The following is a 144,179-nucleotide window of genomic DNA, read 5'->3' as shown; positions in this document are numbered from 1 at the left end:
CCCCCTCTTAGAAATTGTGTTCTTTATAGCCTGATACCGCGGTCGCGTGTGGGCGGAGCTACCAGCTAGAGGTTAAGGTCTGATCGCTGCATGGAGCGATGTGTGCAATTTATTATTTTGAAGAGTTCTACTTGGTAATCATGTTTCCATGTTTGAGTTCATAAAATCCTCCCAGGGAAAGTCTCTGCTTCAACTCCCGCCCGCGTTTTCATCTCTCTGACAGAGTTTGAAGCCAAAGCCCCTCCCCCGCCTCTTTACCAGCTTCTCCTCTCTACCTGTTCACCTGTTCACATCCTCTGCAGCTGAGAGTTGTTTTTCCCCGCGCTCCCAGTGTATTCTACAGAGAGCACGCACGATAGTTGGGGCAGCAGAAGGATGAAAGAGCTGTGACTATCTGGCAACACTGCGCTGGATGAGGAAGGAAGGTGCAGGTTTCCTGGCAGGGACATGATGTCAATTGATAAAGCAGAAAAGGACCTCAAACGAGCTTCATCGTGAGACACGCATGGTGTCCAGATCTGCGTGCCGATGCCCAACTGAGGCTCAAAACAGCAAAAACGGGAAATGGCTGAAGCTAAAAAAAAAAGGTATTTTTCCATCAGGAAAAAATTAATTCATAGATTTTCAGCTCTGTTGAACCATTACAATGTTTTTTTTTACTTTGACCTGCATCTTTACCAGCTGGTTTAGCGCGCTTCAGGCCGTCTGTCTGCACGCGCACACACGCACACTTTTAACCGAACAGGATTTGTGAAAATATATTTAATAATTAAGTTGCACATTACACAAAGGAGGAATGCATGAAAAGATGAGGCTGGAGGAGGGACATGAATCTCTTTAATAATATCAATACCAATACCTGTTTTATTTCCTGCGGGGCGGGGGACGATACAAAATGATCTCACGAAAAACGGTTGAATTATTGCCATGAACACAGACAGATTCATATTCAAAGCCATTTTTAGTAAGGTGTAAGAAAACTACAGAAAAAAAATGCCTCCTCGCAAGAGCCGGTTAATCGTTTAGCGGCACAAAAACAAAAAATAAATATTGGCATGAACAAATAACTTGGGGGGTTATTTATGAACAAATACATTAAATCAACACCAAAGTGTTTGTAATTTAATTATTTATAAATCAGCCACGTTTTCCATGATCAGAACACAGCAGTCTTTGTAAAATGTCCATATTTATTGTGTTTTTACTCTGACAAATAGGTGTCATTCTCTGCGTTAAATAGGAGTAGTTCGCCTCCAGACCAGGTGGTAGCGGTAATGCGCCAATTTGTTTTCGTGTCAAGCACCTTATGAACAACACCCGAAAGAAAAAAGGAGTGATCATGGGTGTCCAAATTGCTTTTAAAATTCAGAGAACTATATAGAGAATTATATAGTGCTGCACTATATAGGGTTTTTGTAGTTAGGGATTAGGGCAGGAATTCGGACACAGGTTCGTCTCTACTGAAATGCCTTCCATTGTTTCTATTGAAAATTTCAGTAGTATGTGTGTGAGTATTTTGGTAGTGTGTGTGAGAGCATTTTCAGTAGTGTGTGTGAGAGCATTTTCAGTAGTGTGTGTGAGAGCATTTTCACATGTGTGTGTGAGAGCATTTTCACATGTGTATGTGAGAGCATTTTCAGTACTGTGTGTGAGAGCATTTTCACATGTGTATGTGAGAGCATTTTCAGTACTGTGTGTGAGAGCATTTTCACATGTGTATGTGAGAGCATTTTCAGTAGTGTATGTGAGAGCATTTTCAGTACTGTGTGTGAGAGCATTTTCACATGTGTGTGTGAGAGCATTTTCAGTACTGTGTGTGAGAGCATTTTCACATGTATATGTGAGAGCATTTTCAGTAGTGTATGTGAGAGCATTTTCAGTACTGTGTGTGAGAGCATTTTCGCTAGTGTGTGTGAGAGCATTTTCACATGTGTTTGTGAGAGCATTTTCACATGTGTGTGTGAGAGCATTTTCAGTAGTGTATGTGAGAGCATTTTCACATGTGTGTGTGAGAGCATTTTCACATGTGTATGTGAGAGATTTCACATGTGTTTGTGAGAGATTTCACACGTGTATGTGAATGAATATATTTTCAGTTGTATGTATACAAGCATTTCACTAGTGTGTGTGAGAGATTTCATGTGTTTATGAATGCTAATTCTGAATAATGTCCTACACGGCACCTCATAGTTTTACACAGCTTCTCAGGACTACGTAGCAGCATTTCCGCCTTATGCGGTCAGGAGTTTGGGACCTCAGCCTCCTTCGGAAGCCGCGCAGTCCGCAGCCGCATTCACCAGCTAGGCCTTGGATGGAGCCTGGGGCCACGGTTCGAAGCTTCTCTCTCGAATGGAGCTAAACCCAACCCGCTAGCCCGGAGACAAAGCTAATCTGGGTAAGCTTCGAAGCGCAGGAGGAGAAAATGCCTGAGACCTGAGAAACTCTAAACCATCATATGACATTGTGTTTCCAGTGGTGTCCAGACAAAATAAAAGCTCTTTTTCCTACATATTTACATCCAAGTTGCTCATTGCTGATTGACCGCCTGGAGTTCTGTTCCTCCAAGGCTAGTGTTTTTAGCCTAATGCTAACCCTTCTTTTGGGTCCTTGCAGCCAAGAAAAAAGCACTGACCGCACGGATTTAAAAAATTATGAGCGAGCATGCCCTTAATAATAATTAGAACAGCACATTTAGAAGATGGTCTCCTGCAGCGTGGCGCTGATTTTGCTGTTCAAGGACAGCTGGAGCCCCATCAACAGCTGTAGCAGATTTGACCATGCTAAACGTTTGCCATTTGCACCAACACGTATCTTCTAAATGTCCTTTTAATACTGTATTACTATCTTGGATGTAAATATGTGGGAATTACATCAGCCTTTATTTTGTCTGGACACCACTGGAAACACAAATTCATGTGATGGTTTACAGTTTCTGAGGTGTGTAGCAGCACTTCTGCCTTCGGCGATCCGGCTGCAGGTACGGGGGAAAGTTTCGATGAACCGTTGTGCCGCCGAAGGAGGACCGCATAAGGCGGAAATGCTGCTACGTAGTTCTGAGAAGCTGTGTACAATTTTCAGTAGAGCACAATCATCACAACGCAAGGCTACAAGCCTGGCCACACTGCTCCCAGACCTGTCTGTGTTAGTACCCGGGCACACGGAGATAGCAATGACGTCATCGCCCCGCATCCCTCTGGAAATGCTAAGTCAAATTGAGATATGCGACACTATTCGCAGGGGGGATGTGAAAACGCAAATGCAATCCCCTCTTTGCGTTTTTGTTTTAATTATGACACAGAATAAGCGGTTTTTAAGTAGAAATTGTTAAAGCATTTTGAAGTATTGCTTTTTCATTTTAATTTTGAGTCAACAAATGCAGCTTCATTTTGAAAATGAAAAAGCATTTCTGGTAATCCATTTTAATTGTCAAATTAGACATTTCTGAATGGATTTTTACCAGAGAACTTTTTGAAAATGAAATGCCAAATACCATATAATAACTTTAACTTATTTTACATTTGACACCAACACATGCAAGTTCCCTTCAAAATAAAATACACCCTGAGTCAAATAAGATCTTTCTACTGTGGCAGATTTAGTAATTAAATTAAAAAGGCAAGAAAGACAACTACAGCATTTCCTATCATTATGACTTTGGTGCATCTTCATCCTTTTCTCCTTTTACTATAGAGTATAAACAACACAGCAATTCAATTTAATTCAATTTAATTTGTATAGCCCAAAATCACAGCAACACTTGACTAAATGTAAAGTATATATAAAATCAAAAGGATCATGAATACTTAGAATTCAAGAGGAAAAACTCATTAAAAAAAATGATTGCGGAAAAAACGAAGAAACCTCAGGGGTGCCCACATGAAGGAGGCATCTTCCCACAGGATGGACAGGTGATGTACCAGAACTCTTAGAGAGGAATTAACTTATCAAACCCTACAACTACATTATTTAAAGTCCAGCAGTTGACCTTAATCCAGATGGAGTTGGGAGACGGCTGTGGGCGCGAGACGAGCCAGTGTGATGATCCACAGCCAAGTGTAGGAGTTGTAGTAGAGACAAAGCAGAGACGAGGTACACGGTCAGGTAAAGGAGCACGGACAAGCCAACTGGAATCTGGAAGCACTCCCACTTTCCTGGAGGGGATTGGGAAAGAGGGACAGTACATGAATCGTACTGCACCAAACAGAGATACGGAGAACTAAATGATAATCAAAGATCAAGAATAAGAGGAGAGAAGTAGAATAGAAGAAGACGAGAATAGAGGACAGAACCCCAGTGCACCATACTTTCCCCAGCTTCAAACTACTAGCAGCCTAGTAACAACTAATTGTTATTGTGAAGTTTACTTTAAACATAAAGTTAAATATTATCTGATTACTAGCTAGTCTGGCAATAAGCCTGTCCAAAAAGGAATGTTTTAGCCTAACTTTGAATATAGAAACTGTGTCGGCCTCTCTTATATGAGCTGTGAGCCTATTCCTTAAAACAGGGGCTTGGTGGATAAAGGCTCTACCTCCAACTGTGCTTTTACAACTTCTGGAAACCACATGCAGTCCTTCAGTTTGTGAGTGAAGTGTTCTGTTTGGGTGGTAAGGCACTATGAGGTCTTTGATATAGGATGGGGTCATACCATGTAAGGCCTTAAAGGTTAGCAGGAGGATTTTGAACTTAATTCTAGATTAGACTGTGAGCCAATAAAGTGAAGCTAACACTGGAGTGATGTGTTCTCTTCTGCTAGTTCTTGCTGGAGACTTCTTAAGGAACTTTTAGGACACACTGCTAACAAAGAGTTACAGTAATCCAGCCTAGACGTAACAAATGCATGGATGAGCTTTTCAGCATCACTTTTAGAAAGTATATTTCTGATCTTAACTATATTGTGCAGGTGAAAAAAATGCAGTTTTACACACCTGAGAAATGTTAGCCTTAAATGATAAACCCTGGTCAAATAAAACCCTAAGGTTTCTAACTGTGGAATTGGAGGCTATACCTACGTCATCAATCTGATCAGACAGAGCATCTCTGAGGTTTTAGGACCTACTATAATTACCTCATTTTTTTCTGGGTTCAGGAGGAGATCATTAATTGTCATCCAGGTCTTGATGTCTCTGATGCAGGCATTGAGTTTCTCTATAAGGTCATTGGTCACTGGTTGGGTTTAATGGATAAATACAACTGTGTATCATCTGCATAACAGTGAAAATTAATGCTGTGTTTCCTGATTATGTTTCCTAAGGGTAGCATGTAAATCGTAAACAGGATGAGTCCTCAAACTGAGCCCTGTGGGATTCCGTAGCTAACTCGAGGGCAATGAAAGGACTGTCCATTAACAATAACAAACTGGTACCTATCGGATAAATAGGATTCAAACCACTGGAGGGCAGATCCTCTGATCCCTATGCCATGCTCTAATCCAGGGGTTGGGAACCCATAGCTTGCAAGCCATATCTGGCTTTTTTGATGGTCACATCTGGCTCGCAGACAAATCTTTAATTATATTTAAAAAAAGTTTATTAGACCAGTCCTTCTCGGGTGCAATGCCAGGGGGGCGCGCAGTAGTAGCGGTGCTTGGAGAAAAAGAATCTGCACCACAACTGGTTTACTATTATCTGTTCTATCACAGAGTTTGTAACAGCCTGAAACTGTGAATTGCTGTGCCTGGAGCTGCATCCTCCCGTCTTTGGGCAGGAAAAAGGGAGGGGTAATGGGCGCAGGCAACAAGGTGAGACGTGCACTGATCAGAACACGCTGCTCATCACATACCACACACTGCAGCGTGTGAGTAACGCTGTACTGACAATGTTTGGCTCCACGTATGCATGTTAGCAGTCTTTCTAACATCTAAAGAACATTAAGTCCAACCTACGATCAACCTGCATGAAGCTTAAACTCACCACGTATCAACCAAACAAGAGCATCAGCAAAACCATGCAGGACCAGAAGTCACATTAATAGTAAGAAATACTCATTATTTAATAGCAACAGCATAATGTGGCGTCCCTTTCCCACACTGAGGCACGGAGACTTAATCTCTTTTAAGGTTCTTTATTCTGGTTACTGCAGGCCGTAACCAACGCCGTACAACTTATTTAGCAACTCCTGAATCTCTCCCGCCGACAGCGCTCCCCCCTACTTTATATTCCCCCGTACCAGCCCTACTATTTCCTTATTTGGCCCATAGCTGAACCCCATTGGTCCAAACTCCCCAACGACAGGCTGAGCAACAGAACTGAGGGCCAACCAGCATATTTTTAGTTTTAGTTTGAAACATATTGAACGGCTCTCACGAAATTACAATTAAAAATATGTGAAAATCTTCAAAGGTGCTATTGTCCTGTAGGTGGCGATAAAGCTGCTTAACCACAACCCTTTCATTGATTTTTAACCCTTGTGCTATCTTAGATGACCCCATCCTTACACTGACTTGTTCTCCCTACCATGAAAAAGGTGGATAAAGGTGGAAAGATTTCATGTAATCCATGGACACCAGTGAAGTTTACAAATCATTGAAGAAAAAAGGTTCAAAGCACTGTCTAGTGGGTCTAGATGACCCAACTCCCAATGTTAAAGTGCCTAGGATAGCACAAGGGTTAAATAAAGGGAAGGTTTGATATTGGTCTATAGTTGGCCAAGTTGCTAGGATCTAAACTGGGCTTTTTCAGGAGAGATTTAACAACTGCATATTTAAAAGATTGTACATAACCTGTTTCTAGCCAACACAGCACGGCGTGCATACCTTTTTCTAGGCGAAGCTACCAACGTCTTCTGCGAGAGCAGGGACAGAAACGGAAAACGAGCTCCGTCCGTCCCTGCAGCAAGGTGGAGAACGAGGGATTTCGGTTTTTAGTGAATGCATTAGAGCCACGCTTTGACATTCCCTCTCGGAAATACTGAAAAAATGATTCCTGCAGTGTATGCCAAGACCAGAGCTATGGTTGAGATGGCGCTGGAGACAGCAGAAAGAGTGGCATCCCTGCCATTAAACCCCCCTTCTTCTCAAAGCAGCGGTAGACGAACGGTGTCTTGATGCTAAAAAGCCTGTGGTTCTCAAGAAAAACATGAACATCTAAACATACATCACATGCAGCTTTTCCTCAAACGGTTTGTTCACAAAGATGTTTACTTTTAGATGCACTTTAAGTTCTTCATGTATTTTATCCCTGGTAATTTATTTTGAAAGCAGTTTATGTCTTAATAACTCAAAGGAAAGTTCCTAGCTACTTGATTTTTTTTTCTGGGAGAATTTTATTTTTGTTTACACTACATTTTCACTAAATGGTGTCATGTATTTTTAACAAAGACACTATAATTTGTTCACAGAATTAATATGTGATTCACAGCTATTTTTTAAATTAAGCAATGGCTATGGTTTTGTTTTTCAAAAGTTAATACCAATGTGCCTGGCAGCTACTTGACTTCTTTATCCTGTTTACAGCTAATTTGTTCTAAATAATGGCTGCTGTTCATGTTCACTATTGTTTAAACCAAATTTTACGGATATTTCCAAATGAAAATTGTCATTGTTTGTCAAAGACAGAGTATTACTGATTGCAGCAATGTTAGACAAAAGTCTGTTATAATTACACCAAATAGGACACAAGTTGTTTATTATCATGTTGTTTCAAAAAGAAAAAATAAATGGAGAAATATTTTCCAAAAAACAGTTTTTCAAGTTCTTCTTTCTTAAATTTCGACATATCGTAGAGACGAGATATTCCGATTATCAAAATTATTGCCATATCGTGATAGTATCGTTATCGTGAGCAATGCATCGCAAATCATAATCACATCGTGAGGTACCCAGTGATTCCTAGCCTTAGTTTCTAGAGAGGTATTTATTATAGTTAATATGGATTCAGTAATAAGGGGGAAGGTTTCTTTAAAAAGCTAAGTGGGAATTGGGTCTAAGAGACAAGTTGAGACTTTGGATGACGTAATAACTGATGTTTATTCCGCTTGATCCACAGCAGTGAAGCAGTCTAATATTACAGAAGTTTCTATGGATGCCTTCACTTCTACCGCTTCAGCCTGCTCTGGGCTGATAGTAGGAATAACTTGATTCAACTTATGTCTAATATTTGAGATTTTACAATCAAAAAATGTAAGAAATTCATCAGAGCTGAGAGTAGCAGGAATATGTGGTTCTACTAAGCTCTGACTGCAAGTTAATCTGGCAATTGTGCTAAAAAGAAATCTTGGATTCTTTCCATTCTCTGATATTAAGGTTGAATAGTACTGGGTTCTAGCTACGCAGAGCTTTTTCGAAATTTAAGAGACTATTTTTCCAGGTATTCAGAGACTGCTCTGAACCGGAGTGGCGCCATTCTCTTTCCAACTTACGGTTTACTTGTTTAAGATGTTTCAGCGTTAAGCCACGGTGCTACTTTGTTTTGTCTAATAAGCTTAGGTTTCAAGGGGACAACAACATCAAGTGTACTCTTGAGTGGTTGAAAGGCATCATTAACAAACTGTTCATTTATATTAGGACTGATGCTGAGGGAGCTGGTCTCAGAGTATTTGCTCAGTATTGGTTGAACTGGGAGTTTAAACTAAGACACAGAACGGTCAGATAATGTTCTTCTAAGCTGTTTCTTATTCACTGGGGCAGTAGCACGTTCTAATGTAAACTGGAAGGTAATTAGAAAGTGATCTGAAATGATGGGGTTATGAGGAAGGACACTCAGCTGGCTAATCTCTATACCATGAGTTAAAACAAGGTCCAGGGTGTGTTTGTGACAGTGAGTGGGTTCATTTACGTTTTGTGTGAAACCAACATGATCTAATAAAGCTGCAAATGCATTTACTAGATAGTCACTAGGGTCATCAACATGAATATTAAAATCCCCTATTATTATAATTTGATCAGAATCTAAAAGTAGTCGATAAGAAGTCGGAAAACTCAGTAAAAAATTCTGAAAACGGGCCCGGGGGGGGGGGGGGGGGATAAGTAATTATGAATGAAACTGCTTTTTGAATCTTCCTGTTTGGGTGATGTATAGACAATATGACGTTTTCAAATGAGTTATAAAATGTTTGACTGTAGCGCTGAGAAGTAAGCTAGACTGTGATATTACTGCCAAACCACCTCCTTTCCCTGAAATCCTGGATTTCTGATAGTTGTTATAAGGGGGGGGGTTGCTTCCTTCGGTCTAACATAGTCATCCTGTTGGACCCAAGTTTCTGTTAAAGCTAGTGGACTAAGATTGTTATCATTAATTAACTCATTAACTAAGAGGGACTTAGAGGAACTTGATCTAATGTTTAATAAACCACATTTAATTACATCACAATTATGCCTGTTATTATTGAGAGTCACTTTACTGCTCAGCTGACCCTGCATGGGTTTTGCACCAGCACTAAAGGAGGCTCAGAGGAGAGTTTTGCACTGCTGCTCTGCCCCCGGCTCTCATCCCTGGTTGTCAGGCTGCACGACTAAGGCTAGCAGCAATATTCCTATAAAGAAGAGCGGCTCCATCCAACGTGGGATGGTTGCCATCTCTCCCCATGAGACCGGACTTTCCCTAAAAGACGCTCCAATTGTCCACAAAGCCAACACCATTTTCTGGGCACCATTTAGCCAACCAGCGGTTAAATGGTAAAAACTGTCTTTCATCACTGATTAAGTTCGGCAGGGGACCAGGGAAAATTACAACGTCTGACGTCGACTTAGCAAGTTTGCACACCGAAGCTACGTTTAACTTGAGAACCTCTGATTGTCTCCGTTTGCCGTCGTTACCGCCTGCGTGAATCACTACTCGGATTCACAGATCCTGGACTTACTCTGGGCTAACATCCTAAGGTTTCCCTCGATGTCACTAACTCTGGCCCCAGGATAACGCGTAACTGTGTCACTGGGAGCTCTATGTGTCTAACTATAGAAGAGCCAATAACCAGTGTTGAGGGTTCAGCGGGTGTGTCGCTGAGGGGACAGAAGCTATTACTAACGTGGAGCTTCGGGTGGTCTAAGTTTTTATGTTTCGCACTATGCTTGCTCTCCACCGGTACAAACCCTCCCTATAGGTTTACCGGCTGCTGGGAAGGCGCTGAAGTGCTAACTGGATTAGTCCTGGTAGTGTGCCCCGCGCTACAAGTAACAACCTGGTTAGTCGGCTTAGCTTGCACTGTGCGGGGCTGCGCTTTTAACTGCTCTAGCCTGGCCTCCAAGTCTAACACAAGACTACACTTAACACACCTACCACTATCTTCTTTTTTTCTTTTTTTTTTCTTCTCTCTTCTTTTCATTTCTCTTTTTCTTTTTTAACTTGTTCTGTCCAACAGCTGAGCAAACAGATTACAGCTGAAGGCTTTTTGTGTTGGACAGGTTTTACTATCACAAAAATAGGTTATATGGCTTTGGGAAACCAGGGTGTAGATTTGTATAAATCCCTTTTTGTTGTATTATTTTTTTATTTATTTGTTACATTTAGTGTGTGTGGGGAGGGAGAAGGGAATAATGGGGGGGGGGGGGGGTGGAAGAGAGTAAAAGGAGAAGAGGTGAGAAAGTTATTATTTTAAGCTGTAACAATTATACCAGATCTGCTGGAAAGACAAATATTACATCAAAGGTGAAATTCTGACACTAAGATGAGTGGAAAATATCTGTCCATCAATACACTGTGGGTTAGGAGGAGGGATGAAGCACACAGGGAGCAGTGTGGCAGTGTGCACGTGCACGTGGGGGTGGAGATGCATGCATGCTGCCGAGGTGAACCGTGTGTTCATAAGGGGAACCAGATCCTACCCAGCCAGACCAGCCAGACCAGGGGAGGGGAGGAGAGACCCCCAGGCCAGGAACCCCCCCGGCACCGGACCCAGGCAGCCCGGGAGGGGGGGAGGAGAGGATCGCCCACCCACCCAGCCAGGCGCAGAGAATGCCCCCCTACAGGGGCCCCCCCGACGCCCAAAGGCATTAGCGAACCCGGCGTCCGGCCCCCAGGCCACAGGATAGGAGCGCTTGGCCGTACCAGGCGGCAGCCATGGGGGCCATCGGGCGCCGGACACCAAGACAAGGGCCAGGGACGACGCCAGGGCCCTTAGAACCCATGGGCCGCCGACCACCCAACCAGCGCCCCGCCTCCGCGAGCCAGCCCCGGCACCCGGCCCGAGCATCCCAGAGATCGCCGCGCACCCACAGCCACCCCCCATAACGCTACCCTCTACAACCCTCCTCCCCCGCCATATTATCTAAGCCCCCATCCCCAACCGCCTTAGTTCCCTCCCCCCTCTGTGATGGGGAAGGAGAGCCCCAGAGGATCCCAGCGAGCCAGCCCCCAGGTCCGTCCCACCCATGCACTCTCGCACACATACTCACAATCTTCTGGTTACCCCCCACCCCCCGCCGCCACGCAGTAGATTGTGTTGTTAGATTCTATATTGATGTTATTCAGGTTACCTAGTAAGCAGAGTTTGGGGCATGCAGGAATCTTATGATAAAACCAGATTGATAAATCCTCACAGACCTTGCGCCAGAATGATTGGACAGGTGGACATAACCACAGGGCATGCAAATAGTCGTCTATGTTGTTACCTGTGCACTGTGTGCATACAGCAGACTGATTGAGACCCATTTTAAATAACCTCTGACCGGTGTAGTGAATTCTGTGGAGAATCTTGTACTGAATAACTTGCAGATTAGGACTTTTGGTCATATTAAAGGCATTCAAACAGATCTGTAGCCAAAATTGATCACTAGAATTCATTGATAGCTCAGACTCCCATTCTGTCATGGGTAAGTAAATTGTTTCATTTATGTTAGATATCAACTTATAAATTTTGGAGGTGAGTTTGGGATTTTTAAGGTCCATGAAATGTGTTACTGTAAGGGGAAGGTCTAGGTCTATTTGGGTCAGGCAGTATTTAGTGCTTATAGCTGATTTAAGTTGCTGATATTCTAGAAATTTGTTTATACTAATTCCATAGATTGAAGATAATGTTGAGAGGGACATAAATGTTCTATTCTGAATTATATGCTGGAACTGCTGGATTCCTTTGTTCTTCCATGAAGCAAAATGAATCATGTTTTTGTTAATTAAAATGTCAGGGTTATTCCAAATGGGGGTGAGTTTACATGGAAATAATGTGAGGTTGTTTTTTTTTAAGAAAATCCCACCAGGCTGTTAGAGATGAGCTGATGTTTAAACTTCTGAAGCATCTGTGTCGTTTAATTTTAGAACTGAAGAAAGGTAAATTAGAAATATCTAGGTTATCACAGAGATTTTTGTTCTATATCTAGCCAAGATTCAACTAACAGTCCAGGATTCAGCCATTTTTGTACATAAAACAATCTGTTTGCAGAGTAGTAGTCCTGGAAGTCTGGTAGGCCTAGTCCTCCTCTATCTTTAGGTTTTTGAATAGTTTTTAAACTGATTCTTGGTGGTTTACCTTTACAAAGGAATTTGGAAATGAATGAGTCTAATGATTTGAACCAAGTAGTTGGAGGTTTGGAAGGAATCATTGAAAACAGGTAGTTAATTTTGGGAAGAATCGTCATTTTTATGGTTGCAACTCTCCCTATTAGAGAAATGGGTAGAGTTTTCCATCTAGTGAGATCAGGCTCAGTTGTTTTAAGGAGTTGGGTGTGGTTTAACTTGAATAGATCAGAAAGCCTAGAGGAAATATTTACACCTAAGTACTTTATGTTGCCTGTTTGTAGTTTAATAGATAACAGATTTAGATAATTGCATTAATTGGTAGAATTGTGCTTTTAGACCAGTTTATTAACTAGTTTGTTGACCAGAGTATTCTTAAACTGAGGAAAATCTATTAATTAGGGAGATGATTTGGCAGATGGAAGATTGTGAATTTGGACTAAATAGTAAAACATCATCCGCATAAAGACTTATTTTGTGTTCTAGATTTTTGGTTTAAATGCCTTCAATGTCTCGACTTTGCCTTATTGCAGCAGCTAGAGGTTCTATAAATAGTGCAAATAAAGACGGAGAAAGTGGACAGCCTTGTCTGGTTCCTCTTTGTAAATTAAAGCTTGGAGATGTTTGGTCATCTGTTCTGACACGAGCATTAGGAGAGGCATATAATATTTTAATCCAGTTGATAAACGATTTTCCTAAGCCAAATTTGTTCAGGGTGGCTATTAAAAATTTCCAGTTGACCCGATCAAATGCCTTTTCTGCATCCAGTGACAAAATGGTTGCTTCTCGGTTGTTGATAGCTGTATAATCTATGAGGTTGATTAATCTGCGCATGTTGGTAGATGAATGTCTACCCTTTATAAAGCCTGTTTGGTCAGGATGTGTTAGAGAAGGAACTACCTTCTCCAGCCTTCCTGCCAAAGCTTTGCAGATTATTTTAAGATCTGCATTAATCAGCGATATGGGTCGATAGCTGGATGGTGATGTGGGATCTTTCCCAGGCTTCAGAAGTAAGATAATATTAGCAGAGTTCATATTTGGAGGTAGATAATTGTTATCCTTAATTTCTATTGTCATTCTGAGAAAAATGGGAGCCAAAATTTGCCAAAACTCTTTATAAAATTCTGCTGGGAAGCCGTTTGGTCCTGGGGCTTTTTTACTAGGCATGTTGGTTAATGCTTTATGTAGCTCTTCTTTAGTAAAAGGGGACTCCAGGGCTGTAATTTGTTCCTCTGTTGGTCTAGGCAAATCTATGCTATTGAGAAAACTATTAATGTCATTGTCAGAAGGATCAATTTGGGATGAGTAGAGGGATTGGTAAAAGTTTTTAAAAACGGAATTTATTTCGGCTGGATCATGTGTTGCGTTTCCTGTTAGGTCTATGACTGATGAAATAGTTGTCTTCTCTTTGTTTATTTTGAGTTGATTTGCCAAAAATTTCCCAGATTTATTACTGTGATCAAACCTCTCCAGGCGTAGTCTCTGTAATAAAAACTGTGTTCTTTGATTAGTTATTTCATTTAATTTGATTCTTACTTTCCTTATTTGTTGTAGAGTTTGTTCATCCGGAGAGTTGCTGCATGTTTCCTCTAACAGTCTGATTTTTTGCTCTAAATCCACTAGTTTAGAGTTTTCTTTTCTTTTTGCTCTAAATCCACTAGTTTAGAGTTTTCTTTTCTTTTTTTGTGGAATGAGAAGGCGATTATTTTGCCTCTCATGACTGCTTTCCAGGCTTCCCATTAAAAGGCATGAAGAAATACCTGGGTGGTCATTATTTTGAAGATATGAGGACCATTCTTTAGCAAAGAAGTCTATAAAGTTAGAGTCTCTGAGCAACGATGGATTGAACCTCCAGCTCCTTAATGAAGGTGGTGATCTTGTTTTTTAAGAGTCAGGGAAACCGGTGCGTGGTCACTGAACAAGTCAACTCAACAAGGAGCTGTTAACCAAGAAATAATCTAGCCTGGAGTATGATTGATGAACTGTGGAAAAAAAGCTATAAGCTCTTTTCGTAGGATGGAATAAACGCCAAACATCACAAAGACCAAAATCCTCCACGCACTGTTTAACAGTGTTTGTGGACTGCCAGATTCTAAGATTTCCTGTGTTATTTAGCCTATCCATCTCTGGATCTAAACAAATGTTGAGGTCACCTGCAATGATTAGCGATTTGTCTGTATGCTCAGACAGCGCAGAGAAGAAGGAATGAAAGAATGAAGGCTCATCTACATTGGGGGCGTACATATTAGCTAAACAAAGCTGCATATTTTGAGTGGAAAGAGTGACTATTATAAATCTTCCTTCTGGATCTATGATTTTGTTGGTTTCTGTGAATTTAACTTCCTTATTTATCAGAATTGCTACTCCTCTCTGTCTAGAATTATAACAAGCTGAATATACGTTTGGAAAATCTGCTGTGGCGAGAATATTCACTGAGGAACTAGACATATGATTTTCTTGAAGAAACTCAAAATCCGTTTTGAGATCTTTTAATTTGGTCAATATTTATATACCTACCACTATCTTCACTAAAGATTAAACATATATCACATGGGGAAAGTTACGCCACAATTTGTGAATGGATTGTAGAAGCTTGGGCTAATGTGTATGCCTGCACTGCTTTCGAAGTGCCATTCATGAGGAGCGGCATGGCAACAAGACAAACTCTGACAATGATGAAAGGGAACCTGTCGTGTTTGATAGAAATTTAGCCCGGCTGGTCATTTCAGATACAGAAGATGAAGACTTTGATTGATTTTTGGATGGTGATTGATGACTGAAGGAAAAAAAAAAAACACAACCAACTCAGTTTTGCTCCTGCTGCCTTTTTAAACACATACTAGCATGCATGTTTAACCGGTATGTTAACGTGCCTGCACCTTAAAACCGGGTGCACCTTTTGTATTTGTTTAATACCATTAAATAACCCATAAGTGAGACCTATAACCCAGTGCGTTCCATAGTCGTGAAAATACAGTACAACTTTAAATGTAAACATCCAATATAAGAAGTAGAATTGCCTAAAGTACAGAGAAGTAGGAGACAAAGGTAATGTAAATTAGCAGCCTTTTTTTGTCTTGAATAAACTCAAACTCAAACTTTATTTCTTTAACGCCTTTTATTTCGACTGAAAACACAAAGTATTTACGTAAAAGCAAATAAAATAGCCATAAAATATAAAAATAGGTTAAAACAAAAAACACAGGACACTCACACAAAATTGGCACCCTTCCCTCACCAGATTCCTCCCTCCACCCACCACAACCCTGAACAAAAACAAAGAACTGCAGCTTAAAGAAGATGTCTGGCTTGGTACTGCTGTGAGGAAACGATATACTCCATTTATTTCCAGACCCAGCCCGAACACGGGGGTCATTGCCACAGCGCCGCAGCTCAGGGCCCCTCTCTATGGCTATTAGACCACAGAGCGGGACTCCAGCCAGCCAACGGCTCCAACGTGCCCCTACAGTTGGAGCCGGAAGTTCCCCAGAACAATGGATCTCCAAGAGGCTGGAATAAGAAACAGCATCAGAATATAAAATATATATAAAAAATAAATAAAATACAATAAAATAAGATAAAAATAAGATACAACAGTAATAATTATTACAAAAATAAAATTATAAATTTTTTAAAGACATTAAAAATTATTAAAACCTTACCATAAATATCACAAGTGTAATAAATAATAATATTAATAGTCCTTATGTAAGTAAAAACTTTATTCAGTTGGGAAAATAGATAAATCAATCAATATATAATGAGTAAAATAATTAAGCAATTATAAAAGTCATGTAAAATCCGTATTAAAAAAGTTGCCCCGAGGTTTTCTGGCAGGCTGTTCCACAGGCGAGGACCGTAATGGTGGAATGAGGCCTAACTGTGTGTTTTGTTCCTCACCTTAGGGATAGCTAAGAAGCTAGTGCCAGAGTACTGCAGGGTCTGCAAGTGTTTATATTTTAAAAGCAGATCAGTTAAATAAGAAGGCGCAAGACCATAAAAACATTTATAAACTGTTTAGAGAACTTTATAATCAATCCTAAAATGCACAGGGAGCCACTGCAGCGATTTTTAAATGGGTGTAATGTGTTCTGGTTCTCGTCAGAACTCGTGCCGCCGAGTTCTGTAATAGTTATATGTTTGAATTGAGATTTTTTGGTTAAACCAGAGAGCAGGGTATTACAATAATCTAAACGACTAAAAATAAAAGCATGCATTTGCCCCTTTGCAATGGCAAGAGAGAGGAAATGGTGGACTCTGGCAATGTTTTTAAGATGATTAAATCCTGTTTTCACAACATGTCTGATGTGAGGAATTAAACTCGCCCAGGTTTCTCATACATTGAGAAGGTTTAAAATTCCAGAGTTTTGGTAAAACCATCTCTCTTGTCTTCAGGACTAATGATTAAAACTTCAGTTTTGTCTTGGTTGAGCTGTAGGAAATTTTCTCCCATCCACGACTTGGTATCTAAGATACAGTTTAAAAGAGTGTTAATAGGTTTAAGGTTATCAGGAGACAGGGCAATGTGAAGCTGTGTATCATCAACATAGCTGTGAAAGTGAACGCCGTGTCTCCTGTTGACAGCAACAAATACAAGTTAAAAAGTATTGGACCCCAAATCGACCCTTGGGGAACCCAGCAACTCATTCCATGGATCCTTGAGGAGCATTGTATCCATAATTGCAAAAAAGTGTTGATCTGGGAGATAGGAATGGAACCAGTTAAGAACAACTCCTTAGAGGCCAACCTAAGTTGGCCTCCTAAGTCTGTCTAATAAAATCTGGTGATCTACTGTATCAAAGGTGGCACTAAGATTCAGCAGCACGAGAACAGAAACTTTCTACGAGTCGTAATTCATTCTGAGATAATTTAACATTTTTAAAAGGGCCGTCTCAGTACTGTGATTTGTCCTAAAACCAAATTGACATTTTTCTAAAATATTTTGTTCATTAAGGAAATCATGTAATTGTATAAAAGCAATTTTTTTCAATTTTCCCTAAAAATGGTAAGTTGGATACAGGTCTGTAATTGTCCATAATATTTGGATCCAAGTTACTCTTCTTCAGAAGGGGCCTCACCACCGCCGTCTTACAGGCAGAGGGGAAGACACCCGTCTGAAGAGAGCAGTTTACTATATTTAAACGCTCTGACTCAAAGAATTCATACAATGTTTTAAAAGGAGAAGTGGGCATTGGTTCTAAAATGCTGGTTGTAGTGTTAGCTTGGGAAAAAACTTGACCAAGCATCTTCTCATCAACCAGGACAAAACCCTCTAGTGTTTCCTCGGGTAAAGACAATACCACTGACCTGCTAGGATTAGTGCTACGTTGAAGGTTAGATCTAATAACATTGACTTTACTTCTGAAGTGATCTGCAAAGTCCTCATATGCATGCTGTTTAAGACTTAGGCATGATGGATTTATTGAAGTCTATCTATTGAAAGTTAGTAAATTATGTAAGATTATACTGATTTTACCCCTTGAGACCTGAGTTCTTGTTTGATATCCTTTTTTTAAATTTCATAGTCACAGGGCCCCAGGTAATCAGAATTAACTACAGTGAAAATAAAAGCCACAACGCAATGTCCTTGTATGTAGACGCCAGGTCTCAAGAGGTTAATTAATGAGTGATTATTTTTATAAATTCTCAAAAGAAAGCTAAACCAATTTTATTAAGATTCTGCCAGTAGGGAGAACTCTAGTATTGTTTCTAAAGCTTTTAATGGGTTTATTGTGGATTTGTCTAGAGATGTAGCTTCAGCACCCATGGCAAACCGTTTATGCTGGTATGATGTCCCACCCCCCAAGCAGAAGACTGACTGCCCAGCAGAGCCACTTGCACACCGATCCGCGTCATGGAGGCCATATGGCTCTACCAGTTCCGGCTGATCGTCATTGGGGACTCCACAGTGGGCAAGTCGTGTCTGATCCGACGGTTCACGGAAGGCCGCTTCGCTCAGGTGTCCGACCCCACTGTAGGTGTGGACTTCTTCTCCCGGCTGGTGGAGATCGAAACAGGCAAGCGAATCAAGCTGCAGATCTGGGACACAGCAGGTCAAGAGCGCTTCAGGTAAAAAGAGGAGATGGGATGTTTGTTGTCCCGCAGGTCAACTCAGGACTTGAAAAATTGTCTTAACCCTTGTGCTATCTTAGATGACCCCACCCTTAGATTGACGTGTTCCCCCTACCATGACAAAGGGGGATAAAGGTGGAAAGATTTCATGTAATCCATGGACACCAGTGAAGATCACAAATCATTGAAGAAAAAAGGTTCAGCGCACTATTTAGTGGGTCTAGATAACCCAACTCCCAATGTCAAAGTGCCTAGGATAACACAAGGGTTACATTAATGTGTTGATAAATACACTATTCTAATCATTTTTAAAGTTAAAAAAAAAATATACATATATATATATATATATATATATATATATATATATATATATATATATATATATATATATATATATATATATATATATATATATATCCTCTGGTCACCAAAGAGTCCATGTAAGGGATGACCAGTGTTCTTCATGATGCTGTCTAGTTTGGACAGCATCCTCCGCTCTGCCACCACCTTAACTGTCTCCAGGGTCCGCCCCACCACACAACCTGCCCTCCTGACCAGACGATTCAGTTTTTTTATGTCCTTTTTGTTCGCGCACCCCCCCCAACACACCACCGCATAGGACAGGGCACTTAAAACAATAGATTGATAAAACATCAAAAGGAGATCTGAGCAGACATTAAAAGAGGCGAGTGTTTTTACAAAGTACAACCTGCTCTGCCCCTTCCTGTGTATGGAGTCCATGTTTACCGACCAGTTCAGCTTCTTGTCCAGGAGGACTCCAAGATGTTTGTAGTTATCCACTACCTCCACCTCTGCTCCACCAATGAGGATGGGCTGAACCTCAGGAGGTGTTCGTCGGAAGTCCAGCACCATCTCCTTTGTCTTGGATGTGTTCAGGTGGAGGCAGTTTCGTTGGCTCCAGTGCACAAAGTCCTCCACCAGCTGTCTGTACTCCCCCTCCTCACCCTCTTTGATACATGCTGTGTCATCCGAGAACTTCTGAAGGTGGCAAGCATCAGAGTTATAGTGGAAGTCGGTGGTGTAGGGGGTAAAGAGGAGAGGTGATAGGACTGTGCCCTGTGGAGCCCCCGTGCTGCCAGTCAGCATGGAGGAACTGCAACTCCCCATTTTGACAAATTGTGGCCTGTTGGTCAGATAGTTCGTTATCCATGACACCAGACGGAAGTTCACACCAAGGGAGAGGAGCTTCTGCTGGAGAAGGAGGGCCTGAAAAAGAGCATTCTCACAGCACAGCCCCCGGTGTCCAGGTAGGAGAGGGCCCGATGTAGAAGATACAGGACGGCGTCCTCAACTCCTACTTTAGGTTGATAGGCGAACTGGAGAGGGTCCTCATCCCCCCGCACCTGGGGTCTCAGGCGCTGCAAGACCAGCCGCTCCAGCGTCTTCATGACATGAGATGTAAGGGCGACCGGCCTGTAGTCATTCAGCTACTGGGGCGACTCTTCTTGGGCACAGGAACTATGCATGATGTTTTCCACAGTGATGGGACCCTCCCCAGCTGCAGGCTCAGATTATAAACCTGCTGTAGGGGTTCTCCCAGTTCTGCAGCACAGGCCTTAAGGAGCCGTGGACTCACTCGGTCTGGGCCAGCTGCCTTCCTGGGGTGGAGTCGTCTCAGTTCCCTGCTCACTTGATCCGCAGTGATGGAAAAGGGGTGATCATCGGGAGTTGGTGACTGAGATGGGGGCAAGGGGAGGGCAGCAGGAAGGGGAGCAGAAGCAAGATGGTTGGGGAGGACGGTGGGGCACTGCAGAACCGGGGAGCAGGCAACATGTGGAGTAGCCTGGGGGGAGCTGAACCGGTTGAAGAAAATATTGAGTTCATCTGCCCTCTCCTGACTCCCACTTGTCGCACCGCCCTCTTTTTTGCTGCATCCAGTCATGGTCTTCATGGTGTTCCAGACCTCACGCAGGTTGTTGTCCTTCAACTTCTGCTCTAGCTTCCTCCCGTGTGCTTCCTTGGCCTCCTTCATGCAGACTTTTAGTTCCTGTTGGACCCTTCTCATCTCCTCCCGATCTTTGCTCCTGAAAGCCCTCTTCTTCCTGTTCAGAACTGCCTTAACTTCCCTGGTAACCCAGGGTTTGTTATTTGAGAAACTCCTGACAGTTCTGACAGGCACCACCAAGTCCACACAGAAGTTCATATAGTCCGTCATGCAGCCCACAGCTCCTTCAATGTCATCTCCATGAGACCCAATCAGTTCACTCCAGTCCGTGCACTCGAAGCAGTCTCTGAGGGCCTCCTCAGCTCCAGCAGACCATCTCCTGACCTGTCTGGTGCTAGCTGCCTGCCTCTTCACAAGAGGGGTGTAGCTACGCTGCAGGTGTATGAGGTTGTGGTCCGATTTTCCAAGGGGGGGGAGAGGGGCAGCTGAGTATGCGTCCAGAGTGTTTGCATACAGAAGATCAATAGTTCTGTTATTTCGAGTGGGGCAGTCGACATATTGGTGAAAGGTGGGCAGAGTAGTTTCCAGGGATACGTGGTTAAAATCACCAGAAATAATCATGAACGCCCCTGGGTGCTTGGACTGCAGTTCTGTGGTTGTGTTATATATTGTCTCCAGAGCCGCCTGTGCTTCCGCTCTCGGAGAAATGTAAACACAGAGCGCGATGACGTGGGAAAACTCACGTGGGATGTAATAGGGTCTGATGCCCACCGCTAGCAGCTCCAAATTACGGTCGCAGATCACCTTTTTGACGGTCAGATGATTCGGGTGACACCATCGTCTGTTAGCATACAGGATGAGGCCACCCGCCCTGCTCTTCCCGCTGGAGTCTGGGTCGCGGTCTGCTCTTACGGTGGTAAAGCCGGGCAGATCCACGTTAAAATCCGGCACATTGCTGGTTAGCCATGTCTCGGTGAAAAGGAGGAAGCTGCTCTCCATGTAGCAGCGTTGTGTCCTTATCAGTCCAGTCAGCTCGTCTGTCTTGTTGGACAGGGCGTTAACGTTTCCCATAATGACGGAGGGGATGAATGGTTTGAAACGCCGCCGCTTAGCCGCTTTAGCCTTCAGCTTCGCCTTTTGTTTACGACCAGCTCGGCATCCTCGGTATTTCCGCCTAAGCTCCGATGGAATAACATGACGGATACCAATGTTTTTATGTTTCCCGATCATCAGTAGTTCATTCCTAAAATAAACAATTCTACTAATGCTGGCTTGCATTAGATCGAACAGTCTCAAACGTACAAACAACTCACACACAGAGCAACGGATGTGCAGCCTCGCGCAGGCGCAAATGGGAAACTACTAAATTACCCTTGGGCATGTTCCTGCACAGCCCCTCCCCGCCTCCTCCACCTCACATATATATACACACACACACCCAGACACATGTAGGAGTAAGAACAGAATTTTGTTTGTCCATGTCAACAGCGATGTTTTGTTGTGATTACAATTGAGAACTGTGTACAAAACACTTTTTATACAATTTTCCATAGCACAATTATCAGAACATAAGATTAAACAAACTATATAAGCATGGTAAAAATGCAGTTAGATTGTGCATGTTTCCTATTAGCTATTCCAGAAGTCATTAAATTCATGTTTTTCTTGGAAAATCAGCTTATGGTTGCGGTTTTCAATCCTAAGATTGGCACATTTTTATTTATGACAAGTTAAATTATGTTTTGTCACCATAGAGTTGTATTAAATAGTAAATATTAATATTTAAAATACCAACAAATTTATAAAAAAATCCATTGCCTTATTGATTAATTGTAAATAGATAAAATAATATATTTCATACAAGCAGGCTCACAATTAACCCACTTTATCTGTTAAAATCTCCAGTTAACTGATTAAAAAAGTTTCTGAAAATGTGAAGGCTCGCACAAATGATTATTAAAGTTTATTAAAGTAATGAATAATCAAAGTTATTTGTCCCATTGAAATCTTATTGCAGTAGCAGGCTGCATGACCATCACAGCTCATTAAACATTTATGAACTAATAATCAAATAAAAACTTGGTGTTTCAGCAGATACGTGAGTCATGACGTGTTGAGGGTTACCACTAGTTTTACATACAGCTGTCAAAGTATGTAAAATTGTCAATGTACAGGTAAAACAGATGTTTCCAAAGAAAATAAAAGCTTAAAAAATGAAATATGATGTCAATTGCAACATTAAGGTTTTGGTCATTGACCAAAAATAAAAGTTTTGGTCATCAACGTTATTGTTGCAGGTAATACTAGAAAAAATGTGCCTTCCTAGCTATTTCCTTTTCTTTATCTTGTTTCTCCTCTTCTTTTTTTATAGATTGGGCACTGTAAGGGTAACCACTGCATGTTCATTTATAGCTTTGTTTGTCAGCGGAAAAGTACTGATTAGATACTTAAAACACCCCCTAACTGGTTTCAACTGGCTTCAGCTCCTTATGATTCAATAAGTAGATTAATGTAAGCAAAATGTATTTAGAGACCCTCAAGATCCTAAGCCATCTCACTGTCAAAAGCTGTAGTGGTTGGAATGAGAAAAAAGCACCTATCACAGAACATAGCACACACAACCTCTTTATACGCAAATCATGTCTGCACCTGTCCATTTGTGTGCAATATGTAGTCCTCAAGCGAGTGTGTGGTGCAGCAGGTAAACCAGGGTGGCGCTAGACTCACACCTCTGGCGTGTTTCCAGCAGGCAGTGGGTCAGACGGAGCTACCAATGTACTGTAACTCCAGATTCTCCTGCGTGGACAGGAACTCTTTCCATCTGGGGCCTGTAGTTGGTGAGCTCGTCAGGGGTTGTAGGGGACCTGTGGGCAGCCGCTGCCTCATGAAGATGAGTGTGGATGCCTGTTTACCACCCTCTGGCTCTTCAGCCAGTGTGCACTGACTCCAGTGTTACCAGGTATTGTCTTTGCCCTTCAGGTGCACTACATGTGAAGTGCATTCTGCCACTTGAAATTGGCCTGCCCAGCGAGGTTTAGATCACCTCGCAGGCGTACTGTATCACTTTCTCTTGATTACCTTCAAAAGACCCCACTCAGCCATGTGTGGTTCTGCTGTGCCACAATAAGGTGGACTGGACTCTTATCTGTGATGCAAAAGCTGAAACTATAAGTTTGTTACAATATGGTTTGGACTGATACCTAAAAGGCTCTTCTTCGCCCAACTGTCAACCTGTTAGAAGCTCATTTGGAATGAACTGTTTTCATTCACTGAGTATCTGACAGTCATGAGAGCACTTGAACCCAGTTAAATTAGTTCTGTGCCAATTTTTGCTTTAAAATTTGACTCATTCTTTTTCCGTCCAATTTTTTATGTGTGAGATCTCAACTGTCCCTAAGTCAGCAGCCTTAAAGTGAGACCCTTTGTCTCTTTGGGAACCCATGCTGTGGAATATAATGATTGATTAGACACTTAATAACGCCAGTGTTGTTCTCTTGCTTTGCTCGGAACGCTTCTGGCCATGCTGTAAAAGAGTCAACAACAACCAACAGATACTGAAACACTGCTGACCTCCACACCCCTGTGACGAGCTTTTCCATGGCCCATTGATGTTGCCACACGGTTTTCTTGTTTGGTGATGCGTCCAGCTGGTCTCTAACGACCTGTTACAACATGATCTGGGACAAAAGTTCTTTTAGATTTTGTGGTTCAGTTAACATCATCTGTATATTACCAGAATGCCTGGCTGCTCAATCAGCAGCCTCATTTCCCTAATTAACCACAGTGTTTGGTCCAAATTTTTCACTCATCGTTTAACCAATATGCCACCAATGGGTGGTCAAATGAGCAACATTTAGTATTAGCAGAATGCCCTCCTAACTGTCTACCTCTTGCAGCTCTCCTGTTGACATCATGGGAGTAGCTCCGGCTCTCAAAGCCAGCCTATGGCCCTGTATTAAAACATTAAAGTCATTCCTCTAACCATTCCCCTTTGAAGCTTTAGGGATTGTATTTCACCATCCCCCTCCTCCCAAGAGGACCTGGTCGCAGTCAACAAGATTGCGCCCAAAAACATCATTAGCTGGAAGTTGAAAGACACCAGAACCAGACGACGTTCATCCTCTTCCACTCAAAACAAAAGTCATTGTTTTGCTCATTTTTATAAGGCAAAAAAACACCAATTTATCTCAGTTTATCTTGCAAACGTAATCGTTTGGTTTCTGCATTTAGTTCCCCTCCCATTTTAAGCTTCCAATCCTTTCCTTTGACTTACCGTAACTACACGATCAGCTGATTCACAGAGAAAGTGGCTTTTTACCCATACGAAACCAATCTGCAACACGTTAGTAATATAAAATATTGCAAAACCGCTTTTCTTCACAAAGGAATTAGCAGATTCCCGGCTAATTCTATCCGGAGTTGTGATAGTCCAAGGAATGTAAACACTGAAGCTAAAGTTCAATTGTAAACAGGTATAGTTCTACAAGTCTGAACACTTTTTACTAATATTAACTTTGAAAGAAATAAAACGAGTTACGTTTTTTTGTCCCATTTTAAGCTCATCTTGCAATCTAAAAGTATTTTAAGCAAAAGACCGAAACAGTTACCCTTTATTCACATTAAAAACTTTTATTAACAGTTGCTACAACTCTGAAAACTTTTAAAAATACTATTTGGAAAGGTTAAAGTTATTACACCCTCAACCCCTACATTTAGATTTTATGAAGTGTAATAATTTTCTTTGAATTTTAATTTAAAAATGTGTTGTATTGATGGAGCAGATAATAAAGTAATATCAAATTCCAAGGACAGAGAACATAATACAATATTTCAGCATCACTCCTAATCACCTGGCTCAAAAAATAAAATAAAATAAAAATGATCTAGAAAGTCTATCTTATAAGTCTATGACAGTTGTGCATTACAGCTAATTTTTGTATACTAATTTAACTATTTAGTATACTTTGGATTGTAATTTAGAAAAATCAAAACAAATTTCATATCAAGTGTTTTATTTTTTCAAGATAGATATTCCATTTATTTCACCTTTCCTCTCTTCAACCATAAAACAGGAACATGTTGGCCTGCCAGTAGTCTTCTGCCCTGTTCAGTCCAGTGGGCAAATACTTTCCTGTAACTACAGTATAAGTGTAATCAAAGTTACACAGACTAATTTCAAGTGCTTTTGAATATGGTTTGACTTAACGACCCTATCAATAGCATAGTTTTCAAGCTACAGTAGACACTACCACCTCCGCAATGCAAGCATGTCATGCTGTCAGTGGGTATTTCTTGGGTTACACTCAAATATCACTTTATGCTAAATGGAGTAATTAAAGTGATGCTTGCTGTCACACACTTTTAACACTGAGTAGTCAAATGGTGCATTGAAGGCAATGTACAGGACGGCCTGAAAAAAACAAAGAAATAGTAGGATCAAGCTGATTGTAAATGTGCTTACATTTGTGACATTAGATCAAATAGACTTTTTCACTTAAACAATGTTTGAAGAGAGCAAAAAACATTTCCAACTTTTTTGAGAGAAAATAACCTTTGTTAAATAGTTTTATGTCCAAAATCTGCCTAGTGGTGCCAGAGGAACGGATTGACTGTGTCAGTACGTATTTCAATAATATTCAATTTTAAGAACATTACATGAGTTTCAAATATTCATTCATTTATCTTCTAATCCGTTTTTCCCTTTCAGGGACACGGGGCTGCCAGAGCCTATCCCGGCCACTTCCGGGCAAAGGCAGGGGACATCCTGGATAGGTCGCCAGTCTGTCGCAGGGCCACAATCCCACACCCATGCACGCTCACAATCAGACCTAGGGACAATTTAGAGCAGGGCTGCTCATCACGTAGATCGCAATCGACCGGTCCATCCTCAAGGACATGCTCCAGGTTGCCATTTGCCTGCAGAATTCCAAGATACTTGTAACTGTAACTGCTGAGGTGTAAACCAGTTCATTGCTTTCTGTGATTGTTGTGGTAGGGATTGCCCTCAATGCTTCATTCACAGCTTCCAGGAGACTTTCAGGCGGTACATCACTTAACCGTTGTAACTGATGTCAGGGTTGCCTAGTGTTCATTCTAGACATGATCTTGTCATTCAGGTCAGTTGCTGCCTTGCTCAGCGGATCTGTGGTTGTTGGGGCTGTGTACCCAAGCTCAGGGTGGGAGTGTGGCATAGCCTCCTCTCTGACCTGCTGTTCTGGCTCCCCCTTGGTGATATTGCAATTGGATTGTACCACTTCAATCTCACGTTGTGATTGGAGTTGCCGTTTGTGGATATTGAAACATTGGGCTACCAGGTGTTTGGCAGTTAACCTTGATTGTGGGTTTCGAAGCATCCATTCATTAAACATTCTCTGCATGCAACCTTTCTGGGTAGGATTGCTTGAGTAGTAGCATTCTAACAGAACCTTGTTCTCACATCTAGTCAATTTACGTTTTGTTCCAGTATATATATACTGTATATACTGAGTTTAAAACAATGCAGGGTCAAGTGCCTCTGGAAGCCACTTTTGCCAAGAAAAGTTACGAGTTCTCACCTTCAGCTCCTTCTGGCAAGTTGACAAGTCTTAAGTTGTTCTGCCTTGATCTTGACTCTAAATCCATGACTTTGTTCTCCAGGGACAGTACATGAATCGCACTGCACCAAACAGAGGCACGGAGAACTAAATGATGAATAACGACCAAGAATAGAAAAGAGAAGGAGAGTAGAAGTAGATGAGAACAGAGGACAGAACCCCAGTGGACCATAGCTAACCCAGCTTCAAAATTACTAGCAGCCTACTAACAACTAAATGTTATTGTTATTGAGTTTAATTTGAACACATTAACATTAAGTTAAACATTCTCTGATTACTAGCTAGTCTAACAATAAGTCTAACTTTGAATGTAGAAACTTATAGGTTAGCAGGAGGATTTTGAACTTATTTCTAGAATAAACTTGGAGCCAGTGAAGTGAAACTAACACAGGAGTGATGTGATCTCTTCTGCTAGTTCCTGCTAACAATCTAGCTCAGGGGGCGGGAACCCATGGCTCGCAAGCCATATCTGGCTCTTTTGATGGCCACATCTAGCTCGCAGATAAATCTTTAATTATAAAAAAATTAAATATTAGACCAGTCCTTCTCGGGCGCGATGTGAAGTCAGTAGTACCGCTGCTTGCAGGAAAAAAAATCTGTGCCACTATCATGTTACTATTATCTTTTATATCACAGAGTTTGTACTTGGCTGAAACCTGTGAGTTGGCGTCATGCAGCTGCGCGCTCCCGTCTTTGAGAAGAAAAAGGGGAGGGGTAGTAGTCGCAGGCAGCAAGGTGAAACGCGCACTGATCAGAACACGCTGCTCGTCAAATACCACACATTGCAGCGTGTGAATGTTTTTACTGACAATGTTTGGTTCCACATGTGCATTTCTAACTTTGTGTTAGAAATGCATAATGTTCTCTAAAGAACATTAAGACCAAAGTATGACCACGTTTAACGGATGAAAGTCTCAGCGCCTGCGTGAAGCTTAAATTCACCAAATATCACCCAGGCGAGACCATCAGCAAAACCACGCAGCACCAGAAGTCACAATAATGGTAAGAAATACTCATTTATTAGACAAAAATATTGTAGTGTCCCTTTCCCACACTGAGGCATGGAGATTTAATCTCTTTTAAGGTTCTTTGTTCTAGTTACTGCAGGTCGTAGCCAACACCGTACAACTTATTCAGCAACTCCAGAATCTCTGCCGCCTAAAGTGCTCCCCCAACTATTTATTCCCTCCCTCCCGGACCAGCCCTCCTATTTCCCTTATTCAGCCCATAGCTGAACCCCATTGGTCCAAACTCCCCAGCGACAGGCTGAGCAACAGAATTGAGGCCCAATCAGCATCTCTACTTGATACGTTCAATTAACTCAGGAACTTTTAACGTGACCAAACAGCCACCCAGGTCAACTCAGTCTGCTATAGCAGTGGTCCTCAACCTTAATGCACCACGGACCAGGTAAAAGTCTGGCAAAGTTCTCACGAACTTTCTCACTGATACATTATATGTGGCGGACATACATTGTATCAACGCTACAATAGAGGCAAAAGCACGTGATAAGAAGTACTATGCTGTCATGGTCAGACAATAGTTCGGAGTGACCCAGATGCTGTAACCCAGAAGGAGACTCGGACAACAAGGTGAGTTTTAAAGTCTTTATATAGAAAGGTGAGTTATGGCTTCTTTCCAACAGAGGCGCGGCGGCTGGCTGGAGGAGAGCAGCAGCAGGATTCAAGAGGTGAGACGGCGTGAAACCAGAGGACAGCGACCAGGTAAGATCCGTAGTAGATATTTCCTGAGGCAAAGACGAGAGGAGCAATAAGTAACACGAAGCTTGGCAAACAAAACAGGAACATGAGCGAGCCAGACTATGCACCATGGGATGAACAAAGAACTGTCGTCGAGTGGAGGTCCAGGTGCTCCTTAAGAGGCAACGGCGGTGATGAAGGTAAGTGGTGGCAGCTGGTCACGTCAGGAACAGAGCAGGCGGGCGAGGGGGAGAATAGTTGGCAGAGGCATCATGTCATTTGCGCTTTTATTTTGACACGCAAAACATTGTACATCTCACATGTGTCATTATCCTCTCCCCTTCCCACACTCATGGTGCTAAAAAGAAGTAAAAATAACAGGAAAGAAATAACTTAGGGTGAAACAACATAACTGCCAGATGAAAGGACACGTAGGCAAAAAGACACACCTGTGCTCAACCCTATTTTGACCAAAGCAGGCAAAGGGGATTGATCCCATTATTCCCTGTGCTGCCAGCTCCGAGAGTTACCTTTGGCTGCAGCCTGCACAACTCCAACAGCAGACCAAACGTGCATGTGACCGACACTACAGTTCAACAAAATAATATGATATGACATGCATGAAAACTGTGGTATAATCTAAACATAACGATAAACACAAATTATGACATGAGCAATGTCCTCTCTGCCCGCAACACTTTCTGTCGCTATGATAACATTTAAACATGCCTTCAAAATAAGTGCATGAAAAATCCGACTCACCACAATGCTGAATGGTGCGTGGGAATCTCTCATTGGGATAAATCCGATTTTAAGTACTCCTGATACTGTCTATTAAATGTAGTTTTCTTTTTTGGGGAGTCCAAGGATCCTCTTCTATCTCCTGGCTGGGCCTTTTCCCCTTTGGCAAAGAAACTTTCATAATAGTTTTCATAATCAGTGCGCGTTTCACCTTGCAGCCTGCGCCCACTACCACTCCCCTTTTCCTACATCCCCTCCTTGCAGCTGCGCACTCCTCCCCAAAGACGGGAGCGCACGGGTCCGGCTGGTACAAATTCTGTGATATAATAGTAAACCAAGCCCCAGTAATACTGCGCACCCCCTGGCATTACATTGCGCCCGAGAAGGACAAGTCTGATGAAGAAAATTTTTTATAATTAAAGATTTGTCTGTGAGCCAGATGTGGCCATCAACAGAGCCAGAAATGGCTGGTGAGCCATGGGTTCCCGACCCCTGCTCTAAAAGAATAAGCTAAACCGGAAAAGTTGAACTACGACGTAAAAAGGGAAGACTATCTTCTGTTCTATTTGACAGGGATTTTAGAGGGTTTTAGGTCGGAGAGCAGATGGGAGAAAGGTCGAATAAAATGTCACGCACTATGCAGGTCTTGATATTAAAAATAAAAAAATTAAATAAAAAAAATGGGTCTCTGATATTGCTCAGTGGGCTGGACCAAAATTGGAGGCGGGCCGGATGCAGCCCACGTGCCGTAGTTTGCCCACCCCTTTTCTAAGCCGTTTGTTCCCTTTTGGGGTCACGGTGCTGCCGGAGCCTATACCGGCCACTTGTGGGCGAAGACTGGGGACATCCTGGACAGGTTACCAGTCTGTCGCAGGGCCACAATCACACACCCATGCATACTAGAAGTCACACCTATGGACAATTTAGAGCAAAGGTGGGCAAACTACAGCCTGCGGGTCAGATCCGGGCCGCCTCCTTGTTTGGCCCGGCCCCTGAACAATATCAAAGCCCCGTAATTTTTTTTTCAGTCTCGCCATGCGATTAAGACCCACATAGTACATATTTTGATCCATCCTTTATCTGAACCCTAAAAATCCCTGTAAAGTAAAAGAAGACAGTGTTTTCTTTCTACATCGCAGTTCATCTTTTGCAGTTTTGCTCACTGTGTTAGACAGATTATGCTGCTTATTTTTTAAACAGCGCACTCGTTTTGTATCCTAAGTGGTTGGAGATCTTGTCAATCAATTTCCTGCGTGCCGTGTCTCCTGTACAGAAACGCACAGCTCTTCAGATCTTTTGTTTTCATTCTATACTCCTGGAATTAATTACAATGAAGGTTTAAACTTTGATAATTTAAACAAGAGAGGAAAGTGTGAAAATGTGAGGTTTTGGAGCCAGGGTGGTTTTTTGTTCTGCTTTTATTTTGTTACTTTCAGTTTCTCACATGTCCTCTCATTTCAGGTGTCATGATTTCTCCCCAGTGTAATTCTCCCTCAGTGCACCTGTTTGTAATTGTCAATCTGTCCTCATGTTTATAGTCTGCATCTCCCCTGCACTTGTTGCTGGATTGTTTTGTGCGTTTTCTCAGCTTTATGAGTACTTGTGTCATTCGATCAGTCCTACTAATTAAATTTGGACTTTATTCTGAGAAATTAGGCGTCCTGCGTCCTGCCACCTGCGTCCTGCGTTTGTCCTGCATCTCTGACAGAAAATGTTCTTGTCTGTCTAGGAAAAGTGCATAAAGTGAAACATCTGTAATCTAACTACGCAGAGTTCATCGTTCACGGTAATTTTTGTAACGTAACTCCTGAAATAATTGAGGGAACACTGTAATGGTAAAAAAGGGAATGCAGATATACAGTACAGACCAAAAGATTGGACACACCTTCCCATTCATTTAAACGAGAAGGTGTGGCCAAACCTTTGGTCTGTACTGGATGTGCAGCATCAGTTGAAGACATAAGAATTTGACTTTTTTTCATTATCACAGATGTACGGTGGCCCTGAAGTGCAAATAATTTCAACAAATCACTTGATACAAAAACATTTTTAAGATCACAAGGAAAATTTAAAAAAAAAAATGTTAAAAAGCAGTATTACATTTTAGAAAACAAAACAAAATTTCAGAAACCAAAACTTAAAAAACAATAATTAAAAAAACATTTCAGAAAAAATAAAAAAAATTGGAACACAACGAAAACATTTTTTTGTTTATTTTCATATCCATTATTACAATCCTCATGTCAGCATTCAGTTTTTTCATTGACAAACATTTCTAAAGAACAGCTTTGAAAATCAAACATCAACTTTGTTAATAAAGCTTTAAAACCTAAAATGGTGAACATGGAAAAACTCCTAAATAAAGCAATTCTAATATTAAAGTTTTAAATTGAAGTTTTGCTTAAAGAAACATTAAGTTGTTTGGAGTTGTACAAATGTTTGATGCGATTCCTCATAAATGTGGTTTTCCAGATCATCAGCCCGATGCTAAAGGCAGGAATCATGGCTCGTCTTTCACTCCCCAATGCATCCTTTACAACCAATCAGGCTTATGCAGCAGGTTAAAGAAATATATATATATTTTTCTAAAGGACCTGCGATAAAAAAAAAATTACATATTAAGGTTAAATAATTACGACAGAGTTTTTTTGTTTGATTTACAATTTATTAAAGTTATCTTCCTCCACCAAAGACCAGATCTCTACGTTTGTGTGATGTTTCCGTCTGAGGAGGAGCACGTTTTTGGCATTTTCAACGTTCTAATGCGAATATAAAATACTTTTTTCATTCCTCTTTATTGTTTTATGCTGAAACGGGACGCTTCATCTGCAGGAGGGGGCGTATGTAACACTGTTTACTTCCGCATTGGTGTTCAGTTGACAGGTTCATGACGTAAGGAGACAAATGAACTTCAGGTTGTGTGAATGTAAAGGAAAATAAAGGCTGCAGCGATCCTCTACACCAGGGGTGCTCATTACGTCGATCGCGATCGACCAGTCAATATTCAAGGACATGAGGGACTGGCAACAGGAGTGACCTCCTTGCTGTTAAGTTGTTTGTGTGTGCGTAAATAAATGGGCTTTGATGCTGGAAAGGAGATTATGCAATCTGCCTCTCTCTTTGTTTCTCTCTCTGAGACTGTTCGGAGACGTGCGGTGTATGGGGCACGGACAGCTCTCCAACGTAGCCAGTTGATCAGCAGCTTGGCTCTTGCTTTCCCCACTACAGTGACGTACCAGCTGGGTCGATACATTAGTGTCAGAAGTGGGATTCTTAACTGATACTGCTGTGCTATGGAGAGCTACGACATGGAGCGGGAGATGCAGCTTGGCTCTTGCTTTCCCCGCTACAGTGACGTACCAGCTGGGTCGTTACATTGGTGTCAGAAGTGGGATTCTTAACTGATACTGCTGTGCTATGGAGAGCTACGACATGGAGCGGGAGATGGCAGAGATTGAGCGACAGATCCGTATTTTGGAGGCAGCTCGGGACAAGCGAGGAGCAAGGGTGAATCATCTCCCTAATGGCACGAGTGCCCGCCGTCATCTGCAGCCTGTTGGGTTTCCACGCCGGTGATGACCCATGCAGAGCAGTCTGTGACGGCACGCAACCCAGTCAAACGTCCGCGGTACAATGGCTTAACACCGTTAATACCTGGCCCAGGTCAACTTGGTGGCCGGCAATGGGGGCTGGAGTCCTGAAGAGACTGTTACACACCTAGCCTTGGCTTTGGAGGGCGCTGCACTCCAGGTATTGCTCTCTTCTGCGGAGCAGCGAGAATGTCGGCGTTGACAGCAGCATTGGAGCGACGTTTTGGAGAGCAGATTTCAACTGAAAGGAACCGTCAGCAGCTGGAGTCTCGTCAGCATAGAGATGACGAACGCTTGGGGACCTTCGCCGCCGATGTGCAGCTCTTTGCTCAGCGGGGTTATCCAACCTTTCCACCTGCAGCAGTGGAGGAACTGAGCGTCCATGCCTTCTTCAGAGGACTTGCTCCGGAATGTATGCGCCAGCATGTACGGCTGGCGAGGCCATCTACCCTGGGGGTAGCGCTGCAGGAAGCTGAGACTGCAGAGGAATTACTTCAGCTAGGGGGTTGCTAACAGACCCACACCACCTCATGCTCTGGTCCGAGCAGCTGGTGTGGAGGATGGAGAGGAATCAGTATTAGAAGTAGCAATTAATCGGACAGAGTCTGCTCCCCCAAGGCGACGTGCACCTCGAGGGTTGCGCTGCCACCGCTGCGGGGTCCAAGGACACTTTGCCATGGACTGTTTGGCTCCAGCACCCAGGAACATTAGTAGCGGGGTGGGAAACGAAGGTGGGGCGAGGTTGTGAGGGAACCCTCGCCCTGTCAGCAGACACCCCTCTGTCCAGTGGTGGGATGCTGTGGGACATCACAGGGACTGTTTGTGGAGTGCAGTGTTGGGGATTACCACTGCAGGGCATTGGTTGATACTGGAGCAACCATTAGCCTGCTACGCAGGGGGACAGTGGACCTGATTCTGCTGGGTGGGCACCTGCAGACACGGAACTGTTGACAGTAACGGGTGAGCGAACCCAGCTAGCTGGGAGAAAGACTGTTGAGGTGGTGGTCGGAACCCAGAAATGTGAGCATGAGTTTTGGCTGGCTGATATTCATGAGGACTGCATCCTGGGGCTGGATTTACTAAGCCAATGGGGAGCACAAGTTGACGTGTCAAGGGCTCGCCTCCACCTTGGTACAGAGATTGTGACACTCTGGTTCAACCGAGATCCCAATAAAAAGACCCCCAACTGCCCGCCCTCTGCCACAGCAGCTGCAGCCGCCATCGAGGAGTTAGCGGCCCGGTGTGGCCAATCACTGGATGCAGAACAGAAAGAGCAGCTGAATCACCTCTTGCTGGAGTATGTGGACATTTATGCTGCTTGAGATGAGGACTGCACCAGGACTAGTCTGGTACAGCACCACATCAACACTGGGGATGCAGATTCCATTCGCTTCCGGCCACATAGGCTGCCCTTGGCCAAACGGCAGGCTGCAGAGGATTGCATTCGCACCATGGCAGCTAACGGGATTATTGAGCCATCAGACAGCCCATGGACTGCACCTGTAGTCATGGTCCGAAAGAAAGATGGAGGGTGGCACCCCTGTGTGGATTACAGACGACTCAATGCTGTAACGAGGAAAGATTATTACCCCCTGCCACGGATTGACGACGCTCTGGACTATGTTGCTGGGTCCCAGTGGTTTAGCTCTTTGGACTTGTGGAGCGGCTACTGGCAAGTTGAATTGGCCAAAGAAGACAGAGCTAAGACTGCTTTTAGCATTGGTCAGGGACTGTGGCAGTTCACTGTGATACCATTTGGACTGTGCAATGCACCTGCCACATTTGAGCGGCTCATGGAGCGGATATTGAGGAATATTCCCCGCAGCCGCTGTGTGGTGTACTTGGATGATTTGTTGGTGCATGCGCAGGACTTTGACACTGCCCTGGGTAATTTAAGGGAAGTGTTTGCGGCCATTCGTGGAGCAGGGCTGCGCCTGAACCCAACAAAGTTTTGTTTTATGGCCAGAGAAACACACTTTATGGGACATGTGGTCAGTAGTGAGGGGGTGAATACTAACCCAGCGAAGGTGGCAGCAGTGAAAGAATGGCCACAGCCAGCTAATCTCAATGAGTCGCGGAGTTTCCTGGGCCTGGCATCTTATTACCAGAAGTTCATTAGAGACTTTGCTACAGTGGCTGCACCCCTTCACCAACTCACCCACAAAGGTCGTTGGTTTGACTGGACTAGAGACTGCACTGAGGCCTTCCAACACCTCAAAGCTGCACTGACACAGGCCCCTGTTTTGGCTTATCCTGACCCTGGACAGCCTTTTATCCTGGACACTGATGCTAGTGGCGTCGGGGTTGGTGCTGTGCTGGCACAGCCTGGAGAAGGTGGGGAGAGAGTGGTGGCTTTTTACAGCTGCAGCCTCAAGAAACCAGAGCAGAACTACTGCGTCACCAGACGAGAGCTGCTAGCGGTGGTTTTAGCTGTGAAGCACTTACCTGCTTGGCACCAGGTTCACGCTGAGGACCGACCATGCCTCTCTCACATGGCTGTTGAACTTCCGTCAGCCAGATGGTCAGGTGGCCAGATGGATTGAGGTGCTTCAGGAGTATGACTTCTCCATTCAGCACCGACCAGGACAGCGGCACTCACACGCTGATGCAATCTCCCGGCGCCGTTGTCTCATTGAGGAGTGCAGGTACTGCGGGCGTCAGGAGGAGCGGAACCAGGGGACAGCAATAATGGTGGCTGCAGCAGTGACATCGCCACAGGTGCAGGGTGAGGGGCGGGGCTGTTTTCGCAAGAGCAACTGCAAGAGGCACAAGAGGCAGACCAGGTTTTGGCCGAGACAAGGAAGTGGGTCAAGGCAGGACAACGTCCTGATTGGTAAGCTGTGTCAGCTGGTGACCCAGAGCTGAAGACGCTACTCTCCCAGTGGGGTAACCTGGAGCTCCACAACGGTGTTCTGTATCGGCGCTGGCGGGCCACAGGGGCAGGTCGAGACCGGCTGCAGCTCCTTGTGCCCACTTCTCTACGGGATGAGGTGCTGGGTCAATGGGGCGGCAGGTGCTGGCCACTTTGGGAATACAAAGACTGTGAAGCGGCTGAGTGCACGATTTTACTGGCCTGGCTGTCGACAGGCTGCTGAATTGCATGTTCACTGCTGTGATCTTTGCACAGCACAAGGGGCCCACACAGCAGTGCCGTGCCCCTCTGCAGCAGTACCTGGTGGGAGCTCTAATGGAGAGGGTTGGCGTGGATGTACCGAGTCCCTTTCCTCTCACAGACACTGGTAACCGCATTGTCCTGGTGGCCATGGATTACTTCACCAAGTGGGCAGAAGCATATGCGGTGCCAGACCAGAGTGCCACAATAACGACAAAGTATCTGGTGGAGGGGATGTTCACGCGGTTCGGAGTCCCCAATGAGCTCCACAGTGACCAGGGCAGGAACTTTGAGAGCAGACTCTTCGCAGAGGTGTGCAAGCGCCTGGGGGTGAGGAAGACCCGTACTACACCAATTCATCCACAGAGCGAGGGATTGGTGGAGAGCGTCAACCGGACATTGGCCACCCAGCTTGCTACACTGACCAGTACGCATCAGAGAGACTGGGACCAACATCTACCCCTGGTCCTGTGGGCATATTGTACGGCAGTCCAGGAGTCCAGCCAGTGCACGCCTGCGCTGCAGATGTTGTTGATGTGTTTGGCACTGAACCTGAGCCAGAGATCACAGGAGGTTTCGAACTGGATTATTTGCGACAGATGAAGGACAGGTTGGGGGAGGTGCATCGTCTGGCAGTAGAAGCCCAGCGAGGAGCTGGGGTCAAGCAAAAGAGGGTGTATGATACCCGAGCCCACGGGCCAGTTTTTGTACAGGTGGACAGGGTATGGGTGTACTGCCCAGTGAGGAAACGAGGACTCTCACCCAAGCTCATGAGCCACTGGCAAGGACCTGGAAAGATCTTAGAACAGATCTCAGAAGTGGTGTATCGGGTGCGGCTGCCAGGTCGGGGTCGAAGGGTGGTGCTCCATAAGGATAGACTGGCCCCTCACGACCCTTTAGCTCCTACTGCACAAGGAGACGAGGACAATTCTGCAACCGCTGTGGGTGTGGAGCACGAAAATGGTGGACAAGGTGTTGCTGACTCAACAGCAAGGCCGGCCCGGACACGGAGGCAGCCAGTTCAGGGACTGTGTTCAATGACTCATGTGTTGTTTGGTTCACAGCTATGTGAGGGTTGTGGGGACACTAAACCCTCTTAAGTAGGGGTAGTGTGGCGATCTGGGGGTTAGCCCCGCCTTAAGCCCCTAAGACTCATGGGAAGTAGGGAATCTTGGTGTAAAAACCATGAGTGAGAGGACTGGCAACAGGAGTGACCTCCTTGCTCTTAAGCTGTTTGTGTGTGTGTAAATAAATGGGCTTTGATGCTGGAAAGGAGATTAGGCATTTTTCCTCTCTCTTTGTTTCTCTCTGTCTGAGACTGTTCGGAGTCGTGCGGTGTATGGGGCACGGACAGCTCTCCAACGTAGCCAGTTGATCAGCAGCTTGGCTCTTGCTTTCCCACTACAGTGACGTACCAGCTGGGTCGTTACAATATATCTGCGTACACAGGTAGATCTTCAAGACATTGTCGACTCAAAGTAGCTCACATGGCAATAAAGTTTGAGCACCCCTGCTCTACACCAAACGTGTCTCTGAGCTCTTTATGTTACATATAAAATTCCACTTTACTGACACTGAACCCCGGAAAGCCGTCTCCACTGACAATAATCTGATTTTGAGTCATCAAAAGGTTCAGAATCTCTTTGTTTTAAAACTTTAATAATCCGGAAATAAAGCTTCACAAAAGCCTCCACATATTTCACCTTCAAGCTAGGCTCCGATAACGGACAACTTCGGTGTTTTTTACTTGTTAATCTATGACTTTTTCTCGTATATTTATGAAATTTAAGTCGTAAATATATGAGATAAAAACTCGTAAAATTACGAGTTTTTAAAAACTCATAAAATTACGAGTTTTTATCTCCTAAATTAACAAGATAAAATCTCGTAATTTAAGTTTTTTTTTTTTGGTGGCCCTAAAACTCTGTCGTAAAGTAATATTCAATAATTACATTGCACGTAAATCATGGTGATTTGCCTGTATACTGCACGGTGATATGAATTACTTTAGTCTTTTTTTATTCCCATGTAGAGCTGCCATCTGTTCTTCTGCAGCACAAACTTTTCTGGAACTTTGCTTTGAGAAACATCACCTGCAGAAAAAACACATTAAGTATTTTATGAACTTTTAAAGTAAATCTTTTAAGTGTGAGTTTATGTATATGCATCGTTCAAAAATATGCAATGCACTTACTTTAATATTATTTCCCATAATAACTTGTTTACTGATTTCAATCTTAAGTACATTTTAGCAACACTGATGCCATATAATTACTGTATAAATCACAGAATCAGGCCGGCTCGGAGCAGCTTCTGCCATGTTTTCACCGAAATCGGGAACGGCTATCATGTGTAGACACTTCGTCTCCATCGTGTTACTTTTGCACATGCGCAAGATTAAAAAAAACCAATGAGTTATATCGCTAGAGGAGACACCCCCGCTTGGGAAGCCTGGCCGTCGGTGGCGGAGCGCGACGCCATCTTGGTGAGGTTGACGACGCCCACATGACAATGATTTCTATAGCCCTTTGTGGCATCTAGGTAGCTTTTATTTAATTTATATTTATTCAAATTTTTATATATTTATACATATAAATAAATATATAATATATGTATATAATTTATATATATATATATATATATATATATATACATCATTTGTTGCTGTTAAATAAGAGAAACAGTCACCCTTATAAGCTCAAACTTTAATAAAAAATGCATTGTTGCAGGACGTCTTATAAATAAATAGAATATTACAAAGAAATTTTTAAAATAATTTTTAAACATTTCAAAGTTTTAGACCTCTTTGACATGTAATTTAAATTATTTAGAAAAGCCTAGTCTATTGACTTATTGTTGGGCTTTTCTAAAACCCCACGAGTTGAAAAGCGTGCCCACCCCCTGATTCAGAGTTACCAGTTAATCTATGAAGCATGGCTTTAAATGGTTGGAGGAAGCTGGAGTCCCCATGGAGAAAACCAAGGCATGCACAGGGAGAACATGCAAACTCCACACAGAAAGGTCCCCCATTGATGTTCTGTTTCAGGTCTAGCTGCACGTGATCAAGAGTGGTTATCTTTACATCAGAAAGGAGGGCATTACAGTAATCTTTTCTTGATGTGATAAAAGCATGAATTGCAGTTTCAACACTGGCTTTAGAGAGAAAGGGTCTCACCTGGGCGATATTCCTCAGATAGTAAAAAGCAATTTTAGTTACTTGATTCACATGTTGGTCAAAGCTAAGAACTGCTTCTGGAATCACCCTGAGCTTCCTTACTATATCATATACAATCATACAGGTGGTTTATGGATAAAATTGGATCTGATCTCTCTCAGCTTCAGAACCGATAACCAAGACTTCTGTTTTGAATAATTAATAATAATAAAAAAGACCACAAGGCTGTAATTATCAACAGTAAAAAAAACACTGGGACTTAAAGAGTTTATCTTGGTTTGAGTGGGTTGGAACTTTGCTGCAGAGCCAATAGCAAGACTTTTTCTGGATTACATCACTCACCCACACTGGCATATTGTAGCACTAGTTAACTAGCTGACAATTAGTTCTTCACTAGTTCACTATAGTGACTATTGAACTTATAAGAAAATATTGTGCTCACTAGTTAATTAGTGGGGTTTTTGCACAGCACCAATTAACTAGTGCAATTTTCTCTCTCACCTGTTAACTAGTAAGACTTACATACATCTCACTAGTCAAATAGTTAATATTTTCCATGTCACTAGTAAACTAGTACAAGATTTTGGTAACACTTGTTTACTAGTTAGCTTATTCTACAAGAGACTTACTAGTTGTAGAATTTTGCATGTAATTAGTTAATTAGTGGCCTTTTTCAATCTTCGCTTGTAAACCAGTAAGCACAAATAGTGCCCACTAGTAAACTGGTGCACATTTTAAAATAGTACTTCTTAATTAGTTTGCATTTTTGGCTGTCATTAGTTAACTAGTTGTACTTCTGGCATTACTATTTAGGCCACAAACAGCCTGATATTAACAATATTAATTGATGTAAAAAGGCGTGCAATAGATACTGATATTCTTGCTATCCTTTATCTATGTGACATTGGGAAGACTTCCTCTTTACTTTGTGTACAGGTCCATTACCAGAGCTTACTACCGTAACTCTGTAGGTGGGCTCCTTCTCTTTGACATAACCAACCGCCGATCCTTTCAAAACGTTCACGACTGGCTGGAGGAGGCTCGCAGTCATGTGCAGCCACATACCATCGTCTTCATGCTGGTGGGCCACAAGTGTGACCTGGAAACACAGCGACAGGTATGATTGTGTTATATATCCTGTATATCCCAAGCTCAATGAAAATCTGTGTGTTAATGTGTCCTATTTGGCATTTGAAAAGTGCAACTTAAAAAAATTGCTGATTCAGATGTCTGTACATGTTTGGTTCAGACAACAATTTGAACTTTTTTCTTATTTTATTCTTTTAAAGTCTCACTTCTTTTGGTCTATTGTAAAAAGCATTCCCAAGGGGTTTTAATTATCATTATCGTATTTTCACGACCATAAGGCGCACTTACAAGTCTTACATTTTCTCCAAACTGTAGGGGGCGCCCTATGAGGCGGTGCGCCTAATGTGTAGTTGTGGAAGTCGGCATGAAAAACCAACTCGGTTTTTCTCCCGCTGCTTTTTTCCACAATGAGTGTGTATGTGTGTGTGCTGAGTTCCCACGTGCCACGCTCCCCTGTTTGCAAAAGGAAGGGGCAGGCACTTATTACAAGCCAATGTGTGTGTGCTGAAATGTGTGTGTGCTGAGTTGCCTCGTGCTATGCTTCCCCGTTTGCAAAAGGAGGAGGCAGACACTCAGTACAAACCAATGTGTGTGTGCTGAGTTGCCTCGTGCCGTGCTCCCCCATTTGCAAAAGGAGGGGGCAGACACTCAGCTAAGTGAGCTAAGCACATTCCTATCGCTGTCTCCTGCAGTCAGAAACGTCATTGCAGGAAAGGTTCAACACTAGCATCCCTGTTTTACAGGATGTGTTAACGTGCCCGCACCTTAACACCTGGTGTGCCTTTAGCATGTGTCAAATACCGAAAAATTACCCATAACTGAGACCGCGCCCTATAACCCGGTGCGCCCTATGGTCATGAAAATACGGTATGCTGTTTTTGCCAAAATTAAAAAAAAAAACCTTTGTCGTTTTCAAGTTTTGGCAGAGTAGCAGTAGTTCATTAAAACAATGTTTTTCAACCTTTTTTGAGCCATGGAACACTTTAACCTTGACAAAAATCCCGCGGCACACCAGCATTCACAAAAAAAAAAAGGAGAAAATCATGGGAGATGTAGTTTAATAATCCGCCAAACACAGAAAGACTAGCGTCTCTGAGCTTCATTGTTGTGTTCACTGATGACATGTGATTAAGAATCCAAGAATGATTGGTGGAGACAGTTAAAGGGGCAGGACTTTTCAGAAACCGGCTTTAGTTGCAGCTAAATCACCGTACCGTCATTCTTATCAAAATGTCTTTAATAGAATCAAATAAACACAAAGAAAAAAGTATTTTACGATCTTTCATATAACTAATTTCTTAGTGTTTTATCAGGGCCTGTAAGGATGAACAAAGAGCTGAAATCCTGGAGATGGAAAATGTTCTTAAATCAGTTAATGAGGACAATTTCCCACGGCACACTTGACCATCTCCCGCGGCACACACTGGTTGAAAAACACTGCATTAGAAATATGCTTCTGAGTTGTGGAGCAACCCCCACCCCCCGTTCCCCTCCCAGTTGCAAACCAAAGCAGGGAGCTTTTGGCCTTGGTACGCACTCCGTCCTGCCGGAAAATCTGCTTTCCGTCTCTCCTTTTGTGTCTCTGTGACCCACATTAATTCAAGTGGGCAAAAATAAAAGCAAGAATCAAACTGGGGGATCGATTTATTATTGTATAAATGAAAATAATTAAAATATAATAAGATTTAGGATGCCAAGCTTGCTGCTTCCCTATTCCGCATCAACTCTCTGTCTGTTTGCCAGTCGGCTGCCCGGATGCTGGCATGACAAGCAAATGAGTTCCGGCTGGCCGCGGAGCGAGCTATGACGGCAGAGGAGCGAGCTATGCCTGGCCGTGGAGCAAGCTATGCCCGGCAAAGGAGCGAGCTATGCCTGGCCGTGGAGCAAGCTATGCCCGGCAGAGGAGCGAGCTATGCCTGGCCGTGGAGCAAGCTATGCCTGGCAGAGGAGCGAGCTATGCCTGGCCGTGGAGCAAGCTATGCCCGGCCGCGGAGCGAGCTATGCCCTGGTGCGGAATGAGCTATGCCCGGCAGAGGAGCGAGCCATGCCCGGCAGAGGAGCGAGCTATGCCTGGCAATGGAGCAAGCTATGCCCGGCAGAGGAGCGAGCTATGCCCTGGTGCGGAACGAGCTATGCCCGGCAGAGGAGCGAGCCATGCCCGGCCGCGGAACTCAGCTTGTCATGCCGGCATCCAGGCAGGCACTTTATGGTCGAACAGAAATAATATTCAGGATGTGCTGAGGTAACTTGTCTCTGTCAACATACTCGTGAGCAGTCAGTTTACATGTGAAGGCTACATGCTTTGTACGCGAAGCCGGCAAGATGGCGATGGGAGCAAACGTCTGGTAAGCGTCCTGCGCAGCATAACCTTCAAAATGCTAGTTTAAGACTGAATATTTACAAGACCGACTCTCTACTGGATATCAAGATAAAAGAAGGCAAATTTATGAACCAGGTGGGGATCGCCTAACTCGTCCAATAACTAACACGAACATGGCTAAATCTAATGCTAAAGCTACAGCTAATGCTAAAGCTAAAAAAATGCTCTTTCCACAAGCCTGAGGACATGGAAACAAATGCAAAGGGCACAAAAAACAGCGTAGCGTCACCTTCGAAACCAGCAGCGGCGCAAAAAAAAATCAAGACCAGATAAAACCTGCTCTCTCAGAGCATGAGCAGAGTCCAACACACCAATCTTAGCTGCAAATGAAAGCCTTAAAAGGATGATGAAAGACTTTAAGTCGGAGCTGCAGCAAAACACTCTGACTATACTTACTGTATCTACTATCGCCAAAGCTGTGGAGTTTAACTCTGCTGAAATCTAAGAATGTAAAGATAGAAGTAAAAAGTTGGAAGAAGTGAAATGTCTGAAAGAGAAAAGTGTGGAATTAGAGCAAAGAGCATCAGAGATGGAAAACAAAACGTCGGAATCGGAAAGATACAAAAGAAGATGACACTTGAGACTAAATGGTGTTAAAGGAAAAAAAAGGTGAAGACTCTCGAGGGATTGTGGCAGATATCATCACAAAGATCGCACCACCCTGAATAGAGAAGGTGGAATACATTCTCGACATGGTACACCAGCTGGGCCCAATGGATGTCAACCGCCCCCGTCAAATCATCATTCAGTTCACAGGAAGGAGATACTGAGACGAGCTGTGGCGAATGACTAAACATCATCCTGTCTGTCGAGACCTGAACATTTGGTTTGCAGAACACTTCTTCAAAGGAGACAGAGAGGCAAGAAAAGCGGTGTGGCCCAAAGTTAAACAGGCGAGGAAGAATGGTTGTACGACTGTTTCGTGGTCCTTATGCTTTCATTAATAGCCAGAGAGTCACACCATAACTTTATTTAGTCTTGCAAGTAATTCAAGATGTTTACTGTAAATTCAAGGTTTTGTTACCTTAAAGTTTTTGTTCAGTAATACTTTCAGCGTCATTTAGCTTTGTAAGAGTTACTTTCTTTTTACACGTTGCATCTTAAAACAGATGTTTCCGTACTTTCTTTAAATGCAAGGGGTCTAAGAGATTTAAAAATGAGAAAAAAGAAGCAAGAGGGATATCAGAGAGGGGGGGATAGGGGGGTGATTATGGAAGGGGGGGGGGGGGTAAAACCATGAAGCAGCATAAAGCAACAAGTTGCTGGACGTTTATAATCATTATGGTTAGGTTAAGATGTAATACAAATCTAGAAAGGGCAGGGCCTGTCCACACACACTCAAATGTTATAACATACATGCTGGCTCCAAAAATATTCATGTCAACATGTACACAATACAACTATTGTTCACTCACGCAGATGTATGCATTCAAACTGATGTGAAACATTTCATTCAGTCACACAAACTATTTGTGCAAAGGTGAATTAACACTTGTGCTTGAGTGAGTGTTGATGTTTTTCTAAGGTGGATGATGGAATGTAAAAAGAAAGAGGGAGAGTGCCCAGCCCTCCCCACACCAAGACCCCCGCTGCAGCAGCAGCGGTAACCAGGACCTCCCCAACGCACGGCAGCAGATAGAGAACAACCGCCCGCATGGCAATCACATCCGCCACCCGGGCCAGGGCCAGCAGGACCGCCACAGGGGCCCCCAATGCCAGAGAGCAGGGGGGCATAGGGGGACAGAGTGTGAGCTACAGCCCGATCATAAAAGCCCCCGCTGCGCTGGGAGGGCCCAACACGGGGCCCCGTACCAGGAGAGCACCCCCAGCCCCAGACAAGCACCCCACCACCATCCAGGAGTTCTGAGCATCTCCCCACCCCAACCCCAGGCACAAGCCAGGGCCCCCCAAGGGAGTCCACACTCCAGGCAGACACCCAGCCCACGGTAGTCCATGAGAGAGCAAAGCAGGGGCCGGCCACCCCTGCCCAGGAGGAAGACGCCCAAGAGAAGTGGAGTGTTGTAGACATGGCCCGTCCAGGCTCACCCACAGCTGGAATTTTGGAGAAGGCCGGCGCACGTGGGCAAGGATCAGAACCTACACCACAGGGACACGGACCCCAGGCTCAGATATAATGTGATCCCCAGCTCATGGTCTTGGCACAGAATTCAGGGATTCCTCTCCCTGCATGGAGAGAGGGCCACTGGGCCCAGGAAGCCAGCACCCAAGGGACACGGCCGCCGTTGCAGAGGGTCTTTTACCCCCCGGCCAGGGATGGGGTAGGGAACAGATGGTCCGAAGTCACACCTTCCTTGTGAAATGTATGTGCGTGTGTTCGTGAGCACATTTGTGTAGATGTATCTGTACGTATGTTGGAGTGTATATTTTTTAGGGGTAAAGGGTGTGTGTACTAAAGGGTGCAGTTAAAATTGGTGAGTAGGACACTGAGAGGCATCTCCTGATTACTCACAGTGATGACCAAACACCCTCCCCACCAAGGGCCCCTAAATGTCTAAGGTGCAGTTAAAATTGGCAGGTAGGGCACTGAGAGGACATCTGCTGCTTGCTGGCAGTGATGTCCAAGCACCCCCACTACTAAGGGTCCTACATGTCTATTGTGCAATTAAAACTGAGAGGGGACCATGGGAGCAGACAACTGCCAAGTAGCTCCTCCCGCCAAGGTGCATCACAAGCTGACCCCCCATGAGCTATTATATGAGGAAGAGAGTAAGTTGGGGTCATCTGGTAGACTGTCCCGCGGTGGTGAAATAGCCGTCCCCCAGCCACCTCCAGCATTGACCCCAGGTCTCCTCAGCCCAGGCCCCACACTCCCCACCCCACACAAAAGAGAGGAGCCAGGAAAGCGCTGCCCTCCCCTGGAGCAAGCCCAGGCCCCCGCCCCCAGGCACCGCCCTAAAAAAAGTAAACCTTTTTCTGTGAATGACATCACACTTACTTGGTCCAGTTCTACATATTTAACAGTTTAATACTCATATACAGTTAAAGGCTGTTCCACATCCGTCAAACACTGTTGGCGCAATTTCATCTTGTCAAAGATTCACCTGAACTTGTTTGACCTTCCAGGTGACCCAGCAAGAAGCAGAGAAGCTCTCAGGGGCGTATGGGATGCGCTACATTGAAACCTCCGCCCGTGACGCCATCAATGTGGAACATGCCTTCACGGAACTGACCAGAGACATCTTTGACTTGGTGCGGTCTGGTGACATCACAATCCAGGAAGGGTGGGAGGGTGTGAAGAGCGGGTTTGTGCCCAACGTGGTCCACTCTTCAGAGGAGGTGACCAAAAGCGACCGGCGCTGTTTATGCTGATCTGGAAAGAGTTTCGTGAATGAAAGTAGAAGTCCATGCAGGAATGAAAGAAGCGGGGGGAGGCTGAGGCCTCCTGACTGAAATTGTGGTTTTTCCTTCAAAGCGAGATCAAATTTTTTGTCAGGCTTATTCCAGAACACCATCAGCAGGGAGGAATCACAACAAAGGACTGATCCAAATTCTGTTAAGTCTTTTCTAACAATGGGATGGCAGATGCACAGTTAGGGGGCTCTTATAATTCCAACCTGTTGGATTTGCTCCCGGCATTTCTCTCAAAGGCCTTAGAAAGAGAATCCTTTCTGGTTCTGTTTCACATGATTGCTTTTGTTTTTCTGTCTTGTTCGGTATTATAACCTCCCCTCATTTATTGCCTCTCAATATGCAATTACGTTACTATATAGTTAGACCTTTTTACATGTAAAACCCTCATATTCAGCAAGCTTGAACTTATAATAAGAAAGCACCTTAACAGTAAAGCTGAGTTGAAATACTGAGTCTCACTGGGGATGTCTGAGGGGTGTAAATAAGCAAACATATATATATATATATATATATATATATATATATATATATATATATATATATATATATATATATATATATATATATATATATATATGTGTGTGTATATATAAATATATATTTTTCTTTTTTCCTGAAGGCAGAAGAGAGGGAACATCGATAAATGGAAATTTGAGAAGTGGGAGAGCCACATAACTCAAAATAAACTTAGGAGATAAAAAAATGTAGCTTAGAGTCACACTCCTATCATCTTTTGATCTATTGTAAAAGCGCTCCCAGTGTTTTTTGAATTATAATTATGCCATTATTAGGCAACATCATAAAACATGATGTTCGCTTCAGAGTTTGGGTAGGGCTGTTGGCGCGAAAGTAAGCCTCTGCTCATTTACCATCATCCCTTTGTGTACATTCTCTAATGTTAGTTTACAACCTCTCAAAACCCCAACCTATCATTACAGATTCAACAAAAAATGGTGAGCAATATTGGAGCTATCCAGCCATACAGTTCCAGCTCAGATGAGAAAAGACGTACATGGATCTAATGTCTACAAGTGGATACAGTAATCCCCCGCTCATTCGCGGTTTAATATTTGCGCCCCGCCCATTCGCGGGTGGCCGCAGATGACGTGACATCACAAGCGTGAGACGCAGAACAGCGCTCATTCCGCGAATTTTGAAAAACGATTTGCTCTGTACTTTACTGTAAAGTATTGTTTACGCGTTTAAGATGCCATCCAAACGCCCTGCATCATCTCCAGCTTCTGGAAATGAACCCAAACGGCAGAAAAAGGTTCTGACTCTGCAGAGGCTCTGGCTCTGGGAGTTTTAAAACAGCGTCAATTATTCGCGGATTTTCGTTATTCGCACGGGGGGGCATAACCCCCGCGAATATGGGGGAATACTGTACATCAGAATGGGGCGGAGCAGGGAGCTTGTGGCCTGCCAATTGTTGTTTGAATGTATCAACTACAAGCTTTTTTAAATGGCATTTTTTTCGCATGCACCTGATTCACCACAATTTCAATAAAGAAATACTCAGAAATGCAATTTTATTCTTAATTATATGTCCTACAAGATCATGTTAAAAACGCAAAAAACATTATTTTCATTGGAGTGGGTCTTTAATTCAAGAGTAAAAAAAAATGACAAAACACCATTCAGCAACATTATTTGTAGAAATTTTGTTTAAAACATGCAACTTTTTTGCTCTTATTTCTTTTTTCCCTTTCGGAAGTTGTTTCAAACTTTAAATTATTTGTGACAGTAGTTGTCACTTTTGCTCATATTTAAAATATAACATGGTCACTGTGTGGTCTTGAATTCTGCTGTTTCAAAGACTTTGATTGATATTTAAATTTAATGAGGATATGTTAGAGTGTCTTCTAAACCCAGTTTACATTCAATTGAAACAATCATATATTTCAAAAGTTACTTTTTATTCAAATCAGACCATTTCTGTGACTTTAAAATGCTTCAGCTAAGGGATAATGCCAGTTTTGTGTGAATATATTCACAGTAAGTTTCTGCTTGTAGCAAAATAACTTATCCTGTTGAAGTTCCATCAAATTCCTTATTATGGTCATAGACATAGGCCATGGACTGTCATTTTTTCAAACTAAATGTTTTGTTCCCATTTCCAAAAAGTTGTTTCTGTTTATTTTGATCATGAATGTATCAGTGGGATTAAGGCTGTTATACTATTTGCAGGCAAAGCAAACATTTTTCTTTATGCTTTTTTATGGGAAAGCACTCTATGTATGATAAGCCATTTCCACGTGTTTACACGCTGCATTATTTCTGCCTAAGTGAAATGCTATTACCAGATAGAAAAAAAACAATCCTCAGATATCTTTTCAGGAATAAAAAAATAAAAAAATCCTGGATGATGTGTGATGTTCAGCTATACGGCTACTCCTCAGCTCAAAAGACATTGTACTATCTTAGATGACCCCACCCTTACATTGACGTGTTCTCCCTACCATGACAAAGGTGGATAAAGGTGGAAAGATTTCATGTAATCCATGGACACTAGTGAAGAACACAAATCATTGAAGAAAAAAGGTTCAGCGCACTGTCTAGTGGGTCTAGATGACCCAACTCCCAATGTTAAAGTGCCTAGGATAGCACAAGGGTTAAAGCTGCGTTCACACCTAACTTGATTCGTGCGCCAGTGGCAGCCACTTTTAATGTTAAGTCAATGGCACAAATCGGCGTGGTGCGGTCTAGCAGCAGCGTGATTTTGGCATTACGGCTAGAGCTAAAAATTTTTAACTTTCACAGCAGCCCGTTGACCAATCAGGGACTCAGCTTTGAGCACATGACCTTTTTTAATGACAGCGGGTAGAATACCCTTTCAATATTGTGGATAGGTCCAATAGTCCTCCCCCTGAACGTCTATCCATTTCTTAACCAGCTGTATCCCTTTTGGGGCAGCAGGAATTCAGAAACCCGTCCCAGCTACTGTTGGGCGAAGGCGGGTACACCCTAAACCAAATGTGTCAAAGTCAAGGCCCGCAAGTTGCATCCAGTACGCAAAGTAATTACTGTGGGGCAAAAATGTATTTAGTCTGCCACCACTTGTGCAAGTTCTCCCACTTAAGAAGATGAGAGTGTTACAGAAGGGGAAAGGGAGGAAGTACACAGGTGCAGAGAGGAAGAGGCAGGAGGTTTAAGGGAATACGGAACTTTAATAAATAAACCAAAAACTACAAAACAAAACCACTGCAACAGGCAGGCAAAACACGAAACTCGAAACACGAACCACACAGGAACTCGGGGTATGACATAATATCGGACCAGCACAGGAGGAAGGGAAAGACAAGACTTAAATACATAGAAGGCAACAAGACACAGGTTGAAACACTCAGGACTGATGGGGAAAGGTAAAACTTGAAACAACAACAAAACAGGTAATGCTACAAAATAAAAGACGAAGTAACTACTCAAACAGGCCCGAACATTAAACAACTAGAACATAAAGGCAAAGAATCTAAAACCGTGACAGAGAGAGGCCTGTAATTTTCATCATAGATATACCTCATACCTATACTATGAGAGATTAGGAAAAAAATCCAGAAAATCACATCGTCTGATTTTTAAATAATTTATTTGTAGATTATGGTGGAAAATACGTATTTTGTCAATAACAAAAGTTAAACTCTATACTTTGATAATATTATATATCCTTTGTTGGGAATGACAGCAGTCAAAGGTTTCTGTAAGTCTTTACAAGGTTTTCAGCTGTTGTTGGTATTTTGGCCCATTCCTAGATGCCTATCTCCTCCAGCCTTTCTGCTATCTTAGATGACCCCACCCTTACATTGACGTGTTCTCCCTACCATGACAAAGGTGGATAAAGGTGGAAAGATTTCATGTAATCCATGGACACCAGTGAAGATCACAAATCATTGAAGAAAAAAGGTTCAGCGCACTGTCTAGTGGGTCTAGATGACCCAACTCCCAATGTTAAAGTGCCTAGGATAGCACAAGGGCTAGAGCAGTTATGTTTGGGGGCAGTCGCTGGACAACAAGGACTTTCACCTCCCTCCAAAGATTTTCTATCGGGTTTAAATCTGGAGACTGGTTAGGCCACTCCAGGACCTTAAAATGCTTCTTACTTCTTACAAAGCCACTGCTTCGTTACCCGCGCAGTGTGTTGGGGATCGTCGTCACACTGAAAGACCTAGCCACCTTTCATCTTCAATGCCCTTGCTTTCCTTTACACGAATCAATTGTCCAGGGGGAACACGTCTGGCACTGCAGGATTTGAGTCCCTGGCAGCATAGTGTGTTACAACTGGTAGCCTTTGCTACTATGGTCCCAGCTCTCTGCAGTGCATTCGCTAGGTCCCCCTGTGTGGTTCTGGCATTTTTGCTTACTTTTCTGGTGGTCATTTTCTTACCCTGGTGACAGGGGGGGGGCTGTCCACACACACACTCAAAGGTTGAAACATGCCTGTTGGCTCCATAAATGTCCACATGTCAACATGTACACAATACACATATCGTTCCCACACGCATACTTATGCCTTCAAAACAACTAGTGTGAAATATTTCATTCAATCACCAAAATATTAGTGCAAAGGTGAGCTAACACCTGTGCTCAAGTGAGTGTTCATGTTCCTCTAAAATGGATGATGGAATGTAAAAAGAAGGAGGGAGAGTGCCCAGTCATCCCCACACCAAGACGCAGCAGCTGCAGCAGCCAGAACCCCCCAACAACCGTAAGGCAGCAGATAGAGAACAACCGCCCTCCGGATGATTACATCCGCCACACAGGCCAGGGCCAGGTCAACAATTTTGTTTCTGGAGTCCTTAGACAGCTTTTTGGTCTTGGTCATAGTGGAGTTTGTAGTGTAATTGTTTGCGCTTGTGAACAAGTATCTTTTATATAGATAAACAACGGCTCAGCAAGATTGTCAGGACTGCAAGCAAGATTGTCAGGACTGCAAGCAAGATTGTTGGTGCCCTTCTCCTGATCCTGGAGGAGCAGTGCTGCCAATGCAGAGCAACCTCCATGATCAGGGACCCCCAGCAGCCCTCTCATGGAGTGTTCTCCCTCATGCCATCTGGGAGGAGGTTCAGGGGTATCAGCTGCAGATCAAGCAGGATGCTAAAAAGCTTCTTCCCACAGGCTGAGACTGCTGAACAGACTACTGTCCTCCTCATGTAAACATGCTCTCACAAACTCCACTCTGCAATAAGCCCACAAATAAGCCCAAAGTCACTTTAGGCCCACTGAATGCTGGTCTCCATTTTATTTTTATTTTTTGTTATTTTATGTCTATCTTATTTTATTGCTAATTCTATTCTTTGATTGTTAATTTATCGCTTGCTTCTTTGCACTGTCATGCTAGTGAGAAACAACATCTTGTCTCACCTGTGTATTTCTCTGCAAATACTACGTGTGGAATGGCAATTCCACTTTTTTGACCCACTATATATCCAGCCAGGTCATTTTACATTTTTAATATTTTTGCCTGGGGACATCTTGCACTGGTAATTTATTTTATTAATGTTACAATAAGGAGGCTGAGAAATCCCTTGTCATGAACACTGGCTTTATTTTTGGACCACATAATATTATAAATCACAAGGGGGTGGTTGGTCATCATCTTCTCCCTCCTTCTCACTCAGGATGCAGAAAGAAATGAACATAACAGGATAAAATAACTTATGGCAAAACAGAGTAAAACAGCCCGACAACAACAAAACACATAGACAAAACCCTCACTTAAATCCCAAGCCACCCAGAAAGACAAACGTATCCCACATTTCAATACAAATAAAATTGAATTGAAGAAGCTCAACACCTTTCACATGTGGTGCTTGTGGCGCGTGTTCAAGATCAAGTGGCAGGACAAGGTCCCAAACACCAAAGTGCTGGAACGAGCTAACATGAGCAGAATGCACGCAGCACTCAGTGAGAGAGGTCTGAGGTGGCTTGGCCATGTCATGAGAATGGACGCAGGTCGCATTTCCAAAGACTTCCTCTGTGGCGAGCTGGTTAACCCTTGTGCTATCCGAGGCACTTTAACATTGGGAGTTGGGTCATCTAGACCCACTAAACAGTGCGTTAAAACTTTTTTCTTCACTGATTTGTGAACCTCACTGGTGTCCATGGGTTACAAGAAATCTTTCAACCTTTATCCACCTTTGTCATGGTAGGGAGAACACGTCAATGTAAGGGTGGGGTCATCTAAGATAGCACAAGGGTTAAAGGCTAAAGAACAAGAGGGCGTCCAAAACTGTGCTTCAAAGACGTCTGCAAGAAGGACATAAGGCGGTGCTCAATCGACCCCAACTGAGGAGAAAGTCAAGCAGACGATTGCCTCATTTGGAGACTCGTAGTCAGGCAGGGTACAACAGACACGAAGGGCGAACGGAACAAGAATGCTGCCCAGAAAAGAACCAGGAGGAAGCAGTGGCAGCAGCAACCAGAAGAGCCGTCAGCCTTCGCCTGTACCAAGTGTGGCAGTGACTACCATTCCAGAATCGGACTGCAAGTAAGTAGATCCACAAGGAGCTACACCAGTGCTTCTCAAATAGTGGGGCGCGCCCCCGATGCGATGCCAGGGCGTGCAGTAGTAGCGGTTTTAGACACAGGTGCGCAAATTTAACAGGAGGCGGTGGTGACAGCGGCTCAGTGCTTGGAAAAAAAAATCTGCGCCACTATTGATTTACGATTATCTGTTATATCAGTGATCCCCAACCTTTTTGTCACCGCGGACCGGTGCAACGCAAGACTCGTTTACCGCGGACCGGTGGGGGGGTGGGGGTGCAACGCAAGGCACGTTTACCACTGCCTATTAAAGGCAGATTTCCCTTTTTTAGCGGGTGCAGGTTCCTCTTCTGTCCCTTCATTGGACAGTTTCCTCTTGTCAAAGCAACTTCCTAGAGAAGTTTGTTTTTTGCTCATTTTGGTTGTTTGGGTTTAATTTTAGCGGGGTGTATCACGTGATGTTTGGTGTCGCGACTTTGACGTGCGTTAAGTGTGAAGGATGTAACAGAGAGAATCCGGTCACTTTTCAAAATAAAACGTTTTTTTTGAAAAAAACAATAAAATGGAAATTATTTTTTCTTTCTGTGCGTCCCGGTGCCAAAATTTCCCGCGGCCCGGTGCCAAGTGTGGTTGGGGACCACTGTGTTATATGAGAGTTTATAACAGCCTGAAATCTGTGAATTGCCATCCCTGCAGCTGCACGCTCCTTGCACGCTCCCTTTTCATTCTCTCACACACGCGTGTGTGAGAGAATGAAAAGGGAGGGGGCTTAGGCTGAGGGGTGGAACAGCGCAAGCGGAGAGCTGCCCAGATTGTTCAACACCAGGATCACCGCGTGCCTTTAGGTTACGTTCACACCGCAGGGTGAAACGACCCAATTCCGATTTTTTTTTGCCCCATGCAACCTGTATCTGATCTTTTCATAACAGTCTGAACGACACAGATCCGATCTTTTCAAATGCGACCCAGGCCACTTGGGTATGTGGTTCTTAATCCGATGCGTATCCGATCTTTTGAAATGCGACCGCTGGCTGGCCGGCCAGACAAATGAATCCGACCCGTACGTCATTGAGACGCTACAAACTTCCTAATTCTGCATTGAAGTAGGCGGGAACTAGAACATAAACATCTACCATTATAGCCGTCGATGCTGCTGAGACCAGTCAGTGGAAGGGAAGCGAGGTCACCTATTTGATTAATATTTGGGGTGACAGCTCTATTCAGGCCAAACTCGAGGGCTCTTATCGCAACCGGGCGTTTTTTTTTAAATTTCCAGCGAAATGGCAGAGCGTGGTGTTGAACCTTTCCCGCGATGATTTTTTTTTCTCCCTTTCCGACCATGGTCAAAAGCGTAGGGGACCCAAGGTGGATCCTCCTTCGGGGTTCACTTCCCCTTTTGGACCCTTAGATTCTTCAGAAGGGGAGTCAATAGCATTTATTCTGGGGGAAGCCTTCATTTTTACTGTTCTCCTTCCTCCCTAACACACAACATTCCACAACAGTTGGTACAGACGATCCTGGCTCCAATACCCCGAGTTGACGGGTGCGTGTCTTGCGGGGCGCGCACCCCGATTTGACGGGTGCGTGTCTTGCGGGGCGCGCACCCCGAGTTGACGGGTGCGTGTCTTGCGTGGCGCGCACCCCGAGTTGACGGGTGCGTGTCTTGCGGGGCGCGCACCCCGAGTTGACGGTGCGTGTCTTGCGGGGCGCGCACCCCGAGTTTGACGGTCGTGTGCCCAGAGGGGTACGCGTCCCGAGTAGACGGTCACGTGTCTCAAGGGGAACGTGGCCTGAGTTTGTGTGACGTGTCTTGTGTGGCCGGTTGGCGTCTGTGTGTCGCATCTTAGGTTTGTGTGGTACGTGTCCTGAGTTTGTGTGCTTTGTCTCAAGGCCATCTTGAGTTTGTGTGGTGTGCTGTGAGAGCCACCACTTTTTTTTTGTGTGTGCTCCACTTGGGGTAAAATCTTCTTTTGAAAAGAAGTTTTATCTTGGGTAGGGGGGTGTTACGGCTGTAGCCGTATTTGGTTTTGTTTGGTTCTGTTTGCTCTGTGTTTTGTGTATTATTTCTGTATCAGAGTGGGACTTGTGTTTTTTGTGGATCTTTGTTTGTATTTCTGATTATTTTCAGGTGTGGTGGAAAGGGTGTGGCCTCCATTTGAACAAGCTGGCGGAGGCAGCCTTTAAAGCCACCACTTGGACCTCCAGCCAGTGGGAAGGGAGCCTTGCTGCAACAGTCTCCACTGCAGCTTGGCCCTCTTCTCCATTTTGTTTTTGATTTCACCTCGTGTTTAGTTGTGTGTTGCACTTTAGTATTTTGTATTCGTAGTTCTTTGTAGTTTGTATTGTTTGTGCCCATTCTGATTAGTCTTTTGGTTTATAGTTATGTTAAGTGAAGCTGTAGGGGTGAACCGCCATTTTGTTTAGTACATGTTTTCTCCTGTTTTTGTTAGGTTAAGGAGGTTAGTTTTTGTCTTTATTTTCCTTTTCCTTTGTACAGGTAAGATTACATGTTTCAGTTAGTTGGGGTTTTGTTTGTTATTTTGGCCTGGGTTCACCCTGAAGCCTTTTAGCTTCACTTTTAGTTCTTGTTGGTTGTTTATTTGTAAATAAATTTGACATATTTTTATGGAGACATTTGTTTGGTGTTTTTGTTACAGTTAAATTATTAGCCAAAACTTTACTTTTTTTATGTTATGCCGCCTCGGTGCCCCTAGATACAAAGGGGGCGTAACAACCTTCTTAAAATGAGAAGATTGTAATTGTGCTGGTTCCTCTGTGAAAATGAATTTAATAATGCAAAAAGAGCTCTGCTGTTGACAACACTGTTGTTGACATCCATTGTTAACCTTAGTTCTTTCCGCAAACAACAGTGACGTCCTTCACTGTTGAGTACTCTTCTGCGCATGCGGGTCTATTCTGGGTCATTTCACGGTCACACAGGAGATCACAAAATTCGCCTTTAATTGGAAAAGTGAACGGCCTTGCAAAAAAAATCGGATTTTTTCAAAAAATCGGAATTAAATTTCCTTTTCCGTCCAGTCCAACACAAAAGATTTTCAAAAACGATCAGAATGAATAAAGTTTGGCCTCGATTACAATAGGGTTTTATTCAGACATACCTCTGGTTTGTCAGAAGATTCATAACCCCTGTTGTTAAAGTAAAATATGTCCAACACAAGAGGCCTTCAGCTCTCATCTGTCTGCCCAGCTGTTGGACAGGACAAGTTAAAAATAAATAAATAAAAAATCAAAATTGAGCCTTTAGCCCTGCAGTGTGAACATTGCCTTAGATAACTCAGCTCATGCTTATAATGTCATTCTTTATTAACTATTGTAGACATTTTTATAACTTGTCTTCATTTTCCAAAAATGTATTCTTTGTCTGCCTGTTGTTTAGTTGGTGTCAGTATTTGACATAAAGACAGCAGGTAATGCAGGAAAACAGCTGCACTCCCAATAGATCATTTAGAAAATATTTTCGGCACGTTTTCTACCTATTTCTTCTGACTAAAAACTTTAAATATATTGGTGCTGCTGTGTTTCAGATCAATTTACATTTAATAGTATTTATTGATTGAATTATTTTTTCAAAAATGTTTCTAGTTTGAATAAGGACTGACAGATTTTTTTATTTCAGGCACTTTAAGCTTCTTTTCTGTTTTAGACTACAACAGGGTTTCTGTGTGACAAAACAAAGATAATATTTGTTGAAAGTAGATTTATATTGACTTTGTCTTTTGTTATTTTTAAAAGATACAATTTCAGGTATACTTACACAATGTTTATGGATACTAACTTAATATATTGCAAAAAATAATTGAGAAGCACTGAGCTACACTATCATCTCTTGAGACAGACGGCTGCCGCCACCGACGAGATGCTAAGAAACAATGCAGTGAAAATTAATGTAAGTTCAGGAGTTGAACTGTCGCATCAATCCACCATATTGCATATTCCACCTGCTGTCACTGACAACGTCATGTGGGGTACGTGACATGCCCAAAATTGAATAAATTTTTTAAACTCTGGCAACGCCGCTTTAATCGCGCTGCTGCCAGACCTCTGCGCAGCGCCCGTCGCACTTACTCGAACTGCGCATTGCAACATACGTAGCTTACCACACTTCAATTAATGCTGTGGATGATCTCTCTGACATTCTGCAAGATGAAATCAGTGCCTTTCGGATGCTCAGAACCAAATGCACTGTCATTATTGAATCTGTTTTGCGGGACGGGGCTAATTTGCAATTTGAAGCCTTCTGTTGACATCAATGATTCAAATTATTATTTGACAGTACAGTACAGAAGTTATTTGTTAAAAAAACCCGTTTCTAAAGTACTTTGATTTGTGAAACAAATCTTTCAGCCTATAAAATTGTTTCTTTCAAATCTATAATAGAGTATTTAGTTGTATAATAATTGTTAAAAAAAAATCAAGTTTTCTACCTCACGGATTTTGCCTATCACGGGTTCTTTTTGGAACGTAACCCCCGCGAAAAACAAGGGTTTGCTGTATAGGCGCGCGCTTTCACAATAGTGACACACCGAAACATAGCGCTAACAGGGCTGGTTTAAAAAACATGAACGTAAAAGTCACTGAGAGCTATCTTCATCTTCCTCCTGTGCACTGAAACCATGGAAGTCTTCCTCCTCAGTGTCGGATTGGAATAGTGTCAGACATTCTTCGCCGCACACTCTCAGTCTCTCCTTCATTGTCGGTGTCAGTGTCACTCTGAGGCAAATTCACTCCTGAGCTTGCTTGCGCTTATGAGGTTCCATTTGTGCCAAAAATATGTTTTTGCGTCCACGGTCTATGTCTTTGGTCCATTGTCAATGTCTACTGAACGAGTTCATTGAACATTAGTTCATGCGTTATGTGTGAAACTTTGCATTTGTTTTTGTTATTGTCGTTACCCCCCGTCGTCTCACTATGTCGTCAGGATAGTCCTTAGCAATCAGTGCTAGTGTCGTTAGCTACGTCGTTTCCCCATGTCGTGTCGTTAGATTTTGTCGTTTTTCAAATTTTGCCGAAGTCGTCAGAAAAAGTCCTTTGTACTGTCGGTAAACTGTTTCCTGTACTACCATGGAATGAAACAAAAAAAAAGTTTATTAAAGCCGGCGCTAGCGTTAACCATAACAAACACGTTTTTTTAAAATAAGTTTTATTGATATTCCCGCAAACGCGCATTGCCAATTGTTTCAAGTTATTTAGAGTATGGCTTCAATTAAATCTGGAGATGAAACTATTATTTAAGTCTTTTAAAAATAACTGATCTTTATCAAACATGTCACAAATCGGGTGGATGAACGAGGAGCAGACGGGCCAAAATCTTTGACTGGGTTTTGATCTTTTCTTTTTAATCTGTTATGCATTTATTTGACCATGAGGTGGCGCCCTCTGGACCACTATAATGCTTTTTTGGGGGCCTCTGCTCCTCGTTTATCCATCAGATTTGCAAGAACATGTTTGATAAAGATAATTTATTTTTCAAAAGACTTTAAAATAATAGTTTCATCACCAGATTTAATTGAAGCCATACTCTAAATAACTTAAAACTATTGGCAAGTCACTTCAGGAATGTGAAACCGTTGTATGCATGCACCCCATCCCCCATTCTGGCAGTGCGCGTTTTTCAGGAATATCAAAAAAGGTTGTTTTTTTTCAACGTGTTTCATTCCATGGTAGTACCAGAAACAATTTACCGGCCGTGAAAGGGCTTTTCTGACAACTTTGGCAAAATTTGAAATACGACGAGATGTAAGGACACAACATGGGGAAACGACGTAGCCAACGACGTAGCTAATGACACTAGCAACGGTTGCTAAGGATTTCCTGACGATACGAGGAATCGACGTAGCAAACGACACTAGCAACGGTTGCTAAAGACTTTTCTGATGCCGTAATGAGACGACATGTGGAAACGACAATAATAAATGTCTTTGTATAGAGACACGTTAGTTTTATTGGAAGATGAAAAAACAACGTCTTGGTGAAATCTAGAATTAAGGACTAAAAACTGGTTCATGTTTATTTCTTTAAGTGATATAGAAAGATAACATTCAGAAAAGTGAAATGTATACTGTTATGTTTGTGTTTGAAATGATGAAGAGGCCCAGTTAGCTTTTAGGAACTTCTTTAATTAGCCATGTTGTGTTACATTACCCATGTCACTTTCTTCTTCTATGGTATAACCTGAATACCAACTGGTAGTGCCACTTAGTGGTCAACATAAGTTACTGTATACAATCACAACATATTCTGGGCATGTGTAATTATATATTACCATATACGTTTTGACTTTCAGTGCTCTGTACATTGTCATGGGGGCCAAATGAGATTTTAGTGAGGTGTGTGTAAATTGTGATCAGTTTGTGTCAAGTGAATTCAAGACACTTTTGGATTGTGGCACAAACTGACCTACTGTGTATTTATTTCTCCAAAGGAAAACAGGCAGCAAAAAAGATGGTGGGGTCTTCATTTAATAACTAACTTTCCAATGCCGTAAGTGCTCTTTATATGATTACACTTTTAAAGTCTTTTTTTTTTTTTACTACATGTTTTACTGAAAACTCTGTAGATTGACCTTTTTTTAAAGTGAAAATTCATTGTCACTGATTCACCAAGGTCTAAATAAGACAGAATTCAGGCCAGAAAAAGGAGGAGCAGAAACTACAGGTGAGAGGAGACGATGCTGAAGTTGGCTTCCGATGCCACTGCATTTTTCGCACTAAACTCTCCTAGAACCAGGGGCCTCATTTATAAACGTTGCGTACGCCACTCTCTACGCAATAGTTGATATTTATAAAACGCAAACTTGACGGGAAAATGTGTGGTCCTTCACGCAAGCTCTGATCCAGGCGTACGCACAAAAACGAGTGAAATGAGAAACGGCGACACCGTCGGCAGATGGAAGAAACACGTGAAAGTGAAAATTACATTACTGCCTCTCATAAATAACATGAACACTTCACAAAGCAAGTCTTACAATTAACAGCCTACATGAACACCCGTTTGACCGATCAGCAGTGAAACAAACAAAAAACTCAAACGAAAATTACAACAGAAATTCAAATGAACACTTATTTGCAGAAAGAAAAGTGAAATATGTTCTGCAATATTGGCATGTTGTGCAATTCATCCTCATAATATAGTTAACAGAACGAAATAATGTACAAAACTGATATTCCCGTCAATGTGTCCGTCTGGCGGAGCAGGTGCAATTAGACAGACAGATGGATAGATAGAGAGAGATGCATTAATTGTCCACTGGGGAAAGTTGTTTACTTAGTAAAACATTTTTTCATAAGCTACGGAATTATGGTATTCATGCATATGCCTTTAGTTTGTTTTATTTTTGATAAAACAATGTATGGTGTATGTCTCAACCATTCAGAAAGCAACAAGAAATTACATTTGCGCTGATCAATTTCCCATTTCCATGTCGATTGTTACCGACATCTGTAGCTTGGCAGATGTAATTAAATGGAGGGAAATAGAATGCCCCATCACAATGCGTAATGACGCACAATGGCTGATCTGGCGCTCTTAGAAGATGTGGCAAATGGAAGAATTCGGAGTGAACGCATCTTTAGACAGCAAGAAGACTTGCTGGCAAAGGGACAAAAGGACGAGTGGCTTATGAGCCGGTTCCGACTTCCTCGAGCCGTCCTGTTGGACCTCTGCGGGTTTTTGGGGGGGTGTCACCCGGTGCATCTGATTTATTAAGGGAAAGATGCGTAGGATGTGCGTGCGCACGGTTTTATAAATCCGAATATTTCTGTGCGTACGCACGTCCTATGTTTCATCCGTACGCCACTTCTGACGCAAATCCTACGCAAAGTTTTATAAATGAGGCCCCAGGTCCTGTTCAAAAACCACAGGTCCTGGACTGCTCAAACCTGGATTAAATTATGATTTAGATAGTAAAGAATACATTAAACACAGTTTCTGATTTGTGAAACTGTAAAATAGGATGATTTTTGCCGCATTTTACGTAGTGAGTCCACCTTAGACCAGGGGCCTCATTTATAAAACCTTGCGTAGGATTTGCGTCATAAGTGGCGTACGGATGAAACATAGGACGTGCGTACGCACAGAAATATTCGGATTTATAAAACCGTGCCTACGCATCTTTCCCTTAATAAATCACAACCGATTCTAAATGCAGCGCAGCTTTTGCGGCTTCATGACACGCCCATAGTTGCCCATAAATAGTCCGTGAAACGCCCACAAATGAATATTCATTGATTGCGAAACCATGGCAAACACAGAGAGGAAATCAAAAAAACGTAACTTCACTCAATGTGAAGTAGAAGTTATCGTTGGCGAGGTGGAAAAGAGGAGAAAAGTGTTGTTTGGAGGGTACAGTGTGGGCATTATTAATGCCAAAAAGGCACGTGAGTGGCAGACGCTGTAAATGCTTCAGCCTCACATCCTCGGACCGTGGCCGAAATAAAAAAGAAATTAAAGAAATGGTCGGACATCAAAGTCGAGGCGAAAAGACGTCTAGCGCTGCATCGCCAGAGTGTGTTTGCCACGGGTGGGGGACAGAGGACACCGGAGCTGACCCCTCTTGATGAGAGACTGGCGACTATTATTGGGGAATCCCTTTAGTGGAGTGGTGACTGAGGCGGAGGGGGACAGATGCGCCAGATGCACCGGGTGACAGGTAAGAGAAATAATTAAAATGAATGCAGTCAAGTCACATGTATGCAGGCTACACAATTACAGTTTATTAATATAGAACAATTTTATTTTAGCTGCTGGGTGTTCCAGCGGGGCCAGTGGTTACGATGCTGCAGCTGAGCAGCCGTCTGGACCCAGCGTCTCCACGGCACGCGGCTCTCAACCCTCCAGCAGTGGACGTGTCCTCACCGATGCAGTCCTTGAAATGCAGACGGAAGTCATTAGTTCAGAGAGGTGGTCAAGGAGTTGGGCGAAATCAAAACTGACTGAAATAAACTGCACGTTGAGGGAATTATTGAATAAATAATCTTTTCCACACCTCTTGTTCTTTACAAGCGACGCATCACTTCCAAACGCTGGCGCACAGCAGCAGCATTTGGCCCCTCGTGAGGGGTGTAAGAGAGGGGAGAGGCGAAGAGCCAGCGTGGCGAGGGCAGAGCGGCGCGTCGCACCGGGCCTCCGCAGAGGAGCCGATCGGTCCTGTTTGAGCTCCAAAGCTTTCTCTGGAGCGAAACACCGTCTATGCATGACGTTAAACCAGAGCAGGAGTGACACACGATCGGACCGAACTGTTTACATGCACAACGATCGGATCAACAATCGTCATAACCCACCTATCTCGATCGGAAAGAAATTTTGATCCGAACGAGTCTGATCGGGGCAGAGTAATCCGAACGGCGTGTGAGCCTTAATTTGATTAACTCACTAATATTTCACATGGAAACTTGTAAAATGCATATAAAGAAGACGGCGATCGTGGTATAACTTCCCTAATCTGGTAGGTGGCAATATTGCACATGAGAACTTGTAAAATGCGAAGAAGAAGACGGGCTCAATGTGGGCAGGGTTAACATTCCACAGTGTAATGTGGGCGGGGTTAGCATTCCACAGCGTTCAGGCATTCCGTGACATTGAGCATTTCTCAGGCCACAGCCAGGGGTAGTTGCATCACACTGCTATGTAAAGATTATAAACTATTGGCACTGGTTTTGTCATGATCTCACTAGGATGAGGAACCCAGATGCTGCAACCCAGAAGGAAGACAGGTAAGTGGATGACGAGAAAGGATTTATTATTTTCTCCAGAGGTGAAGATGGTGGAGGTTGAAGAGGGTCCAGACTAGACGTGGTTGTAGGGTGGCTGAAGGGTTTTGAAGCGGTTGGCGGGTGCCGAGGTTTTCCGAATTCCAGAGTCGTAGAATGAACGGTTCGCGCTGCCGTCACTCGTGAGAGGTTGGATCCTGGGACAGGGAACATAGAATTAGTAGGAGCCAGAGACTTTGTACAAAGCAGTAAACGAAGCTTAGAACCAGGACAGTCACCATAAGGGGTAACAAACTGGCGTTGAGTAGTGGCGTTGGGTCTCCTTTTGAATCCACAGAAGATGATGAGGTGAGTGATGGCAGCTGGTGGCAATAAGGAACATCAGAGCAGAGCTGGAGGGGGGAGGAGACTGCCAGGCACCGTGACAGGTTTATGTGAACAGGATAAAGAAAGTTATATACAAAGTAGTGGATAATTTTCAATTTGCCTTTATAAAAGAAGGAAACATACATAATAATGTTAGATTGATTCTGGATATGTTGTATCAATCTGTGCTGGAAACAGAAAGTCTCATTTTCTTTATTGACTATTTTAAAGCCTTTGATTCTGTAGAATAATTTTGATTGATTTTATGTACTCAACTCCAAGCATATCTAATTCTAAACAATCCTAATTAATAAGACATTAAATTTTTTGATTATGAGTTCCGTCTTAGGCAGTTTGCAAAATACACATTCTTTTTTCTGAAGGACAAAAACATGGTGACTAAAGACCTACAAATTATTTCCTTTCTCTCCAAAGCTTCTGGCCTTCGACTAAATTTACAAAAATGTGAATTACTACCCCTGTACTCTTGTCTGGAAAAAGAAATCTTCTCAATGTATCAAATGTAGAAATCATTAAATCATTGGTTGATCAGAGATTTAACAATTTTTGGAAGAAACTTGGAGTCCAAATCAAAAGGAATTTCAAATTCAATATATCTATGCAAATCTCTTTACATTAACCCAAAGAATGTCAAAAAAATGAACTCAATTATTTACCAATTTATTTAGAGAAATAAGATCCATTACATGAGAAAATGTCAGGTAGTAAAGGAATATAATTCGGGAGACAATTGATTTTGAATCAATGGTTGGAACTTTTAGAATAAAATGATTAAAATACTTTGTAGCTAATCCTGACTCAATATAGTTTCATTTTCAAAAAAACATATTCGAAAAAGTAGGTGGGTTAGACTTTTTTGTTGAGATGTGACTTTGAAATCTCCAAACTTCCTCTACAGACAATCAGGATTTCACAAACAAGTACTTTTCCATTTAAAAATAATATTTAGCCATAATGTTACCCCTCACTACGTCACCCTATGAAACAACAGAGTAATTATCACAAACAGGAAAACAATGTTTAATCAGAATTGGTTTGACAACAAGATCATTTTTGTAGAGTTATTCTTGAATCGAAAGGAGACATTCTTCAATTAAGCAATTTCAAAAGCAAATATGATATTGAATTTTCAATTAAGGAATTTCAGAATTAATTAAGGAATTTCAGAAAGCAATTCCAATTGCTTTAGTACATGTAATAAACACTAAAATGTTGTTTTCCAGTGTTCAAGTAAAATTACCAAATTTAGTAATAGGTGAAACAAAATTTACGGAAGAAAAATGTGATAATAAAGGTACAAACAAATCCCTTAAAGGTAAATCATGCCATTACTATAATAGTAAAGTTAAATATTAGGTAACTGAGGCACCTGTCTTATTGGGTGCTCAACAATGGAAATTCATAAAATGGCCCATACTCCGAGATTTAAGAAATGCAATTCAAGATTATAAACAATTATTACCCATTGGCAGAGACGTTAAGGGGTGGATTTGACTTTAAGGTTGATCCTGATTACTCCAGTTTCTTCTCTGATGCCCCCATGCTCGTTATCGACCCCTGCCTGCCTGACCCTGATTTAGATTTGTGAACTTTTAGCTGTGCTAATAAAACCTGCTGCAATTGGAACCAGGCACCTGCCCATTTTGTGACACATTTGATATCAATGACAATATGATATCAATCTGAGGGGCTGTGGCTCAGGTGGTTGAGCGGGTCGTCCAATGATCGAAGGGTCGGCGGTTCGATCCCTGCTCCCCCCAGCCAACTGTCGTTGTGTCCTTGGGCAAGACACTTCACCCTCCTTGCCTCCAGTGTGGCTCCACTGGTGTGTGGATGTGCATGAATGTCCTGGTGATGGTCAGAGGGGCCGTAGGCGCGAACTGGCAGCCACGCCTCTGTCAGTCTGCCCCAGGGCAGCTGTGGCTACAACAGTAGCTTACCATCACCAAGTATGAACGAGGAGTGAATGAATAATGGCCACAATGTAAGCGCTTTGAGTGACTTGAAAAGCGCAGATAAATCCAATCCATTATTATTATTATTATTAATATAAATCACCAAACATTATGATTAAGATGGATTAATTACATTAGTTGTGGAAACTTTTCTAATCAAATATGTTTTATGCTCAGGAATATTTTTAAAATATTTTCACATTTCAGAGAGGAAAAATAAGTCTAAAGTTGTTTTCCCTTTGACTAACATGAAGCACTGATTTTGTGCAGACTTTTGTCCTGTTCTTTGGTCATGTTTTAGGTCTCATAACTTTGTGAAACGTTTAGTTGATTTTTATATCATATATATTATATATCATGAGCTGATTTTGCGCTGATTTGAAATGTGTATTAACAATTTAAAAGGTTTGTTCTTTATGTTGCAGTTAGTCTTTTACTTTTTATTTCTCTGACAGTCAAGCCATGGCAGCGGTTTAGTGCAGCTATCCATTCTGACCGATGGAGGCAGCAAATCCCCTTCCTTTTCTGAGACGCCTTGTGCGCATGCTTGAATGTCAGGAAAGAGGATTCTATCTTCAACATGGCGGCGACCATAGATCCCAGCAATGCTTCACAGGCGACAAAGAAAAAGCACCTCGGCATCCCTGAAGCAGTGTTTTTGGTGTGTAAAGTTTAGTTTTTTTATCTATCGATATTTGGTGCCTGTTATACGTTTTTGGTCACAGCTATTGGCTAGGCGCCTCGTGCTAGCTTGGTAGCATATAGAAGCTAACAGATTATCCGCTCTGTGTGCATGCTGGGCGGCTGCCAGCTTCCATTTATGGTCATCACCGGCCGGGTGGAAACTTTGGGCTGCGTGTGCAGGCTTTTTTAACTTCTGCTTTTTTCTTTTTCTTTCTTCGCAAACAATATTAAACACGAACCCTATATTACCTGCGGATACGTTTCATACATTTTCTCGACTAAGTGTATTGTCCATAATTAGACAAGCAATTGATTAATAATTGGAAATAACTAAAATGTCGTGAGCTTTTTTCATTTATATTTACCATTCTTGTTGTGTTGTGTTTCAATCGCTAATGTAAGTGTTTGCATTTTGATATCGATGCAATTAAATGGAAAGAAGTGACTAGTTTTTATATAGATTTTTTTATTGTTTTGTAGTCTTGTAAAAAAAAAAAAGTAATATTCAGGGATAGTTGGGGGTTTAAATAGAACCAGTCAATATTTAAAACAATAAGCTTAAGTCAATAATAGCCTACGTGCACGATAGAACTTCCGGTTAACTTCCGTGTTTCGAGTGTGAGGCCGACAACTTCCTGTTGGTCGTGTTATTGTTGTGTGGAGTTTTGTTGAGTTGCTAGTTTTGAGTAAATAGGAGCGGATTTCGGGTAAAAGAAAGGCGTTTGTTGTTTCAACGCGTGAAAAAGACATCACAACATTGTTGTGTACCCGTGTTCGAATTTGTCAAAGTACAACAGTACTAATATAAGCTTTCTTAGCTTTCCAGTATATGTGTCGGCGAGAGCCGAATGGATGGTGAACACGGCGGGAGGACTTCACCCCAAGCAAGACGAGTCGTGTTTCGTATTTGCAGCAATCGGAAAGAAAATGCGTCATGTAAACACGCCGATCAGAATACTTTGCCCCGGTCAGACTCGTTCGGATCGAAATTTCTTTCCGATCGAGATAGCTGGATATACCGATCGTTGTTCATGTAAACGGTCATTCCGATCGTGTGTCACTGCTGCTCTGGGTTACGTCACGCATAGACGGTGTTTCGCTGAGAGAAAGCTAGTGAGCTCATGCGGGACCGACCAGCGGCTCTGCGGACGCCTCGCGTAAAGCGCCGCTCCGCTCTCGCCCCGCTGGCTCTCCCCTCTCTTTCACCCCTCACGAAGGACATGCGGGGGGGATGCGTGTCCACTGAGGTCTGGACCCAGCATCCGAGCTCTGCGTTCGGGCTCCGGTGCCAGTGGACCGAGTGAACCTCTCTGAGCAGAGCAGCCGGATTTATTAATGTGTTTGAGGGGAGGGTGCTTTGTTACGTGTGCGTTTTGTTATGTGTGAGAATTCGGACTGCAAGCCGAACCGCCGCTCTGGGTTAGCGGCTGCCGGACTCGCGAGGACAGAGCAGAGCACACAGTGTGTGTGAGCTTTTCAGAGCAGAAATGCCGCTCAGTCCTTAGAAACTGTTCAAAAAAATCACGACACATGGAATTGTGTTTCTAATTGTGCCCAGACAAATAAAGGCTGATCATTTACGTGCAGCCAGGATGCAGATTGCAGCGGTTCCCACATGGTTTGTCCTGGATTTTGTCTCCATCAAAAGGCTAATGTTGTTAGCCCGTGTTGTTAGCCTATCCTAACACTGGGTTGTTCTTCAGTTCTGTTCTTCTTCCACAAAAAAAGCACTGACAACAAGGATTAAATATAAAATGATGAGCGAACAGGCACTTCATAATATTCATAAAATTTAATAAAAGCACGTTTGGAAGATCGCCTCGTATATTACCGAGCTGCTGCATAAATATGTGACAGCACAGGTTTGTCTAACGGGACGCATTTCCTTTCGGTATTTTCGACACTATATATTTTAGACACGATATTTTGCCCATGTAACCATGCACTGGTCGACAATCCTGTAGATGTCGTTCACGTCGATTTTCGGGAGACCTTGTAGAAAACGGGTGAAATATGCCATCTTTCGCAATCAAAATCTGCCGTGTCGCTGCTATAGAAGTCGCAAGCCGGAAATGGTCGGCCTCACACTCAAGGCGGCGGAAGTAGAACTCCTTACTTTCGTGCACGGAGCCTATTAAATCAAATTTAGCTTATAGTAGTTTAATACATTTAATATTGCTATTACTATGATTATTATTAAACTATACTTTTTCAATATTTTTATGTGTAAACCTCCCAAGTCGTAGTATATGTTATCGTCTTAAGTTTGTATTTTGTTTTTCGTGTTAATTCTCCCCAAGCTTTTTTTAAGATATATATTATTGTTAAGTTCCTAAATTGCATTGGTGTTTGAAAAAATTTCCAATCAACTTAAGGGAAAAAAACACCTCTAATAATGGAGAAATAATTGATAAAGAATGTTACTCTGACGTTTAAAGCCATGATCTTTATGGCTTTTTTGTGGGGTTTTTTTTTTTGTTTTTTAAAAGATCAATAAACGTCCAACATTTGGACTTCGCCAATGGTCAAATAAATTTGTCAGAATTCTCTCTTTAAACTCTGGTTCACAGGAGGATGTCGACTTTTTTATGAAGCAGCCAGGCAATGAGACGGCAGACACCGTCCTGAGGAGGCTGGACGAACAGTACCAGAAATATAAATACATGGAGCTCAACCTGTCTCAGAAAAAACTTAGGTAATGCAAGAATTGTACAGCACACATGAACTGCTTTTATATACATATGACGGAGCTACTAAATGTAGTAGGTGGGTAGCTCAGTTGGGTGGGTGATGGACTGTCATATAATAAACCTGGGTTTGCTTCCCAGGACGTGCAATGAGCAAAAATCTAGTGGGGGTCCTTAGGCTAGTGCTTATCTGGGACTCTCTGTGCTTTGAAAATACAGAGTTGTGTCAGGAAGGGCATCGGTCCACAGGGCTCCAGACCATTTGGTCGCATTTTGCGACCAAAATTTGAGAGTGTGCGACTGAATTTTACATCCAGTCGCACATGTGCTACCAGTAAATTTGCCTCCACCAGCCTCCGTATTTTTATACATTAAACGTGGAAGGGGCATGTCAATGATCGATGAAATGAGCAATGAAATCATCAATGAGACGCAAGCGCACACACACGCTGACAGACACACACACACACACACACACACTCGCGCGAATACTCATGAGACTGGAGCACACGCCAGTGCACACTCGCGTGTCATTGAATGATGCCTGAGGCGGCCAATGCGTGTGAGAAAAATGGGGAAAGTCACTGCAAGTGGCAAAAATATGTGGAGGGGGCGGGGCCTAGAGATAATCCAGTGCGCGTAAACATCTGTGGGAAGGAAACGGAGACAAATATCACCACAACCTCATATGTGCGTCTGAGCTATGAGCAAGCGAACTATTGATTCGTTCTTCCGACCTGCGGCTAGTGTACCAGTGCCAGAGTCTACAGCAGGGGTCTCAAACGCGAAGCAAACCGCGGTTCTCCTGCGCGGCTGTTACAGCAGCATACCGCTCCCGCGGTAGTCGGGGCAGCTGAGGAGAATGAATGTCCCGCACCTACATGCGTGACAGCTAACGGGGCTGTAACATTAAACACGTGTGAGCGACTACACGATTTAGTCTTAGACACATTTAAAACACGTGTGGAAAATGCAACGATAGACGTGTTTAAGATGAACCAGCGCCCTGGGGGGGGGGGCATGAAGGCGAAGCTGCAGCGAGACTGAAGGAGAACAGGAATTAGTTGTCCTTAACATTCCATTTAGTTTTAATATGCCTCGCCCCCTAAGTATGATCTGTGATATTACATCTTTTATAATTATTTTAATGTTTTGTAATGGATGTAGCCTTTTTTCATCAGTTGGTATTTTAAATTATTTTAATTGATCAGTGAACTACAAAAAACCCATCAGGACGCATGTCCCATAATGCATTGTTTTGTAGTCTGTACGGCAGCTTTCAGTCAGTTCAGTACTAAATTTCCAGCTGCGTTAGCTCAGGTTGGGGTCTTGCTTCCGCCCCTTTCTCGTGATAGTTTTTTGATCGACAGGTGATGTTAGAACAAAAACAAAAATATACGTCTCACACCAGGTGATCTGTGCAGCGTTGCGTCCATCTGGGTGATCTCAAATTATTGTGCATCTTGGCTGCACCTATTTGGTGTCGCCAACATGTATTTCCATCCCCTAATGTTTACATACATTTAAGTATTGTTTGAAACTGTGAAATGACCGAAAGGTTACTACGGTAATCACTTCGTTACTAAAAACTTTTTTTTATTCTAAATGTATGGTATTTTGTTTACTATTTGTACTGTCATGACAGCGATGGTGCTGTCAGTTTACCTTGTTGTTGCATCTTCAAAAGTGCAGAATAAAATGTGACACTGAATTTGAAACAGCACATTGTAATTTCTGCATCTATTATTAAAGTATTTATTAGTAATACAGTGGAAATTAGTAGATCTGGTTAGCATGTTGATTTACGGTATGCGCCCCTAAATTTTCTGGTTGTGCCCCTAAAATTTTCAGTTGGGGGCAACAGAGCTCCTAGTGAAAAAAGTTAGTCTGGAGCCCTGAGTCCAGACATTAGCTGGTGTGTTTATAGACTTTGGCATCTCTTGTATTCTGACAGAAAAATGCCAGCATTAGAAATAAGGGGTGAAAAAATGATTGTCCTCTGGACAACCTGGAAAGTAATATTTGGTCGTCTTCCCCAATTTTTGGTTGTCCTTCAATACCAATATTCAACAGCAATGAAACCTACTCAGATGTCAGTACTTATATCTTTATTTCTACTATACATCTATTATCAACTGCCTCTTATGATGGACATTTAAAAAACTCTTTAAATATTAAAACCAAACATTTTACTAAATATTGAAGCATCTGGTTACACAAAGTATTGCCAAAAACTTGAAACTGTTATCTTTATAACTAGTATCTTTACACAGATTTAAATATATTGGTTCTTTTTTTCTTTGGTTTTGATAATTGTTGCTTAAAGAATATAAATACAAAAACTGTTGTAAAAATTTAGAATATCATATCAATCCCGTGGAAAAAGTTTTTTTTTCCAGCTCATGTCAGTCTGTTATGAGTGAAAGTTAGTGTTTTATGAATGCGTTTTAAATCTTCTGTTAATGGGCTGATTATATTGAACGTGTTTGTGGAGACATCTAGCGGTCGGGCCAGGTACTGTTGTTCAACACATTTATTTGAATCTTTATTGAAAAGTGCAAATGTAGAAACAAAGGATTAGCTTGCATGCACACACTTCGTTTGTCAGTGGAAAGAATTTGTTGCATACATCTCATTTCAGAGGTTGAAACTTGAAAAATACCAAAATGTTGAATAAAAGACCAGGTTGTCACACGGACAACCATCAGCTTCATTTTTGGTTGTCCTCCGTCAAATCTGGTTGTCTCAGACAACAGGATAACCACTTATTTCAAACACTGTATGCTGATTAATTCCTAATGCGAAAAACAATTGTAGTGGCTGCAGTGCCTGCAGTAGTGCACATAGAAAGGTTACAGAGCATAAGACTTAAACTGTTACTGGTTACCTTCACTAAGTCCTGGATGGTTTGGAAATAAAGATTAAAAAAGATAATTCATCTTCCTTTTATCTGATATAATAGTGCCCCAGTACCACATATTTCATGTATTGATTAATAACTTGTTTACTTTTACACCTGTCTAGCGTCATACATAGATAAGTGAAGATTTTAGTTGAAGGCAAAAGCAGTCCACTACGATTTTTATGATAAAAGGTTCTAACAACTATGCCTTTTTTAAACAACTGGTGTGGTCTGGCTCTGTTGTATAAAAAGTCACGTATATGATGTCTTTTGAGCCACAGTCTGCTTTAGTTGTCTGAATGTAGCATGAGACAGGCTAAAACCTCTGAGGCTTAGAACTTCAGAACTTATTTTGTCAGTTTCATAAAGATTTGAGGTTTAAAAAATCACTTTATCCGCATGCAAAGAAGAAATATATTTTTTCTTAACGACCTTAAAATATCAAATAAAAAAGTAAAGCAGTTGGTCTGTCTAGAAAAATTCTGAAATAGAAGAAACAAAAGCTTATAACAGTCACTCATCCCAGCTACACTTGTGACGTTGTCATTAAAAACACTGGTAATCCCACTGGATGTTGCTGAAAGGAAACTATATGAACGAATCAATTTAATAATAGAAATAATGGATCAAGTGGTTTTACTTGTGATTTATTGCTATATTTGGACATCTCTAAAACTTCCCCTTTTCAGTGGATCCATAATGACGTTCCATAAATATTAAAATATTTTTACGTTTGTGCTGTTTAATATTTTAATTATGATGGACATTAAAACATTGTCATCTATTTATTTTGTTTCTTGACTGATTTCCTGAATTCATTGCTGACTTGACAAAAACTACTTATTTATCTTTCTCTTGAGGTTGAAAAATCAGATCCCACAAATCACACAGACGCTAGAAATTCTACGACACATGCAGAAGAAAAAGGTGAGACTTTCATTCATCCACCTTGTAATTTTGTCCTGGAACACAAGCTGAAGGGTGTTGTCATGTGGAGTTTGATTTGCAAAAGTAGTTAAGATGTGTATTTGCAGTTTTTTTTTTTGACAAAAAAAAAATTGCTTTTACAAGCTGTTTATGAAGTTTTAGAAAAAAAACATTTATATACACAAATACGTTAAAAAGTGAAAAAATTGATATTTCTGCTGGTATTGTGTAAAAGATCACTGGAATCTGTTTCAGACAAAGTTAAACTTGCATTTTGACCAATGACACACTAGTCTAAAGAAGCAGACTCGTAACAGTTTAAAATGGTCATAGCATACCAACCACACAACTTCACAATAGATTAGGTTTTAATAATTTGTGCTTTGCCTCCAGAAAACCACAGAACCCATGGAAACACATTTCCTACTGGCTGACAGCGTTTACTGCAAGGCCTCAGTGCCGCCCACTGACAAAGTCTGTTTATGGTTAGGTGTAAGTAGAACTCAGATCCACAGTTCTCAAGCTTTCATTTAGTCTCAATGTAAATGAGACAACCCTGGACATTAGGGCTGCACGATATGAAGAAAACTCGCGATATGCGATATTAGTAATTAATATTGCGATAACTTATATAACGATATAATTTGCGGTATATAAACAATTAGCAAAACAACCAAAAATATTATTCCCATTCCATTACAACAGCTTAAAAATTATAGTACAAACGACCCTTGTTGACGCAGGAGGCGAACATACAACATAATAGGGCGCCATCCGATTAGTTAACAACGTGAAGGGGTCCATCTGATTGGTCAAATGCAGAAAGGGATTCTTTCAATCCATTAAATACTTCTAGCTGGCATAAGATTGTTTGGCCACACCTAAGGTAACCATTTATTGCAAATTTGCTGTCTTTTGCGATATGCATATTGCACGGCTTGATATTGCGGTAACGATAAATTTGCGGTATATTGTGCAGGCCTACTGGACATAATTAAATGTCTTCTTTTTTTTTACTATTAATGCTAAGTGCAGCGATTTAATGCTTTTATTTCATTGAATGAGTATCCTTTTTTGCTTTCTCATTAGGCTAATGTCATGTTAGAGTACGACATTGATGAAGCCCAGGCTCTCCTAGAGAAGAACTTGTCCACAGCGTCTCGCAACCTAGAGACTCTGGAGGACGATCTGGATTTCCTGCGAGACCAGTTCACCACCACCGAAGTCAGTATCCTTCAGTGTTGTCTGCACAGATGACAAGAGTAGAGGTCATGGTCACACTGTTGCTAAAAAAAACTTGTGTTCTCATCTTATTGCTAACTGAATTTATTTCTAATATTTAAGTGAAAATGAAACGTGTCTCTTCTAATCCTTTATTATATATATTTAAGATCCCACTTTAAAATCTGATTAAAAAACATTTTTTTTTCCTCAGTCAGTAAATTGTCATGGTAAGATCTGAAATATCTAACAAATATCTAAATATCTAACAATATCTACAATACTTTAAACATAAGAGATGCACTGAAGGAACAACTTTCAGATATTTTTTTTTTTTCAGATAACTAAGAAAACTACACTGAAAATTAAAGCAAAACCTTTTAAGTTCAAACGAGAACATAAATAATAAACTAAAAAAAAAAGCTGCATTTCTAGACCAAAATGCAGGGTTCAATGCTATATTGCGGAATGAAATTTAAAGGGTAATAACTGGCAAAAGAAAAAATTTTAAAAGAAAAAAAGAAATTATCAAAGTTGACCATAAAGTAAAAACGGCACAATAACAAAAAATATATTATTGTGAAAAATATCAGCACCGGGAATCGAACCAGCAAGCTTTTGCACCAAGGATTTCCCATGTATTTCAATGGAGGCAAAAACCCTGGAATATTTTGAAAAGTTCTAGGATTTGAATGACCAAAGGTCATGGCTGGAAAAACCTGCAAGAGCTTTTGATTTTTTTTTTTTTTAAATTACCGGCCAAATTATAACATTTTACACATGAAATTGCATAAAAGTAATTTATAAATAGTATGAACACTTCTTGATTGAATTTGAGTTTACAGTTAGATGACAAACATGCTGAGGAAAATAAGGACAGATTTCCTATTTCTGCTTTCAGGTGATGGCATTTTAAAATTTAATTTAAAAAAAAACAGCCTGAAAATAGTATGTTTTTGATTATTGCCGTATTTTTACGACCATAAGACACATTTAAAAGTCTTAAATTTTCTCCAGAATGTAGGGGGCTCCCTATGAGGCGGTGCGCCTAATGTGTTTTTGTGGGGCGTAGAAGACGGCATGAGAACGGGGGAGGGAGGTGTGGGCGTCAACAATATTGTTACAAAATCCCGGAAATCCAATTTAAACTGCAAACTATTAGCTACACGGAGGAACATGGGAGCATCTGCAAGAGAATCAAGATGAATGAATGCATGGTTCACAAGTGGAGGAAGCTGGAAAATGAACTCTGACAGTAAAGATGACGCAGCTAAGTTTCCGCAGGAAAAAAAACATCTCGATTGACGATTAACGATTAGTGATCAGCTTGGAGAAGCTTCTCCGCACTCACCATACGACTGAGGGCAGTAACGCTTACAGAGGAAGCTTTTGCTTTTGTTTTATGAAACAACGTTATCTTTTCATCCGGGCGAGGATTACGGTGCCGCAGCGACATCCAGCGGATTATAATGAAAAGCTGTTCATCTTCCGCTCGTATTGCATTAAAAAGATCGACGACAGACACCCCCAGCCCAGCCACATCACCATCATGGACAAGGCGCCGCTGACTTTCGACATCCCGGTGAGTCACACTGTCGAGAAGGACGGGAGCAGCGCGGTAGGATACACATAACGGGGCACAGCTTTTATTGTTGTGGGAGGCAGTGCCATATTTTGTGAATGGATTGTAGAAGCTTGGTATAACGTGTTTGCTTGCACTGCTTTCGAAGTGGCTAAAAGCAGGCAATATTCATGAGGGGCCGCACGGCGACGAGACGGACTCCGACAATGACCAAAGGAAACCTAGCGTGTTTGATAGAAATTTAGTCCAGCTGTTCATTTCAGATACAGAAGATGAGGACTTTGATGGATTTTTGGATGGTGATTGATGACTGAAAAATAAATCACAACCATCTCAGTTTTGCTCCCGCTGCCTTTTTCTTTAACACACACTAGCATGCATGTTGTGCCGGTATGTGTTAACGTGCCCGCACCTTAAAACCCAGTGCGCCTTTTGTATGTGTTAAATACCAAAAAATCACTCTTAACGGAGACTGCGCCCTATAACCCAGTGGGTCCTATGGTCGTGAAAATACGGTATATCATTTTATCACCCAGGCCAATGATGAATACAGTCAGATGGTTTGTCTTATCATCTTCAAAATTTAAAGCATGTTTTTTAACATTTAAATTAAATATTTATGTAATTGTATATTTGGTAAAATACTTAATTAATACAAAAATGAATCCAGATTTTGTTCATGATTGTTATGCATTGTTTTATTTTATTCAAAGATTTTGTGGTTCTGTTATCTGTTGAAGGTAAAACCTAGCTTTTGAGAAAACTACATGTGTAATTTTGTAAAACTCAAGTGATTTATTGGCCAAATATTTTGATTGTACCTTTGTTTGTTGCTGTTTCTTCTTAACCCCATGTTACTCTCAGACATGGCACGAGTCTACAACTGGGACGTGAAGAGAAGGAGCAAAGAGAACCTCTTGAAATCTGCAGAAAAGTCTTAACGCCCACGTCCAAATTTGCAGTTTTTTTCTTTGTCATTAAAAACGATGAAACCCAATCTTTAAAATTGTATGGATGTTCCTCTGAGGTTAAAGTTTAGATCTGAACTAATTCAGTGCTAGCTTCTTACTCACTATGAGTTCAGTTGCTTTAAGGCAGCCTCAATAGTCAAGCATGTGGTTAAATGTAAGTCTCCACTATATCCACAAAATACAGTGCCTTGCGTAAGTATTTGGCCCCCTTGAACTTTTCAGCCTTTTGCCACATTTCAGGCTTACATAATGAAGTGGAACGAAAGGTATTGGATTTTTCAAACTTGGCGGGCAAAATTATTCAGCCCCCTTACTTTTGAGTGCAGCAAACTCTCTCCAGATGTTCAGTGAAGATCTCTGATTGATCCAATGTTGACCTAATGATGATAAATGGAATCCACCTGTATGTAATCAAGTCTCTGTATAAATGCACCTCTCTCAGAGGTCCGTTTAAAGCACTGAGAGCATCATGAAGAACATGGAACACCAGGCAGGTTTGAGATACTGTTGTGGAAAAGTTTAAAGCGGATTTGGATACAAAAAGATTTCCCAAGCTTTAAACATCCCGAGGAGCACTGTGCAAGCGATATAATATTAAAATGCAGGGAGTATCAGACCACTGCAAATCTAAAAAGACCGGTCCATCAGTCTTAACTTTATTCTCAAACAAGGAGAAGACAGAGCTGCAGCCAAGAGGCCCATGATCACTTTGGATGAACTGCAGAGATCTACAGCTGAGTCAGGAGAGTCTGTCCACGTGCAATAATCAGTCTTTGTGGCCTTTATGGAAGAGTGGCAAGAAGTCATTTTTTTTAGAGATATCCATAAAAAGTGTTATTTAAAGTTGAGGTGCCACAAGCCACCTGGGAGACACACCAAACATGAGGAAGAAGGTGCTCTGGTCAGATGAAACCAAAATTGAACTTTTTTGACAATGTTAAATGTTTGGCATAAAAGCAACACAGCTCATCACCCTGAACACACCATCCTCACGGTTAAACATGGTATTGGCAGCATCATGGTTTGGTGCCTGTTTTTCTTCAGCAGGGAGAGGGAGGCTGGTTAGAATTGATGGGGAGATGGATGGAGCCAAATAAAGGACCATTCTGGAAGAAAACCTGATGGAGTCTGCATAAGACCTGAGACTGGAACAGAGATTTTTCTTTCAACAAGACAATGATCCAAAACATAAAGCAAAATCTACAGTGGAATGGTTCACAAATAAACATATCCAGGTGGAAGAATGTCAAAGTCAAGACATGAATCTAATGGAAAATATGTGGAAAGAACTGAAAACTGCTGTTCACAAAAGCTCTCCATCCAACCTCACTGAGCTCGAGCCGTTTAGCAAGGAGGAATGGGCAAAAATGTGCAAAACTGATAGACATACCCCAAGTGACTTACAGCTGTAATCACAGCAAAAGGTGGCGCTACCAGGTATTAACTTAAGGGGGCAGAATCATTTTGTACCCCCAATTTTCCAGTTTTTTTAATTGTTAAAAAAGTTTGAAATATCCAATAAATATTCTTCCACTTCATGATTCTGTCCAACTTGTTGATTCTTCACAAAAAAATTGCAGTTTTGATTCTTTGATTGCAGCCTGAAATCTGGCAAAAGGTTGAAAAGTTCAAGGGGGCGAATACTGTAAAGGCACTGTATAGAGGAATTTCACAGCTTTTTTTGTGTTCATTTGATATATTTTTTAAACAATATTCTAGTAAAAACAAACAAAAAAAACTAAAGAAGTGAATACATTTTGTGTTCTTCTCAGTAATGTTGTGTGCGAATTTTATTTTTTAGCACTGTTTTTCCTCTTTTATCTTCCCCTTCTCACACTTTTTTCTCCATGTGGCGATTTTGCTTGACTGATGTTTGAACACAGTGGAGGGAGTCCAGCTGGCAGAGTAAAAGTTGAATGTTGAATAAAAGAATTTTCTCATGATGACTTTGGCTCTCTTCAAGAGGTTAGAGTCCTCCTTGACTTCACCAACTTCCTTGCCCCACTCCTTCCTTGCACTGTTATGTATAAAATATTTAAAAAGGACAAAAGTGATGTGCGCCGAGCAGCTGATGTTGTCCATTCTTGTGAAAAGTAAAACTCAAAACTCACTTGAATAAAACTTACACAAATACATTTACATTTAACATATACTATAGAAAAAAAATGCAAGGAGACGGCTACATATGTATGTTTGAGTCACGAGCTGACTAAAAGTATCAGAAAAGAAATGCAATAATGTTCTTTAAGTCAGGGATTTTGATAAGTTAGAGTGGCTTGAAATACTTGCTTTTTTACAATGCTTTGTGATCATTCAATGTTTAGCAAAAAGTAGCCTGAGTGTACTTAGAGGGAGAACACTTGAAGTTTACTTTCTTTTTTTATATTGTAAACATAAAATGTTCTAATTAGGTTTGAAGAAGTATTCAGTTAGTATACTTCCTACACTACATGTCAATAGTGCAATATGGTCTATAGCATACTTGCTATAGGTATATTCAAGTATACTTAATAAAATAAACTTCAAGTGTAATTAATACCTTTTGCTAAAGGAATGGCAACTGCCGCCTAATTGAACGATACAGTATTAACAAAAATATCTACTCGCATGTCCAAAGTTAAATTCACTTCCCTGCCCACAAGTAATTAACATAAACATGCACTTGACCACAACAAATATCTGTGAAAGAATGGGCAACTCTCAGGATTCATTAGTTTTAAGCAGTGTGCTGAGAGTCTGTGCATCAAGTTCAGATGTAATATTACTATGCTGTTGTCAGTGATATAAAATGGAAGTGATTGTTAACAGCAACTCAACCATTGATGGACAGCTGGGAATTGCCAAAGAACAGAAGGTCAAGTCAAACATTAAGTCTATCAAATGAATATTAATGAAAATTATTTACAGATGATTTGCTAATTAGAATAACCAAAGCTGCAGCTTTTATAAATGTATCTGGGAAACATTTATATAGAGTTTTGTCATTAAGTAGATCCCAAAATTTTAAAAGCACAAAATAAGTTCATTATAAGGCAAAGGCCTTTAGCTTTTTTCCATTTTTAGTCCTGTCCCATAGATTGATAACCTGCTATGGTAATTTTCTTTTATTTTTTGGTATATAGGATATGTATGAGAACTGTAAGACAGCGTTGAGATGTGCTGTAGGTGTGACAGATGTGCCAACATGGAGGTTGGACCGCACCAAGATGAAATGACTCTGTGGAAACTAGGAGTTTTTTGTTTTCACTCATTATGTCAACATATAGTAATAGAAGATTAATAACTGATTTCAATTTGGTTTTACTTTGAAATTTTATATCAGTCTGAAACTTATTTTGAGACCTTACCAGGTGGGAAACTATCAGTGAGAAGTGAAATGGCTCTGTGGAAACTACGATTTTTCTATTATACCCATATCGACATCGTAGCAAGACCGCATTAAGACCTGATTTCAATTTAGCCTTATTTTGAAATTCCTCATCGGATCAGTTTAAAACTTATTTTGCGACATCACTAGATATAATACTATCAGTAAAGGCCCGTACACACCGGGACGAATATTCGCCAGCGTTTTTCGCCACGTTTTTTGTGTTCACACCCAGGCGATTTTCGCTGACGATGAGCCGAGCGAACATGCAATTTCCTTCCCTGACATTAGATGGCGCTTAATGTAAACAGAAATACTCCTGTACACAAGGTGGCGCTGCGCTTCTTAAAGTCGCTTTTCACTCAGAAGAAGAGAGCAAGTATTTACGCGCTTGTCAGAATAATACAAAGAAAACATGACTATTTCAAGCACCAGTAGCTCCAACTGGTGCTTGGTTCGGGGATATTTTAGAATGTCCGTCATTATTTCTTCGCGGCAGTGTAGACGCTACTCGGCGTCTATCTTCTTCGCTGGTATGTGTGCTCAGCAAGGCAGTTTTGTGTTTGAGCGCCCCCAAGTTGTGTTTTACTGTAACTTCAGAAGCTCCAGACACGTGTGCAAAAGCGCCATTCTCATTGGTCGAATAGATTTCGACGCCACGTGTCGAAGAAAAAAAACGAACCCGAGGCGTTTTTTTTTTTTTTGACGCTTTGACGCGTGGTGAAATTCGCCGGCGAAATTCGCCGACGTTTAACGCCGCGTGACTAAACAAAGGGCACCAATGAGAGTGTGCACACCGACGCAAAAAAACGCCACGCGTCAAAGCGTCAAAAAAAAAAAACGCCTCGGGTTCGTTTTTTTTTTCCGACGCGTCGCGTCGAAATCTATTCGACCAATGAGAATGGCGCTTTTGCACACGTGTCTGGAGCTTCTGAAGTTACAGTAAAACACAACTTGGGGGCGCTCAAACACAAAACTGCCTTGCTGAGCACACATACCAGCGAAGAAGATAGACGCCAAGTAGCGTCTACACTGCCGCGAAGAAATAATGACGGACATTCTAAAATATCCCCGAACCAAGCACCAGTTGGAGCTACTTTTGCTTGAAATATTCATGTTTTCTTTGTATTATTCTGACAAGCGCGTAAATACTTGCTCTCTTCTTCTGAGTGAAAAGCGACTTTAAGAAGCGTAAAGTTGCGCAGCGCCACCTTGTGTACAGGAGTATTTCTGTTTACATTAAGCGCCATCTAATGTCAGGGAAGGAAATTGCATGTTCGCTCGGCTCATCGTCAGCGAAAATCGCCTGGGTGTGAACACAAAAAACGTGTCGAAAAACGCTGGCGAATAACGCCTGGCGAATATTCGTCCCGGTGTGTACGGGCCTTTAAGAAGGGAAATGACTGTGGAAAAGAAGTTTTTATTTTATACATATGTCAACATATAGTAATAACGCATTACTACCTGATATCACTTGGGTTTTATTTTGAAATTCCATATCAGATCAGTCTGAGGTTGTGTCAGAATTCCTTCTCTACTCACTATATAGTGCACTATACAGGCTGTTCGCCATTTTGTAGTGCTGTCCAAATCTACAATTCCAAAATTGAGTGCCCTGGAAATTTCCTAGAAGTGTCTGCAAAAAACCAGTGTGCATCGATGGTCACTAGATCGACAAATATAGATTACAATGCATTGCATAAGAACTAATATAGCCCCAAAAAATGTATTTAAATATATATATTTGATAAACCATCAATGTTTTTTATCTTCTGAAGACAGTGGACTGATAAATAGTCATTGCAAAACGTGCATATTTAGAAGATTTGAACTTTGTGAAATCGCTTACGTGATATTCGCTGTTTGAAAAAAAAAGTATAGTGCATGGAATTGCTTTTAAAATTCAGGGCACTATATGGTGCCACACTAGATAGTTTTATAGCAGTTAGGGTGACATCACTAGATATTACCTGATTTCAATGGAGTCTTATTTTCAAATCTTATATAAATATGGGGGCGTGTGTGTATATACATATAAACTGAATGACAGTGCTTTACACTTTGCTTTTATTTTGAAAAGAAGTCCTTACTGTTTCACATTGTATGGAAGAAAGCTGCACCCTGTTTTTGCCAGGGTGCAGTGCTAAGTATCTCTGGGAATTCCTTCAAGACTGTTGGAAGACCATTTTAGGTGACTACCTCTTGAAGCTCATCAAGAGAATGCCAAGAGTGTGCAAAGCAGTAATCATCTATGTATATAATTCCACTTGTGTTACTTCATGTGTTAATTCATAGTTTTAAAACCTTTAGTGTGAATCCACAATTTTCATAGTCGTGAAAATAAAGACAACTCTTTGACACTTTCTCTCTATGTATGTATGTGTATTTAAATGTCTGTCTGTCTGTCTGTCTGTCTGTCTGTCTGTCTGTCTGTCTGTCTGTCTGTCTGTCTGTCTGTCTGTCTGTCTGTCTGTCTGTCTGTCTGTCTGTCTGTCTGTCTGTCTGTCTGTCTGTCTGTCTGTCTGTCTGCCTGCCTGCCTGCCTGCCTGCCTGCCTGCCTGCCTGCCTGCCTGCCTGCCTACCTACCTACCTACCTACCTACCTACCTACCTACATACATACATACATACATACATACATACATATGTAACCGGTCGCTTTTTGCGTTGTGCTGGTTAATATATGGTGTGACACAGTGTTACCTCTTGGAGAGAAGCCTCCCTTTATTCTGGTAATAAACAAACAGAAAAACAATACACTGTGTGATCCTGCCCACTCCAGTTCCTCTCTAACAGGAGGTCATACAAAAAGGCGCGTATATGCCGGACCCGGCATGCTAGTTTAGAATTTTATACAGGGTCTGTCACACATTTAACACTCACATTTTTCTCATACATACCTGGTAATAAACAAACAGAAAAACAATACACTGTGTGATCCTGTCCACTCCAGTTCCTTTACAAACAAAACAAACCAAAATTTAAGCTTTAACAGTGAATCCCCAAAATATCTCTCCTAAACCATCAATCCCTTTTAATCATCACATCACAAGTTAGAAACAAATATTGCTGTAATTACACAAATAAATATCAAAACCAAAAAGGGCAGTAAAAAATAGGATGGATTGGGATAGTAAAATTATTTTATGATGATGGCACCCACCTCTCTGACAGGAAGTCATACAAAAGGGGTGGGGAACAGTAGCCTTTGGAATATACAGGGGAGTCAAAAGAAGTAGAAAGAAGAAGCAGAAAGGAAGGAGGGGCTATGACTAGGAGTGTAATGCAGCAGTTTATTGGAGATCCCTCACGGATGGTAACCCTTGAACAGATTTTGTGCTATTATAAAACAAGTGTCCCGGTTTTTATATATATATATATATATATATATATATATATATATATATATATATATATATATATATATATATATATATATATATATATATATATATATATATATATATATATATATAAAATAAAAAAACCGCCCCTCTCACCCTCCGTGGGTGGTTTCTCCTCCAAGCTTGGGTCCTCTAACAGAGGCGTGGGAGCTTGAGGGTCCTGCGCAGTATCTTAGCTGTTCCTAGCACTGCGCTTTTCTGGACTGAGAGGTCTGAGGTTTTTCCAGGTATCTGTTGTAGCCACTCCTCCAGCTTGGGGGTTACTGCCCCGAGTGCTCCAATTACCACATCCACCACTGTCACCTTCACTTTCCATGCTTTCTCCAGTTCTTCTCTGAGTCCCTGGTATTTCTCCAGTTTCTCATGTTCCTTCTTCCTGATGTGTTCCTTCTTCCTGATGTTCCCATCGCTTGGCACTGCCACATCCACCACAATGGCTTTCCTCTGTTCTTTATCCACCACTACAATGTCGGGTTGGTTCGCCATTACCATCCTATCAGTCTGGATCTGGAAGTCCCACAGGATCTTTGCCCTCTCATTCTCTACCACCTTCTGAGGTGTTTCCCATTTTGACCTTGGGGTTTCCAGTTCATATTCTGCACACATGTTCCTGGGTGGGGAACAGTAGCCTTTCGAATATACAGGGGAGTCAAAAGAAGTAGAAGAAGAACAAGAAAGGAAGGAGGGGCTATGACCATTCCAGCCACTTGATTGTGGCGCTTCATGTATGCTTTATCTGCCACCATCTTACATCCTGCAGTTATGTGCTGGATTGTTTCAGGCGTCTCTTTGCACAGCCTACACCTTGGGTCTTGTCTGGTGTGGTAGATCTGAGCCTCTATCGCTCTGGTGCTCAGGGCTTGTTCCTGAGGTGCCAGGATGAGCGCTTCAGTGCTGTCCTGTAGGCCAGCCCTTTCTAGCCATTGGTAGGACTTCTTGATATCTTGATATTCTTGATATATATATATATATATATATATATATATATATATATATATATATATATATATATATATATATATATATATTATTTATATATATATTATTTATATACCAATGCCCTTCTGTGTGTTGCTCTTGTATTGATCCATGTGCCCATTTATCTTGGTTGCAATGATGCCTGACATGAGCTTCCATGTTGTGGAGAGACAGGTTATTGCCCGGCAGTTGAATGGGTCTTTACCCTTTGAGGGATCCTTCTGGATCAGGATCTTTCGCTCGTCCATTAGCCATTCGGGGTGAGTCCCATCTCTTAGCAGCTGGTTCATTTGTGCTACCAGGCCCTCATGAATTGCGTAGAGTTTCTTTAGCCATTAGGCATGCATTATGTCAGAGCCCGGTACTCTCCAGTCCCTCTATTAAAAATGACAAATATTTGCAAAATTATTTAAAGAAAGGTCCACAAAAAGCTGAGCAAACGCACGTTTGAAATTTTTAAATAGTATAAAGTATGCAGACGTTAGGATTGCAGAAAGTTTGAAGATGCAGAAGAGCTTTCCCAATGTATTTCTATGGCAAAATTTGCAGCAACTTTTTTGATATTCAGAAAATCCACAAATTGTAGAAGAAATTGTAGAAGAGTGCAATAATGTCCTTAACTTGAACAACATTTCTGATACTTGAATGGGAGAAATCGGATGAAGTATGTGGAAGATCTGCTCCGGGGAAAAACATACGGAAGAAAATATAGGAGCAATAGTTTGATTGCATTACATAATCAGACAGAAGTTACAGTAATTACGGTTCTGTCAGGGGAATGTTCATCCGGGACGGTAGATGGCACCAGTAAGCTACAGTGACTGATTACAAGTAGTAGAAGAAGTGACGTCAAGGCCTTCGGATCGTAGGAAAAAACAAAGATATTTTATGAGCCGGAGTCATAAAAATCAACAATTACAAATTTTACAATGTTTTCCAGTCAGAATAGGAGGTGAAGTAACTTCAATCACCGAAGAATCCAATGTTAGCTAGCCAGCCATCTTCACTTCCGTCATGAATTTAAGAGGACTATTTCAGGACTTCAATCCGAGGTAATGTTAGCTCCACTGAATTGCTAACTCATAACTTTTAGGTTGAATGAAAACGTTAATTGTTTGCCCTAATGATAAAATTAAAAAAATAACCCAGCGTGGAGTTTTGGTCTGACCGCCCTTGTCCATGAAAACCTGCAGTGTAGCTTTAGAAGATTATTTATTGCTAACGCAGGCCGGGCTAGCACGCGCTACGTCAAGAATACTCCCAACAAAGTACCATTTAATGGGAAATAAACTTTTATGTACGTCGAGTATGAACCATTACACTGAAGCTAGCAATGCACGCATTTCCACGTATCAAATGAATGTCCGTTTAAATGTTTTGTCTTAAAAGAGAAATAATATTAATCTATGACAGCAAAGTGTGGAAGTACTAGAGTCGTTCATTGGTTCAAGTCGCAATTCTCTTAGGAATTTAATTGAAATACAACAAGCTTTATTAGAAGGTAAATGACTCATCATTGAGTTTTATAATTCACAAATTAATGCATACCGAGGATAATTGTCAATTGAATTACCATTTAAAACGTGTTCGTTCAAAATCCGGTGGCAGATTAGTCAGTATATATTAAAATGTTCAGAAATAGAATATTTTTAAAATAGAATACAGTTTTGCATTTTAATTAATGAATAATTAAGCCCTACATGTGTGCATGTAGGAGTTTGGTATTTTATTTTATTTTATTTTATTGTTACCCTCCAAACTTGTATTCACTTAAACCCTTGTGCTATCCTTTGGGGTCCAGATGACCTGATCCTTACATTGAGGTGTTCTCCCTACCATGACAAAGGTGGATAAAGGTGAAGAGGATTTAATGTAATCTATGGACACCAGTGAAGAAGATCACATATCATTGAAGAAAAAATGTTTAGCGCACTGTCTTGTTACACTCCCCATGTTAAAGTGCCTAGGATACCACAAGGGTTACGTTTGTTGTTCAATAAGCAACAAATGTATTTTTTTAGCTCTTATTTAGAGAAATACAATTGACTTTGATTCAACTTTTGTGTTAAGTTTGCTAATTTAGCTCCATAATTGTTTATTTTTATTTTTATTGTGCCTCATGTGTTTCCTTTCTTTGTTACAGTAAATTCCTGATCTACTCTTGCCTGCTGCTTTTCTCCGTGTTGCTGTCCTTGAGGCTGGATCACGTCATCCAGTGGAGCTACTGGGCTGTGTTTACACCAATATGGTTGTGGAAGCTGTTGGTGATCGTCGGAGCCTCTGTAGGCACTGGAGTGTGGGCCCACAACCCTAAGTACAGGTAGTCTTACATATACTGACATCCGCACTGAATTAGGAGCTTTTTTTTTTCAACTTTTCTTGTTAATAGAAAATAAAAATTAGATCTTTCTCCTATCATCTTTTGATCTATTGTAAAAGCCTCCCCAGTGGTCTTTTAATTCTGACTATGCAGTTTTCAACCAAATTCATTTTTAAATGTTGTTTTCCCTGACATAGTGATTACTGCAGAACAACAATAGATTATTAGAAATTCACCTCTGGGTTCTGGGTGGGACCTTTGGCAAAAAACAACCCTAACCCTCCTTCCCCTTTACCCTTACCCGTTGCTAAGAGATTGGAGCAGGTTGCTTTTGGCCTGCCCAGATTATTTTTGCTGTCACAAATAATCTCTTTTCAAACTGCATTTTTATTGTCTGCTTCTGATTCACTGCGATTTAAATGAAGAACTACTCAGAAATGATATTTTAAGCTTAATGTCCTTAATATATGTCCTCCATCATGAGAAAACGGCCTTAAGAACATGTTGAAAACATGGTTTTTACAGACATGAGTAAAGTTTAAAAATTTAGGTTTCATTTTCTTTCATCTTTCATCACCATCACCAAGTATGAATGAGGAGTGAATGAATAATGGACACACTGTAAGTACTTTGAGTGTCTGGAAAAGCGCAGATAAATCTAATCCATTATTATTATTAATATTTCTTTACCTCAGTGGAAGTGGTGTTAGAAAAAATCGTTTCGGCAATATAACGCAATGAATGAATGAATATTACAACGCAGTATTCTTTATTAACAAATAAGTGCGGTGATGAGGTGATGTGGTTATCGTCAAACCGCCACTTGTATCAATTCGAAATGCTCTCAGGACGATATTTATTTAATTATTTCTGAGTGGCCTTCAGTGTCTGACTCTTGTTTTCCACTTCACCCTCCGACCGCTAGTTGGTAGCAGAGCACACAAAGCCTCTTTGAGCAGCTCTACTCTGCACGAAACAACAGGAAGACCTTGGGCAGAGGCAGCTTTTTTAGTTTTTCAATTCAATTTTATTTATACAGCCCAAATTCACAGCAACAGCCATCTCAGTGGGCTTCATACCGGTAATTGTAAGGTAAACATACAATCAAAAAGGATCATAAATCCATAGAATTCTATAGGATAATACTAAAACTTTAACTAAACAGACTAAAAGAAACTGGCATCCCTGGCCTTAGACCCCCCTTCCCGGTAAGGAAAAACTCCCTAAAAAAACAGATGAGACATGAACTACTTAGTTTTTACTTGGGATGGGTACCCAAGTAAAAACGAAGTAGTAAACTCTGTGCCATGTTGCTGCCAGTAACGTATAAAAATGCGGCTGCACAGCGGCTAATAGGCTAATGTACTTAGCATCAACCAAAATGCTATCAGCAAAGTGGGCCAAAGTTCTGCAGAACCTCCCAGCAATGGAGTCTAGTTCAGTGACCTGATTGATCAGTGATTTGTACAACGCTCTGAAAACAGGCCAACATCGTGGCAATCAGCGTTAGTTTACTTCCGCGTGAGAAAGCGTGGCTGCAGTGGTACAGTGCAGATATGTAAACAAAGCATCTTTGTCACATTAAAGGAATTTTCCTTCATCCTGTCATGCTGCCTTATCATCAAACTTCATCATTTCTGGAAAGAATTTTTTTTCTTTTTATCCCCTTTATTTTTGAAGCACCATTCAGGCTCCTGAACTGTTCAAAAGTACTGGAGAAGCTACATTAAGCAATATTGAAAATAAAAAGCGCTTTATTTACCCAATTATACTTTTACAACCTTATTGGTTAAGACACATTTATTCCATTTTTTTTTTCTTTAATATACTAAAATAAATTTTGTGGTGGAAATCAGACAATGCTGACTGTTCCCTTTTCTATATTTGAAAGTACCAAAATAAAAGCACCACAAATTCGCCTGGGTAAAAGCAACTTATATATGAGATACAGTTGCAGTGCTTAACATTGTGATCATTACATAAACTGAATTTGACAATTTTATTACAATGAAAGACGTATTGAAATTCAGCTAGATTTTTCTAAGTTGCATTTTTTTCTTAAAAGAGAAAAAATGTGCTCCGGTACAATATCGAGATATGTATCCTATCGTGGGGCGCCTATCGGGATACATATTGTATCGCCAGACTCCTGCCAATACACACCCCTACTCAGTGGTAAACAAATCTTAAAAAGTAGACACATTAAATACATTTAATAGGTCTATGTCAGGGGTCGGCAACCCAAAATGTTGAAAGAGTCAAATTGGACGAAAAAAGCAAATATGTCTGGAGCCGCAAAATATTAAAAGCCCCATTTTAGCCTTATAATGAAGGCAACACATGCAATATGTATTTATATTAGCTTTATTAGCCTACTATCAAAAGGACTAAGTTGCTACAAATACACAATGAGCATTAACGATTAAATGTTTATCTGCCCTGCAGTGCATTCCGCGGAGAACGACGCGTCACATGACTGCTCTGTTGTGCAAGTTTAACTTCATTACAATATCAATGAATTATGTTTCATTGCTTTGATAAAATTAAAGAAATGTAATAAAGAAATCCAATTTTTGATGTCTTTTTTATTTTGAGGATTCGAACACAAAACAATAAAATGGAACGTGCATGCCCCATGACAGTCAGCTTGCGCTCGAATGACAAAACAGCTTCAACCATTTGTGACGCCTGGAGACTTTCATTCAGCTTGTTTAGGTGGCTTGTCACAGTTATAGCCCCTAAAAAGCGCAGTTTATCTTGCCACTCAGGATGTTCCAGTTGCGGGTAGTTCAGGTCTTTGCTTTTCAGAAATGTTTTCACGTGTTCTAAACAGACGACAAAGTGACGCAAAACGTCATCCCTGGACAGCCATCAGACTTTTTTGTGTAGCAGGAGATCAGAATATTCGCTTTCAACTTCATCAAGCAATGCACGGAACAGACGGTGTTTCGATTTACATCAGTCACCTGCCTAGCAGTCCGCTAAAAGTAAAAAAAAAAAAAAAGGCCCTGCTAGTAGAAATGTTTGTTGCAGGCTGTGATGCAAATCTTCGTTGACAAAAATGTCGAAATTTGATATTGCAGTGGTGGTCATGTGCATTTTAGGTCTGTTAGCAGCAGGGGATTGTTGGACGTGGTCTCCTGATCTAATTAGGGCTCAGCATGAGCGTTTCTGTTTGCCCACGTTTCTTTTCATATGGCAGTTTTGTTGTTCCACCTTAGTTTATTCTTCCTATATGTTGTTTCTTTATGTTGCACCATGAGTGTGGGACGGGGGAGGTTGATGACCACTGAGCAATGTTCAATGTGGTGTGTGTTAAGGTTGTGCCGATGATACCATCGTCCATCGTGATGGTTGACTGACATCCCGATGGAGAGACACCATCGTGATGCCACGCTGCGAGTCGACCCCATAAGCCGCAGTTACATGTGCAAAATATCTTGATGGGATCAATGGTCGGATTAGAATCCAACCGTGTAGATGGGCCCAGAAAAACGTTTTCAGATTATAAAAAACATTCACATGGGTCACACTTTCGGTCGGAATAAATCATTCGCACATGCTTAGTAGTGTTGTTAAAAACCGGAAGCGAAACTTAGATCCACCGAGGGGCTACATACATAGATACGTCAGCTCGGTATTATACAAGATGATCTCCTAAATGTGCTTTTATTAATGTTACGGTTATTATGAAGCGCCTGTTCGCGCATCATTTTAATCCGTGTGGTCAGTGCTTTTTCTGTTGAAAAACGGAGCCGGAAGCCAGGATTAGCAGTATGCTACCACGGGCTAACAACATTAGCATGAACATAAATCCATGCGTGAAACGCTGCAATCTGCATCTTGGCTGAATGTAAATGTGTGAATAACATCAGCCTTTATTTTGTCGGGACACGACTGGAAACACAAATCCACGTGATTGTTTGAATGGTTTCTAAGGACTGAGCGGCCTTTCTGCTCGAAGCTTACACACTGCGTTAGCTAGCGCTCCGAGCTCTGCCCCGACGCACACTTTTACCGGGAGACCCGGTTCTCCTAAATTCCGGTTGCTCATTCACGTAGAGCTGCGGGACGGATCACAGTCCTAAGTCTCCCACACGTTACAAAGCATCCTTACTTCCCCTAAAACACAAAACTGTAAGTCCGTCTGCTCTGCTAGAGACACGGTCTCTCGCTCCACCGGTCTAATCAAACGCAGGAGCGGACCACTTCTCTTCTATTTTGTTTATTTGATTTTTTTAAAAGTCACTTCCCTCAGTTTAGACTGGATCATCGCGGATGATTCATTAATTGGGAAATAAAATAAATAAAGTAAAGTAAAATGACGAATAGCAATTATATAAGAATGAAAAATTAAAAATAGCCCCCCCCCCCCGACGATATCATCGTCCATCCCGATGGTTGACTGCAAACATCGTCAACTCCCAATTTAGGGGACATCGCCCAACCCTAGTGTGTGTTCAAAATGAATGGGCTTGTTATGCCGGGAAGGAGAATGCGCTCTCCGCTTCTCTTACTGCCTCCTCCTATCTGAGACTGTTCTGAGTCGTGCGGTGAATGGGACACAGACAGTGCTCCAGCGCAGCCAGTTGATTGACAGCTCAACTTGATGACAGTTTGGCTCTCGTTTTGCCCGCTGCAAGTGACGTACCAGCTGGGCGTTACAATATTTATTCTACTCATACATACAGCATTGTATGTATGAGTAGAATAAATCCTTCTACCCGGTCTATGTTGTTAGTTATATTTAAGCTCAATATGAAATAAAAAGTCTTGAAATTTGTCTCAAAAATGTGTTTTTGTAGACATTGGAGTGATAATTTTTTTCGTCTTCTCTCTCATCAGGGCTGAAGGGGAGACATGTGTGGAGTTCAAGGCAATGCTGATAGCAGTTGGGCTCCATGTCTTGCTGCTGATGTTTGAAGTGTTGGTGTGTGATCGCATTGCCAGAGGAAACTATTTCTGGCTGCTGGTCTTCATGCCTCTCTTCTTTGTTTCGCCGGTTTCTGTCGCAGCGTGTGTTTGGGGATTTAGACATGATCGCTCCCTTGAAGTAAGAAAGCTAACCCATCCATTATCCAGTTTCATTACCTGCTACATCCCTTTCGGGGTCACTGGGTTGCCGGAGTCACTCCTGGCTACTGTTGGGCGAAGGCGGAGTACATCCTAGACAGGTCGCCAGTCTATCGCAGGGCACACAAGCACTCCGAGGGACACTTTAGAGTAACCAATAAACTTATGAAAAATGTTTTTGGACTCTGGAGTCCCAAGAGAAAACCCCAAACATGTAAACTCCACTCTTATTAAGAAAGGACCCAGGGCCTTCATGCTGTGAGGCAAGAGAGCCAACCACTGCTCCGCTGTGCAGCCCAAGAAAGCTGACATTTATTAAATCACAAACTACAAAAACAGGGCTCGACATAGCCATTTGTCCGCTGGCCCGGTCCTGTTTTTCGAGCAGTGCGGACCACAAGACTTTACTTTTCACTTGTCCGCTCGGGCCACTAAAATATCTAACGGTTTATATATTCTTCACCTTTTTCAATAAAGTAAATTTTGCGAAAACGTGTAGATTTACCTCGTCTTCATAATGTAGTTTTTCTGCTAGTCCTGTGTTCAGACTTCAAGGGGTTTCTATGGGAAACCTTTGATCACTTCTCCTTCTCTCCCGCCTGCGGGCGCGCGGCTTTCACTGCCGAGCACCACGCGGCACGCGCTCACTACTTTTTTTTTTCAAACTTTATTGAATGTAACAATTCAATACAAAACAATGTTAAACAGCAACAACGAAGGCACAAGCCAGTGGGTTATTATTACATTTGATTATAAATCCGACACCGTCACTGAAGAGAGACTGAAGCATGTCAGAGATGTGGAAGACATGGCAGGAATAGATAGGAATATGTTAGATGGAGTAGTGGGTATAATTAGTAGTATGGACAGCAAGATATTTAATGAATGCATTGAAGATGAAACTGTATCCACTAAGCTTTAAGCTGAATGTCAAAGAATCAAAGGCAACTCCAAATACCTGAATCTCAGACTCAAATGCAGTAGAATGTTAAACTACCGTAATTTCCGGACTACAAGCTGCTACTTTTTTCCTGCGCTTACAGTCCTGCGGCTTATTCAGTGAAGCGGCTAATTATTGGATTTTATTGGTGGCCGCCGTGTACATATTTTTGGACACAGTGAATGGTTTGAATTCTCTAACATCAAACACAAGTCATTTGTTTTTCAACACACCTCTAAGCAGCCAAACAGCATGGACCTCACTTCAGGTCTTAGACACTTCAGTCATGGTTCAACAAAACGAAACACGCATGTCCAGCCGCATCCCAGAATCCTTTGGTGCCATTAGACCCAACGTGCACGTGATCGCCGCTACAATATGATGAAGCTTTCAAGATAAAAGCAATAGTTAAAAGCAGCGTGAAAAAATCACCAACGGGTTTGGAAAAGCCGGTCAGCTGCGTGACGGAGAGAACAGCGCATGCTCAGGAGTGCATTTACCTCTGAGTCATAGTGACTCGGCTGGCTGCACGTAAATATGTGGCAATAATATCAGCCTTTATTTTGTCGGGACACGACTGGAAACACAAATTGACGTGGTCGTGTTAACGGTTTCTAAGGACTAAGCAGAGATTTGCATTGAAACGCTCACAGCCTCCGTGTGAGCTGGAGACTGCGTGTCGTGTGAGCTGCGGGGCCGATGGCAGTCTGAAGGCTCCCACACGTAACAACGCACCCGCCCCTCATACACAAAACGTACAGTATTAAGTCCGATTGCTCTGCACAGACACGATTTGCTCCGTCCACCGGCGCAATGGGGACGAAGCGCTCCTCCCTGTAGCCGCGCTGGCCAGAGCTGTCGGAGTAGATAGGAAGGGGAGACAAGGAGCGCGCGGGGGCGCGGAGGCGTCGAGCCATTCCGCAGGCTGCAGCCAGGGCTTACTCGAGGCGTCCGCGGAGTAAGTGTTTGTTGTGGAAGGAAACTTCTGACCCACGCGCCGCGAGGAGGCGCGCGTATCGCGCTGAGGCGCGCGCTTTTCAGTCGTCGCTGCTTTATTTTACTAGCGTGTTTTTTAACCAGCCCTGTTACTCCCATAACGCTGCCGCGACACAAGCGGAAGGAGAGCTTTACCCGTTCACCCCTCCATGCACTGCTGCTCATTCTTAAACACGTACAACAGAATGGCGAGCCGGGCGTTGGCCCCGCCTTTAGCCCCTAAGACTCATGGGAAATGGGGGATCGGGGATGTAAATTTCCTCATCATAACTGAGGGATGTAATGTTGATTATATGGTTACTGTTTGTAATTTTATGTGTGATACCTAGATTGTCAATAAGTTAAAAAAAAATAAAAAAAAATAAAAACCATAACTGAGGAACTTGTGAACAGAATAGAGGTGCATACTGTTTGGCAGATGCAGATAGAATCAAAGACATGAGCCTGAGGCAAAAATGACTCCACCCACTGTGTGTTACTAAATCACACTTACACTCTGAGTCAGGAAGTGATCCGTCAGGATGACAATGTTGCCTAATTTATGCGGCTTGTACCCCGGCGCGGCTTGTGTATGTATAAAAGTAGTTAAACACGTGAAAATGGGTGGGTTCGGCTAATAATCGGGTGCGCTTTGTAGTCCGGAATTTACGGTACTTAATTTTGTTTTTCTTTACAACACTGTAAGCAGTAAGTATTTCTAGTTAGCTGAATGATCTCAGTTAGACCTGCACAATATGAGGAAAACTCGCGATATGCGATATCAGAGATTAAAATTGCGATAACGATATAATTTGCGGTATATAAACAAACAGCAAAATAACCAAATAACCATTCCCAGTTTAAAAATTATACTCCAAATGACCCACGTTGACATAGGTTACAAACATCTAACATAACAGGGCTCCATCTGATTGGTCAACAATGTGAAGGCGTCCATCCGATTGGTCAAATGCATTAAGGGATTTATTTGATTCGTTAAATGGTTCAAGCTGCCATTAGATTGTTTTAACACATTTAAGGTTTATGATTTATTGCGATATTTGCCGTTAGAAGCACCATGAAAACTTCTGAACTAGTGTTACCTACTACACTGCAGTGCTCTCTTCAAAACATCTGAAACAGACTAGAGCAGATTTAAATTTGATATGGTCTATTTTCAGTCATTGAAAAGTGTAGAAATAAGTGATGTCACCAGAATGCACCAAATTGCACCATATTAAAAGTTTCCGGGGGGGCATGCCCCCGGACCCCCCTAAAGTTGCAAGCACCTGCGGAGCGGCGGGTCCCGCTATGCGCGGTGTCGGGCCAGTAACTTTCAGGCAGGGCCAGTAAGTTTCAAAAACTACTGGCCCTGTGGGCCAGTGCAAATTTCTGGGCTATGTCAACCCCTGAAAAACTGAAACACATTTTGAAATAACAATCTGACAGTAACTTTTTAGGGTAAAGAAATCAATTGCATGCCCCACCAAAAACAGCCTTGATGCCTTTCATTAGAAGCAGTCAAACAATAAGGCAGGCTGTTATTTTTTTACCATTTGCAGTTTGTAAATGAATGCTGCGGGTTTGTCATGTCACTTCTGTTGATATGCATATTTATTAATTTTCTTTGCAATTAATAAGCCAGAAATACTGCTCTCACAAGTTGTTTATTAGGGCCCGAGCACGAAGTGCAAGGACCCTATTGTTTTTCTAATGTTTAATATTATTAGGGCCTGAGCACATAGTGCAAGGACCCTATTGTGTTTGTAAGGTTCATTATTATTATTTTATTTGTGACAAAAGAGTCGCCTTTTTTAGGCCTTTAACATACCTGAAAACTCACCAAATTTCGCACATGCATCAGGAGTAGACCTGCAGGTAGACCTTTTATGGTACACCGGCATGGGTGCAGAAAAATGGCTCGATAGCTCCACCTACAAAATTTGTTTTTGCGAGCCCCACCATATGCTTTAACGCAGTGGTCCCCAACCACCGGGCCGCGGGACACTTGGCACCGGGCCGGGCCGCGGGAAATTTTGGCACCGGGACGCACAGAAAGAAAAAATAATTTCCATTTTATTGTTTTTTTCGAAAAAACGTTTTATTTTGAAAATTGACCGGATTCTCTCTGTTACGTCCGTCACACTTAACGCACGTCAAAGTCGCGACACCAAACATCACATGATACACCCCGCTAAAATTAAACCCAAACAACCAAAATGAGCAAAAAACAATTTTCTTTAGAAAGTTGCTTTGACAAGAGACAAGGGGAAACGGTCCAATGAAGGGACAGAAGAGGAACCTGCACCCGCTAAAAAAGGGAAATCTGCCTTTAACAGGCAGCGGTAAACGTGCCTTGCGTTATCGATTAATCTAGCACTTAATCGATAGATTAATCGAATAATCGGATAAAACGATTTCTGTGTGTTTTTGAACAACCAAAGCAAATAATGCATAACAAAAATGATGTGGCTGTAAAATGAACAAGCATTTGGCTTTTATTTCTCAACAGAGGTATTTATTTCCAAGTCCAAAAGTTTGGCTCCAAAAGTTAAGTGCCAAGTTGGCATTGCCAACAATTATAGAACAATGTACAGTTAATTGAACTTACTGTAACATGTATAATATTTATTGTAAAACTAATATGAATATAAACTTAGTTTTTTGTCTTCTTAATACACATTACAAAATAAGGATTGCACCTTCTGCAAATTTAGTTTAGTTAAATTTGAGAGAACAAAAAATGAATATAAAATATCAAGCCAAACAGGTACACAATGTATAAAATGTAAATAAAACAATATGCAAGTGAGTTATAAAGCCATCTCATACGTGAATTTTTCCTTTAATATGTTATAATATAACCACTAGGTGGAGCTCTAAGCATAATCTATTCTGGTAGTTTTACGCTGAAGAAGAGCTGTAACGTGACTTGCTGTTGAACACGCAGTAAATGCTGACGCACTTTTTGTTACGTGCGTTTTAACTGAAAAATGAGTACTCCGAGTCTTTATTAAAAACCAACAGGCTGGGGAGTTACATTTTTTGTTGTTGTCTGTAACTATTTGGCAGACGTGACATACAAACAAGGTCTCGCAAAGACTGCAATACAATATTTGTTCCTCCATCACGTCCCGGTGTATACAGTGAATGCATGCTAAAATTATTGTTGCGTGGCTACATAAAAGTTTAAGCATATGTGATGCATTGCTGCAATTGGTCTGACGTGTGCGTGCGTGTGTTTGTGTGTGTGTGAAGGAGTTCCTCTCTTGCAATTGAACGTGATAGTTACGTTTACTACTTTAAAACGTCATCAAAGTTAAATTTCATATCTAGTCAAACCGCATCACGACATCACTACATCACTACAAATGCAGTATGGGATTAAAATCAGCGAACATCAATAGGCTTAGACTACGTTAATTTACCTTGTTTCAGCGATGCTTGGTGAAAACAGCATAGAGTGGATGTCTTCTGTTCAGATGCTGAATCATGGAAGATGTGCTGTTGTGGTATGCCAGCTCTATTTTGCAGTAGAGACACTGCACCTTGTTCTCTTCTTTATTAAGTGAGTAATGATCCCACGCTTTAGACAATTTCTGCCGTTTATGTATAGATCTATTCTCCGCCATCGCGCCAACTAAATTCAAAAGGTCCGTGTGAATAAACAGTCCGTGTGATACAATCAAATCCCTGCGCCGTGCGTATAGTGCGCGTCATAGGAATTTAACGAGGCTTCGAGGCAGAGTTTTTGCCTCGAGGAATTTTTGTAATCGAGTAACTCGAGGAATCGTTTCAGCCCTAGACCTATCCTTTCTTTGAGCTCCAGCCGACGTGCATGAAATTAAAACTGGCGATACTTAGAAGAGTCTTCGCTCATAATCTACAGTTTCAATGGTGTACACCTGACGGAGCCTGCGTAAGCCACTGCCAAACAGGAAGTGGTCGATTGCACGTACTCGTATAATACAAATTCATAAAAAATCAGCGTTTGTCTCAAGAAGCTGAGATTTAAGAATTAGATGCCTCTTACAAACTCCACCTTTGATACGTATCACTATAGGGTCTACGAGAAACTTCATCCCTCAATTTTGCTGAAAGTAATTTTGGACTAATCAAACATTTTTATCATAAATTCTGTTTAAGTTAGCAACCCCAAACTGCACACAGCAATAGGTTTTTATGTGCTACTGCTTCCTAAATATTTTCAGAATTTTAAAAGTTTCAAAAATCTCTTTATGGCAAAACTACAACACCTATTTATTTCATAACTTATCATTCATAAACACCAAACTTAAAGAAAATTTAAGAATCTGTGTCTTTGTGCTTCTATTTTTCTTTCAGAATTTTAAGTCAAACAGATGAATTTCCATCGCAAAATCTGTGCTTTTTCCGTCTGGACTCCAAAAAGAATTTTCTTTATCATAACTTATCTTTCAGCCACCTACACCAAACTTAATAGACATATAGCTGTACGTGTCCAAATTGTCCCTGAATATCTTCAGAATTTTAAAATGAACTGGTGAATATTAACAAATTCTTACATGCAACAGCCTCTTGACGTCAGGCCTGCTGAAAGGGATCAGATTTCACCACTCCTCCCCCCTGCAGGGTGTTAATTAGCAAACAGTGAAAGGCACAGATAAGAAAAGTTAGAATTTGGCCACAAAAAGCCAGTTCAGCACTGAAAAATTGCTTTTTTATTTTTTTTGTATGTCTTCTATGCATCTTTAGTACTAATCATTGATTTTTATTCAATATTTTCAGGCACTTCAAAACTTTACAGACAAGAGAACCTAACTTATTGACCACATGCATTAAAACATTACAAACATCTCAGCTTCAAGATTACAAACCAATTAAAAACAATGTCTACATTTTTTCTAAATATAAAAATTATAATTCTAAACTATCACTTTTCAATATTCTCTCGCTCACACACTCTGACACAGTGAGAACCACCAGACACACAGGAGCCATGCTCTACAGCAGTGTTTTTCAACCTTTTTCACGACGTTGAGAGGAGATAGTCGTGCGCCCAGACGCTCACTGTCACTTTAACCAAATGCATCATGGGAGATGTAGTTCGATAATCTGCCGAACGCAGAGAGACTAGCGTCTCTGAGCTTCATTGTTTTGTTCACTTGTTCCACGGTCCGACACCGGATTCTGTGGAAAGCTACACCGCTAAAGACGAGCTTTAGCTGGTATTTTTCTTAGAACTGAACGACTTTTTCAGTAGAATTCAGAACAAGGAAGTGAAAACTTTAACCACTTCTGATTGGTCAGACTGATGACATGTGATTAAGATCCCAAGAATGATTGGTGGAGACAGTTAAAGGGGCGGAACCTTTCCTAACACAGCTGAAGCTGCGGCTAAATTGCGGTACCGTCATCCTTTTTAAAATGTACTTAATAGAATCAAATAAACACAAAGAAATAAGTATTTCACGATATTTCATATTCCCAATTTCTTGGTGTTTTATCAGGGCCTGTAGGGATGAACAAAGAACTGAAATCCTGGAGATAGAAAATGTTGTTAAATCAGTTAATGAGGGCAATTTCCCACGGCACACTAGTGTGTCGCGGCACACTGGTTGAAAAACACTGCTCTACAGTATGTAAAAACACTTTTGGTATCACAAAAACCGAACAGCTGAAACTTCTTTGTCCACCTTTTCCTGAATATTTTTATTTTCAAACAAATCTTCTTAACAACCATATTCTTTACAATCAGAAACTACAATTTTGAATGGATATAGAATTTTAAATAATATATCAAACAGAACATATGAATATGCTCAAACAACAACCGACCTCACTACACTCCTACAGTTGTAACATAAGATTATAAGTATCTCTTAAGACCTAATCCCTGTCTGCTCTTCCTTTTTTGTAATCAATGCTGCAACTTCTTTTCCTATCTATACATCGAATGAAATTAAACTACAACACCAACAAAAACTACTGATGACAAATGTCTCTAAAAATATGTGTATATATGTAGCACCTTTAAACACCAAAGAAATAACTAATGCTTCCCAATAAAAGCTTAAAAAATGAAACACAAAATGTAAAACCCAATTAGAAAATGCATTTTAAAAAGATATGTTTTCAGCAGCTTTTTAAAAGAAATCACCAAGTCTACACTTCTGAGGGTGAAACAAAGAACTCCAGAACAATGGAGCCAATTCTACAAAGTCTCTGTCACCTTATTTTTTAAATAAGTTTTCTGAACATCCACCATACGTTGATCATATGTACTCAGGGACCTGCTAAAAGTGGACAATTGCAAAAGGTCTTTTATATAGATACCTGCTTGGTTGTTTGGAGCTCTAAATATTAAAACAATGCTTTTATAACACTTACACAAAGATGGAGTACCATATTAACTGGATTAGTAACAGGGTGGCATGTTTAGGTTAAATTTGGTTAAAAACTTGCATCATTAGACAACATGACTCTGTTTTGCCCTAAACATGAAAACATACAGTTGCAATAATCAAAATAACATGAAATGAAGCATAGATAAGCACCTTCATCTCAATACACAACCAAATTAAACTCATTTTGACTATATATTTTTTAATGATATTAACAAGAACAAACAAGTAGCTGATCAGCACAGACTTTCAGTCAGGACGGAGACACTCTATCAGGTCCTGGAGCCTTCCTGATCTTCTGCTTCTAAAACTAACCGCATCTCGTTCAGAGATCTTTGGGGCAGGTGTATGTGTGTGTGTGTGTGTGTGTGTGGGGGGGGGGGGGGGGGGGGGTGGGATTGCAGGTAAATCCTGTGTGATGGAAATAGTGGCTTAAGAGAGAGGGCGTTTGATCATGCCTACAGCGCCCCCTTTTGGAGAAAATAGGAATTCACCCAAATACTTAGAAATTGTGTAGGAAAATGACGAACTTCTGTGAACACTGTTTGAAGCATTTTGCAGATGCTTGTTTCGGAAGATGAGGTTGCGGTCGTGAAGCCATGACTTGGAAGCGGGTGGTTGCGACGACGCAAAACGGTTCAAGCGGGACGTTGCTCGCAGGGCGGTTGCCCATGCTAGGCGGTCGCACGTGTTAGGCGGTCGCACGTGCTCGGGCCCGCTAAATGCTACTTGTAGCTTAATTCATTTTTTGTTTTTTTTAGCTGGGATTTCTTTATTTGAATTGCAGGGTTTAGTATGATGAGACACGAAGGGTTGACAAATATACAATCTGACTGAGGATCTCAGTTTGCTTTTAATTTATTTACACCTTACTATTCATTATAGACTGTTGCTAGGCCAGACAAGTTCTACCTAGGATATTCTTTTTATGGATCTTTAAATACATTTAACTATTCAAAATTTTCTGTGTGGAGTTTGAATGTTCTCCCCGTGCACGCGTGGGTTCTCTCCGGGATCTCCGGCTTCCTCCCACCGTCCAAAAACATGCTTCACAGGTTGATTGGCAACTCTAAATTGACCATAGGTATGACTGAGAGAGTGAATGGATGTGTTATTGTGGATATTCTACCCTGCGACAGACTGGCGACCTGTTTAGGTCATCCGCTGCCTTCGCCCACAAGTGGCCAGGATAGGCTCCGGCAGCCCCGTGACCCCGAAAGGGAAAAACGGTATAGAAAATGAATGAATGAATGAATATTCAAAAGTTATGATAAACTAAATCATGTTTTCCAAGTAATGCCACAAGTACGGCAAAAACTCAAAAAACATGGAACTTTAAAGACTGAACGTGATTTAATGTGCATTTGTTTTGTAGAAAATGTTTCTATAAGCCTATAAACCATGGTGTGTGTCCTTTTGTAGCAGTAAGTTCTTGCAATGACTCCTCGTTATCTCCTTTCTCCTCAGCTGGAGGTGTTGTGTTCTGTGAATATACTGCAGTTCATCTTCATTGCTCTCAGGTTGGACGATATTATCAAGTGGCCCTGGCTGGTGAGGCTCACAAATGACAATACTAGACAAATTCACAACCTTTTTTTTATGTTCATGGTAAATATAAAAGGCATACACTTGTAAACTTTGTTTTTTCATCAATGTTGCATGATGTTCCTTCTAGTAACATTTTGTTCTCCTCAGGTTGTGTGCGTCCCACTGTGGATCCTAATGTCCTTCCTCTGCCTTGTTGTCCTCTATTACATCATCTGGTCAGTCCTCTTCCTCCGCTCCATTGACATCATTGCTGAGCAGAGGCGGACTCACATCACCATGGCAATCAGCTGGATGACCATTGTCGTCCCACTTCTCACGTTTGAGGTTTGAGTTGTGTTTTAAACATTGTAGACACCTTTAACTCTTTTTTTTTTAATTGCTGGAAGTGAGACATGACTCAGGACTTCAAAAGGTTAATCCAGGAAGTTTAAACCTCTGTAAATAAAGATGAGACGGCAACCTTTTATTAAAATATGGTAATTTTGCATCGTTTAAACAAGGAAACACAAACTTTTCAATCAGCTTTTGGGTATCTCCCTTTGTGATCTATATAAAAATTAAATGCGTTATGTACATAAGTAATTTTATTGTTTTAGCAATAATGCTTTTTTATATAAAACGCTGTAAAGACTTATCTGGATAAATAGATTTGGTTACAAAACAATCCTTGGTTGTAACATGGAATATGTCCTTTGGGATGAGATCCCTATCTTTAAAGACCTACTCTGATGATGTTTTTTGTGGTATTTTAAATGTTTTTATGGCAGTTTTCTGATGATAGAGTATGTATCTATCTCTTTATCTCTATCGCTCTCTCTATCACTCTCTTAATCTCTATATCACTCTTTCTATTTATCTATCTATCTATCTCAAATTCATGTTGTATAGCACCTGATTATAAGCCACACCCATTACATTTTTTTTCAAACTTTATTTTCAAAAATTTTATGATACAAACTTAAACACATGAACCTTTACAATAACCCTCCCAAACCACCCCAAAAAAATAACAATAATGAATAAATTTAAAAGAAAATAAATAACTAATAATTAAAAAAAAAGAGGGAAAAAATGTACATCATGACAGAAATTTTCGAATGTTTTTCTCTATTTCTCCTATCTGTAGAAACACAAGTAATCAAACACTTATAGACACATACAGATGCACACACTTAAGCATACATCTGCATCTTCATAATTAAGTTATTGGGCTTAAATATGCAAAGAGGCTTAATTTTAGACTCACATTTTAACATAATTTGTATAGTAAAGGTTGTCCAAATTTCCATAAAATTTTCATAGCTGTTCTCCCTGCTGTGTCTCAGTTTTTCCAGTTGCAACACAGAGAGCATTTCTCTAATCCTATGGAGTCCTATACTGTTAATTATTAAATAAATAAACATTTAATTAAATAAATAAATATGACCTCATGCAAATACACAATCAACCAATAAATCTCTCATAAATATTTCAAAAGATCATGAAATTGTGAAAAACCTGCACATTGATTTTAAATTAGCCATTGTATTATTTAATATATTTCATTTTTCTTGAAAAACCTATTTATTATTTTAAACGGCATTTTAAAAGTTTCATTAAAATATTAATTTTATTCATGTGGAACATAATATAATTATTCTTCTATTATAATACTAAGTAACTTTGTTTTTATTTCATGTTGCTGTTTTTCAGAATGACTTATTTATTTCATGAAGAGCTTTTTCAGGAGAATGACTCTGTCTGTCAATCAGTGAAAGTGGGCGGGATCTAAACGCTCATTTGCTGATCCCTGGAAATCGACTCGTATTCCTAGATACCCGCTCTGCGGTGTGCCAGTCAGAGAGATGACATATTTCAGCGATAACTGCACAGCTTTGATGAAATTTGAAGATCAAATAGAGACAAACTATCTGTCTGCAGCAGATAATGCGACGACTTGGACGACTGTTTTTGTAGTTTGAGGGTTTGTGTGGACCAAACGAGCTCCTGTTGTCCACATCTCGAATTCCCCCGTTGAAACACTCCTCATTCTTCATTCACGCCATTCACTCAGAGCTCACCTTTGCTCTGAGGCTAACACAGCTCTGCAGTCTGCGCTCACAGATCCAGTCTGATGTCACATCGTGCCTTACACTGTGTCGGCTCGCAGGAGGCAAGCTGGCGGACCGATAGTCAGACCAGGCAGCTGTGTAAAGCGGAATAAGCCTGCTCAAGCCTCCTGAACCTTACGATATTTTTCTATTTTCATTGAGACTTTGATTATAAATCAGGTCCTCTGGTTTTTTTTTTCCCTCTCGGGGAAAATGTTGAACCTTTCCTGCAATGACGTTTCTCTTTCTGGTTGAAAAATGCAGCGGAGATCCGGGGTTTGATTTGGGGTTCACTTACCCGTTCAGACGCCTCAGAGCAGGTTAATAAAAGAACCAGTCTCTATACTAATTTGGCGGAAACCTTTTTTTATTATTACTTTTCCGGCAAACTGAGCAACACACCCTTCACTTTCGCTCACACACACACTTTTGCGCTGCGCGCTCTGATTTACACGTAATGTAAGACGTAGTTTGACTGCAGGAGGAGCTGAAGCAGAGCCTCCCTCTGGGATGATCTCATGAACTCAAACATGGAAACATTGTTATCACGTGGAACTATTCAAAATAAATAAACCTGATCTCTTAACAGCCTTCGTGTGGATTGTGCATCCATGCATTTTAAGTGAGATAAACACAGCCACAGCTCCATGTGGCTATCAGGCTAGAAATATTAGGTGGTAGTTCCTCCCACACGTGGCATGGTGCGTTCATGGAACTCCAGTTCACAGAAGCTTAGTGGAACTCAAACAGCCACCTAGCCTAACTTAGGCTACGTTCACACTGCAGGGCTTAATGCTCAATTCCGATTTTTTGAAAAAATCCAAATTGTTTGCTAGACCGTTCACATTTCCAAGTAAATCCGAACTTTTGTGATCTACAGTGTGACCGTAAAACAACCCGGAGTTCATGCGCAGAAGAGTACTCAACGTCGAATGACGTCACTCGTTGTTTGCGGAAGTAGCTTGCGTTAACATGGATGTCAACAACAGTGTTGTCAACAGCGGAGCTCTTTTTTCATTAATTTATTTTCACAAAGGAGCCAGCACAATAACAATCTTCCCATTTTTAAGAAGGCATTGGAGCCGGGATCGTCTGTAACCACTGTTGTGGAATGGGAATGTGTATGTATTGGGGCCACGCGCGCGCGCGTTTGTGTAAGGGACAGGAAAAGAGCGCGTGCAGCGGGAGAGAATGGGGGGGGGGGGGCAGTGTGGGCGCGCATTCATGTTGTGTGTTACGGAGGAAGGACAACGGTAATAAAAGAAGGTTTCCCCCAGAATAAATGCTATGGACTCATTATTAACCCATTCCGGAGAATCCTGGAGAATCTAAGGGTCAGAACAGGGAGGAGGAGGAGGAGGAGGAGGAGGATCCGCGCTTCTGACCAGGGTCAGGAAGGGGAGAAAGGAAAAAAAAAAAGTACTCGTGGGAAAATGTTCAACACCACGCTCGGCCATTTAGCTTTAAATTTTTTTCAAAAACCGTCCGGTTGAGATAAGATTCCTGGAGTTTGGCCTGAATAGTGCTGTCACCCCAAATATTAATACAATCGGGGACATCGCTTCCCTTCCACTGACGGGTCTCTGCAGCATCGTCCCCCGTGGTTCCGGTTTACGTTCTCGTTCCCGCCTATTTCAACGCAGAATGATGACGTTTGTTGCGTATTGATGACGTACGATTCGAATTTAGGTGGCCTGGCCGGTCAGACGGCGGTTGCAATTGAAAAGATCGGATACGTTTCGGAATCAGGACGGCAAACCCAAGTGGCCTGGGTCGCATTTGAAAAGATCGGATCTGTGTCATTCAGACTGTCATGAAAAGATCGGAATTGGGTCGCATAGGGGCAAAAAAATCGGAATTGGGTCGTTTCAGCCTGCAGTGTGAACGTAGCCATAGACCACTACTATATGTTCATGATAAGATGAAAACCGCCGAACCGACCACAAAATCACCCGAATTATACATACTCGCCCAAAGCCACTTTTATCCGCAAATTTAGAACCATAACTGCCCAATTTCTGGTAACACGGTGGGTGTGTTGAGGTGCATACTTCCTCTAGTGTTGAGGAGTGGGCATTGCGCCGTCACGTTTGCTGAAGCGTCTTCGATCGATGTAGTCAGGGTGCTGCTACTTATGTCTGAGTAAAGGAATAGCCAATCACAAAAGTGTCTCTGCCTTGTCTGGTTTGATTGACAGACAGAGACATTCTCCTGAAAGAGCTCTTCATGAAATAAATAAGTCATTCTGAAAAACAGCAACATGAAATAAAAACAAAGCTACTTTGGAAAATATTGATTTTGAAATCCGGGGTTCTGAAAAAAGATGTAGAATTATAATAATATTCCACATGAATAAAATGAATATTTTAAAATGCTGTTTTAAAATAATGAACAGGTTTTTAAAGCAAAATGAAATATATTGAATAGTAAAAAGGGCTAATTTAAAATCTGTGTGCAGGTTTTTCACCATTTCATGATCTTAGGGCTGCACGATATGAGGAAAACTAGCAATATGCGATATTAGAGATTAATATTGAAATAACGGTATAATTTACGGTAAATAAACAAATAACAAAATAAACACAAACATCATTACCATTTCAGGCTGCACGGTGGCGCAGTGGTTAGCGCTCTTGCCTCACAGCAAGAAGGACCTTGGTTCAAGTCCCGGCTGGGGGACCTGAACCAGAACATCAATGGGGGACCTTTCTGTGTGGAGTTTGCATGTTCTCCCCGTGCATGTGTGGGTTTTCTCCGGGATCTCCGGCTTCCTCCCACTGTCCAAAAACATGCTTCATAGGTTGATTGGCAACTCTAAATTGACCATAGGTGTGAGTGTGAGAGTGAATGGACGTGTGATTGAGGATATTCTACCCTGCGACAGACTGGCGACCAGTCCAGGGCATCCCTTGCCTACGCCCAAGTGGCCGGGATAGGCTCCGGCAACCCCGTGACCCCGAAAGGGAAAAACGGTCAAGAAGATGAATGAATGAGATGAATCATTACCATTTCATTGTAACAGTTTAAATATTATACTCCAAATGTCCCTCGTCGACATAGGAGACAAACATCTAAGATAATAGGCCTCCATCCGATTGGTCAACAACGTGAAGGCGTCCATCTGATTGGTCAAATGCATAAAGGGATTTATTTGATTCGTTAAATGCTTCAAGCTGCCATAAGGTTGTATTAACACATTTAAGGTTTACGATTTATTGAAATTTTTGCTATTTTTTGCGATATGCATATTGCAGAGCTGGATATTGCGATAACAATAAATTTGCGGTATATTGTGCAGGCCTACATGATCTTTTGATATATTTATGAGAGATTTATTGGTTGATTGTGTATTTGCATGAGATCATATTTATTTAATTAATTAAATATTTATTTATTTAATTATGAACAGTATAGGACTCCATATAATCCAGCAATTAAATGAAGAAGGTTTATCTGATTTCCACTGCAGGAGGATAGTCCTTCGGGCTATTGTTGTTGCAAAGGCAACTGCCCTCCCTTTGAATTTAGAGACATTGGTCTGGGCAAAACCCCAAAAACAGAGGGTGGAACCTTCGTCTCACAAATCAGTGAGAGGACTTTAAAAATATTTGTCCAGCAACCCCTCAGTGAGATACAGTTCCAGAACATATGTCCTAGAGAGGCTGGACTTTGTTTGCACCTGAGACATGAAGGATTGACATTGGGGTAGATCCTAGAAAGTTTTTCATTTGAATAGTGAAGGCAGTGTAACACTATAAATTGAATAAGACAGTGTCTAATACAAATAGAACCGATGTGACTCCGTTCCAAGCAGAGTTGCCAGGATGTTTCTGAAAATGTAACCTCAAGATCTTTTTCCCATGCCAGCCTGGTCTTGGTCCATGAAAGTGGTTTAATACCCTGGATCTTGTTGTAAATTTTATATATGTTGCCCTTTGTATGAAGGTTTAAAGCAAGTAAGTCGTCCATGGTGTTAATGTGGCAAGCTTCTGAGGGATCAAAGTATTTATTAACAAAACTTCTGAGTTGGAGGAATCTGAAAAAGTGAGATCTGGGAATATTGTATTTTTCATGTAGTGATTCAAAGGACATTAGATGTCTTTTGGAAAAAAGGTCTTTCAAAAATCCCAATCCCATTTTTGTGCCACATCTGGAATGCACAATCGATATGAGATGGTGGGAAAAGGAAATATTAACTATTGGAGAAAAAGAGGAACGGCAAGTTAAGCCAAAGTGCTTTCTAAACTGAAACCATATTTTTAGGGAATGTTTTAAAAATGGATTAAGAATCTGGGGATGAGAAATTATAGGAAGAGGGGAAATCACAATTGAAACCAGACCAAGTGCTGACACGCTATTCACCTCCATTTTAGCCCAGGCTGGACCCTGGCTACTACCCCATGTGGAAATTCAATATGGTATCTTACTAATGTTTGCCGCCCAGCAGTAAGATAAAAAATTAGGTAAGCCTAGACCTCCAGCTGGTCTTGGTATTTCGAGAAACATCTTTTTCATTCTTGGAACTTTTCTGCACCATATGAAAGATAAGATTATGTTATCTATTTCTCTAAACCAGTGGTTTTCAACCAGTGTGCCGCGGCACACTAGTGTGCCGTGGGAGATGGTCAGGTGTGCCGTGCGAAATTGCCCTCATTCACTGATCTAAAAACATTTCCCATCTCCAGGATTTCAGCTCTGTGTTCATCCAAACAGGCCCTGATAAAACACTGAGTAGTTATAAATATGAAAGATCATAAAACACTTTTTTCTGTATGTTTATTTGATTCTAATAAAGACATTTTGATAAGAATGACGGTACCGCAATTTAGCTGCAGCTAAAGCTGTTTGCGGAAAAGTCCCGCCCCTTTAACTGTCTCCAACAATCATTCTTGGTGGCTCAATCACACGTCTTCAGTCTGACCAATCAGAAGTGGTTAAAGTCTTCACTTCCTTGTTCCGATTCTGCTCATAAAGTCTCTCGGTTCCAACAAAAATACCAGCTAAACCTTGTCTTTAGCGGTGCAGCTTTCCACAAAATCCGGTATCAGACCGTGGAAAAAGTGAACAAAACAATGAAGCTCAGAGACGCGAGTCTGACTTGCGGCAGTTTTCACAGTACATTTCCCATAAAATGACAGCGTCTCAGCGCACAATGAGTCTCTCCTCTTAACGTCTTGAAACCACAACGAACACATCAAACAGTTTTTAAATCTTCTAACTTAACTTTTATTACAACTTTTAGAAAAAACAGCTGTAACTTCCAGCTTTTTCTGGCACAATTATCACAAAAATGCACGTGAGATTGCAGAGGGACTGTAGATCAATACAGACTATGATTTTCTCCTTTTTTTCATTTTCGGATGCTGGTGTGCCGCGGGATTTTTGTCATGGGTAAAGTGTGCCGTGGCTCAAAAAATTTTGAAAAACACTGCTCTAAACATTGTCTTTGGTAAAAAGAAAGGGATCATTTGGACAAAAATAAGAAAAACAAATACAATTTTTTAAACTGGTTATTTATGGTCATGAGCTGATTGGACCTTTGTCCCTGTCCCGTACAGATCTCACTTATAGTACGATCTTGTCAGTTTTGAACTGTCTCCTCAATTTGTCATCCATTTTCCTCTTCCGGCCACGTCCAGGGAGGTTGGCTACTGTCCCGTAGGTCTTAAACTTCTGAATAATATGTGCCACTGTCGTCACAGGAACTTCAAGCTGCTTAGAGATGGATTTATAGCGTTTCTAATGTCCTGGGACAATTCTCTCCTTCGCTTTCTGTTGTCTATGTTCAATGTGGTACACACCTTTTCACCAAACAGCAACGTGACTATTTGTCCCCTTTTAAATAGGCAGACTGACTGATTATGGATTTGAAAACAGCTGTGATGTCAATAAAGGACATATCTGAGTTCATCATGACCCCCTTGGCAATTAGTTCTCAGTCTTTTATGGAGGTACCATGAGTTTTGTCCAGCCCATTTCATTAGTTTGTTTTTTAAATAATTCTGTTAATCAACAACTCAAAAGTAATGGCTGATTTTAATTATTTAATTTTCAATAAATTTTAATTTATTATTATTTTTAAACGTTTCAAGTCATTTCAGTGAGCACTGTGGACTTTTTTTCTTTAACTGAGGGGTACAAACAATTTTGTCCACCACTGTGTGTGTGTACATATATATATGTGTGTGTGAAGAAAAAAAAGCTTAAAATTGAATTTAAATCATTGTGATTAGCAATAATAGTAAAAGTCCTGACTTATCTTTCTTTTTTCTTCTCAGATTCTTCTTGTGCACAAGCTGGATGGCCACAACAGTCTGAGCTATGTTTGTGTGTTTGTCCCTTTGTGGCTTTCTCTCCTCACTCTCATGGCCACCACCTTTGGTCAGAAAGGAGGAAACCACTGTAAGAGTGTTATACTACATCATGTTTAGAGGATTTTAGTTTGTTTTTTTCTCTGTTTTGTGCATTATTTACATTTTTATGTGCAACTTCTTTTAAAAAATACCATTCCCAACAGTGTATTTGACAGTGTTGCTTAATTCCGCTCTCATCTCATCTTCTGACAGGGTGGTTTGGCATCCGCAAAGACTTCTGCCACTTTTTGTTGGAGTTGCTTCCATTCCTGAGAGAGTATGGCAATGTCTCCTATGACTTTCAACACGGTGGAGATTCTGAGGTGGCTGAGGATCTGCCAGTACCTGAGCCCCCACCGAAGATAGCTCCCATGTTCCACAAGAAGACAGGTGTGGTGATCACACAGAGCCCCGGGAAATACTTTGTCCCGCCACCCAAACTGTGCATTGACCTGCCTGACTAACAGTAAGAGCTGAAGCAGTTGCTGGTCAGAGAACTCGGACTCCCAACTCAAAACAGCAAAATACTTTTTTTTTTTCCAACCTGCTGTCTTAAAGAATTCAATTTGCGCCCCTGCACTGAGCAGCAGCGTGACCTGCAAGAGTAAAGCTTCAGATTCATCACTTCAACGTCTCCAGCTGTTCTAAGACTCCTCCTAAAATTGTCCAACTTGTATAAAACAGATTGTTTTCACTACTTGGTGGAGTCACACTGTGTTCCTCACTCACATTTGGATCTTTTCTGAAGATGTACTCTTATACCACAGAAATATCTCAGATTCTCTTCAATCTACAGCTAAAGTCGGGGATGATCCTAACCACAAACAGCAGGCGTGACCTTGTGATGTTCTTTAGTGAAATCTCAGAATTTGTAACGGGGGACCATTGGAGAAGACTGCTTTAGTCGTGTGATTACTTTACTATTATATGTGATTTCAGTTTTGCTCCTGAAGGCAGAGAAACCATGTTTGAAGTTAAAGGAAATACTGTTTATTTTTTAAATTCCCTTGAGAGATGGCTAATATTGTGTTTATTGTAAACAGTTGTGAGCTTTCGGCAGCCTTGGTTTCTAAAGAGAAAAGGTCTTTTGTTTTTTCAAAATTAAGTACTTTTAGTCAATTTTCCTGTGCGTTTTTAGGGTAATTCTTTATTGGCAGATCTGCACCGAACGAAAGTAAAAATAAAAGAAGCACTTGATGCTTCGAAGATGCTTGGAACTGGAAATGTCCCAGTAATTTGACTAATTAGTTTCCTGAAGTCTCAGAAATCATTGTGACTCAGATTAGGGAGTGGGAGCTACTTTTCGCATTCCTTATATTTGATTTGAACCGGTGTGTGTGTGTATATATATATATATATATATATATATATATATATATATATATATATATATATATATATATATATATATATATATGGGGCAATTACCATAACAATGACGGGCAATTAACATCACCCAGTGAGGGTCCTTGGGCAAGTCCCTTAACGCTACAGCCTACCTCACAACATGAGAGACAATGAACCACATGTCATGCCGGCTCAGACGTCGCCCGGCCAAACAAGGTCTGCGTCAGGTGCTGAGGGACCAGAGCACCCTGATGGAAAGTGGGCTACTGGAACAAGACGGAAATGGACTAGATGTGAGAACAAGGTTCTGTTAGGATGCTACTACTCAAGTGATCCCACCCAGAGGGGTTACATGCAGAGAATGTGGAATGAATGGATGCTTCGAAACCCACAATCAGGGCTGCCAAACAACTGGTAGCCCAGTGCTCTAACATCCACAAACGGCAACTCCTATCACAACTTGAGATTGAAGCAATACAATACAATGCCACGGGAGAGCCAGAACAACAGGTCAGAGAGGAGGTTATACCACACTCCCACCCTGAGATTGGGTACACAGCCCCAACAACCACAATTACGCTGAGCGAGGCAGCAACTCACCTGAAAGACAAGATCATGTCTACAATGAACACTAGGCAACCCCGACACCAGCTACAACGGTTAAGTGATGTACCGCCTGAAAGTCTACTGGAAACTGTGAATGAAGCATTGAGGGCAATTCCTACCACAACCATCACAGAAACCAATGAACTGGTTTACACTTCAGCAGCAGTGATCCTTGAGATGCTTGGCTATAAGAGCAACCATGGAAGAAAACAGTACCCACCATGGAAGCAACGGTTAGAGGCCAAAATCAAGGCAACTCGGAAGGATGTGAGTAAGCTGACAGGCTCAAAGAGGTACAATGAGAAAGCAAGTACCTAAGAGATACAGCCAGATGTCCATACCTGAAGCACTGGAAACGGCCAAACAAAGGCTCCTAGCCTTGAGCAGCCGCCTAAAGAGGTACACAAGAGACAATGAAGCCAGACGAATAAACAGACTCTTCGCAACTCAACCTGCAAAAGTGTACGCTCAGTGGCAGGGTCAAAACAGCCGAGCAGACCCACCAAGGCTAGAAACTGAACAGTACTGGAAAAGTATATGGGAGAAAGAGACAGCACATAACAGCAATGCCCAGTGGCTGGTCTCTGAGAAAAGAACATAGCAACCTCCCTGAACAGAATCCAGTAACCATCACAGTGGCAGACATCCAAGAAAGAGTCTCAGGTATGAAGAACTGGACAGCACCGGGCCCTGACATGATACATGCCTACTGGCTAAAGAAGCTTACCGCACTCCACGAGCGCCTGGCAGAACAAATGAACCAGCTGCTAAGAGATGGGACTCACCCCGAATGGCTAACGGAAGGGCGAACGATCCTGATCCAGAAGGATCCCTCAAAGGGTGCAATCCCATCCAACTACCGGCCAATTACCTGTCTGTCCACAACATGGAAGCTCATGTCAGGCATCATTGCAACCAAGATAAACAGGCACATGGATCAATTCATGAGTAACACACAGAAGGGCATTGGTAGAGACTCCAGAGGAGCCAAACACCAACTCCTGGTCGACAGAACAGTCGCCCAAGACTGCAAGTCACGACACACCAACCTGTGCACAGCCTGGATTGATTACAAGAATGCCTATGACGCAATGCCACACACATGGATCACTGAATGCTTGGAGCTGTACAACATCAACAGGACTCTAAGAGCCTTCATAGGAAACTCAATGAAGCTGTGGAAAACCACCCTTGAAGCCAATGGGAAGCCACTTGCACAAGTGTCCATCAAATGTGGGATATACCAAGGTGATGCTCTGTCCCCACTGCTGTTCTGCATAGGTCTGAACCCCCTCAGCCAAATAATCAACAATACTGGCTATGGATACCGACTCAGAAATGGGGCCAACATCAGTCACCTCCTCTACATGGATGACATCAAGCTATATGCTAAGAGCGAGCGTGACATTGACTCCCTGATCCACACCACCAGGATCTACAGTACTGACATTGGGATGTCATTCGGGCTCGAGAAATGCAGCCGGATGGTGACAAAGAGAGGCAAGGTAGTCCACACAGGAGGGGTCTCACTCCCAGAAGGAACAATAGCAGACATCGAGGACAGTTACAAGTACCTTGGAATTCCACAGGCAAATGGCAACCTGGAGCAGGCAACAAGGAAAGCTGCAACAGCTAAATACCTCCAACGAGTAAGGCAAGTCCTGAGAAGCCAGCTCAATGGCAAAAATAAGACCCGGGCAATAAACAGCTACGCACTGCCAGTTATCAGATACCCTGCAGGAATAATAAGATGGCCAAAGGAAGAGATACAGACCACGGAAGTTAAAACACGAAAGCTCCTCACCATGTATGGAGGGTTCCATCCCAAATCCAGCACCCTGAGACTGTATGCTAGCCGCAAGGAAGGAGGCCGAGGACTAGTGAGCGTAGAAGCCACTATCCAGGATGAAACATCCAAGATGCATGAGTACATCAAGCTCAAGGCCCCAAATGACAGTGTGCTCAGTGAATGTCTCAGGCAATGGAGAGCAGAGGACACAGTGCTGGAGGACAGATCCTCATGGAAGGACAAACCCCTGCATGGGATGTACCACCGGACCATAACTGAAGTCGCTGATATCAAGAAGTCCTACCAATGGCTAGAAAGGGCTGGCCTACAGGACAGTACTGAAGCGCTCATCCTGGCAGCTCAGGAACAAGCCCTGAGCACCAGAGCGATAGAGGCTCAGATCTACCACACCAGACAAGACCCAAGGTGTAGGCTGTGCAAAGAGGCCCCTGAAACAATCCAGCACATAACTGCAGGATGTAAGTTGCTGGCAGGTAAAGCATACATGGAGCGCCACAATCAAGTGGCTGGAATAATATACAGGAACATGTGTGCAGAATATGAACTGGAAACCCCAAGGTCAAAATGGGAAACACCTCCGAAGGTGGTAGAGAATGAGAGGGCAAAGATCCTGTGGGACTTCCAGATCCAGACTGATAGGATGGTAATGGCAAACCAACCAGACATTGTAGTGGTGGATAAAGAACAGAGGAAAGCCGTTGTGGTGGATGTGGCAGTGCCAAGCGATGGAAACATCAGGAAGAAGGAACATGAGAAACTGGAGAAATACCAGGGACTCAGAGAAGAACTGGAGAAAGCCTGGAAAGTGAAGGTGACAGTGATGCCTGTGGTAATTGGAGCACTCGGGGCAGTAACCCCCAAGCTGGAGGAGTGGCTACAACAGATACCTGGAAAGACCTCAGACCTCTCAGTCCAGAAAAGCGCAGTGCTAGGAACAGCTAAGATACTGCGCAGGACCCTCAAGCTCCCACGCCTCTGGTAGAGGACCCGAGCTTGGAGGAGAAACCACCCGCGGAGGGTGAAAGGGGCGTTTTTATATATATATATATATATATATGTATATATATATATATATATGTATTTATTTATTTATTGCTGGATCTGTGGAAAATGAATCCATTTCTTTTGGAAGACTTTCTCCAAAAGAAAAAGTTGGTGGAAACGGCACTTTGTTCACCTGTTCGAAGTCCTGTTGGACCTCAATGATTTTTGTATTCCTTGCATTTTAAGCTTGTCAGGTTTGGGACCAGAAGTTTCTGTTTCCATTCAATCTAAAGTAGCATTGGAATAACTACACCTTTCACATTTGAAGAATATCTCCTTCCTTTACATCTTCATTTTTTTGCTATGAAAAAAAAGTCCATGTGTTCAAACCATAAAACATATTTTCTAAATGTATACATATCACCTTTGTAGAGCTTGAAGAGCTTAAAGCTTAAAGTTCAATATTTCAAATTTGTTTTAGAAGTCTGACAGAGTGTTTTCTAAAACGCCGTTGCATTTGGTTACATTAAAACTGAGCAGAAGTGTGGATCCACACTTTGTCCTTTGTGATAAGCTGAATTCAGGTTTAGGATCCTATTCTGATTTTCTTTTTACTCTCTTTGCAACTGCAGAAATGCATTAAACATATTTACCGGTAATGTCTTGTTATCTGTATTTTTATTTTAGGCTATGTTTAAATGTCACTTTGTATTCTGGGCTTGTAGTTAAAGCAGGAGCTCCTCCACTGTGGTCAGATGTTCCTCAAAATCTCTCACACAGTGTATGCTTGCAGTAGTTTCAGCAGGGGACCTTCAAGTTTTGGTCCCTGAGCCACTTAGTTATCACTTTTACCTTATGGCACGGTGCTCCATCGTGCTGGAAAATGCATTGTTTTTACCAAATTGTTGGAAGAAGTTGCTGTTGGAGGGTGTTTTGGTAACAATCTTTATTCATGTCTGTGTTTTGGGGCAAAGTTGTGAGTGAGCCCACTCCCTTGGATAAGACACTACACATAAATGGACTAAGGATTTTTACTGATGGGATGACACAGGACTGACTGTACCGATCACCTTTTCTTTTCTGGACAATCCAGATGCCCTAACAATCGGAAAGAGAATTCATTGGAGAATATGACTTTGCCCTAGTCCTCAGCAGTCCATTTGCCATACTTTTTGCAGAAGATCAATCTGTCTCAGATTTTCTCAGGGAAGTAGCTTCTTTGCTGTGCTTTTTTGCTGCCCTTCTTGACACCAGGCCATCTTCCAAAAGTCTTCGCCTCACTGTGCGTGCAGATGCACTCACACCTTCCTGCTGCCATTCCTGAAAAAGCTCTGCACTGGTGGCCCTCCGATCCCACAGCTGAATTCTCTTTAGGAGACGAGAAGACATTTTTATGCAACACAATGATTGCTTCACGTTTTTCTTTGCAGGTCATCATGTTTTAACCATGGAAGAGCGATGATTTCAAGCGTCACCCTCCTTTTAACATATGTCTGCCATTCTAACCCAGTCAGCCTGACAATGATCTCCAGCCTTGTGCTCGTCAATATTCTCACCTGGGTTAACAAGACTATTTTAAATTTATCTCAGCAGGTCCTTTAATGACAGCAATGAAATGCAGTGGAAAGTTTTTTTTCGGGATTAAGTTCATTTTCATGGCAAAGAAGGACAATAAAATTCATCTGATAACTCTTCATAACATTCTGGAGTGAATGCAAATTCAGTAGCGGACCGTGCATCACACCCTTCAGTAGTGCTACGTTTGAATCACTCAACAACTCATTAACCATTTTATGATGCAGAAATGAACTTTGCATTGTATACTGAAAATTCCTGTAGCCACAATAAATGCCTCTAAATAAACTGAAAAAACAAAACGGTAAACAAATTTCGTTATGCAACAACTGGCATAAAAAAACATTGAAAACAGCCACATAAATTTGGAATATTTTATAAAATATTGATTATTTCACTCATCAAAAATCGGATTATTTAAAGACAAAATCCATCCTCCTCTCTTTCTTCAAAAACAGTTCGATCACCCTGTCTTGTACCGTAATTCCCGGACTATAAGCCGCTACTTTATTCCTGCGCTCACAGCCCTGCGGCTTATTCAGTGACGCGGCTAATTTATGGATTTAATTGGCGGCCGCCATGTATGTACATTCGGACTCAGTGAATAGTTTGAATTTTTTATCTAACACTAAGCACGAGTCATTTGTTTTTCAGCAAACTAAGTAGCCAAACAGCATGGACCTGACTTTAGGTTTTAGACACTTCAGTCATGGTTCAACAAAAAGAAACACGCATGCCCGGCCGCATCCCAGAATCCTTTGGTGCCATTAGACCCAACGTGCACGTGATCGCCGCTACAATATGATGCAGCTTTCAAGTTAAAAGTAATCGTTAAAAGCAGCGTGAAAAAATCCACCATCACCAACGGGTTTGGAAAAGCCGGTCAGCTGCGTGACGGAGAGAACAGCGCATGTGGGAATAACATCAGCCTTTATTTTGTCGGGACACGACTGGAAACACAAATCCACGTGGTCGTTTTAACGGTTTCTAAAGACTGACCGGAATTTTGCATTGAAAAGCTCACAGCCTCCGTGTGAGCTGGAGACATGTTCTCCTGGCTGCTGCTCGTTCACATAGAGCTGCGGGGCCAATGGCAGTCTGAAGGCTCCCACACGTAACAACGCATCCGCCCCTCATCCACAAAACGTACAGTTTTAAGTCCGATTGCTCTGCACAGACACGATTTGCTCCTCCCTGGAGCCGCCCTGGCCAGATGTGTCGGAGAAGATAGGAAGGGGAGCGAGCGCGGAGCTCAGAGGCGTCCGCGGAGCTACAGTGTTTGTTGTGAAAGAAAACTTCTGACTTTTCAGTCGCCGCTGCTTTATTTTACTGCTGTGTGTTTTTTTAACCAGCCCTGTTTGTTCAAGTGGCTGAGTTTTATATATTTTTATGTCACCAACACACGAGACACGCTTGTAGCTTCACACAGGTTCCGCTTTTATTCCTCCTCCCCCCAGGCACAAATCAACACATACAAAGGTTCCTACCCCTTTGTGTCACCTGATACTACATCCCCCTTTCTTAAATGAAGAACGTCAGGGAAACATAACAAAAAGATTTCTCATCAGTAACACTGCACTGCTCCTCTGTAAAGTGTTCATACACATAACCAACATGAAGTGCACATCCTAGTGAAACCATTAACAACTTCATTCATAAAACCACAAACTTCTATCTATGAGGAATGAGATAGACTACTCAGATCCTCAATCTGAGTGTGGGGATTATTCTGACCCCAGAACTCACTCAGTTCCTATTGTTTGAACAAACATAGTCCTTTAGGTACGCTGGCGGCGCCCTGGCTCTTACTGGAAACCGTCTCTCAGGCACTGAAGTCTCCTGTTCCAACTCGTGTTCTTCAGGGGCCATGCTTCCTTTCGTATCTTCCGGGGGAGAAAGAGCAGGTGTTTCTGGTGCCACAGGAGTTGGTGAAAGGTGGTATCTGTTCCTCCGCAGGACCCCCTTTGGTGTATCTATGACGTACGACCTTGGAGTATTTGCAGCCGAAACAACCGTGCCCCTCTCCTGCAGACCCTTAACCCACACATGATCTCCAGGCTGTAACTGAGACAAATCATGTGCTCTATGTCTGCTGTTATAATCTTGCTGAAGCTTTTGTCTGTACTTCTGCTCAATCTCCCTCAGCCTCTTCATATCCGCACCTTCTGGATTAAGCTGAGAAGAAATCATAGGAACAGTCGTTCTTATCCTTCTACCCATCAGAAGTTCTGCAGGGCTGTATCCATTCGCTAGAGGCGCTGAACGATAAGCCATGAGAGCAAGATATGGATCCCCCGACTTCTTGAGAAGATTCTTTACCGTCCTCACAGCTCGTTCTGCCTCACCATTGCTCTGTGGGAAATGCGGGCTTGAAGTCACGTGTTTGAAGTTCCATTAGCGCACGGATTTACGGAAGTGCTCAGAACTAAATTGTGGCCCATTATCCGTGCGCACCTCATCCGGAATGCCGTGTCGTGCAAACACAGATTTAAAGTGTTCAATAACACCTTCAGATGTTGTAGATGTCAGCTTGGCCACCTCAAAATACCTGGAATGATAGTCCACCACAATCAAGTAATGCTGTGAACAAAACTGAAACAGGTCTGCTCCTACTGTGGACCATGGTCTTGTAGGAAACTCAGTAGGAATTAAAGTTTCCCTCAGGTTTGTTCTCTCACGAGCACAGGCATCACATTTTTCTATCATTTCTGTTAACTCTTTACTGAGACCTGGCCACCAAACTGACTGCTTGGCTCTTGCTCTGCATTTGGTTATCCCCAGATGTCCTTCATGCAGCTTTGAAAGAATGTCCTTCTTCAGCGATGCAGGAATCACTATTCTGCTACCGTAAAGTAGCAAACCGCTGTGAACTGAGAGATCTCCTGAGTACTGCAAGTAAGGCTGCAGGGATCTGTCAGCTGAGAATTTATCTGGCCATCCTTCCACGCAGCACTTTTTGAGTTGCTGAACCATGACGTCATTCTCCTGATGAGTCTTAATTTGCTGAAGCCTGCTCTCAGTATCTGGTAGGCTGCTTATGACCGCGTCCACATACAGGTTGATATCTTCCTCCGATAAGTCAGAATCATTCCCTCCAACAGGAGCTCTTGACAGAACCTCTGCCGTTGCGATGTTTTTGCCTGCTACATGAGAGATGGTAAAAGAAAACCTCATCAGTCTCATACGTAAGCGTTGTATGCGGGGTGGCAGCTCATCCAACCTCTTTGAACCCAGCAGTGGGACTAACGGTTTGTGATCCGTTTCCATGTGAAAACATTTCCCGATGAGAAACTCTTGAAACCTCTCACATGCCCACGTCAAGGCCAACGCCTCCTTCTCAATTTGGGCGTAGCGCTGCTCTGTTTCGCTCAAAGCTCTGGACGCATACGCGACCGGTTTCCATCCTCCATTTTTTTTGTTTTTGGAGGAGAACCGCGCCCATCCCATAGGAAGAAGAATCTGCAGACACCAGCGTTTCAGCATTTGGGTTATACAGAGCGAGTCCCGGGGGTGTCGTCAGATCAGCTCTGATACTCTCAAAGGCTTTCTGCTGCTGTGAACCCCAGTTCCACATGTTAGACTTCCTCAGCAGGTCTCTCAGAGGGCGTGTCTTTTCTGCCAGGTGACGCAAAAACTTTCCAAGGTGATTTGCCATTCCAAGAAAACGTCTCACCTCGCTCACATTGGTAGGCTCCTGCATGCCTGTGATGGCTTTAACCTTTTCAGGGTCTGGGCTGACTCCTGATGCTTCAATAATCTGACCCAAGAATTTAATCTTGCTTTTTGAAAACTCACATTTGTCATTTAATGTGACACATGCCTCTTGGAGACGAGATAATGCTCTTCTCAGTCTCTCATCATGTTCTTCTTGTGTGGTTCCCCAGATGAGAACGTCATCCATCTGACACAAAACTCCTTCGAGACCCTCCAGGATACGTGACATTCGTTTCTGGAAGTGCTCGGGTGCAGACGAGATCCCAAAACACAGACGATTGTAGCAGTATCGTCCAAAAGGAGTTATAAAAGTGGTCAACAGAGAAGAGTCTTTAGATAGTGGAATCTGCCAGAATCCAGCATTAGCATCCAACTTTGAAAAGACTTTGGCTCCAGCCAGCTGCCCTAATGTGTTTTCAACAGACGGAAGAGGATGTTTTTCTCTTAACACAGATTTATTCAGTTCGGTTAGGTCAGTGCAGATCCTCACCCTGCCTGTGCATTTTGGCACCACCACCATGGGTGCACACCACTCAGTTGGCTGGTCCACTTTTGAGATGACCCCCTGCTGCTCCATTCGGGTCAGCTCCTCCTTAACCTTTGGCATAAGGGGAAGAGATATGCGTCTTGGTGTGGACAGAGAGAAAGGCTGAGCGTTCGGTTTCAGCACTATGTTGTACTCTCCCTCCATTTTTCCGAGTCCACTGAAAAGCCTAGGGAACTCTCTTTTAACAGTCGCTGTGGAGTCCAGAATGATGTTCTCTACTCTTGCAACCAGCTGTAGAGCAATAGCTGCTGTCCCACTCAGGAGCGGCATACTCAAACCTTTCACAACATAGATGTCCTCCTTTGTGTTTTTGTTATTTTTGTGAAGGTTAGCTGTGAACATACCTTGGACTTGTAACCGTGAACCTCTTGGTCCTCGTAAGACTTTTGTTGGCTTCTCCAGCTTGCCAAACTGTCCTTCTTTGTACAGCGTCTCTGAAACTGCAGTCACATCAGCTCCAGTATCAATTTTAAACACTGTGCTATGGCTGCTCACATCCAATTCTGTGATCCAAGGACTTATTGTGTTTTTATCAGACATTGAACCTAAGAAAGCAAATCCATCATTTGAGTCCTCTGTCACCATAGCAATTTTCATGTCTTTCCTCTGTTTGGTTCTGCAGACTCTTGCATAATGTCCCTTTTTCCTGCACTGATTGCACACTGCTTCACGTGCTGGGCATTGCTGCATGCTATGTCCTCTTGAATCTCCACATCTAGTGCACTGAATTACTGTGTCCTGTGTGTGTGTCTTTACTTTTTGGCGGTGTGGCGGTGCTCTTGACTTCGCTCGCGCGCCGCCGTGTTGACGCGCGTGCACGCCATCCACCTGCACATCCGCTCTGAAGTTACTGTGAAGCATCTCTTGCTGCTTTTTAACCTGCTCTCTCTGTCGTGCTCTATTAACTGCTTTTTCTAACGTCAGCTCTGGATCCATCTGTAGTTGTTCCGATAACCGTTTGTCTTTCAAACCCACAACAAATTTGTCTCTCACCATCTCGCTGTGAAGAGCGCCGTAGCCGCAGTGCTCCGCCAGGCATTGCAGCGCAGTGTGGAAGCTGTCGACCGTCTCTTCCATCTCCTGCTGTCATTGGTTGAACTTTGCTCTTTCAAAAATTATATTTCTGCGAGCCACGAAATGAGTGTCCAGCCTTGTCTTGACTGTGTGGAAGTCGACTGCCTCCTCCGGACTCAGGTGCAGCGAGACCAGAATATCCTCGGCTTCCTCCCCCATGGAATAAATCAGCGCATTCACTTGGTTCTCCTCGGCTTGAGTCTCCAAACCAGACGCAATCCGGAACCTTTCAAAACGTTTTATCCACTTAAGCCAGTCATCTGCCTTGAAGGAAAACTTCTGAGGTGGGGGTACCTGGAATCGACTCATGGCGGCCGTCCCGGACTTCGATGGCGACTACGAGCGGCGAAATCCACACTATTATTTTTTTCCTGAGTTCTTCAGTTCAAACCCCTCCTGGGTTCACTTCTGACACCATGTTCAAGTGGCTGAGTTTTATATATTTTTATGTCACCAACACACGAGACACGCTTGTAGCTTCACACAGGTTCCGCTTTTATTCCTCCTCCCCCCAGGCACAAATCAACACATACAAAGGTTCCTACCCCTTTGTGTCACCTGATACTACACTGTTAGTACCATAATGCTGCCGCGACACAAGCGGAAGGAGAGCGGTTCCTTTTCGCCCCTCCATCCACTGCTGCTATTGCTCATTCTTAAACACTTACAACAGTGAGGCGAGCCGGGCGTTGGCCCCGCCTTTATGGAAGTTTTTCTGTGCCATCAGATTCTGAATATTTTTAATCCTTGAATTTTCTATCTGAATTTTTTTTACCTTTGAATTCTCATTCTGAATTTTTATAACCTTTGAATTTTCATTCTTAATTTTTACATCCCTTGAATTTTTATTCTGAATTTTTATAACCCTTGAATTTTCATTCTAAATATTTTTTAACCCTAAGATTTTGATCTCCCAAAAATTCAATGTAAAAAATTGCGACGGGGAAGACGCTGCTTCTTTTGTGCCACCAGCACAACTAGTCGATCTAAGAACACATCGATATCCAGCCAATCAAGTCATGAGAACGACATGACGTCAGCGTTCGGTACGTTTTACAGAAGTCCAAAAGATGGCAGCAAACTCGGCAGGCGGTTCATCGGTGAGTCATTAATTAATCCTTTATATCTCTCTATTATCGTCTTATTGACGTCGGCTTATATAGCACAAAATCGTGCATCTTTTGTTGATATTTTATTTTATCAATTTTTCCCGCGGCGAACTATGTGTCATTTTTCAGCTTCCGGGTTCAGACCGTTATTGCTTATAACGGAGCAGAGAGGCGGTTTCCGACTATAGAGCGAGATGATTTTCTAATGTGCTTTTACTTGTGTTGTGATTATTATTGAGTTCATAATGATGAATGAATGAATCTTTGCTCATAATTTTCTAAGTCCATACATGTGGCCAGTGCTTTATTCTTTACCGAATTTACTAGGAATAACTTAGGGTTAGGCTAATACGTGTCAAAAACCTTTAGCTTCGTTCAGATGAATTTATATTTAACGCCACAATGTGCATCTTGGCTGCAGGTAAATATGTGGGAATAGAATCCGCCTTTTTTTCTGGACGTGACTATTCACTGTCCCAAAGCCGATCCTCTGATTGGAGACACAGTTCTCCCGCGTCCAGCAGCTCACTCATGCAGAGCCGGCGGACAGAAGTCTCCTTTTTGCAACAGTAAATAAAACTTAGATACGATAACCGCCATTACGTAAATGGGAAAATAAAAAAACAATTTATTTTTATTTTAATTGGAAAAACGAATGTTGGATGGATTGTTGTTGCTGTAATGCCTTCGGGTGCAGGGCGGGGGCATACCCCAAAACAATAAGTCACTGGCTTCTGTTTTAGTGGTTACAAGGAGGCAAAATTTTCATGTCTATATTTAGGAGTTATCGACAATACAAGCTGGAAATCTGCAAATGTCCGTCAGATTTAACAAGACTCTAATTCTGTCTTTTTTTTTCTTTATCTCTCTTCTAGGAACTTCTACAACATATTTTTGAGAGACTTCGCTCCCGTTTGGAACATGTTCTTCAGCGCTTACCCCTAGATCTGGACTTCTTAGACCTCATGTGCACTCAAGAACATGTCTTTTTAAATGCTTTGTCTAGTCAGTTAACAGTCTGTCCTGCTATTTTAGAGGAACTGACACATCTGCAAAGACTTATTAGTTCTGAAAAAGAAAGAACAAACAGTTGCATTGCTGTTGTGCAATGGGAGCAGGGTCCAGCTGGGCGACAACGAATGGCACTATCCTCAGACTACCTTTGTAGCCTTCTGGAACTTAATCTTCCAGTCACATGCATAGCCAAACTCTTGGGTATGTCCAGAAGAACAGTTTACAGACGTATGAATGAATCTGATCTTTCAGTGAAAGGACTATATAGCACCATGTCAGATGAAGACTTGGATCAGTGTGTCAGAGAAATAAAATCCAGGCAGCCTAATTCTGGGTATCGAATGACGAAGGCTCTGCTGCAAGCCCAAGGACATAGAGTGCAGTACAACAGAGTCAGAGCATCCATGCATCGTGTAGACACCTCAGGTGTCCTGTCACGTATGGTCCATCTAGGATGCATTGCTCGACGAACGTACTCTGTTCCAGGCCCCATGTCCTTGATACACATAGATACCAACCACAAACTAATACGGTATGTTATTTCTGAATTATATATTCTTGATAACGTGAACCTTAATGCAAAGTTTGCGTTGAAGTACAGTTGCAAATGATATGCATGTTATTTGATCAAGTGCTTTGTTGATGTTACTTACCATGCAGCACAAAGAAAAACACATTTGAATTATATTTAACTTTTTTGGTTTAAAAAAAAAAACATTTTTTTTTCCTTTTTCTTACTTTCAGCTACAGCATTGTCATTTTTGGTGGCATTGATGGTTTTTCACGCAAAGTAAGCACACTTGTCAATAAAATCACACTTGTTTAGATGCTTATTCCTCATAATGGTGTTTTTATTCTTCTTCAGATAATGTATCTTGGTACAGCATCCAACAACCTGGCAGCAACTACACTCCAAAGGGCAGTTGAAAAGTTTGGTTTTCCTCTGAGGTTAGGAGGTATTTTTTAATTCCAATTTGACATTTAACCAATATTTTCTAAGCACCATTACATATTGTATACTTTTTTTAATTCTTTATATTAGGGTACGTGCTGATCACGGGGGAGAAAACGTAGACGTTGCACAACTCATGTTTACGGTCTGTGGCACTGGAAGAAGCAGCTTCATTTCTGGAAAAAGTGTTCACAACCAAAGGTTTGTTTGTTTTAAGAACCTGATATGTGAGTTGTTGTTTTTTTGTACACCAAGTAGTAATAGGACAACTGCACTGTCAAAGCATGTGCTACTTTAAGTTGGATTTTAGCACACATTTCATTATAAGAAAAATGTATAAATTTAACACAAATCTTGTATGGGTTTAAGCTCTGGAGATTTCAATGGTCAATTCATATGTAAAAATGATTGCCCGAACCACTTTTTAATTGTTTAGGTCTCTCGTGATTTTGGACTAGCATGTTATGTTTTTGTTCATATAACTTTTCCTGAGATATTATGGATCACATCAGAAATACTTTATTGATCCCACACGTGGGAAATTAGTTTGTCACCATAGCAACTGACAGCAGAGGGAGAAAAAAAGACTAAGAATAATATAAAAAAAGAACAAGAACAAAGAAAATGTAACATAAATGCAAACAAGGTAGTACAATTTAAAAAGCTATTTGCAGAACAGTGCATGTTTAAGTGTTCATTTAAAACACAATTTTTGCAATTTCCTACAAAAAGATTTATAATGGAATACTCCATTTACTGAATCACTGTTTTTGTAATGACCTAGGATTGAGCGGCTCTGGAGAGATCTGTGGGTTGCTGTGACCAGCACATACTACAATGTTCTCCACCACCTTGAAGAAGAGGGATTCCTCAGCATTGCAAGTGTTCAACACCTCTTCTGCTGCCACTATGTATTTTTACCACGTATACAGGATGACCTGGACACTTTCTGCAGTGGTTGGGATAATCATCCTTTAAGAACAGAAAGTAACATGACTCCTAACCAGCTGTGGGTACTGGGTCGTGCACGTCATCCCATTCCCGAACCAGAGAACATAGAGGTATATACAAATATATAGATAACTTTGTGATGTTGGTTTGTTTGCTCTTTACCCTTTATTTATTTCTCTGGCTTGCATACCTCAGGGCATGGAGATTCCACATATTGAGTGGGAGGAGAGTGGACTTCCTCATCAGGACCATTCAGACGTCGTTGTGCCAAACATCAACTGCCCACTGACAGATGAACAAATGGCAGCTTTAAGAAGAGCAGTTGACCCAAGAGCTGAATCAGACTCCTTTGGCTCTGATGTTTACATTGCAGCTATTCAGTTTTGTGAACATTTTTTTCCACAATAAAGGAAAAAAAAATCTGTTAAGAGGCCAGTGGGATCAGTTTCATCAATGGTTTATTTGAGAGCAAAATCTCAATGTTTTTTTTTTTTTTTAAACAAAAACAGTAAAACACGTGACATTCAATGCCACAACAAACTTCCTGATCTAACAAAACCTTTTTTTAGTCTCTGTAATGACCTGGAATTTTTAAGGTCTCGTAGCAGGTGGAGGCTGTGGGATAGCTGCTTCTGACGATCTCCACAGACAGGCTCTTCGGTAAAATCTCCCATCCAGTCCAAAATTTGGCTAAATTCATCGATTCAACTGCCGTTCCTGTAAGCATCAATGAAGCAAAATCCACAATAAAGATTATGTTTCAATTTATTTGTCAAAAATAATTTAACTTTACAATTCTTAAACTGTGTGTCAGTGTAGCTTTAAGGCTAATTTGGAAAAATATGGTTTTTTTTTTTGTTTGTTTTTTTAGTTTTTTTTTTTTACTTGTCCTGTCCAACAGCTAGGCAGACAGATGAGAGCTGAGGGCCTCTTGTGTTGGACATATTTTACTTTAACAAGAGGGGTTATTAATCTTCAGACAAACCAAAGGTATGTCTGAATAAACCCCTTTTGTAATTGAGGCCAAACTTTATTAATTTCAATCATGTTTGAAAATCTTTGGTGTTGGACCGGACGGAAAAGGAAAGAGGGGAAAAAGAGAGAGGGACGTTAGAGAGAGGGGGGGTAGGAGGGTGATAATAGGAGGGGAAGGGGGGTAAGACCATGAAGCAGCATAGAGCAGACAAGTTTACTGGTTGTTTATCATTACGGTACGGTTCAAATGTAGTACAAAAAGGGCGGGGCCTGTTCACACACACTCAAATATTATCAACACACCTGCTAGCTGCAAAAATGTCCACATGTCAGCATGTACACAAAACAGATGGTGTTCACGAACGCATACCTATGCCTTAAAACCAACTAGTGTGAAATCTTTCATTCATTCAATCATGCAAACTGTTAGTGCAAAGGTGAGCTAACACCTGTGCTCAAGTGAGTGTTTATGTTCTTCTAAAATGGATGGTGGAATGTGAAAAGAAGGAGGAGGAGCGCCCAGCCACCCCCACACCCAGACCCCCGCCGCAGCGGCAGCCGGAATTCCCCCAACGCCATACGGGAACAGGCAGGGAACAACCACCCCCCGGGCGACCAAGACCGCCACACAGGCCAGGGCCAGCAGGACCGCCGCGAGGCCCCCAGAGCCAGAGAGCAGGGAGGCGCGGAGGGAAAGAGAGTGCCGCCCCAGCCCAGCCAGGAAAGCAGCCCCCCCGCCGCGCCGGAAGAGCCCAACGCAGGGCCCCACCGGAGAGGGACGCCCACAGCCCCAGACGAGCACCCCACCACCACCCAGGAGTTCCGGGCATCCCCCCGCCCCGACCCCAGGTACGAGCCAGGACCCCCCAAGGGAGACCCGCTCCGCACTCCAGGCAGCCATCCGCCCGGCCCACGGTTGGTCCAGGGAGGAGCAAGGCAGGGGCCCGCCGCCCCCGCCCAGGAGGGGGGAACCCCGGGGAAAAAAGAGGGCCCACAAGGGGTGTTATAAATATGGCCCGACCAGGCTCGGCCATGTTGGAAGTTTGGCGGGGCCCAGCGCCCAGGGGCAAGGAACAGGACCCACCCCCCAGGGCCACGAACACCCCCGGCTCAGGTGTAATATGAACCCCCCCACCGTGCGGAGAGAGCACATAAAAAAATATGTATTTAACAGATGTAATTACACTTACTGGACTAATAAGAGTAACATAATCATGTTAATGTTTTCATTCATGAATGTTAAGGTTTTCTGTCTGGAATTGATATTTTTTTTATAAATTCAATTCAATAGCAGCCAAATAAAACTTTTGTAGCACTCCCATATATGAAAGAAACTTACCATTTTTAATGAACTCCTGAAGATACCCCTTAATGCGGCTTTTGGTTTCAGCAGACCAATCATCATCTTCATCTTCCTTCTCCTTTGGCCAACTGATGCGTTAGGATATCTAGTTTTAAACAACTAGTTTCTAAATTTGCTGTAGTCACAGTGTGTTTACAAAAGATTACAGAAAATTCTTACATTTGTTCACCACTGGTTCACTGGCATCCACACCAGCACAAGACTGGATGTGTACTGTGAGAAGTTGAAGGGGAACTGCTTCTGTACACTTCTGACATGTGGCTTTGGGCATGCTGCTGAATGCCTTATCAGTTGGGTGAAGAGGATCAGTGCTGAGCTCTTCTTGGATGGGCGCTATGAATAACGTTGCATTGCCATTCTTATTTGCCAATTTTAAGATCTTGCCTGTGTATCCGGTGCTATCAGGTGCCACTAAAGAGAGTTTTCGGCTCCCCCATCCGCCTGTATAAAACATTTAAGGAAGATTAGGCTATAAAACTTAGATAGTTACATTAATACTTTAAACATACTAAAAAACTTAAGGCCAATTTGATTACTGTATGAGTACTATCAAAAACAAAATAATCTAAAGTAATCTTAAGGATAAAAAAAGATACCCAACTTTTTTATTAGGAATTAAGATGTAATATGTATACAATTACAAATAAATATAATATTTCCAAAACCTCTTAAGGTGTATCAATATGCAAAAGTGATGAAATGGCACTGGAATAGAAACTCAATATTTCCCACCTCGACACTTTTACACCAACCAACCACCAGTAACTGCTGCCAGTTTTGGAAACAAAACATTGAGGGCTTCACACAGCTGTAAACAAACATTATATTCATTATTGACTTAATTAAGGATAAAAGTAAAAAGTGCTCTTATATAATTGTAATAACTTTGTTTTTTTATTTCTTAGATGTCAAACTGATGGAGTTACCAAATAGATATTGAAAATAGACACACAAACATGACAATTTGCATCTTATTACCTCATCATGTGTTGTGTTTTCATATAGTTGAGCAGTCCTGCGACCCAACCCTGCCTGCAGGTGGACTATCTGCTCTTCTTCAGATGGACTTCTCTCACATTGTTTAGGCAACGAAGTGAAAGACCACTTCCAATGGTTTAATTTTCTTTGCAGGGATATAACTGGCTGCAGGAAAGCGCCGCTTTCCTCTTCCACGGGCAAAGATACCTGGAAAGGACCTTTAAAAAACAAAAGAACAAAGATGTGTGATTAAAAGCACTATTATATCAATTTTATTTGAAGATTGACAACATAAAGCTTGCTATGACGTAATAACCTGACACGGTGAGTCAAAAGTCTAGACACATCTCATTATGAAAGTGTAAAATGTCAACACCCATGATTTCTTCATGTTATATAAACATTGAGATCAAGAACTTTTGAGTTGTAAATAGGTGGTATTGTAGTTAGCACAACCACCTCATGTGAAAAAAACAAAAACTTTTTTTCTTAACCTTTTACCTTGGGCGATAAATATGGAGCCAAAAATGTTTTGTACTGGTCTAGCAATTATCTTATTTAGCCAGTTATAACAGTATTTGCTCAGTTGTGCATAACCTTAAATTGGACTAATGGGTGGTAAACAATTGTTTAACAAAATAATTTCCCACTGCTATTAAGAGCATGTGAGCCACATTCAGCTGAGGAGCTGCAGGAGTGAAACCAACTAAATTGACATCTGTAAGTGTCTTTTTGCGTGCTCAAGGCTTGGCAGAGTAGGTCATTTCGCTAATGGAAGAACAGAAGGTAGGTAAAAAAAAGTAATTGTTTTAAACCAGATCTTGTAAATGAAAGGGCAGCAGGCTATGCTAGCATTTTGCAATAGCAAAAGGGCAAAAAGGGCTTGTCTAGAAATGTTCAGCACCCCCATTGTCGTACCTGTTTTTGTCACTACAGAAAAACTACCAACACAAAAAGGTTGAAATGAATGAAAACACAGTCCTGTTCAAGTTTACCGTGTCATTTCCATCTGAACAGATGGTCTTTCTGGTCCAGTGTTGTTAGTGTGGCTGCCTTGCCTCTGCTCCCTATACAATGCAAACATATTCATTAATCAGATAAGGCTTGACCTCGAATTTAATAATAAAAAAGGAAGATATGAAAACCTCTGGTTTAATACTCAACCCCTCAGTGTGAGTAGTAACACCAGAGTTAGTGCTCTGGTGTCTCCCAGATGATGTTACCAGGTGCAGTAAGCGTTGGATTGACTGCACAATTTCACTGTTATCACTCTCACACAAAACACAAAAACACAAATTTAGCCCACGGATGGAAACATAAAATATTAGCGTTATTTATTTTGTAGTCCATAAACGCAGTGCTTCTCAATTATTTTTTGCGCACGCCCCACTATTTGAGAAGCACTGCAGATTAACGCAAAATATAAGGAAATGGTAGTCGCTATCTGGCTATATACGTCGTCTTTCACTTTAGCAGAAAAGCTAACACAAGGCGGGAAACTTAAAAAACATAAAAAATATTTTTGTCATTTCTTTTTTTTATTTTAAAAAATAAAAAAGCGGTTCATGTAACATTGCTTTGTTTTTTATTTTAAGTTGAAAAACGAATGAACAAGTGATACACGTATTGTTTCTTTTACATACGCATTACCAGAGTTAGCGGTCTGTTTCTGTCTGACCCACGACCAGGTGCAGCAGCAGTCACTAAGCGCGGGATTAATAACTGCACAATATCTTTTCACCGTGATTCGCGGCGGGAAAAATGGCGAGAACACAAATTTGAAAAAAATAAAATATCAACAGAAGATGCACGTTTTTTTGCTATATAAGCCGACGTCAATAAGACGATAATAGAGAGATATAAAGGATTAATTAATGACTCACCGATGAACCGCCTGCCGAGTTTGCTGCCATCTTTTGGACTTCTGTAAAACGTACCAAACGCTGACGTCATGTCGTTCTCATGACTTGATTGGCTGGATATCGATGTGTTCTTAGATCGACTAGTTGAGCTGGTGGCACAAAAGAAGCAGCGTCTTCCCCGTCGAAATTTTTTACATTGAATTTTTGGGAGATCAAAATCTTAGGGTTAAAAAATATTTAGAATGAAAATTCAAGGGTTATAAAAATTCAGAATAAAAATTCAAGGGATGTAAAAATTAAGAATTAAAATTCAAAGGTTATAAAAATTCAGAATGAAAATTCAAAGGTAAAAAAAATTCAGATAGAAAATTCAAGGGTTAAAAATATTCAGAATCTGATGGCACAGAAAAACTTCCATACACCTTTAGCCCCTAAGACTCATGGGAAATGGGGGATCGTGGATGTAAATCTCCTCATCATAACTGAGGGATGTAATGTTGATTAAATGGTTACTGTTTGTAATTTTATGTGTGATACCTAGATTGTCAATAAGTAAAAAAAAAAAAAAAAAAAAAAAAAAAATAAATAAACCATAACTGAGGAACTTGTGAACAGAATAGAGGTCCATGCTGTTTGGCAGACGTGGGCACACTCAAATACATGGGCTTGAGGCAAGGCTGACTCCTCCCACAGTGAGGTAATGAACCTTACCTATTCTGTGAGTCATGCAGCTTTTACTCCGACGCGGCTTATGTATGTTTAAAAATAGCTGAACACGTGAAAATGGATGGGTGCGGCTTGTAATCGGGTGCGCTTTGTAGTCCGGATTTTACGGTATATTATCTGGCTTCAGTTCCTTCAAGAAGTCCTTTTCTTTAGCCATCAATAGCAGGGCTGAGAGCAGAGTCTGTCCAGTTGTGTTTCTGAGTAGGTTTTGATTAGCTTTAGAGCCGAAAATGTCCTCTCGACAGACGCAGTGGACATGGGGATGGTCAGCGCCAAACACAAATTTGTACGGCTGCTTCATGATCTCGCTCAGATTTTTCTGATGAAAGAATTTAAAGAAATTACTGGGAGATTTTGCTGCAAAATTACCCATGGTGTACATTACAGTCAGACCTGTTTTTTAACAGACAGATCAAAAAGTGCTCCATGGCTCTCTGTCAAACTGGGCAAGGGTGTATGTGGGAAATTTTTCCTGTATTTCCAAAACTTCTGTCCAATCAGAAGGTCTGAATACTGTGACTTTGCCTTAGCCTGCTAGAAGGCCCTGCTGACACAAACTCAATAACTGATTGGTTGAAATAAATGAATGACTGACATTGATTTTGCGTTACAAGGCTTTCAGAACTGATATTGAAGGTCTCTTTAGCTCTGTCTGCCTGGCAAAAAAGGACAGCTGAAATGCAACTGGTTAAATGCTCCAAAATGATAAGTCTGTCTGGAAGCAGCATACTGTCATAAACACAATAAAAGGAAATGGACAGACCATTTGGAATGATTTAATGAGTATATACAGACAAAATATAATTAAAATATGATTTAGAGATTTGAAGGCCCTGATGGCCCCCACTGTGCAAATTGCTATTATAAAAACCTAAGCAGCAATTCTCAAAATTTTGGCCACGACTGTAGATGACTAGGTCCATGTAAGTTGATCAGAATGGGTCTTTAAAGGATCCCGTTTGCAAACTTTCTGCCTCACCTAAAGGTCACGAAACATGTTCTCCCAAAGCTCTCGTCTAAAGGCCCGTACACACCGGGACGAATATTCGCCAGGTGTTATTCGCCAGCGTTTTTCGCCACGTTTTTTGTGTTCACACCCAGGCGATTTTCGCTGACGATGAGCCGAGCGAACATGCAGTTTCATTCCCTGACATTAGATGGCGCTTAATGTAAAACAGAAATACTCCTGTACACCAGGTGGCGCTGCGCAACTTTACGCTTCTTAAAGTCGCTTTTCACTCAGAAGAAGAGAGCAAGTATTTACGCGCTTGTCAGAATCATACAAAGAAAACATGAATATTTCAAGCACCAGTTGCTCCAACTGGTGCTTGGTTCGGGGATATTTTAGAATGTCCGTCATTATTTCTTCGCGGCAGTGTAGACGCGAAGAAATAATCTCCCCTCCTTCCGCATGCAGCGGAAGGAGGGGAGAGCGTGTGCAGCGCAAGAGGGAGCGAGCAAAGTGTGTTGGGGGTGCGCATTCATGTTTGATAAACAGAGTGAAGGAGCACTGTAATAAAAGGTTTCCCCCAGAAGAGCTGTGAATAATTCTTTATTAACCCGCTCTGAGGGTCCGAACGGGTATCCGGATCTTTTGGAACCGAATACCCCGAGTAAGCAAATTCAGGCGGATTTCAACCAGAGTTTAGGGTTAAAATCAGGGTAGTTTAAACATGCTTTCTGGAATACCCCCCTGGTCTGCCTGTGGCAGGTACATGTGTGACAGACAGGGCTGTGGGTAGAAGTACACCATGAGCTAACATTCATGGCCACCACCTGTCTGTTGAGCTGTGATTGGCCCATGAGGCTGATAAACAGCAGCTGTGGGAGTTTCAACTAGACTCCTTCCTGGTTTGGCCATGGTGAGTGATCTTGATATGTGGACCATTTTTACTAAAGTTTTTAAGCATTCTAGTTTGCAACATTTTAAATTAAGGATGGGAATAGAAGCCCCATGAAGCTTTCCTAGGGGACATGTAATTGTGCCGGAAAAATAAACCAACCATTCAGGGCTTTGAAAACACACCATGCCATGTTATGAGCGGAGAGATGAGACCAACTGTTGTTCATAACCCTGCTTTTTAATCTCAACTGGCGCTTTATACATGTGTAGCTGGTACAGACACATTTCTTCTGCAAAACCTTAAACGTCTGACCCCTAGTGGTCAGTCCTCCACAGGTATGGTAAGTGCAGGGGGTCAAATCTCACAACACCTATTTAAAATTGTAATTATATTAACAGGTGGTGGAATGGGTTCTGACCCTGGGGCATGAGAGGTAACATAAGGGTTTGTAAACATGATGGGAATGGGAATAGAAGCCCCATGAAGATTTCCTTGGGGTTCATGTTCTTGTGCTGGAAAAAGAACCAACCATTCAGGGCTTTGAAACCACACAGAACAGCGGCATCTGGTGGCGGACTGGACGTATATCGTATGCTTCAACTAAGCTCCTTGTAACACTTCAATGTGGAAACGATAACGTAAAAATGTAAAACAATGTTAATGATTAAAAAAAACAATGTAAATCAACAACGTGTGATGTTTTCTGTGAGAAGTGCTTGACAAAGCAAAACACACAACACATGAAGAAAATAAACGCAAAGCAAAAAAAAAAAAAAATTGTCAAACATTGGTCTTGAACCTACTACCTCTGAATGCAAAGCCCGTTTTCTGTTCCACTGAACCATCTGAACCAATATTGCAATGTCTTGTTATCATACTTTTCTAGAACTAAATATTTGTAGACAACATTCATAGTTCTTATTAAGAGAAACCGAGTTGAAACGATCCCAAGCAATAGTACTATTTTGTTTTTGTTTTTTTACCAGGAGCGATGGTAAAGTGCAACTAGAAGGAGCTGCATTTCCAGAAGAAAATGCAGGGTTGAATGCTGTACTGCTCAATGAAAGCTAAATTTGCTGAAGAAATGGCAGAACTGTACTGGAAAAACCTTGAAAAGTTAAAGGATCAAAAGTCCTAGCACGAATAAGCTGAAAAAGTTGAACATTGTAATTGTGCAATGGCTAAAATAGGTCAAAATTTGTAGAAGGAGTTAAGCATTAAAGCTAAAATTGTTGAAAAATGGCTGAACTGTTGAAAATTTGAAGATGTAGCTAAAATGGCTAAAAGTGCTAGCATTGGAATCAGCATCATCAACTGACTCAAAAAAACACATTGTTTGAGAGTATCATATTGGTAAAAGCTACATGTTCTAAGTTGATAGAAAATCCACTTTTTTCAAAATGGTGACTTTTCTATTAATTTTATCCCCATAGCAACCATTTTATTTTTGGGTCGCCTGGGGATGACGAACCAATCGACGTCAGTTTCAGACAAATCGGAAAAATTAAACCTTTGGACGTCCTGAGCAACGAAGTTTGTTTGCTAACTACGCCCACATTCCTTATATGTCCAGATCCAGTGAATTTCAATATGTTCAGTTCCAGCCATGGATGAAGTTTATTGCAATATTTGCTTCAGATTTGGTCGGAAAAATGGCCACCAAACAGTAGGTTGTGTCGAAATCCCATAACGATTTCTGAACCTATTTTATGGTCCAAAGCCTTGTGATCAATTTAACGTTTGAACGATGTCTCTAGCTAAAAGCATGTTGAAGTTAAAATGGTTGAAAGAACCAAAGGTTTTCAAGGATTCTCAATGTATTTAAATAGAGTGAAAATCTTGGAAAATCATGGAATATCTTAAAAGGTTCAAGGATTTAAAGGACCAAAAGTAATAGCTGAAAGGAATAAGCTGAAGGAGTTGAACATTGAAATAGTAGAATGGTTGAAATAGGTGAACGTTTGAAGGAGTTTAAAATTTCCTCACATTTTGGCACAAAATGGCCGCCAAACTGTAGGTGGTGTTGCCATCCCATAATAATTTTGAGCCTTATATTGAAGTCCAAAGCCTTGTGAACATTTCAATGTTTGAACGGTGTCTCTAGCCAAAAGCATGTTAAAGTTACAATTGTTTAAAGAAGCAAAGCTGTGGCCAATGGAGCAAAAATATTGGAAAATCCGGGAAAATCTGGAAAAGTTCAAGGATTTGAAGGACATAATGTCATAGCTGGAATAAGATGAAAGAGCTGAACATTTTAATAGTTGAATGGTTAAAATAGGTGAAAAATTGTAGAAGTTTAACTGTGAACTTCTGCACGAAAAATTCTCCATGTATTTCAATGGAGAAAAAATCCTGGAATATCTTAAAAAGCTCAAGGATTTGAAAAACCAAAAGTCATAGCAGTAATAAACTGAAAGAGCTGAACAGTTTAATAGTTGAATGGTTAAAATAGGTTGAAAATTGTAGAAGGAGTTATGTGCCGAAAAACGGCGAAAGATAGCGTAAGATGAAAACAAAGGGTTGAATGTTTTACAGCATTCAATCAATGAACTGACGCTGATTCCAATACAGGGAACAATAGAACTGGTCGGGAAACGTTTGGGATTCATTTGTATTTATAGAGAATAGCGCGGCCAACTGTTCAGACACAAGGGACATCTGAACCGGGGTTCGACCAAACAATTCATTTGGCACTTCATACGTCATCAACAACGTGATCTGCGCTAGTTGACACACGCCCCGAAACATTGTGCTGAACCACTCTGCTTTATGAAGGTGAAACTACGGTGGCCCAGAAGGGTCACAACACAACACATCAACTTACCAAACAAAACATTACCTCACAACACATTAACTCACAACACAACAACTCACAACACAATAACTCACAACACATTAACTCAAAACACAACATATTATTTCTTTTTTTTTTTTTTTTTTTTAAACTTGTCCTGTCCAACATCTAGGCAAACAGATGAGAGCTGAGGGCCTCTTGTGTTGGACATATTTTATTTTAACAAGAGGGGTTATTAATCTTCAGACAAACCAAAGGTATGTCTGAATAAACCCCTTTTGTAATTGAGGCCAAACTTAATTTCAACCATGTTTGAAAATCTTTGGTGTTGGAGCGGACAGAAAAGGAAAGAAGGGAAGAAGAGAGAGAGACGTTAGAGAGGGGGGGGGGGGGGGTTAGGAGGGGTGATAATAGGAGGGGAGGGGGGATAAGACAATGAAGCAGCATAAAGCAACAAGTTTACTGGTTGTTTATCATTACGGTAAGGTTCAAATGTAGTTCAAAAAGGGCGGGGCCTGTCCACACACACACTCAAATGTTATCAACACACCTGCTAGCTGCAAAAATGTCCACATGTCAGCATGTACACAAAACAGATAGTGTTCACACATGCATACCTATGCCTTAAAACCAAATAGTGTGAAATATTTCATTCATTTTATCACGCAAACTATTAGTGCAAAGGTAAGCCAACACCTGTGCTCAGGTGAGTGTTTATGTTCTTCCAAAATGGATGGAGAACCTGAGAACCTTTTATTATCTCCAGCCATGGTCATGGACAGTACATGTCCCTATTGTGACCCCACCAGCCAATTGGCAGACTCAGCAACGCAGTCAGTTTTCCGGATGGCGTTGCATTTGTAAAACAGAGCATTAGATCTATCCTCACAGCTGCGTCTCATACAACTGTGGAGATGAACACTGTCCAAAAACAGATCCAGTTGGTTGACCTGACGGCATTATCAGAAGTGGATCAGCAGAAGGTGTGAACATTGTTATTACACCACAAGGGTGCTTTTGTCGTATCGGAGTTTGACCTAGGTTGTAGCCATTTGATAACCCATGACATACCTCTGCTTGATTAGACCCCTGTGAGGCAGCGACATAGGCGTATCCCGCCATCTGATTATGACGAGGTTAGGGCTCATGTACGCAAATTGCTGGACAGTCAGGTCATACGAGAGAACTGTAGCCCCTTCGCCTCCCCAATAGATTTGGTTTGGAAGAAGGATGGGACTTTGAGGTTGTGTTTCGACTACAGACTCTGGAACAGCAAGACAAGGAAGGATGCTTTCCCTCTTCCTAGGATCGAGGAATTATTGGATGCCCTATCAGATGCCAGATGGTTCTCAACAATTGACCTAGCCAGTGGCTACCATCAGTTGGCAGTAACGGAAAAGGATAAGATTGTGGCAGGATGAGTTAATTGGGCTCCCAGGTGTAGGCACTCCTATCCTGGTGCTGCTAATGAGCGCCAGGCCACTTATAAAATGGGAATGAGCTGGCTTTTGCTCATTCCTGCCTGAGACTGCTACCTGGGTTCCTGCACTGGTCAGAGCAGGTATTGTGGCTGGTCTTGGTGCCTGTACATTCTCTCTCTCTGTTTTGCTGCATTTGTGGTGTCCTTTATGTTTTTAGTGCCGTGGATATCGCCACTCCATAGGTAGTAGGAGTAGGTATGGGAATTGAAGCCCCATGAAGCTTCCCTTGGGGTTCATGTAATTATGCCGGAATAATGAACCACCCATTCAGGGCTTTGAAACCACACAGAACAGCGGCATCTGGTAGCGGACTGGATGTATATCGACATTTGTTTCAACTAAGCTCCTTGTAACACTTCAATGTGGAAATGATGATGAAAAAACGTAAAACAAAACAATGTTTTTAATGATGATTAGAAAAAAAACAACGTAAAACAACACCACATGTGACGTTTTCTGTGAGATGTGCTTGACGCAGCAAAATACACATCACATGAAGAAAATAAACGCAAAGCAAAAAAATATAAAACATAAAATTGTCAAACATTTGTCTTGAACTCAGCTCCTCTGCATGCATACCCCACTGATTGTTCCCCTGAGCTATCTCTACTGACACTAAATCAGCTTGCCATTATAGATTTATTGAAGTATTTTTATATACACAGTGCTCATAGTGTATTGTTTTATTCGGAGAAATCGAGTTGAAACGATCCTGAGCCACAGGACGTTGTTTACAAGGAGCCATGGTAAAGTGCAATGAACTGACGCTGATTTCAATCTTGGGGAAACAATACTGGAACTTGTCGGGAAACGTTCGGGATTCATTTCGTATTTCTAGAGAACAGCGCGCCCAACTGTTCGAAACGCAAGTGGCATCTGAACCGTGGTTCGACCAAACAAAGCATTTTGCGCGTCATACGTCATCAACCACGTGATCTGCGCTAGTTGACATACGCCCCAAAACATTGTGCCGAAACAGTCTGTTTTTTTGTTTGCTTGATTTGCACAATGTACATATCTGCACGTGAATGGGGTGTTGTTCTGTTTTTCGGTTTTTGTTGTGTACCAGCTCTGCTTACAGGTGGGCTTGAGGCCCCTCATGTTTTTATTGCTTTAATCTGGTTTTAATTATGTTTTAATTATTTATAATATTTCTAAAAGTTGGAACCACGTCTCCACTTGATTGAATACCCTTTGATTAGTGTGCCTAAACCACTCCTGTTGCCACAAGATGAAGACTGTTTCTGTACACCCTTCGGCCTGTTCGAGTTTCAGAGGTTGCCTTTTGTCTTATGTAATGCCCCCAGGACTTTTCAGCGGCTTATGGAAAGGATGTTTGGGGACCAGAATTGTCATACTCTGTAACTTTACTTGGACGATATGATTGTCTTTTCCTCCACTGTTGATGAGCACCTGACTAGATTGAAGCTAGTCCTCAGCCGCTTTGAGAAGGAGTCCCTTAAAATTAATATGGGAAAGTGTCACTTCCTGAAACAGCAGGTGGACTATCTGGGTCATGTGTCTGCAGCTGGGGTAGCAACTGATCCAAAGAAGCTTGTGGCTGTAGCCGAGTGGGCCCCTCCACGGACTGTATCTGAATTAAAAACATTCTTGGGCTTTGCACGCTATTAAAGGCACTTTGTGTAAGGCTTTGCCCAGTTGGCTGCCCCTCTTCATCGTGCCATTGGTGAGGTGTCCAGGAAGAAGCATTGTCAGCGGAGGGAGTCTTTGAATGAAGTATGGACCCACCTGTGTGAGGGTGCTTTCCAAAGACGGAAAGAAAATCTGATCCCCTCACCCGTTTTGGCATATGCTAACTTTGATCTGCCTTTCATTTTAGAGGTGGATGCGAGTCATGAGGGCCTGGGCGCAGTGCTGTCTCAAGAGCAGAAGGCCAAAATTAGGCCCATAGCCTACACAAGTCGTAGTCTTCACCAGGCAAAGAAGAACTACAGCTCTATGAAACTTGACTTCCTGGCAATGGAGTGGGCCGTGACGTAGAAGTTCCGGGACTATTTGGTGGGTCATAAGTGTGTAGTGTGGACTGAAAATAATCCCCTTAGTCATTTGCAGACAGCAAAGCTGGGAGCTACAGAGCAGCGTTGGGTAGCAGAGCTGGAGACATTTGATTATTCAGTAAGATACCGCTCTGGCCGCACCAATCAAAATGCAGATGCTCTTTCTCAACAACCTCAAACCAAGCCCTGTACCATCATGACACCATCTCGTCCTGGGTCTGTGTTACCAGAAGGACAACAAGAGGTGGAAAGTGCTCCCATTTCAGCCACCCAGGGAAGTGTTTCTACTGTACCGCAACGGACCACGGGTGATCTGGCAGTGTTTACAGCAGGCAGATGCCACCATTGCACCGATTATGCACCTGGTCGGGCAGCAGCGAATGCCGGGCCGGCTGGAGAAGCAGGAACTCGAGGTTGGAGCAGACATCCTCATCTAAGAATGGTTTTACAAGTATGGGCTCCCCACACGGCTGCTTTCTGATCAGGGCTGCTGCTTTGAAAATAACATCATATACCAGCTTTGTATGAGGGTTTTCGAAAAGTCCCGAACAACACCTTACCATCCTCAAGGAAACAGGCAATGTGAACGGTTTAATCGTACACTTCATGATCTGCTGTGAACCATCCCATTTGACCAAAAGCACCGCTGGCCTGAGTATTTGCGCCAAGTGTTGTTCAGTTACACCACTCCTCACCGGTCAACAGGACACTCTCCGTTCCTCATGTTTGGTCGTGAACCTGAGTTACCTTAGACTTTCTTCTTCTGGGTCGCATTGATGAGACTGTTAATGTCGAGGCCCGTCATTGGGTCAGTGAACACAAGAGGAGACTAGAAGTGGCTACAGTAGATGCTAAAGAATGAATGTGCCTAGCTGCTGTGGGGAGGAAGGAAAGAGTAGACAAACATGTCACAGAAGAGGTATTGCCAGCTAGACAGATGCTGTACCTTCGGGACTTCTCACACAAAGGGCGCAATAAGATCCAGGACAAGTGGGATCCTGAAGTGTTTGTCTATACAGTTGCCCCAAGGGATCGGCCCGAAGAGGTATGTCATGTAAAATCGTTGTATGATTAACCCTATATCTGCGGAACCGTCTGTTTTGTCAAATAGACCCAGTTCTAGAACAAGGAGCCCTGATGTGGAGGAGAATGGCTTCTGGGTTCTAAGACCTTCAGCAGGAAAAAAAGGAACAGGGACCCCGTCTGTACCTACACTAGAGGCTGCCCCCTGCTGCCTGTTTGAACACCTTTGAACCTGATGTATTACGAAGGTCTACTCGACAAACAGCAAGACAGCATACAAATCCCCATGATTTACCAGTAGCTGTTGGGACTAAGTTAGAGGGGGCTGCAGGGTCTCAGGTGCAGGTGTCCAGCAGTTTGCTTGAAGGGTTGTTTCGCCCGTGGCAGTGAGTTGTCGAGACGCCAACTAAAAAGAAAAACGGGTAAGAATGTATGCATGCCAAGGTGCATGCCTGTTAGATTAGGGATTTGGTTCAGCTGTGTCTGTCCCTATAAAAGGAACAGGAAGTGAGTGGATAGACAGCGGCTGCCTACATCTTTGAAGCTCCTCTTGTTGGAAGAATATAGTTCACCTTTTACTCATTTATATTCTCAAGATTCACATTCGGCTCCTAATTAACACACAGCAACAGATAAAACGCTGAAAGCCACAACTAATTCAGCCAGCATGAGAAACCTGTCCAGACGAGGACCACCAGCCTTGAACCACAGGAAAGACCCCACAACCCCTGAAACAATAACCGGACGCAGAGCCACACAGCATGAAAACGAACCAGGTAGACCACGGAGTCAAAGAACATAGAACTACAATTCCCAGGGTCCTTAGGGGCATGATGTCACCGATGACCGGGTAAATAAGGAAGCAGAAACAGCCTTAGAAAACATGACAGAAAAACACGGGAAAAAGACCGCCTGGCCGCTCACCGCAACGATTCAGACGGCCACAGCAGACGAGAAGGCCTAGACAGCCCCCGATCTTGCGCCGCTGCCAACCCGAAACACCGCAAAATGCTCACCCCCCGCAGGCGACGTGAACGCGCCGGGCACCGCTACCGAGTAAGCCCTGGCTGCAGCCTGCAGAATGGCTCAACATAGTGGAATGCTGGAACGCTGAGGAATGTGAACACGCTGTGGAATGTTAACACCGCCCACGTTGAGCCCGTGTATTTGATTCACCTTCGTCAGTGCAGTTGTGATTGCAGGAAAGGGGAAGTATCAGTGGAGCACATTTTGTGTCATTGGTAATTGTATGAGGAAGAAAGAGAACAGAGGGGAGGGAAATTTGAATGGTCCAATGTTTTTTTTATCACTCAAAAAAATGATTCAAGCCCCTCTTTCATGTAACACAATAAAATTGTGTTTGTTTTATTTAAAAATATTTTTTTTAAAAGAGTGTATCTACATATAATTGACCTAACACAAAATGTATTAATAGTTTCCCCGATAACTCCAGTAATCCAGAATAATTGAGTTCAAGTAAGGGACATGCTGTTGAATGCTGTTTTCCTGTTTCTCTTTATTTATTCTTTTTGCCGTCTTACGGCTACAATTTTTCACCTATTTTAACCATTCAACTGTTAAAATGTTCAACTCCTTCGTCTAATGCCTGGTATGACTTTTGGTCCTTCAAATCCTTCGACTTTTCAAAAGTGAAAACTTTCGTTTGTTTTTTCCACGTAAAAAAAGAACTGTGGCATGAAATCGTTTCAACTCGGCTTCTCCCAATAAGACGATACACGACGAGCCTCAATTGTGTAAATAATGAATCTATTTCTTTATACCGGCGGCTTTCTGACGTCACAAAAGTGTTAGCTCAGTGGATTAGTTAGCGGGTTTAACATACAGAGGTTCTGATTTCGTGGCTGGCTTCAGACTGCTGTTGCATGTTTTTTTTCCCTTGCGTTTCTTGATAAAATTAATTCGATTAACTCAATTATATTTCGTTACATGGAAGAATTTTCTTTGAGGTGGGGTTACTCATATATATTGGAAGGAAATCCTGCCCACAATTAAATTGAGTTCATCCAATGAGTTATTTTTTTGAGTCCGTGAGGCCAGACAAAATTTATTAACTCCCTAATACATGCACATGGAAACTTGTAAAAGGCATTAGAAGACAGCAATCACTGTATAAATTCTCTAATTCAATTAAATATTTTTTTTTATTTAGCGCCAATTCGAATTACAGACGTCTCAATGGGCTTCATACCAGTAATTGTAAGGTAAACATACAATGAAAAAGGGATCATGAATACAAAGAATGCATTAAGATTAATACTAAACTTTAACAAAACAGACAAAACTAAACTGATATTCCTGCCCTTAGACTACCCTTCACGGTAAGGAAAAACTCCTTAAAAACTGGTAGGTGGCAATATTGCACATGGAAACTTGTGAAACCAAAGAAGAAGACGGGCTCAGCATGGGCGGGGTTAACATTCCACGGCATGTTCACATTCCTCAGCGTTTCAGCATTCCACTATGTTGTGCAGTTCTGCAGGCTGCAGCCAGGGGTAGTTGCCACTACCCGCCCGCTGAATAGCCGCAGAAGGAGAGACAGACGCAGCGAAACGAAAGCCCCCACATCAGAAAAAAGTGGGATCACCATCCAAAAAGAATGGGGGAATACAGCAAGATGCCGAAGAAAAGGAGAAAAGTGGGCATGGAGTACCGTCGACGAAAGCGGCGCTTGCGATTAGGAAGAAAACTAACGGCTGCACACCTGGACTTAAATAGGATTCTGAACAGGTGAGTTAATTAACTACCGCCCTAGGGGAGTAACTGAAGTAAATACTGCAGAGTCTACCTGCATGAAAGGCGAACTCGTTCGCTTATTTTGGCTCAAATTCAGACTGTTTTGACTTTTGAACTTGAAATGTTACCGAAACACAACACTTTTTTGAACAACAAATGAGATCTTTGCCTTTTGAGTGCAATTTGTCCTCTAAAATCCTTTTGTCACTCGAAAGTGCAAAGAATGTAAAATAAAAGCACTTTGGCTCAAATTATGACTGTTTTGACTTTTCAACTTGAAATGTGACCAAAAAACAACACTTTTTTGAACTACAAATAAGATCTTTGCCTTTTCAGTGCATTTTGTTTTCAAAAATCAATTTGTCACTCAAAAGTGCTGAAAGTATCAAAAAAGCATTTTGACTCAAATTCTGACAGTTTTGACTTTTCAACTTGAAACGTGAACAAAAAAACAACACTTTTTTGAACTACAAACGACATCTTTAGGTTTTGAGTGTATTTTGTATTCAAAAGTCATTTTGTCACTTAAAACTGCCAAAAGTGTCAAAAAATCATTTTGGTTAAAAATTCTGAATGTTTTGACTATTATACTTGAAATGTTGCCTAAAAACAACACTTTTTTGAACTACAAATAAGATCTTTGCCTTTGTGTGCATTTTGTATTCAAAAATAATTTTGTCACTTAAAAGTGCCAAAAGTGTCAAAAAATCACTTTGGTTCAAATTCTGACTGTCTTGAGTATACAACTTGAAATGTTGCTGAAACACAACACTTTTTTGAACTACAAATGAGATCTTTGCCTTATAGGTGCATTTTGTCCTCAAAAATCATTTTGTCACTCTAAAGTGCAAATAGTGAAAAAAAAACACTTTGGCTCAAATTATGACTGTTTTGACTTCTCAACTTGAAATGTGAGCAAAAAACAACACTTTTTTGAACTACAAATGAGATCTTTGCCTTTTGAGTGCATTTTGTGCTCAAAAATAATTTTGTCATTTAAAAGTACCAAAAGTGTCAAAAAATAACTTTGTTCAAATTCTGACTGTCTTAAGTATTTAACTTGAGATGTTGCAGAAACACACTTTTTTGAACTACATATGAGATCTTTGCCTTTTGAGTGCATTTTGTCCTCAAAAATCATTTTGTCACTCGAAAGTGCAAATAGTGAAAAAAAAAGCACTTAGCCTCAAATAATGACTGTTTTGACTTCTCAACTTGAAATGTGACCAAAAAACAACACCTTTTTGAACTACAAATGAGATCTTTGCCTTTTGAGTGCATTTTGTGCTCAAAAATCATTTTGTCACTTAAAAGTGCCAAAAGTGTCAAAAAATCACTTTCGTTAAAAATTCTGAATGTTTTGACTATTATACTTGAAATGTTGCCTAAACACAACACTTTTTTGAACTACAAATAAGATCTTTGCCTTTTGAGTGCATTTTGTATTCAAAAATCATTTTGTCACTTAAAAGTGCCAAAAGTGTCAAAAAATCACTTTGGTTCAAATTCTGACTGTCTTGAGTATACAACTTGAAATGTTGCTGAAACACAACACTTTTTTGAACTACAAATGAGATCTTTGCCTTATAGGTGCATTTTGTCCTCAAA

General features: G+C 41.7%; 4 protein-coding genes across 4 annotated transcripts; all 4 read left to right on the top strand.

Moving 5' to 3' along the window:
- Positions 1 to 18,137: 18,137 nt before the first annotated feature.
- rab39b (RAB39B, member RAS oncogene family) lies at positions 18,138 to 46,601 on the top strand. Its single transcript, XM_023948878.1, has 3 exons — positions 18,138 to 18,455; positions 40,212 to 40,392; positions 45,829 to 46,601. Exons 1-3 carry the CDS (start codon positions 18,241 to 18,243, stop codon positions 46,072 to 46,074), a joined length of 642 nt encoding a protein of 213 aa, XP_023804646.1. The 5' UTR covers positions 18,138 to 18,240; the 3' UTR covers positions 46,075 to 46,601.
- An 18,599-nt stretch (positions 46,602 to 65,200) lies between these two features.
- vbp1 (VHL binding protein 1) lies at positions 65,201 to 77,586 on the top strand. The gene is made up of 6 exons (XM_004079937.4): positions 65,201 to 65,327; positions 67,921 to 68,045; positions 71,800 to 71,866; positions 72,260 to 72,358; positions 72,956 to 73,094; positions 75,534 to 77,586. Exons 1-6 carry the CDS (start codon positions 65,247 to 65,249, stop codon positions 75,608 to 75,610), a joined length of 588 nt encoding a protein of 195 aa, XP_004079985.1. The 5' UTR covers positions 65,201 to 65,246; the 3' UTR covers positions 75,611 to 77,586.
- A 6,622-nt stretch (positions 77,587 to 84,208) lies between these two features.
- Positions 84,209 to 110,287, top strand: tmem185a (transmembrane protein 185A). The gene is made up of 7 exons (XM_004079935.4): positions 84,209 to 84,440; positions 85,532 to 85,708; positions 90,554 to 90,761; positions 100,547 to 100,630; positions 100,775 to 100,951; positions 108,996 to 109,119; positions 109,284 to 110,287. Exons 1-7 carry the CDS (start codon positions 84,403 to 84,405, stop codon positions 109,532 to 109,534), a joined length of 1,059 nt encoding a protein of 352 aa, XP_004079983.2. The 5' UTR covers positions 84,209 to 84,402; the 3' UTR covers positions 109,535 to 110,287.
- An 11,473-nt stretch (positions 110,288 to 121,760) lies between these two features.
- Positions 121,761 to 125,188, top strand: LOC105358727. The gene is made up of 6 exons (XM_023948874.1): positions 121,761 to 121,827; positions 123,595 to 123,640; positions 123,716 to 123,798; positions 123,893 to 124,003; positions 124,587 to 124,863; positions 124,949 to 125,188. Exons 3-6 carry the CDS (start codon positions 123,719 to 123,721, stop codon positions 125,159 to 125,161), a joined length of 681 nt encoding a protein of 226 aa, XP_023804642.1. The 5' UTR covers positions 121,761 to 121,827; positions 123,595 to 123,640; positions 123,716 to 123,718; the 3' UTR covers positions 125,162 to 125,188.
- The last annotated feature ends 18,991 nt before the right edge of the window (positions 125,189 to 144,179 follow it).

Source organism: Oryzias latipes, chromosome 18 (genome assembly GCF_002234675.1).
Source record: "Oryzias latipes chromosome 18, ASM223467v1".
NCBI lineage: Eukaryota > Metazoa > Chordata > Actinopteri > Beloniformes > Adrianichthyidae > Oryzias > Oryzias latipes.
Note: the sequence above shows the minus strand (reverse complement) of the source record. Positions and strands in the feature narration are given on the sequence as shown.

Coding starts and splice junctions, on each gene's coding strand:
- rab39b (XM_023948878.1), top strand. CDS start 18,241: ATGGAGGCCATATGGCTCTACCAGTTCCGGCTGATCGTCATTGGGGAC. Junction 18,456..40,211: donor GCAGGTCAAGAGCGCTTCAG/GTAAAAAGAGGA, acceptor CTTTGTGTACAG/GTCCATTACCAGAGCTTACT. Junction 40,393..45,828: donor ACCTGGAAACACAGCGACAG/GTATGATTGTGT, acceptor TTGACCTTCCAG/GTGACCCAGCAAGAAGCAGA.
- LOC105358727 (XM_023948874.1), top strand. CDS start 123,719: ATGTATCTTGGTACAGCATCCAACAACCTGGCAGCAACTACACTCCAA. Junction 123,799..123,892: donor AAGTTTGGTTTTCCTCTGAG/GTTAGGAGGTAT, acceptor TCTTTATATTAG/GGTACGTGCTGATCACGGGG. Junction 124,004..124,586: donor AAAAGTGTTCACAACCAAAG/GTTTGTTTGTTT, acceptor GTAATGACCTAG/GATTGAGCGGCTCTGGAGAG.
- tmem185a (XM_004079935.4), top strand. CDS start 84,403: ATGAATTTAAGAGGACTATTTCAGGACTTCAATCCGAG. Junction 90,762..100,546: donor GACATGATCGCTCCCTTGAA/GTAAGAAAGCTA, acceptor CTTTCTCCTCAG/CTGGAGGTGTTGTGTTCTGT. Junction 109,120..109,283: donor TCAGAAAGGAGGAAACCACT/GTAAGAGTGTTA, acceptor ATCTTCTGACAG/GGTGGTTTGGCATCCGCAAA.
- vbp1 (XM_004079937.4), top strand. CDS start 65,247: ATGGCGGCGACCATAGATCCCAGCAATGCTTCACAGGCGACAAAGAAA. Junction 68,046..71,799: donor CTGTCTCAGAAAAAACTTAG/GTAATGCAAGAA, acceptor CTTTCTCTTGAG/GTTGAAAAATCAGATCCCAC. Junction 72,359..72,955: donor AAGTCTGTTTATGGTTAGGT/GTAAGTAGAACT, acceptor CTTTCTCATTAG/GCTAATGTCATGTTAGAGTA.